The sequence below is a fragment of the Chiloscyllium plagiosum genome, unplaced genomic scaffold (genome assembly GCF_037043375.1).
Source record: "Chiloscyllium plagiosum isolate Xiang-an unplaced genomic scaffold, Cpla_swu_hap1 HiC_scaffold_33, whole genome shotgun sequence".
NCBI lineage: Eukaryota > Metazoa > Chordata > Chondrichthyes > Orectolobiformes > Hemiscylliidae > Chiloscyllium > Chiloscyllium plagiosum.
Window position 1 is genome coordinate 68,220,191 of NW_028270171.1, and position 144,179 is coordinate 68,364,369.

Sequence of the window (144,179 nt, forward strand, 5' to 3'; positions counted from 1 at the left end):
TGAGGTTAGGGATAGATGTTCGATTGCTCTCGGTCAAGTTGGCATAAGGAAGGAGGAGGTTTTGGGTATTTGAAAAGGCATTAAGGTGGAAAAGTCCTCAGGTCCAGGTGAGATCTATCTCAGGTTGTGAGAGAAGCAAGAAAGGAAATAGGTGGGGCCTAAACAGATAACTTTGCAGCATCATTAACATGAGTAAGGTCCCTGAGGATTAGAGAATTGCTAATGTTGTCCCCTTTCCTGATGAAGGGCTTTTGCCCAAAACGTCGATTTTACTGCTCCTCGGATGCTGCCTAAACTGCTGTGCTTTTCCAGCACCACTAATCCAGAATAAGAAGGGTCGCAGGGATAATCCAGGTAATTATAGACCAGTGAGCCTGATATCAGTGGTAGAGAAGCTGCTGGAGAAGATACTGAGGGTTGGATCTATTCCCATTTGGAAGAAAATGGGCTTATCAGTGATTGGCAACAAAGTTTGTGCAGGGAAGGTCAAGACTTACCAAATTAATAGCATTCTTTCAGGAATATGGATAAGTTGGACCAAAAGGTCTACTTCCATGCTGTATGTCTCTATGTCTGTAATGGCTATGACTGTAAGCAACAAAAATGATTGATATGGGCAGAGCTGTAGATGTCAAATGCATTGACTTTAGTAAGGCATTTGTTTATGTTTTCCATGGTAGGCTGAGGGAGAAAGTGAAGTCGCATGGGGTCCAGGGTGTACAAACTAAATGAATAGAGAATTGGCTGGGCAACAAGAGATAGAGCGTAGTAGTGGAAGGGAGTTTCTCAAAATGGAGAACTGTGACCAGTGGTATTCCACAGGGATCCGTGTTGGGACCACTGTTGTTTGTGATGTACATAAATGATCGAGACGAAGGTATAGGTGATCTGATTAGCAAGTCATCTGACACTAATATTGGTGGAGCAGCTGATCATGAAGGGAACTGTCAGAGAATGCAGCGGAATATAGATAGATTGGAGAGTTGGGCAAAAAAATAGCAGATGGAGTTCAATCTGGGCAAATGTGAGGTGATGCATTTTGGAAGATCTAATTCAATAGCGAAATGTATGGTAAATGGAGAGCCGTGGGGAAAATTGATGCACAGAGAGATCTGGGTGTTCAGGTCCATTGTACACTGAAGTTGGCAATGCAGGTCGATAGAGTGATAAAGAAGGCGTACGGCATGCTTTCCATCATCGGATGGGGTATTAAATACAAGAATTGCCAGGTCATGTTACAGTTGTATAGGACTTTGGTTTGGCCACATTTGAATATTGCACACTGTTCTGGTCGCCACATTACCAAAAGGACGTGGATGCTTTGGGGAGGGTGCAGAGGGTGTTGCCTGGTATGGAGGGTGCTAGCTATAAAGACAGGTTGATTAGATTAGGATTATTTTCATTAAAAAGACGGAGGTTGAGGGCATACCTGATTGAGGTCTACAAAATCATGAGGTATAGATAGGGTGGATAACAAGAAGCGTTTTACCAGAGTGGGGGATTCAATTATAGGGGTCATGAGTTCAACATGAGAGGGGAAATGTTTAAGGGAGATATGCGTGTAATGGTCTTTACGCAGAGGGTGGTGGATGCCTGGAATGCGTTACTATTGGAGATAGTGGAGGCGGGCATGAAAGCATCATCTAAGATGTATCTAGACAGACACATGATTGGACAGTGAGCAGAGGGATAGACACCCTTAGAATATACGTGACAGGTTTAGGTAGAGGATGGATCAGCGCAGGTTTGGAGAGCCAAATGTACTGTTCCATGCTGTTATTTTATTTGCTCTCTTTATTCTTTTGACTTTGCTGGCTATCAGTCTTACATTCCATTGGCAAATGATGGACAAAGTTGTTTTGAGGGAGAATGATGGATATTTTCTTTTTGCACATGCCCCCTCCACACAAAGAAAAGAACACAGTCATAAGATTGTTATTGTGTTTATTTTTCCTCCACTGGAACAACCACCAACCAAAAGAATGCCATTGGGCATATTTGCCCTGACCGTACAGAAGAAGTTTGGATATGTCTGGACATTCCTTTAACTGCTTTAGTAAGGCAACTTTGTAACTTCAAGGCACAATGTGCTTTAGTTACTTATTGTTTTAAAAATTGACAAACTTCTCTTTGCAATTTATTTTCTTTAAAGCAGTAATATTTGGACTTCAGTCCAAAGCCAAGCTTAACATGTACAATGAACATATTTGTGAAAACCTATGAATTAATGAGGCAGAGACAGAATGAATTTGACATTGATTGGGAAACAGAAAGAAATGGGGAGAGTGGCTGTGGAGATTGGAGGGGAGTACAATCATATTCCCCAGTCACCAGTATTTTAACATCACTGTTTCTGACAAACGGATTTAAATATAATGTATAGCAAGGAAACAAACTATATTTGGGAGATGGAATGCTGAACAACAATGTGAACAGAAAAGGATAACATTCAATAGAGGGATGAACATGTTATATGTCCACTATTTAATATTGGGTATGCAGATCGGTAAGATTGTTCGTATCTGCACTGGTCATTCAAAAAAGTAGGCGCAGATAACAAAATGTGTAGGGGAAAAGGGAGACTACAGGACAATAACAACAGATATGTAACTCATTCTAAGCTGGTGCAGAGATGATAGGCTGGGTGATCACCATCTTTTCTGCAATTATTCTGTGCTATCGATGAAAAGCTTTCAGAGCCTGGGGAGACAATCTTGTTGAGTGGAAGACACAGAGTGTGCAATCATCAATAATCTATTCCTTTTGTTTCATGAAGTGCAACTGCCTCTAAAATGTCTTTACTCGTGTCACTGGTACAACAACTGGGTGTTGGGAACAGGAACAAACAATATTCTCCAAATCTAACCAAGTTCAACATATAGACCGAGCAAGAAAAGCAAAATGTTCAGAGTAATGGAAATGTGAAACATAAACAGAAAATGGTGGAGAAATGCAGATGAGGCAGCATCTGAGCAGACAAACACAGCAAACAAATCGAGTCTGATGTGATCCTGACCTGAAAAAAATTATATTGGAGACAAAAAAATATTTCTGTCTCTCTCTGTTCAGATGCTGCCAGACTTGTTGGGTTTCTCTCCAACAATTTCAATTTTCTTTTCTTTCTGAACTGTGACACATTTTCTGACATGAACTGGAACAACAAAGCCTCATTTCAGTTGACTTGCACATAGTTGGTTATGGACATTCGGTGTGAAATTACAAACTTTCAGAATTAAGGTGCTAATTTAAACTGAGAGCCAACAGACATCAAGCAAGAGAAGAAATTGAGAAAGTGAATTCTTCATGGTAACCTCAAACCAGTGAGAAGAATTGAATCTACGCTGTTGGCATCACACTACTCTGTAAACCAACAATACCACCAACTGAGCTGAGCTGATTCCCTCATACACGCATTCTCTCTCTTTCACACGCACAGACACACACACACATCAGTGGGAGTTGAGAGAAGACAAGAGGCGATGATCAATGCAGTGAATTTTATTCGGAGCATTCGGGAAACAGTGGGTCAGAAGTGCAGGAACCGGGAATGTCAGCAAACGGACAGCGGGTGGGGACTGGGATACCACAGGGAAGGTGTAGCAGGATCAGGGTCATGTCCTGGAGAGGGACAGGTTATCTTTTGGGTAAGGATATTTGATGCAGTATTTCTCCAAATGGGGGCAGATTTCAGAGCTCACCGGTTCGGTGTTCAGGCAGGTGTACTATGTGCAGGCACCTCTAATATCCTTGCAAGTTTTACTTTCAGCTGGATAACGGAAAGAGAATGTGCTCATTATTGGCACTGTAAAGGACTTGTGACTTTCCAATTGTGTTCAAAACAGCTTGAGGCAAGGGTTATGGTAATGGTAACAATGCACAGTGCTGCCAGTCTGGGTTTAACTGAGGAATATGGAGTAGGGAACTGTGTACAGTGTGATGCTGGAAAAGCATAGCAGGCCAGGCAGCATCTGAGGAGCAGGAAAATTGATGTTTTAGGCAAAAGCCCTTCATCACAAATGAGTCTGGGAGCCTCAGGGATGGAGAGATAAATAGGAAGGGTGTGGGGCTGGGGGGAAGGTAGCTGAGAGTGCAATAGGTAAATGGAGGTGGGGGTAAAGGTGATAGATCTGAGAGGAGGGCGGAGCTAATAGGTGGGAAGGAAGGTGGACAGATGTGACAGGTCATGAAGATGGTGCTGAGCTGGAAGGTTGGAACTGGGGTAAGGTAGGGGGAGGGGAAATGAGGAAACTGGTGAAGTCCACATTGATGCCATGTGATTGAAGGGTCCCAAGGTGGAAGATGAGGCGTTTTTCCTCCAGGCGTTAGGTGGTATGGTAGTAGCAGAAGGCCCAGTATCTGCACGTCCTTGGTAAAATGGGAGGGGGAGTCGAAATGTTCGGCCACAGGGCAGTGGGGTTGATTGGTGCGGGTGTCCAAGAGATGTTCCCTGAAGTACTCTGTGAGAAAGCGTCCAGTCTCCCTAATGTAGAAGAGACCGCGTCAGGAGCAACGGATATAATAAAAGGCATGTGTAGAAGTGCTGGTGAAAGTTTGATGGATGTGGAAGGCTCCTTTGGGACCTTGGATGGAGGTGAGGAGGGAGGTGTGGGCGCAGGTTTTACAATTCCTGCAGTGGCAGGGGTAGGTGCACGGAGGGGAGGGTGGGTTGTTAGGGGCATGTTCTTGACCAGATAGTCATGGAGGGAATGGTCTTTGCAGAAAGCGGATAGGATGTACATGGATTTCAGCACTGTGCACAGTTCCCATCTCTATATCCCTCAGTTCGACCCACATTGGGAGCACTGTGCACACCTCTCATCTCCGTATCCCTCAGTTAGACAACACACTGTGCACAGTTCCCATCTCCATATCCCTCAGTTCGACCCACATTGGGAGCACTGTGCACACCTCTCATCTCCGTATCCCTCAGTTAGACAACACACTGTGCACAGTTCCCATCTCTATATCCCTCAGTTCGACCCACATTGGGAGCACTGTGCACACCTCTCATCTCCGTATCCCTCAGTTAGACAACACACTGTGCACAGTTCCCATCTCCATATCCCTCAGTTCGACCCACATTGGGAGCACTGTGCACACCTCTCATCTCCGTATCCCTCAGTTAGACAACACACTGTGCACAGTTCCCATCTCTATATCCCTCAGTTCGACCCACATTGGGAGCACTGTGCACACCTCTCATCTCCGTATCCCTCAGTTAGACAACACACTGTGCACATTTCCCATCTCTATATCCCTCAGTTCGACCCACACTGGGAGCACTGTGCACACCTCTCATCTCCGTATCCCTCAGTTAGACAACACACTGTGCACAGTTCCCATCTCTATATCCCTCAGTTCGACCCACATTGGGAGCACTGTGCACACCTCTCATCTCCGTATCCCTCAGTTAGACAACACACTGTGCACATTTCCCATCTCTATATCCCTCAGTTCGACCCACACTGGGAGCACTGTGCACACCTCTCATCTCCGTATCCCTCAGTTAGACAACACACTGTGCATAGTTCCCATCTTCATATCCCTCTGTTTGATCTACACTGCCCTCCCTCAGAGACAAATCCCCAATGGCAGTCTCAAAGGGTGGACTTGGCTGCTGCAACGGCCATTTGTCGACATTATATTCCATCTGCCAATTCCATGCCCACTCAGTGAAGCTGTCCATATCTGTTTACAGCCCTCTTTGATCATCCCCACAACTTTCTCTCCCACTCAGCATTGGACTTGTCAGTGAACCTGGAGACATTACATTTGTTCCCTTCGGCTAATCATTGATATTGATTATATTTGCAGGTGGTTTTAGCAGTGACCCTTCTGGCAGCTTCACTTGGTACTAGCTCACCAAGCTGGAAATGACACTGTTAACTGACCACTGGCCAGTCCTCTACCCTCCAGGGCACAGCAAACACCATTATCCACATGGCACAGTCTGACTTAACATTGTAATGGTGTCATGTACTCTCTGAAAACAACAAGAGAAAGTTCAGGGAGGGATGTAGAGAAGTGAGAGGAAAAGAGAATGGGAGAATTAAGGAGACACAAATGGAAGGATAGCGACAATATGTGTGTGTGTGTGTGTGTGTGTCTGGGCGTGTGCGTGTCGATGAGTGAGAGAGACAGAGAGAGAGAGAGGGGGGAGAGACCTCATGAAACTGACTAGCTCCCTAAATGATTAAACAAAATTCAGTGACTGACCTACTGTTATCGGATAGTGTGGAGATTGCATTTCAAACCCATGGCCAAGAAGTGTTTGATGGGAACAAGGTAGAGGTGGGATGTTATTCTCTACCTAACAGATGCTGTCCCTGTCTTGGGAGTGTTTGATGAGGATGGAGTGGAGATAGATTTATGCTGTATCAAACCCAGGAGTGTTCTGTGTACAGAAGGTATTACAGAAACAGTATTTCTCTTCGTATAGCCTCTAGTCACTGTCCTGTGAATTTTGATGGGAGACAGATGAAATGGCGATATTTGAGTCCTTGGAATGCAAAGCAAGCTCCACTAAACAATTCCTGGATGTCAGACTAACATAGGTTATTCACACACCTGGGTCAGGTTCCGATATTCTGTATGGAAACCACCCCAAAATCCTCGATTAGATTCCAGTCTGTAACTCAATCCCGGGTATCAGTTATTCTGTATGTAAACCACCTTGATTAGATTCCAGCCTGTAACCTGTTACTTTATATATAAATTACCCCAAGCCCCTCAATTCGCTTTCAAACTGAAAGTCACTCCCCATTGTATCGTGTAATAAATAAACTCACTGAGACCATTAATGTGATTCCGGTTTCTAACTCAGTATAAACTAACTGGTTGAATCTAAAATTGGGAGCAGGACCAGAGAAAGCTGCATTTTTGTTTAGCTGCCCCATTTTGTTTTGCAGCAGGAGGAGCGGGAGCAATGACCAGAGGGCTGGTGGGAAGGAACATCGCCTCCTTAAAAACTTGTGACGAGGCAGAGCACATGCTGAGCAGGAGCTGAGTAAGTGAAGTAATGTAGTTGTTCAGGTGCGTTACCCGAAACACTACTTAAGTAGTGTCTCCCACCCATCCTCATCCTCTAACCAAAAAAAAGAGCTCCATGCGTTGGATTGGTAAGGTAACTAGTATTATTTTTATTCCTTATTTTTCAATAGTCTCTTTGGGAATTCAGAATAGTGGGAATGGTGGTTAGGACAGTTGTATGGTCCCCCTGCGGAATGTGGGAGGTGAGGGTCACCATGAGTGTCCCCGTTGACTTTCTCTGTGGGAAGTGCACCCAACTCCAGCTCCACAAAAACCACATTAGGGAACTAGAGCTGAGGTGAATGAACTTCGGATCATTCAGGAGGTGGAGAGGAGTTACAGGGAGGTAGTTACACATCAGGTAAAAGAAATAGGCCGATGGGTTACAGTCAGCGGACGGAAAGGGAACTAGCAGGCAGTGCAGGCATTCCCTGTGGCCGTTCCCCTCAATAACAAGTATAGCATTTTGAATACTGTTGGGGGGGACAAATTACCAGGGGTAAGGCATGGGGTACAGGTCTGTAGCATGGAGTCTGTCCCTGTTACTCAGAAGGAAAAGGGGGAGAGGAGCAAAGCATTAGTCACTGGGGACTCCATAGTTAGAGGGACAGATAGGAGGTTCTGTGAGAACGATAGATACTCACGGTTGGTGTGGTGCCTCCCAGGGTTTTTGATGTCTCGGATCACGTTTTTGGGAATCCTGAGGGGTTGAGGGAGTAGCCCCAAGTCGTGGTCTACATAGGCACTAATGATATAGGTAGGAAAAGGGATGGGGATTTAAGGCAGAAATTCAGGGAGCTATGGTGGAAGCTTAGAGCTTGAACAAATAGAATTGATATCTCTGGTTTGTCTCCCATGCCACGTGCTAGCAAGGTGAAGAATAGGGAGAGAGAAGAGTTGAACACATGGCTACACAGATGGTGAAGGAGGGAGGGTTTCGGATACTTGGATAATTAGGACTCTTTCTGGTATAGGTGGGACCTCTACAAACAGGATGGTCTACACCTGGACCAGAGGGCTACCAATATCCTGGGGGGATACCTGCAAATGCCTTTCGGAAATGTTTAAACTAATTCAGCCTGGGGATGGGAACCTAAATTGTCATTCCAGTGTCCAGGAAGTCAAGAGCAGTGAGGTTAGGAATAAGGTTTCATTTCACAAGTGTGCACCGGCAATGTCAATAGAATGGTCAAGAGGCATATGGCATGCTTTCTTTCATCAGATGGGGTATTGAGTACAAGAGTTGGCAGGTCATGTTATAATTGTATAAGACTTTGGTTTGGCCACATTTGGAATACTGTGTACAGTTCTGGTCACCACGTTACCAAAACGATGTGGATGCTTTGGAGATGGTGCAAAGGTTGTTCACAAGGATGGTGCCTGGTATGGAGGACGCAAGCTATGAAAAGAGATTTAGTAGATTAGGATTATTTTCATTAGAAAGACAGAGATTGAGGGGGGATCTGACTGAGGTATACAAAATCATGAGAGACATAGACAGGGTGGCTAGCAAGAAGCTTTTTTTCCCAGAGTGGAGAACTTAATTACTAGGGGTAACGAATTCAAGGTGAGAGGGGAAATGTTTAAGGGAGATATGCATGGAAAGTTCTTTATGAAGAGGGTGGTGGATGCCTGGAATGTGTTGCCAGTGGAGGTGGTAGAGGCGGGCACGATAACACCATTTAAGATGTATCTGGACTGATACATGAATGGGAGGGAGCCGAGGGATACAGATCCTTAGAAAATAGGTGACAGATTTAGATGGAGGATCTGGATCAGCACAGGCTTGGAGGGCCGAAGGGCCTGTATCTATGCTGCAATTTTCTTTGTTCTTTGGTGTTGTGTGATTTTTAACTTTGTCCACCCCACAAATTGCCTCCCACAAATCGTAATCTATACCAAGGCAGCACTCACTCTGCTGAAACTGCTGGGATGGGGCTGTGTATTTCTCAGCTTAAAGTTACTGCTGATTGAAACTGGTATATGGCACTGTATTCACATGTTGAGAAGCTCATGGTAGCAGCTCCTTGCCTGATCTGATGCATGTTATTAAAATAATGTGGTTCCTGAGTTGTTGGCACCTTGAGCTCAGCCACAATTATCGCCCAGCCCTAATTGCTGTTGATCTGGGTCACTTTTCAGGATGTCTGAAGGAGCAGGAGAATCAACGGTTCAGGCAAAAGCCCTTCATCAGGAATGAGGTTGGGAGCCTAGTGGGTGGAGAGATAAATAGGAGAGGGGTGGAGCTGGGGGGAAGGTAACTGAGAGTGTGATAGGTAGACGAAGGTGGGGTAATGGTGATAGATCGGAGAGGAGGGTGGAGCAGATAGGTGGGAAGGAAGATGGACAGGTAGGACAGGTCATGAGGGCGGTGCTGAGTTGGAGTGTTGGAACTGGGTTAAGGTGGGGGGAGGGGAAATGAGGAAACTGGTGAAATCCACATTGGTGCCATGGGGTTGGAGGATTCTGAGGTAGAACATAAGGTGTTCTTCCTCCAGGCATCAGGTGGTTAGGGAGTGGCAATGGAGGAGGCCCAGGATCTGCATGTCCTTGGCAGAGTGGGCAGGGGAGTTGTAGTGGTGGTGGGGTTGGTTTATGGAGTATTCTGGAGCTGATCTCTGACGTGCTTTGTGAGTAGGCATCCTGTCTCCTCAATGAAGAGGAGACCACATCGAGAGCAACGCATACAGTAAATGAGGAGGAACGCCTCATCTTCCACCTCAGGACTCTCCAACCCCATGGCAGCAATGTGGATTTCACCAGTTTCCTCATTTCCCCTCCCCTCATCTTAACCCAGTTCCAACCCTCCAACTCAGCACCACCCTCTTCCCACCTATCTGCTCCACCCTCCCCTCTGACCGATCACCATTACCCCCACCTTTGTTTACCTATCACACTCTCAGCTAACTTCCCCCTAGCCCCACCCCTCTCCCACTTATCTCTTTAGCCCCTAGGCTCCCAGCCTCACTCTGGCTGAAGGGCTTTTGTGCAAAACATCGCTTCTCCTGCTCCTCGGATGCTGCCTGACCTGCTGTGCTTTTGCAGCACCATACTCTCGACTATGATCTCCAGCATCTGCAGTCCTCACTTTCGCCTAACTGCTCTCTGAACCTGGACTGAGTTGCTGTGTAAACAGTCGCTGGTGTCCCTCCACTCCCAGATGGTAACTTTCAAACTTCAAACTCTGCAGCAATACCTTTAGATTGAGCCTCCTCTTAGATGGTGAGCCCTAGTGACATATTTTTTCTGTCAGGTGCGTGACCTCAATTACAGCAGCTCCTGTTTATTGGCCCTGAGGGTTTCAGCTCTCCCTCAGCATGCTGCCTGTCTTTTACCAGGACTTGATCAATGTTTGGAACATATACGTCTCACTCCGGGTCTTCCTAAGTAGTGGTTATCATCAGAGATCCATTGCCCAAGAAGCAGCATCTTCACCATCAAGTGTCTGGTGGAGGGGAGGGCCATGGGCATGGGAGAGACTAGAGTTGGGGATGTGCTGGGTAGCAGAGACCTGGTCTGAATGTTGCTGCAGTAATTGGCACACAGGACTTCCAACTCATGGCCACTGCCATCTGACACTTAAAAATGGCAATGTTCGGAAAAGACATAGAGTCATAGAGATGTACAGCATGGAAGTAGACCCTTCGGTCCAACCCATCCATGCTGACCAGATATCCCAACCCAATCTTATCCCACCGGCCAGCACCCGGCCCATATCCCTCCAAACCCTTCCTATTCATACACCCATCCAAATGCCTTTCAAATGTTACAATTGTGCCAGCCTTCCCCACTTCCTCTGGCAGCTCATTCCATACACATATACTCTGTGTGAAAAAGTTGCCCGTTAGGTCTCTTTTATATCTTTCCCCTCTTCCCAGGGAAAAGACTTTGTCTATTTATCCTATCCATGCCCCTCATTGTTTTGTAAACCTCTATGAGGTCATCCCTCAGCCTCCGACACTCTAGGGAAAACAGCCCTGTTCAGCCTCTCCCTCTAGCTCAAATCCTCCAACCCTGGCAACATCCTTGTCAATCTTTTCTGATACCTTTCAAGTTTCACAACATCTTTCTGATAGGAAGAAGACCAGAATCACATGCAATATTCCAACAGTGGTCTAACCAACTTCCTGTACAGCTGCAACATGACCTCCCAACTCCTGTACTCAATACTCTGACCAAAAACAGAAAGTATACCAAACGCCTTCTTCACTATCCTATCTATCTGTGACTCCACTTTCAAGGAGCTATGAACCTGCACTCCAAGGACTCTTTGTTCAGCAACACTCGCTAGGACCTTACCATTAAGTATATAAGTCCTGCTAAGATTTGCTTTCCCAAAATGCAGCACCTCGCATTTATCTGAATTCAACTCCATCTGCCACTTCTCAGCCCATTAGCCCATCTGGTCAAGATCCCGTTATAATCTGAGGTAACCTTCTTCGCTGTCCACTACATCTCCAATTCTGATGTCATCTACAAACTTACTAACTATACCTCTTATGCTCGCATCCAAATCGTTTATATAAATGATAAAAAATAGAGGACCCAGCACCGATCCTGTGGCACTCCACTGGTCACAGGCCTCCAGTCTGAAACACAACCCTCCACCACCACCACCCTCTGTCTTCTAACTTTGAGCCAGTTCTGTATCCAAATGGCTAGTTCTCCCTGTATTCCGTGAGATCTAACCTTGCTCACCAGTCTCCCATGGGGAATCTTGTCAAACGCCTTAGTGAAGTCCATTTAGATCACATCACCCGCTCTGCCCTCATCAATCCTCTTTGTGACTTCTTCAAAAAACTCAATTAAGTTTGTGAGGCATGATTTCCCACGCACAAAGCCATGTTGGCTATCCCTAATCAGTCCTTGCCTTTCCAAATACATGTACATCCTGTCCCTCAGGATTCCCTCCAACAACTTGCCCACCACTGACATCAGGCTCACTGGTCTATAGTTCTCTGGCTTGTCCTTACTGCCCTTATTAAAGGGCAAATACAGGGAGAGGTTGAACAGGCTGGGTCTGTTTTCCCTGGAGCGTCGGAGGCTGAGGGGGTGACCTTATAGAGGTTTACAAAATTATGAGGGGCATGGATAGGATAAATAGGCAAAGTCTTTTCCCTGGGGTGAGGGAGTCCAGAACTACAGGGCATAGGTTTAGGGTGAGAGGGGAAAGATATAAAAGAGACCTAAGGGGCAACTTTTTCATGCAGAGGGTGGTACATGTATGGAATGAGCTGCCAGAGGAAGTGGTGGAGGCTGGTACAATTGCAACATTTAAGAGGCATTTGAATGGGTATATGAATAGGAAGGGTTTGGAGGAATATGGGCCGGGTGCTGGCAGGTGGGACTAGATTGGATTGGGATATCTGGTCGGCATGGATGGGTTGGACCGAAGGGTCTGTTTCCATGCTGTACACCTCTATGACTCTATGACTCTAAGAGACATATCTCAAAAAACATTATCAAGAACGAACCCGCTCTACTCACTACAGCAGACTTTCTGTGAGACACACTTAAAATGATTAACTTATCTGTTTCTATGCTGTGACTTCACCCAAACAGTTCCTCCAAGATCAGTTGTGAATTTTGCTGTTTATTTTCCCAGGCATACACCGATGTCCAGTGATACATGAATTCAAACAGCAAAGGCAGTAACTGTGCAGGTACACTGTGGTGTCAGTTTCTTTCTCCCTCTCTCTCCGGCACTGACCTCACCATGTGCTTCCTTTTGTCTGCTCTTCTCCCTTTTAAAAATGCTGTTGTTTTGACTTTTTTTTCAAAGTTCCAAAACAATGCAACAGCATATAAAACAGGAATTGCTGCTCCTGGAATTCGAGGAAATCACCTCCAACACATCATGCTCCAGTTGGAGGATGCTCATGTGTACAGTGGGATCCCCTCTATGTGTACCATTGTTTGGACAGAAATTCACATAGCTACCAGAATGCGGTAATCCTCTCGGGAGCCTGTGTCCTACAGCCTGAGCTGCCTCAGCCATATGTGTTGTATGTCTTTCAGGGAGGCAAAATGGCAAGCTCTGTAAAGACTGCTGCTGCACATCATTCAGCTCTACTCTTTCAACCACCACCTGGGTACACCTTGGTGTTCCTGTTTACCACTGGGCAGTGGGGATTCCCAGTCAGAGTCATCCCTCTTTCCCTGGGGGATCTGAGGTGGAGGGTGTTGCACACCGCAGTTCCTCATATGCACAGATTATGGTAGTTCACAGACTCCCAGCCCAACTGCTTATTTTGAGGCACTATGGAGTCCATGGACCAAGTGTATATTGGTTGTGGATGTTTGCATTCTGTTTCTAATTACTGGAAAATGCTTTTGTTATGTTTTTAGTTGCATTTCAGCCTCACAATCTGATCTTTGGGCATCCGATGAAGAGTGGTGTGGGCAGTTCAAAGGAGTTTCTTGTGGGCCTGCTCCTGGGACTGGTCAGGCTGGTTATTAACAGGTCCAGGCAGTAGGCCATAGAGGAGTCATCCCTGCGCACTGCCTGTCCCTGTTCTACAGTTACACTCAAGCCCTTGGAGAGGGAGGATGCGGTATCCACCAATGCTCGCAATGCCTTTAGGGATAAAGGGCTTCATTTTCCCATCAACTCCGTTTTGATTTAATCCCACCCTTCTCTCCCTACTCCTTCTCCTTCACTTGTTGACACAAGCAATTTATCAGGCTTGTTCAAGTTTAACTGACCACATGGATATTTCTCCTGTTGATAGAAAAGGCAGAATAAAGTCTTCAGACAGCGGTGTCTTTTTACTGTATCACTATATATGTACACACAGCCATGGACCTTTTGAGGAAAATATAGGCAACTACTGCTCAGTCCCATTTGGGGGCAGTGGGAGTGTGGGAAAGGAAAAGAAAACAAATAGGAGTGTCAGAGGTTCTGCTCCCTCTTGGAGCTGGCGCTGATGAAGCTGGATCAATGGCAATGATTTTCTATGGCTAAATAGAAGGTGACTTGGCGACAGGATACTGGCATTAGTGGAAGTATTTCGGTAGCGTTGAAAGAAAAATACACTCCTGAAGACATTCGCTCACAACAGTTGTCTTTGAGTTGAGGTAAGCATTTTTGGCATCATGCCACTATTTGGGAAGCTTGACTCATTCAATATTGCCATTAAAGCCTGGGCCCAGTATGTGGAAATGATTTTTTTTTCAAGCCAATGACATTGGAGCAGATAAAAAGCATTGGCTAATTCTCCTGACAGCTTGTGGATCCACAGCATTTTCATTTATTAGAAGCCTGACTTTCCACGAGGCACCACATACTAAAGCCTTTCAAGAGTTGATGGATTTAGTTAAGAAATATTATGATCCCAAACTCCTTTCATTTTGACATGCTGTCAGTTTTACTCGACAATTTGAAACCAGGGGAATACATATTGGGATTTTTGATGAGGTTAAAATGACTGGCAGTGGCATGTGAAAAATTGAGAGACTGTTTGGTTTCTGGAATTAATGATGTAATCATGCAAAAGCATCTACTAGCTGAAGCCCAAATGGACTTCAAACAGGTACTGCAAGTCACTGCCATTGACTGCCATTGTCGTGTATATATATATATATATATCTGGCTTTGTCATTGGAAAATGTGACAAGTTGAGCTTAGAGTTAGAGGCTATTCCGATGGAAGTGGACACCATCCCAGGCCAACTGAGCCTAGGGAAACATTACTTGAATGAAGAAGGTGAATGCAGATGCTGGAGATCAGAGTCAACAAGTGTGGTGTTGGAAAAGCACAGCAGGTCAGGCAGCATCCGGAGAGCAGGAGAATCAGGGATGAAGCCATTCCTGCTGAAGAACTTACACCCGCATTTCTCCTGCTCCTCGGATGTTGCCTGACCAGCTGTGCTTTTCCAGCACAACACTCTTCAACCACTTGAATGAAGACAATATCAGAGCATATCAGAGAGAACTCAGGACATATCCTGAATAGACAGACCCTGGATCAGCCTCTGCAAATCTCCAAAATAACACCAAACCAAATGATTGTAAACATTTCGAGGATATGGGTTGGCCGACCATTGTAGTTGCTGCCTGTATGCTGACTGGAGACAGCAAAAGAGTCCCATTCGGCCTGAATTGAATAAGACAACTCATAGGCTGGTATCCAGGGCAGTGCACACCCGGAAAGTCCACCTTCAATTGGGTTGGAACAATTCAATTGCTTACCAACATCCAAATCTGAACCAATCAAAATAAAAGTACAATTGAACGTCACCCATTCCCAGTGGAGTTCGATACCGGCTGTATTGGTGATTGACGAAACAATCTTTAACAAAATTTGCTCTGGATTCCAATCCTTAATTTTGCATAATACTTGCACTGGATACAGTTCAGAGAAGAATCACTAGGCTGATTCCTGTGTTGAAAAGATCCTTGTCTTAAACGTCCAGTTACACTGGACTAGAAATGTTAACTCTCTGATCCCTCTACAGATGCTGCCAGACTTGCAGAGTTTCTCCAAAGATTTCAGTTTTTTGTGTGTTCCAAGATGTCAGTGTTCCTCTAAATCCAGTTGTTTGCACAACCCCAATTCCTTGCTGTTTTTTGCATACATTAATGATTTCAATACAAATGTAGGTTTGAATAATAACTTTGTAGGTTATATGAAAATTAGTATAGTAAATATGGGAACAAAAGCCTTCGACTACAGAGCAGTTGCAATTGAATTTCATCCTGAAACATGCGGGGGCCCGCATTTTGTGAGGACAAACAAGGGAAGGGAGTGCACAATGAATGGTAAGACTTCAGGAAGTGCAGAAGTATGTTGGTGTGCATGTCTATAGATCCTTGAAGGCAGCAAAGTAGGTAAATAAGGTGATTAAGAAGCTATATGGGATATTTAGCTTTATCAGGCTAGGCTTATACAAGAGCAAGGAGATTAGGGAACTGCATAAGACAATGGTTAGTCCACAGCTGGAGTACTGTGTGCAGTACTGGTTGTGACACAATAGAAAGGATGTGATTGTATGAGAGACAGTACAAAGGGGCTTCACTAGGATGTTGTCTGAGCTGGAGTTGTTTCAGTTTTGAAGTTAAAAATCACACAACACCAGGTTATAGTCCAACAGGTTTATTTGGAAGCACTAGCTTTGGAGCCCTTCATTGGGTAGTTGTGGAGTATAAGATCACAGGACACAGAATTTATAGCGAAAGATTAGTGTCATGCAACTGAAATGATACATTGAACAAACCTGGTTTGTTAACTCTTTCATCTTTAGAGTGGGTTGCAGGTTTTGCTTCATTAATATGTAAATCCTAGAACTTTTTTTAACTTTGTCCATCCCAGAACCTCTTTTAACATTGTCCACACAAGTCCAACTCTGGCTCCTCCACATTCAGTTTTGAAGAGAGACTAAATAGGCTGGGATTGTTTTCCTCAGAGCAAAGAAGGCAGTGAGAGATCTGGATTGTGGCCAACAAATTCATGAGGGTTGATAGGAGGAAACCTTTTCCTTGGAGGTTGGAGGGGTTGGAGGAATGAGAAGAGACTTAAATTAAGGGCCAGGACATTTAAAAGAAAAGTTTTTCACCCAGACAGTGATGGGCATCCAGAAATCATTGCCTCAAAGGGTGGTAGAGGTGTGAACCATGACAACCATTTAAGAAACATTTGGAAGATAATGTAGCACCACAGCATAGAAAGCTAAAGGTCAAGTCCTGGAAAATGGAATTAAAAGTAGATGAATATTTGATGACTGGCAAAGATGGGATGAGTTGAAGGTAGCATTTGTGCTGTAATAAATATCAAAGAGGCCACCTCCCACATTCCAATTTCAAAACCAATCTCTGTCTCCTTCTCTCTTTCTCTACTTCGCTCCCTCATTCTCTGGTCTCCACTGAACCTCAACAAAAAGAACCAAAGAATGATGTGGCACGATGGCTCAGTGGTTAGCACTACTGAGTCACAGCACCAGGAACCCAGGTTCAATTCCAGTCTTAGGCAACTGTCTGTGTGGGTTTCCTCCAGGTGCTTCAGCTTCCTTCCACAGTCCGAAGATTAGATTACTTACAGTGTGGAAACAGGCCCTTCGGCCCCACAAGTCCACACTGACCCTCTGAAGAGCAACCCACCCAGACCCATTCCCTACATTTACCCCTTCACCTAACACTACGGGCAATTTAGCATGGCCAATTCACCGAACCTGCACATTTTTGGACTGTGGGAGGAAATCAGAGCACCCAGAGGAAATCCACGCAGACACGGGGCGAACGTGCAAACTCCACACAGACAGTTGCCTGAGGCGGGAACCCGGGTCTCTGGCGGTGTGAGGCAGCAGTGCTAACCACTGTGCCACCGTGTGAATTGGCCATTTCTAAATTACCCATAGCCTTTGGTGCATTAGTCAGAGGGAAATGGGTCTGGGTGGGTTACTCTTTGGAGGGCCAGTGTGGACTTGTTGGGCTGAAGGGCCTGTTTCCATGCTGTTGGGAATCTAATCTTCCAAAAAAAAACTGTAGATGCTGGAACATCAAAAGAAAAATCTGAAATTGCTGGAAAATGTCAGCAGATCTGGCAGCATCTGTGGGGGAAACTCAGACTAAACGTTGCAGATCAGTGACCCGGCTTCAGAATTTCCATTAACCTGCCCCACTCTCCCTCATTCCAATTTGATACCAATGCCCACCCCACTCCTTTCAGAGATCACCATTCAGAACTCCCGCGCAGTGACGACAAAGGGCCGCCTCGGCCTCCTATTGGCTACTGAAAGTGTAGAGTGGCAGCTTGGTGGGCGAATCGGAAAAGCGGGTGACTGAAGCCCCGCCCACGCCCACGCGGACCCGGAAGCTGGTGTTTGCTACAGTCAGCGGGAGATTTCCGGGTGTCTTGTGCAGACGGTGAGAAATGAGATGAATGTTGTTTCTGGGAAGGTTACCGTGAGGATATGTGGTCACGCTGTAATGTTATTATAAACACAGACTGGTCCGGGAATCTAATGGTTTGAAGGAAAAAGTACCAACTTTCACTTTTCAGGAGGATGGAGGTCCCAGTGAGGTCAGACAGTGTGTGACCCCGGGAGGATGGAGGTCCCAGAGAGGTCAGACAGTGTGTGACCCCGGGAGGATGGAGGTCCCAGTGAGGTCAGACAGTGTGTGACCCCGGGAGGATGGAGGTCCCAGAGAGGTCAGACAGTGTGTGACCCCGAGAGAATGGAGGTCCCAGAGAGGTCAGACAGTGTGTGACCCCGAGAGAATGGAGGTCCCAGAGAGGTCAGACAGTGTGTGACCCCGGGGAGGATGGAGGTCCCAGAGAGGTCAGACAGTGTGTGACCCCGGGAGGATGGAGGTCCCAGAGAGGTCAGACAGTGTGTGACCCCGGGAGGATGGAGGTCCCAGAGAGGTCAGACAGTGTGTGACCCCGGGGAGGATGGAGGTCCCAGAGAGGTCAGACAGTGTATGACCCCGGGGAGGATGGAGGTCCCAGAGAGGTCAGACAGTGTGTGACCCTGGGAGGATGGAGGTCCCAGTGAGGTCAGACAGTGTGTGACCCCGGGGAGGATGGAGGTCCCAGAGAGGTCAGACAGTGTGTGACCCCGGGAGGATGGAGGTCCCAGAGAGGTCAGACAGTGTATGACCCCGGGAGGATGGAGGTCCCAGAGAGGTCAGACAGTGTGTGACCCCGGGGAGGATGGAGGTCCCAGAGAGGTCAGACAGTGTGTGACCCCGGGAGGATGGAGGTCCCAGAGAGGTCAGACAGTGTATGACCCCGGGAGGATGGAGGTCCCAGAGAGGTCAGACAGTGTGTGACCCCGGGGAGGATGGAGGTCCCAGAGAGGTCAGACAGTGTGTGACCCCGGGAGGATGGAGGTCCCAGAGAGGTCAGACAGTGTGTGACCCCGGGGAGGATGGAGGTCCCAGAGAGGTCAGACAGTGTGTGACCCCGGGAGGATGGAGGTCCCAGAGAGGTCAGACAGTGTGTGACCCCGGGAGAATGGAGGTCCCAGAGAGGTCAGACAGTGTGTGACCCCGGGAGGATGGAGGTCCCAGAGAGGTCAGACAGTGTGTGACCCCGGGAGGATGGAGGTCCCAGAGAGGTCAGACAGTGTGTGACCCCGGGAGAATGGAGGTCCCAGTGAGGTCAGACAGTGTGTGACCCCGGGAGAATGGAGGTCCCAGTGAGGTCAGACAGTGTGTGACCCCGGGGAGGATGGAGGTCCCAGTGAGGTCAGACAGTGTGTGACCCCGGGAGGATGGAGGTCCCAGTGAGGTCAGACAGTGTGTGACCCCGGGAGGATGGAGGTCCCAGTGAGGTCAGACAGTGTGTGACCCCGGGAGGATGGAGGTCCCAGTGAGGTCAGACAGTGTGTGACCCCGGGAGGATGGAGGTCCCAGAGAGGTCAGACAGTGTGTGACCCCGGGAGAATGGAGGTCCCAGTGAGGTCAGACAGTGTGTGACCCCGGGAGGATGGAGGTCCCAGTGAGGTCAGACAGTGTGTGACCCCGGGAGGATGGAGGTCCCAGAGAGGTCAGACAGTGTGTGACCCCGGGAGAATGGAGGTCCCAGTGAGGTCAGACAGTGTGTGACCCCGGGAGGATGGAGGTCCCAGTGAGGTCAGACAGTGTGTGACCCCGGGAGGATGGAGGTCCCAGTGAGGTCAGACAGTGTGTGACCCCGGGAGGATGGAGGTCCCAGTGAGGTCAGACAGTGTGTGACCCCGAGAGGATGGAGGTCCCAGTGAGGTCAGACAGTGTGTGACCCCGGGAGGATGGAGGTCCCAGTGAGGTCAGACAGTGTGTGACCCCGGGAGGATGGAGGTCCCAGAGAGGTCAGACAGTGTGTGACCCCGGGAGGAGGAGGAGGTCCCAGAGAGGTCAGACAGTGTGTGACCCCGGGGAGGATGGAGGTCCCAGAGAGGTCAGACAGTGTGTGACCCCGAGAGGATGGAGATCCCAGTGAGGTCAGACAGTGTGTGACCCCGGGAGGATGGAGGTCCCAGAGAGGTCAGACAGTGTGTGACCCCGGGAGGAGGAGGTCCCAGAGAGGTCAGACAGTGTGTGACCCCGGGGAGGATGGAGGTCCCAGAGAGGTCAGACAGTGTGTGACCCCGGGAGGATGGAGGTCCCAGAGAGGTCAGACAGTGTGTGACCCCGGGAGGATGGAGGTCCCAGTGAGGTCAGACAGTGTGTGACCCCGGGAGGATGGAGGTCCCAGTGAGGTCAGACAGTGTGTGACCCCGGGAGGATGGAGGTCCCAGAGAGGTCAGACAGTGTGTGACCCCGGGAGGATGGAGGTCCCAGAGAGGTCAGACAGTGTGTGACCCCGGGAGGATGGAGGTCCCAGAGAGGTCAGACAGTGTGTGACCCCGGGGAAGATGGAGGTCCCAGAGAGGTCAGACAGTGTGTGACCCCGGGAGGATGGAGGTCCCAGAGAGGTCAGACAGTGTGTGACCCCGGGAGGATGGAGGTCCCAGAGAGGTCAGACAGTGTGTGACCCCGGGGAGGATGGAGGTCCCAGAGAGGTCAGACAGTGTGTGACCCCGGGAGGATGGAGGTCCCAGAGAGGTCAGACAGTGTGTGACCCCGTGGAGGATGGAGGTCCCAGTGAGGTCAGACAGTGTGTGACCCCGGGAGGATGGAGATCCCAGAGAGGTCAGACAGTGTGTGACCCCGGGAGGATGGAGGTCCCAGTGAGGTCAGACAGTGTGTCACCCCGGGAGGATGGAGGTCCCAGTGAGGTCAGACAGTGTGTGACCCCGGGAGGATGGAGGTCCCAGAGAGGTCAGACAGTGTGTGACCCCGGGAGGATGGAGGTCCCAGAGAGGTCAGACAGTGTGTGACCCCGGGAGGATGGAGGTCCCAGAGAGGTCAGACAGTGTGTGACCCCGGGGAGGATGGAGGTCCCAGAGAGGTCAGACAGTGTGTGACCCCGGAAGGATGGAGGTCCCAGAGAGGTCAGACAGTGTGTGACCCCGGGAGGATGGAGGTCCCAGAGAGGTCAGACAGTGTGTGACCCCGGGGAGGATGGAGGTCCCAGTGAGGTCAGACAGTGTGTGACCCCGGGAGGATGGAGGTCCCAGAGAGGTCAGACAGTGTGTGCCCCCGTGGAGGATGGAGGTCCCAGTGAGGTCAGACAGTGTGTGACCCCGGGAGGATGGAGATCCCAGAGAGGTCAGACAGTGTGTGACCCCGGGAGGATGGAGGTCCCAGTGAGGTCAGACAGTGTGTGACCCCGAGAGGATGGAGATCCCAGAGAGGTCAGACAGTGTGTGACCCCGGGGAGGATGGAGGTCCCAGTGAGGTCAGACAGTGTGTGACCCCGAGAGGATGGAGATCCCAGTGAGGTCAGACAGTGTGTGACCCCGGGAGGATGGAGATCCCAGAGAGGTCAGACAGTGTGTGACCCCGGGAGGATGGAGGTCCCAGAGAGGTCAGACAGTGTGTGACCCCGGGAGGATGGAGGTCCCAGTGAGGTCAGACAGTGTGTGACGCCCCTGGAGGATGGAGGTCCCAGAGAGGTCAGACAGTGTGTGACCCCGGGAGGATGGAGGTCCCAGAGAGGTCAGACAGTGTGTGACCCCGGGAGGATGGAGGTCCCAGAGAGGTCAGACAGTGTGTGACCCCGGGAGGATGGAGGTCCCAGAGAGGTCAGACAGTGTGTGACCCCAGGAGGATGGAGGTCCCAGTGAGGTCAGACAGTGTGTGACCCCGGGAGGATGGAGGTCCCAGTGAGGTCAGACAGTGTATGACCCCGGAGAGGATGGAGGTCCCAGAGAGGTCAGACAGTGTGTGACCCCCTGGGGAGGATGGAGGTCCCAGAGAGGTCAGACAGTGTGTGACCTCAGGAGGATGGAGCTCCCAGAGAGGTCAGACAGTGTATGACCCCGGGGAGGATGGAGGTTCCAGAGAGGTCAGACAGTGTATGACCCCGGGGAGGATGGAGGTCCCAGAGAGGTCAGACAGTGTATGACCCCGGGGAGGATGGAGGTCCCAGAGAGGTCAGACAGTGTGTGACCCCCTGAAAGAATGGAGGTCCCAGAGAGGTCAGGCAGTGTGTGTCTCCTGGGGAGGATGGAGGTCCCAATGAGGTCAGACAGTGTGTGACCCCAGGAGGATGGAGCTCCCAGAGAGGTCAGACAGTGTGTGTCCCACCGGGAGGATGGAGGTCCCAGTAAGGTCAGACAGTGTATGACCCCCCCGGGAGGATGGAGGTCCCAGAGAGGTCAGGCCGTGTGTGTCTCCTGGGGAGGATGGCGGTCCCAGTAAGGTCAGACAGTGTGTGACCCCCTGGGAGAATGGAGGTCCCAGAGAGGTCAGGCAGTGTGTGTCTCCTGGGGAGGATGGCGGTCCCAGTAAAGTCAGACAGTGTGTGACCCCGGGGAGGATGGAGGTCCCAGTAAGGTCAGACAGTGTGTGACCCTGAGGAGGATGGAGGTCGCAGTGAGGTCAGACAGTGTGTGTCCCACCGGGAGGATGGAGGTCCCAGAGAGGTCAGGCAGTGTGTGTCTCCTGGGGAGGACAGAGGTCCCAGTGAGGTCAGACAGTGTGTGACCTCCCAGGAGGATGGAAATCCCAGAGAGGTCAGAAAGTGTGTGACCCCCCGGGAGGGTGGAGGTCCCAGAGAGGTCAGACAGTGTGTGACTGCCCGGGAGGGTGGAGGTCCCAGAGAGGTCAGACAGTGTGTGACCCCCCCGGGAGGGTGGAGGTCCGAGAGCGGTCAGACAGTGTGTGACCCCGGGGAGGATGGAGGTCCCAGAGAGGTCAGACAGTGTATGACCCCGGGGAGGATGGAGGTCCCAGAGAGGTCAGACAGTGTGTGACCCCGGGGAGGATGGAGGTCCCAGAGAGGTCAGGCAGTGTGTGACCCCCTGGAAGAATGGAGGTCCCAGAGAGGTCAGACAGTGTGTGTCCCACTGGGAGGATGGAGGTCCCAGAGAGGTCAGACAGTGTGTGACCCCAGGAGGATGGAGCTCCCAGAGAGGTCAGACAGTGTATGACCCCAGGGAGGATGGAGGTTCCAGAGAGGTCAGACAGTGTATGACCCCGGGGAGGATGGAGGTCCCAGAGAGGTCAGACAGTGTATGACCCCGGGGAGGATGGAGGTCCCAGAGAGGTCAGACAGTGTGTGACCCCCTGGAAGAATGGAGGTCCCAGAGAGGTCAGGCAGTGTGTGTCTCCTGGGGAGGATGGAGGTCCCAGTGAGGTCAGACAGTGTGTGACCCCAGGAGGATGGAGCTCCCAGAGAGGTCAGACAGTGTATGACCCCGGGGAGGATGGAGGTCCCAGAGAGGTCAGACAGTGTGTGTCCCACCGGGAGGATGGAGGTCCCAGAGAGGTCAGACTGTGTGTGTCCCACCGGGAGGATGGAGGTCCCAGAGAGGTCAGACAGTGTGTGACCCCGGGGAGGATGGAGGTCCCAGAGAGGTCAGACAGTGTGAGACCCCGTGAGGATGGAGGTCCCAGAGAGGTCAGACAGTGTATGACCCCGGGGAGGATGGAGGTCCCAGAGAGGTCAGACAGTGTGTGACCCCGGGGAGGATGGAGGTCCCAGAGAGGTCAGACAGTGTATGACCCCGGGGAGGATGGAGGTCCCAGAGAGGTCAGACAGTGTGTGACCCCGGGAGGATGGAGGTCCCAGAGAGGTCAGACCGTGTGTGACCCCGGGAGGATGGAGGTCCCAGAGAGGTCAGTGTATGACCCCGGGGAGGATGGCGGTCCCAGAGAGGTCAGACAGTGTGTTTGTCCCCCAGGAGGTTGAAGGTCCTAGTGAGGTCAGACAGTGTGTACCCCTGAGAGGAGGTCCCAGTGAGGTCAGTCGGCGTGTGACTCCCCCCCCCCCCCCCCCCCCCGCCTCCGCCCCGCCCCGCCCCACCCCGCCCCGCCCCACCCCACCCCAGGAGGATGGAGGTCCCAGGGTATGATACAACAGCCAACGGCCACCAATATCCCGACTACTACTATCAGGGAAGTAAGGATGGAAACCACCACCCCCTTCCATTTTCCAAACCAGGGTTCAAGCCATCCCGTGAGAGATGTGTCTACTCCTGAATTCTCAGCCAGTTCCTCTGCTAAGGTAGTCAATCCCCTTAAGGCCTGAGTAATTGAACCATCAGGTGCAGTGTTATTAGGAATAAAGGTACAACAGCTTCCTCCTAACGTCACACACACACACTTTTTCTGCTAAAATCATATCAAGGGCCATTCTGTTCTCCCATGCCATCCTCCTTGTCGCATCAAGCTGGTCTGATATTCCTTTAACCGCATCTCTTGTATAATTTATAAATCGCTGTTGATTATAGAAAATGTAAGTTATCCAATCTACATTTTTATTAATTGTTACCCACCAAAAGAGAGCTGACTCAAAACCTGCTGCAATCTGGTTGCGAGCCTTGAATTCATCAGATACCCCCCCCCAGGAACTCCTACCGAATCAAGATAAATCCTGTCATCGAAAGAAGTATCTAACAGTGATCTCTTACCCCTTCCCTTTTTCCCTACTACCTTTTCCTTCTCAAATGCCAGGGTAAATGGAATTGCCAATTGTACAAATGCACATATCCCTCTCCAATCCGGAGGGAGGGAGGGTCTCAGTATTTTGCCTCCACAGTACCACCACAGATCCACTCGGGGAACCTTTAGTGCTGAGTAGTTCCCTCCTTTCTCCGTTTTGGTGACATTCTTAATCTCTGTCCATAATTTCAGCTCCCCCAAATCTCTCGACCGACTTGTATCTTGTCTACGCACACACAACGTGTGATGTCCAACTGCGGCAGAAAATGTGGGGGGGACTTTTGCATCTATCTTCTCCAAGGGAGGGAACATCAGAGATAGGGAGGTACAATTCCTATCATTCCATGCAGTCTCATCCTGATACAGGGCTATCATACATTTCATGCCCTTCCTGTCTCGCTTCCACCCGAGCGGAAAGGGAACCACCTGGGCCACTGGCCTACTGGAGGCACATCCATAGCAATTGCTTTTGTTCAGACTTTTTACAGTATACTTTACCCATTCAACCCAGGCATTTGCATCCCCGTACCCAGTTTCTATTTCGATAGTCTGTTTCAAGTCCTTTACCTCTATAATTTTTACTACTTTAGGATCAGTGGGACGGGTGAAAGGTTGTATCTCATTATCCAGTAGTTCTACCCATTTTCCCTGTCCTAAACTAATTCAAAAACAACAGCCCAAGAAATCCTTCCCATTTGCTTTCATTTCTATCCCAAATGTTTCATTTAATTGTATCTCATAGGTGCCCCCCTCCCAGAATTGCTTCGTGCCATGTGGTTTTCTTTATCGTTAGGTATATTGGGTTACACTTTTTATCGGGACAATCGCGAGCTGGTCGGAAGGGGGCCCGGTGTACTGTGACGAGACCATTATACCAAGTACCATTCCCAAGGCCATCCCCATAGGACTCAAGGTGTATCTCAGAGCGGCAGTACTGTCTCTGATTATCTACATCCCCACAATTTACTAAGCTGCATGCATCAGCGTCTATTACTTGTGGATTATTAACAGTTAATAATACATATGAAAATGATATTTGACAATATCCCAATACCAAGAGGGCTAGCATCATAACTCTAAACATTCCCAGTATTCTAATCATCATGCTGAAGCACAAAAAGACTTAATATACAATCTTACAGAAATAATCCCGTGCTCGCGTCGCTACTGTACAATCAGTTACTCAAAGTCTCTTTAGTCTGAGTTTCAGCGGGTCTTGCGTTGATTCAGCTGTCCAGACTTCTTCCTCAACTGGAGGGCCCACTGGCCCTTTGATCTAAGTGTAGTGAGTCCAGCCTTTTTCCGCCGTCCTTATTGCCGTTTCGGTAGTCAAAAGAGCCTGGTACGGCCCTTCCCAGTCCGGCTGCAATTTAGTCTCTCTCCATGATTTTACTAAGACCCAATCACCTGGCTGGATGGGATGAACGGTGAATTCAAGGGGTGGAGTCTGTGCCAATAAACCCTGTTTCCTGAGGAAAGACAAAGAGGAGAACAAGCCCAGTATATACTTCTTTAAGAACAAATCTTTAGTTTCGGGAATTGGCAATTCTCCATTCGTTCCCAGATAAGGTAATCCAAATAAGATTTCATAGGGGAATAGTTCAAAGTTTGTGCGAAGATTTGTAGCTCTGGTGCTCGTTGTTGTGGTTCTGTTCGCCGAGCTGGAAGTTTTTGTTGCAAACGTTTCGTCCCCTGGCTAGGCAACATCATCAGTGCTTGGGAGCCTCCTGCAAAAGCGCTTCTTTGATGTTTCCTCCGGTGTTTATAGTGGTCTGTCCCTGCCGCTTCCGGTTGTCAGTTTCAGCTGTCCGCTGTAGTGGTTGGTATATTGGGTCCAGGTCGATGTGTTTGTTGATGGAGTTTGAGGATGAATGCCATGCCTCTAGGAATTCCCTGGCTGTTCTCTGTCTGGCTTGCCCTATGATAGTAGTGTTGTCCCAGTCGAATTCCCCATAGGGGAATAGTCCTAAATCTTTCCTCCGCCAAGGGACAAGCCCAAAAGGTATCCTTTAAATCTATCACACTAAACCATCTGTGGTCATGAGGGACCTTACTTAATAACGTGTAGGGGTTTGGCACCACTGGGTGCCTGATCTGTACTATTCGATTTAATGTTCTCAAATCCTGCACCAATCGATAAGTTCCATCAGATTTCCATACTGGTAGAATTGGGGTATTATAAGGAAACATACATGGCTCCAACAGTCCATCTCTAATCAGTCCCTCAATTACTGGCTGCAGTCCTCGTTTACCTTCTATGGAAATGGGATATTGTCGCTCACTGACAATATCTCCTTTCCTTTTTAAATTTACTTCAACGGGAGGGATCTGTAGTCCTCCACGATTCCCTTCCCTAGCCCATACAATAGGGTCTATCTCTCTCTCTCTATCCTCTGTCAACATTGCCATTTGTACAACTAATTCTTTTTCCTGAATTCCAATCTCCAGTCCTAAGAGGATAATTAAGTCTCTCCCTAGTAAGTTACTTCCTATATCAGGGATATACAGCAGTTCCCCTGTGATCCTATCCTTAGGACCTTCTATCATCATAGGTTCAAATACTGGAACAGTAAATCCTTCCCCTTTTACCCCCGAAATAGTAATTGACGGTGTCGACATTTCTACTTTCTTTGGTTTAAAATTCAGCAATGACTGTGCTGCCCCCGTATCTACGAGGAAGACTACCTCTTCCCTACAGGGTCCCACCTTCAAGTTTATCAAGGGTTCCTGGTGGGCCCCCGAGGGCAGGAACCCCTGACACCCCTATTCTTCATCAAAATTCATAAGCGGAATTGCCCTTTCTTCCCTTTGTAGATCAGGACACTCCCGCTTAAATGCCCTATCTTTCCGCAATAATAACATCCTGCCTGTGGAGACCTCCATCTCTGCCCCTGTCGCTCGAACCCTCTATCAAATGCTCTCCCTCTCCCTCTCCCTCTCCCTCTCCCTCTCCCTCTCCCTCTCCCTCTCCCTCTCCCTCTCCCTCTCCCTCTCTGTCCTACATGCTGCCTCCCGCCGCTCCGGTTGCTCAATATTGGTTCCATTCTCCTCTTAACTACCTCATCAACTGTAGCTACCATCATTTTCGCCTTCTGTTTTTGTCTCTCATCCTCTCTCTTTACAAACACTTTCTGTGCCTCTCTTAACAATTCATCTAATGGTTTTTCGCCCCACCCTTCTATCTTCTGTATCTTTCTCTGTATGTCTGGCCATGCCTTTGTCACAAAATATACTTTCAAAAGACCCTGTGCCACTGGGTCCTCAGGGTTCATTCCAGAATATTTCCGCATTGAGTCTCTTAATCTTTGCAAGAAAGCTGAGGGAGTCTCATCTTTCTCCTGTCTAACTTCAAAGGCTTTAGTCAGATACTGCGACTTCGGAACTGCCTCTCTTATTCCTTTTAGAATCAGGTCTTTCAATTCCCTCATTTCTTCTCTATGCACCGGGTTTTGGTTTTCCCACTGGGGATCTCTGAGGGGAAACTTCGTCTCTCCCTTTCAGCATCCCCATCTCCAATCTGGTGTTCCCTGTCCCATATTTTAATGGCTGCTCCCCATATAAGTCCCCTTTCCTGCCCAGCAAATAGTATATTCAAAATAGACATTAACTCAGCCCATGTATACAGACTGGGCCCCAAAAATTGATCAATTTGTTCAGACAACCCTACCGGATCCTCAACCAGGACCTTCATTTCCTTTTTAAATGTTCTGATCTCCCCACTGGTGAGGGGGGCACTCACAAACCCAATCTCTTTGTCCCCTATTGGTACCTCCCGAAGGGGATAAGTCATTACGTTCTTCCCCTTTTTCTTTTTTAAAGAAATATTGCAATATTTCTAGCTCCCCATCAATTCATGCTTGACTAACTTTAAAGCCTGTTCCAAACTTGTAAATATATTTATATATTTATGTTCATTTATTCAGTTTTTAATATTTAAAATGTAAAATGCATACAGTTCCTAATTTTGAAATCCACTGTAATCACCCAGTTTTAGTCCCTTAATTTAAATCCAAAATTAGTTTTCTTAAGTAGTCCTGACCAATCATTGCTCAATTACAATACTATAGGTCGTGAAATAATCAGAGCTGCCTTAAAAGAATTTGTCTATTCAAGTTTAAAAAAAAAACTTCTAATGCATGAACAATGGCCGAATCCAAGGTCACAGATATTAACTATAGGAGTTTCGTTTTTACTACAATCTAATGTTGAACTGAAACTTCAACTGTCCTCCATAAATTGCTTTTATGTAAAGATAAAAGAGATTAGTTAGAAACTGATAGTAAGGCAGTCATGACCTGTAAAAAGAACAGGAGTTATCATTCTTTTTTTCATAATCTCTATAGAATCCTTAACCTTAAAAGAAATCATGTTAAGTTTCCATAATAAAAATCAGATTCAAAACAGTCCTGGAACTCAAGCTCCAGGGAATAAAACACAAACATTCAATCACCAACAAACAAATGTTCACTCAAACCAAATCACAAAGGGTTAAACTTTCTACCAGCTGTACAGCTTTTTTCATTCTCTTTCTCTCTCTCACTCATTGACATATAAATTCAGATATTTACAAACCCAGTCTTCGTCCGATCTGTACTTTGGCCAGAAGACGGCGGGACGAAGAATGGATTCCTTAGTCCATACAAAGCGACAATATTTAATCATCTTTTTCCCTTGTACAAGTATTATTTTGCCAATTCCACAACATCCTGCCCAACGGACTTTCTGGAGGTATGTTGTAAGGGACCCCGCCTCCATTTCCATTGCCTTGTCCGTCTTTTGTTCTCCCGGAGGCTTTTCCTTACCCACGGCACAATCCATATTGAGTTCCTTCGTTAGTCCCTTATTAACTACTAAAACTCAATCCCGGCCACCAAGGCAATACTTAAAAGTCAATTTTCTTACCTTGGTCGGTGCACAGAGTTGCCTGGCCCCTTTTCTATCGACTTCCTCTCACTGTCTGATTCAGATGTCTCTCTTGTGGGATCCGTACCAGTTGCCAAGGGAGCAGACCAAACCGGGACACGAGACCGCTCCTCAATGGGGAACGGGACGCGTCTTCCCAGAGTCCAGGGCCAACCACTCCCCCCGGCGATGGAAGAAAATCCCGGACAGCCCCCAATTGTGAGAAACAAAGCTCACTCACTTCAATAATTGCAGTCCGAGACAAAATCTGAATCAGCAGTGTCCTTTATTTTACACTTGCGAGAGGGTGTGATGTCCAGTGCCTATAAGGCAGAGGACATACACACCCCAAATTCAATTCATACACAATATTTATATAATTTGGTTTCTTTTGTTTTACATTGCTCCTCCCCTGTTTACATCCTCCACTTCCCTAAGACTGGCCCCCCTTACCCCTGTTTATCTCTTGCCTTATCCGGCCTTGTCTGTGACAAAATGCTTATTCTGGCCTCACAAGGCCGTTTGACCTCATCCCGCTGTAGGTCATTGTTAGGCATATTCTTTCTTCATCATTATCTCCCCCCTCCATCTGTGCCTTTCCCGAGGCCGTTCTGATCCCTATGACCCTTTTAATTGGGGTTTGTTCCTGTGTCTCTGTAAAGGTGGGAAACAGATGTTTATACCTACTGTTTGTACAGGCGTATCTAGCTTAACTTCACCCCCCACAACATCTTATCTATTCGCCCTTAATATCCACCATTGTTTTGCTGTCCCATTTCATTCTGGCATACAATTTTAGCTAATACAAAAACAATTATATATTTCCTCCACATCGTTTCCATTCTTGTTGACTCAGCTCTTGGCTAAAACAATTACACACTGGTGTGAGTTCATTTACTTTTATATAATCAATTATAATTGCAGAATTGCAGAAGTAACATTAATTTATCTATATCCCACAGTGACCCTGGGGAGGATGGAGGTCCCAGAGAGGTCAGACAGTGTGTGACCCTGGGGAGGATGGAGGTCCCAGAGAGGTCAGACAGTGTGTTCCCCCCTCAGGAGGCTGGAGGTCCCAGAGAGGTCAGGCAGTGTGTGACCCCCCCCGGGATGGTGGAGGTCCCAGTGAAGTCAGACAGCGTGTGACCCCGGAGAGGATGGAGGTCCCAGAGAGGTCAGACAGTGTGTGACCCCCCGGGAGGATGGATGTCCCAGTGAGGTCAGACAGTGTGTGACCCCGGAGAGGATGGAAGTCCCAGTGCGGTCAGTCAGTGAGGAGGTCCCAGTGAGGTCAGAAGGTGTGTGACCCTACCCCCCCCCCCCCTCCAGGAGGATAGAGGTCCCAGAGAGGTCAGACAGTGTGTGACCCCGGGAGTAAGGAGGTCCCAGAGAGGTCAGACGGTGTGTGACCCCGGGGAGGATGGAGGTCCCAGTGAGGTCAGACGGTGTGTGACCCCGGGGAGGATGGAGGTCCCAGTGAGGTCAGACAGTGTGTGACCCCGGGGAGGATGGAGGTCCCAGTGAGGTCAGACAGTGTGTGCCCCCGGGAGGATGGAGGTCCCAGTGAGGTCAGACAGTGTGTGACCCCGGGGAGGATGGAGGTCCCAGTGAGGTCAGACAGTGTGTGACCCCGGGGAGGATGGAGGTCCCAGTGAGGTCAGACAGTGTGTGACCCCGGGAGGATGGAGGTCCCAGTGAGGTCAGACAGTGTGAGACCCCGGGGAGAATGGAGGTCCCAGTGAGGTCAGACAGTGTGTGACCCCGGGAGGATGGAGGTCCCAGTGAGGTCAGACAGTGTGTGACCCCGGGGAGGATGGAGGTCCCAGAGAAGTCAGACAGTGTGTGACCCCCCAGGGAGGATGGAGGTCGCAGTGAGGTCAGACAGTGTGTGACCCCGGGAGGATGGAGGTCCCAGTGAGGTCAGACTGTGTGACCCCCCCGGGGAGGATGGAGGTCCCAGTGAGGTCAGACAGTGTGTGACCCCGGGAGGATGGAGGTCCCAGTGAGGTCAGATGGTGTGTGACCCCGATGAGGATGGAGGTCCCAGAGAAGTCAGACAGTGTGTGACCCCCCAGGGAGGATGGAGGTCGCAGTGAGGTCAGACAGTGTGTGACCCCGGGAGGATGGAGGTCCCAGTGAGGTCAGACGGTGTGTGACCCCAGGGAGGATGGAGGTCCCAGAGAAGTCAGGCAGTGTGTGACCCACCGGGGAGGATGGAGGTCCCAGTGAGGTCAGACAGTGTGTGACCCCGGGAGGATGGAGGTCCCAGTGATGTCAGACGGTGTGTGACCCCAGGGAGGATGGAGGTCCCAGAGAAGTCAGGCAGTGTGTGACCCACCGGGGAGGATGGAGGTCCCAGTGAGGTCAGACAGTGTGTGACCCCGGGAGGATGGAGGTCCCAGTGAGGTCAGACAGTGTGTGACCCCGGGGAGGATGGAGGTCCCAGAGAAGTCAGGCAGTGTGTGACCCCCCCGGGGAGGATGGAGGTCCCAGTGAGGTCAGACAGTGTGTGACCCTGGGAGGATGGAGATCCCAGTGAGGTCAGACAGTGTGTGACCCCGGGAGGATGGAGGTCCCAGTGAGGTCAGACAGTGTGTGACCCCGGGAGGATGGAGGTCCCAGTGAGGTCAGACAGTGTGTGACCCCGGGAGGATGGAGGTCCCAGTGAGGTCAGACAGTGTGTGACCCCGGGAGGATGGAGGTCCCAGTGAGGTCAGACAGTGTGTGACCCAGGGAGGATGGAGGTCCCAGTGAGGGCAGACAGTGTGTGACCCAACCCATGAGGATGGAGGTCCGAGAGCGGTCAGACAGTGTGTGACCCCGGGGTGGATGGAGGTCCCAGTGAGGTCAGTCTGTGACCCCCCAAAGAGGATGGAGGTCCCAGTGAGGTCAGACAGTGTGTGACCCCGGGAGTAAGGAGGTCCCAGTGAGGTCAGACAGTGTGTACCCCGGGAGGATGGAGGTCCCAGTGAGGTCAGTCTGTGACCCCCCAAAGAGGATGGAGGTCCCAGTGAGGTCAGACAGTGTGTGACCCTGGGAGTAAGGAGGTCCCAGAGAGGTCAGACAGTGTGTGACCCCGGGAGTAAGGAGGTCCCAGTGAGGTCAGACAGTGTGTGACCCCGGGGAGGATGGAGGTCCCAGTGAGGTCAGACAGTGTGTGACCCCGGGGAGGATGGAGGTCCCAGTGAGGTCAGACAGTGTGTGACCCCGGGGAGGATGGAGGTCCCAGTGAGGTCAGACGGTGTGTGACCCCGGGGAGGATGGAGGTCCCAGTGAGGTCAGACAGTGTGTACCCCGGGAGGATGGAGGCCCCAGAGAGGTCAGACAGTGTGTGACCCCGGGAGGATGGAGGTCCCAGTGAGGTCAGACAGTGTGTGACCCCGGGAGGATGGAGGTCCCAGTGAGGTCAGACAGTGTGTGACCCCGGGGAGGATGGAGGTCCCAGTGAGGTCAGACAGTGTGTGACCCTGGGGTGGATGGAGGTCCCAGTGAGGTCAGACGGTGTGTGACCCCGGTGAGGATGGAGGTCCCAGTGAGGTCAGACAGTGTGTGACCCCGGGGAGGATGGAGGTCCCAGTGAGGTCAGACAGTGTGTACCCCGGGAGGATGGAGGCCCCAGAGAGGTCAGACAGTGTGTGACCCCGGGAGTAAGGAGGTCCCAGTGAGGTCAGACAGTTTGTGACCCCGGGAGGATGGAGGTCCCAGTGAGGTCAGACAGTGTGTGACCCCGGGAGGATGGAGGTCCCAGTGAGGTCAGACAGTGTGTGACCCCGGGAGGATGGAGGTCCCAGTGAGGTCAGACAGTGTGTGACCCCGGGAGGATGGAGGTCCCAGTGAGGTCAGACAGTGTGTGACCCAGGGAGGATGGAGGTCCCAGTGAGGTCAGACGGTGTGTGACCCTGGGGAGGATGGAGGTCCCAGTGAGGTCAGACAGTGTGTGACCCCGGGGAGGATGGAGGTCCCAGTGAGGTCAGACAGTGTGTGACCCCGGGGAGGATGGAGGCATAAGCAAAAGAACGGCTATTCTCGTCTGGTCTACTCAAGATATCAAACCCACAGCAAGGTTGTTGACCCTTCTCTGCTATCTGGGTACTTGGGGATGGGCAATGAATACTGGTTTATTTAGTGATGTTTAGATTAGAATTCCCTACAGTGTGGAATCACGCCATTTGGCCCAACAAGTCTCCACTGACCCTCTGAAGAGTTACCCTCCCAGACCCATTCCCCTACCCTATTGTCTTGCATTTACCCCTGACTAATGGATTGAACACAATGGGAAATTTAGTCTGGCCAATTCACCTGATCTGCACGTGGACTGTGGGAGGAAATCCACGCAGACGTGAGCAGAACATGCAGATTATACACAGATGGTGGCCCAAGGCTGAATTGAACCCAGGTCCCTGGTGCTTTGGGCACCAGTGCTAATCACTATGCCCCCCCTCACCCTCACTCCCACCCCATGAACGAATAACAAAAAGAAATCTGATGTGGAGAGTTTATAAATTTCAATGATCGGTGAAAGGAGGGAAGGTTGATCTGTTTAGCAAGAACATGTTCTCCTCACTGCAGTATTCTTTATCTCAGCTATTGTTATGGATCTATTACAGAATCTGAGAATACTTGTCACTGCATTGCTGAAGGACTAAACAGGGAAGAACATCCCACATTTCTCAAAGTGTTAGCATGGATGCAGGTATGTTGGCAAGTTGTGACGCATTTTTTTTCTTGAACTGGGCACCTGAACCCGTGCAACAACCTGCAGTTCGGACTGGAAGAGGGTATAAGATGGGCTGTGTCGAAAGAGGGAAGTGAGTAATCACCTTTGTTCTTCACGTTGGAAAAGATATGGACTTCAGGAAAAGGGACTATGAGAAACTTGCACAGTTTGATATAAGAGCCAGGGAGTTAATGGAAACTCTAACTGGCTTAAAAATGGACAAATCCCCTGGCCTGGATGAATTGCAACTCAGTTAGCTCTGGAAGGTAAAGTAGGAAATTGCAGGAACTCTGTGTGTGGATGAAGAAAGTTCAGGTCATAGAATCAGAGCTGTACAGACCCTTCGGACCAACCCGTCCATGGCGATCAGATATCACAACCCAATCTTGTCCCACCTGCCAGCACCATATCCCTCTAAACCATTCCTATTCATATACCCATCCAGATGCCTTTTACGTGTTGCAATTGTACCAGCCTCCACCACTTCCTCTGGCAGCTCATTCCATACACGTACCACTCTCTGTGTAAAAAAGTTGCCCCTTAGGTCTCTCTCATATCTTTCCCCTCTCGCCCTAAACCTGTGCCCTCTAGTTCTGGACTCCCTGACCCCAGGGAAAAGACTTTGCCTATTTACCCTATCCATGCCCCTCATAATTTTGTAAATCTATTTAAGGTCACCCATCAGCCTCCAATGATCCAGGGAAAACAGCCCCAGCCTGTTCAGCCTTTCCCTATAGCTCAGATCCTCCATCTTTTCTGAACCCTTTCAAGTTTCACATCATCTTTCCAATAGGAAGGAGACCAGAATTGCACACAATATTCCAACCAATGTACTGTACAGCCGCAACGTGACCTCCCAACACCTGTACTCAATACTCTGACCAATAAAGTGATGTAGTTTATATAGATTTCAGCAAAGCATTTGGCTGGGTCCCATATGGGAAACTGAGAAGGTTAAAGGACATTGAATTGAGGGAAACTTGGTGAGATGGATCAAAAACTGGCTTTATAGTAGGACACAAAGGGTAGTAGGAGAAGGCTGTTGCGTGACTGGAGCCCAATGTCTGGCGGTGTACCTAATCAAGGATTAGTACTGGGACCCTTATTGTTTATTATATACATAAATGATTTAGATGAAAATGTGGGCAAGATGTTAAGCAAGTTTGCAGCCAACAAAGGTTGGTAGAGTGATTAATAGTAAAGGAGGAGAAAGTGAGGATGGCAGATGCTGGAGACCAGAGTTGAAAAATGTGGTGCTGGAAAAACACAGCAGGCCAGGCAGCATCCGAGGAGCAGGAGAATCGACGTTTCAGGCATAAGCCTTTCTTCAGGAATGATTAATAGTAAAGAAGATGGTTGCAAGAAGATATAGATGGGTTTGTCAGATGGGCAGTGGCAGTTGACATTTAACCTGATAAGTCTGAGGTGATGCACTTTCGAAGAAACAACAAGATTAGGGATTACTTAATGGCAGGTCACTGGGAGTCTAAGAGGATTATCTTGGGGTAATTATTCACAGATTCCTTCAGTCGACAGAGCATGTGAATAAGATATTTAAGAGGGCAGATGGGACACTTGCTTTCATCAGTTGTGGCTGAGAGTATAAAAGCAAGGAGGTAATGTTGGGGTCGTACAGGGTATCAGTTAGGCCACAGCTGGAACACTGTGTGCAGTTCCGGTCACCTCACTGCAAGAAGGATGTATTAGCACTAGAGGGAGTACAGAGGACGTTCACCAGGATATTGCCTGGACTGGAGCAATTGAGATATAAGGAGACACTCGATCGGTTTGGATTGTTTTCTTTCAAGCAGAGAAGACTGAGGCAGGGACGTGATTTGAGGGGGATAAGATTGAGGGGGTATAGACAGGGTGATTAGAGACCAGCTGTTTCCCTTGGTTGAGGGGTTAATCACAAGAGGGCATAAGAGGCAGAAGATTCAGAGGGAATTTGGGAAAAATCTTTTTCACTGAGAGTGTTATGAGCATCTGGAATGTAGTAGAAACCTTACAACCTTTAAAAATATTTGGATGAGCATTTGAAATATCATAACATTCAAAGATATGGGGGCAGTCCAAGAAATTAGAATTAATGCATTTTTAGTGGTAGTTATGTCAGTGTAGACTCAATGGACCCAAGTACCTTTTCTGCACTGTATGACTCTGACTCTATATTGAAAGCTGTTACAGTCATAGATGAAGGGAGCTCCTGAGTGCTGAAACTGTCCGGTTTGTAACTGGTATTGGGACTGGAAGGGAGATAAAGGTAGTGATTCAGAGCAGAGTCTTCCTGAACAACAGTGAGACACCAAGGTGGCCACCCTGAGTGTGCCATCAATGAGAGGCAAGTGGATTAAGGAATCGGAAAAAGGTAATAGTTGGAGATTCTATAGTCAGTAGATTAGAAGGACTCGTAGACCAGATCAGGAAGGGTAAGGCACCTTCCTAAAGAGAAAAAACATTGTGTTCATAGAAGGAATATTTAAGTAAAGCATAAGACTTAATAGACAAGGCTTTGGGGTTGATGATTTCGGGGTTATTTTGCAGTGTCTGCTTGAGGAGAGGAATGTGAGGCAGGTCAAAGTGTGGTTAAGGTCTTAAGTAGGTGGGAAGTGTTCATGTTCTTGGGTAATTGAAGTAAGTTCAGAGAGAAGGGAAAGAACGGCTGTGATTTTTAAAATTCTTTATTGGAGTGTTGGCATCATTGGCATTTATTGCCCATCTCGAATTTCCTTGAACTGAATGACTTGGCGAGTTCAGTCAGTATTTCCAATTTGACCACACCACTGTCTGTGGAGTCATATCCAGGCCAGATCAGTTAAGGAAGTTTTGGCTTTTTGTAAAGGACATTTGTGAATGAGATAAATTTTTTTAAAACAGTGTTTGTTTGTTTCTGGTCCAGGTTTCAATTCCAGCTCTGACTAATGAATTGAACTTAACTTCCAGCAGCTGCTGTGTCCCAGCATATTAGCTTCAGCCCAGTGACATTACCAATCACACCATTAACTGGACCATCCACTACCAACACTGACCTTGAATCAGTGGGCCGAGTGTTACCTGATGTGATGGAGCTTCTGAAGTATCCAGGTCTTAGGCAGTTCATAAAGCTATTGGAGATTACACTGTTTGGAAAGTCCCTGTCTCACAGGGACTTTGACCCTGTGAGACAGGAAGGACAATATATGTTTAAATCTGTCAGGGAAGCCTGGTGGCTCAATGGTTAACTCTGTTGCCTCACAGTGCTAGGGACCTGGGTTCAATTCCAACCTTGGGCGATTGTCTGTGTAGAGTTTGCATGTTCTCCCTGTCTGCACGGGTTTCCATCAGGTGCGTCAGTTCCCCGTCACAGTTCAAAAATGTGCAAGTTAGGTTGTACGTTTGCTCACTGAGCTGGTGGGCTTGTTTTCAGATGTTTCATCACCATGTTAGGCAACATCATCAGTGAGCCTCCAGTGAAGCACTGGTGTTCTGTCCTGCTTGCTATTTATCTGTGTTGGTCTGCTGTGGTGGGTAATAATCACTTCTGGTTCTTTTTCTGAGGGTGCGGTAAATGGGATCCAAATCAATATGTTTGTGAATGGAGTTCCGGTTTGAATGGCAGGCCTCTAGGAATCCCCATTTGTGTCTTTGTTTAACCTGTCCCAGGATTGTCCCAGTCGAACTGGTGTCCCTTTTCATCTGTGTGCATGGATATAGTGATAGTTGCTGATGTATCCTGGTATCTGGGTTTCTGCCCGTCTGTCTGATATAGTGTTTGTTGTAGTCCTTGCAGAGTATTTTGTTGATGATGTTTGTTCTGCTGGTTGTTGGTACAGCGTCCTTCAAATTTATCAGGAGCTGTTTGTGTGGTGGTAGGTTTGTGGGCTACCATGATGCTAATGGCCGGAATAGTCTGGTCGCCATCTCAGAGACGTCTTTAATGTATGGCCGGGTGGCTAGAGTTTCAGGGCGTGTTGTGTCTTCTTGTTTAGGCCTGTTGTGTAGGAATCGGCAGACTGCAGTTATTGGTACCAGTTGTTTGTGAATGCGTTGTACAGGGGTTTTTCCTCAACTTCTCTTAGTTCCTGGGTGCTGCAGTGTGTTGTGGCTCATTTAAATAATGTCATAGAACATAGAACATACAGCACAGAACAGGCCCTTCGGCCCACGATGTTGTGCCGAACATTTGTCCTAGCTTAAGCACCCATCCATGTACCTATCCAATTGCCACTTAAAGGTCGCCAATGATTCTGACTCTGCCGTTCCCACAGGCAGCGCATTCCATGCCCCCACCACTCTCTGGTTAAAGAACCTACCCCTGACATCCCTCCTATACCTTCCACTCTTCACCTTAAATTTATGTCCCCTGGTAACACTGTTGTACCCGGAAATGATGCAGCTCCTTTTTTTGGGTGTTGGGGTGATGCTCCTGTAGTTCAGTGTCTGATCAGTGTGTGTGGCTTTCCTGTAATCGCTGGTCTGTAGCTCTCCATTGGCTCTGCATTTTGTTGTAATGTCTAGGAAGGGGAGTCTGTTGTTGTTGTCTTACTCTTTGGTGAACATTATACCAGTAAGGATGTTGTTTATGTTTTTGTGGGTTTCTTCTAATTATTTCCGTTTCATGATGACAAAGGTGTCATCCACACAGCGGACCCAAAGCTTGGGCTGGATCGTGGGAAGGGCTGGTCGTTCTAATCTCTACATAACTGCTTCTGCTAAGAATCCTGACATTGGTGATCCCATAGGCGTCCCGTGGTTTGTTTGTAGGTCTTGTTGTTGAAGTGAAGTGGGTTGTGAGGCACAGGTGTGAGGATGCTGTCCTTGCTGATGGAGTTGGTGTTGTTGGGACTTGTGACCAAGTTGCAAATCTAGCGATCTGTGGCAGACATTTTAAAAGTAAAGTCAGAACTTCTGAATGAATGGAAAGTAGAGATTTAAAAAAAAAGATTTGTGTGGCCAAGACATAAGGATCAATACATTTCTTGATAGGTTGTGAAAGCTGTTCAAGAGTGACTAAGTTGGACAAGGATTATACTTTGTAAGGAACTCTGGATTTCATATTTCAAGGTCAAAGTAATGAAACTTAATGATGTACAGTGTGATCAGAGGAGGCTGTCACAGGTAGGATGTTTGACAGAGATGGTCAATTTTGAAGAACACCGGACAGGCAGATTGTACAGGTTTGAAGACTGTGCTTGATATTGTGGTTCATACATATATTTAATTACTCAGTATAAGAGGAATTATATCCAACTGATTTGAAAGGTAATAATTTGTTTTATTAATTTGTCCTCACAGATCCAGACTCCACAATCATTGAGTTCTTGACAGAATGTAAGACTTACCATTTATTCTGGTTGACAAAGTTTTACCAGGACAGACTTGAACAGGCGATTGAAGAAGGGGTAGATGGTGTCAGCTCATTGTTAACATATAAGAGGATTTTCAGTGGAAAGGAACATTCGGTAAGTGGGAGAAGCACAGAATGGGTTCCAAATATCTAAGTCATAACAGTTACAGAATAATAGAAAAGGAAATGCTCACAGCCTCATGCTGTATTAATATTGGAGTTTAATAACGGATCACCAGTCATCCGTTCATCTACAACAAACCCAGACATGAAATAAGAAAAACACCTGCAGTTCTGAGTTTCAGAACTACAGATAAGTCACTTGTGTCTCCTAAGCCTGTTATATGTGTCATCGGGAAAAGTTTAACTTTCAATTTTAACAAAATCTTCAACATTTTACAGCAAAAATCAGGACGGGTCTTCCCCCATTCTTTGCTTATATCTAATTTTTCTGCTTAAACCAACCTTTTTTTGTTTAATTTTTAAATGTTGACTCTTAGCTGCTCTCTGGGCAAAATAAAAATGGGCAATAACTGCTGGCGCAGCCTTTATCCTGTGAATGAATTTAAAGAAATATGATGTTCACATGTCGAGATGGGACCAGCAAAAAACCTGCACTTTCATCATGAGTCAGATAACATGGGAGAATGGCATTGAGCTCTACAGACCAGAGCACAAGCGTATCCAGATTCGGATAGACATTTTCGTAGCAATTTTAAAATCATATACCATGAGAAATCGGAGATGGTGATGCCATTGAATGAAAATGCTAACGTCGTAGGTAATTGCAGAAAGTGATCAGTTGACAATTCCCTGCCATGAGCATTACTTGCCACTTTAAAATCAATCCTGGCTGTCATTCAGGTCTTGCTGTACATAGTTGAAAGCAGTTGGTCCTAGGAGACAACGCAGAGAAACTTAGTGATGTCTGGAGCTGAACAATAATTGTGTGCCTTTGCACAAGATATGAGGCCAACAAGTGAAGTGTTTTCCAGAAAAAAGGTTATTGACCTGAACCATAATTTTGAATGATGAACAGGTTAGGCTCAAGGGGCTGAATGGCCCAGTTCAGTTCTTCACTGTTTCGCTTCTGATCAGAATAGATCTGTAAATCGCTCCTGACCAGTAACTACTTGCTGTCCTAAAAACTATTCTGAGGTAGTACTGTTGATGGACAGATCATGCTTGGTGGTGCAACAGCCTATTTCAGATTGCATCTTTCCAGAAGATGTTTACAATATACTCATCCATATTCATGGGGGATTGGGATATGATGCAGTGACTGCTTTCCAGGCTCAGAATAAGAGGGATCCCACTACTGAGGAGATCCTTTCCTTCTCATTCACAGTATCTGTCTTTCACTTTATTGCTCAATCTATTAATGATTATTCTTTACAGGAAATCACTGAGCTCGCGAAGAAGAGAAACCGAGCGGATAGTTCCAAACTTCTCCTAAACCTGGTGATGGAGAAAGGCTCTCAGGCCCAAAGGGTGATGTGGGAATCCTTTGTAAAAATGCGCCATGGTTTGCCAAAGTTGGATAAATTACTGAAAACGATAGAGGAACATGGTACAGTAAAGTCTCACATTATTTAATTTCGGATTGGAGCATTTCATATTTTGCTGAAGTATTACACTAATCTAAATTAATGAAATCTAAATCTGAACAGGTTCTGATCCAATTCGTTATATGGATAATGTCCGAAGTTTGTCTGAAATACCCAGTCACCTGAAAGGTAATTAACAACATGGAAATCTTAAACCGATTTATTTTCAATTCTGAAAAACAGATTGTCTGATCTTAGCCATTTATATGGAGTTTCATAGTCTAATAATCTAAAATTCAGAAGCTGGGAAACACAAATCTAAGTAATTGGAGCATCCTTCAAATATCAACTGTTTTACATAGATTCAACTTAGGATTGATCCCATTTCTCCTGTATGCTGTAGATGTGTGAGAATTGAATTATTTCATCAAATGAAACTGCTGGTAACTGTTGTGTACGACTTTTAGACAGAGAATCCCAATACCATGTGCAACCCTGTACACACCTGACAGGATCCCAATATACTTTAACGTCTATCCCTATGCACTTGGCATTTGAAAATAACAGCATTTTTAGTTTGACATATTTAGATATGCCTTTCCGATAGAGGGACAGAGAAGTGAAAATAAGTGAATTGAAACACTTTGTTTTTATTCCTTCATGCGATGTAGCTCTCTGTAGCCAGGCCATTTATTGCTCATCCCTGTTTGCCCAGAGGGTAGTTAAGAGTCAACCACATTGCTGTTGGTCTGCAGTCACATGCAGACCAGATAAGGTAAGGATGGCTGATTTCTTTCCCTTAAGGATATTAGTGACCCAAGTGAGGTTTTTTTTGCAATCAACAATGGATTCATGGTCGTCATTAGTCTCTTAATTTCAGGTTCTTTATTGAATTCAAATTCCACCATTTGCCATGGTGGGATTTGAACCCACCTCCTCAAAACATTAGCTGAGTTTTCCGTTTAATAGTCTAGCAATAATACCACTAGGTCATTGCCTCCCTGAATTGACATTATGTCTATACCATGCAAGTTGGCAGTTCAACTGAAGTGTTCGTAAATCTTCTGGTTGCTTATTCATCTGACTAGTTCCTTTTGTAGTGAGGTTCACATTCTAGATCTATCTGTGGTAATGCTGTTTTCACCTGTGTCACTTTCTGGGATGATTGGTGACCACCTTCATTTTCAAATGAATGTCTCCACTCCGTTCGGAGTGGCGAGGAGAGAGGGAGTGGTGAAGCAGGGGCTGCCAGGAAGGGTGAGTTTTCCCGCATTAAAAGGGACTTGACTCGGGAGTCGAGCCTCTATTTGCCGAGAGGTGCCAGGGAGGAGCGAAGGATTTCTGGGAAGTCATATATTTGTGTGGTTGCGTTACCCGAAACACCAATCGGGTAGTGTCTCCTACCCATCATCCTCTAACCAAAAACAAAGATTCTGTGCACCAGATTGGTAAGGTAACGAGTTTATTTTTTATTCCTTATTTTTCAACAGTCTCTTTGGGAATTTAGAATAGTGGAAATGGAGGTTAGGGCAGTTGAATGTTCCTCCTGCAGAATGTGGGAGGTAAGGGTCACCACTAGTGTCCCTACTGACTACATCTGTGGGAAGTGCACCCAACTCCAGCTCCTCAAACTGCGTTAGAGAACTGGAACTGGAGCTGGATGAACTTCGGATCATTCGGGAGGCAGAGGGGGTTATTGAGAGGAGTTACAGGGAGGTAGTCACTCCTCAGATACAAGAAAAAGGCAGAGGGGTAGAAAGGGAACCGGCAGGCAGTGCAGGGATCCCCTGTGGCCATCCACCTCAACAATAAGTATACTGTTTTGGATACTGTTGGGGGGGACGACTTACCAGGGGAAAGCAATGGGGCACAGGGCTCTGGCACAGAGTCTGTCCCTGCTGTTCAGAAGGAAGGGGGAAGAGGAGCAGAGCAGTAGTCATTGGGGACTCCATAGTTAGGGGGACAGATAGGAGGTTCTGTGGGGACAAGAGAGACTCATGGTTAGTCTGTTGCCTCCCAGGTGCCAGGGTTCGTGATGTCTCTGATCGTGTTTTTGGGATCCTCAAGGGGGAGGGGGAGCAGCCCCAGGTTGTGGTCCACATAGACACCAAAGGCATAGGTAGGAAGAGAGATGGGGATTTAAGTCAGAAATTCAGGGAGCTAGGATGGAAGCTTAGAGCTAGGACGAACAGAGTTGTCGTCTCTGGTTTGTTGCCCGTGCCACGTGCTAATGAGGCGAGGAATAGGGAGAGAGAGGAGTTGAACACGTGACTACAGGGATGGTGCAGGAGGGAGGGTTTTGGATTCTTGGATAATTGGGGCTCTTTCTGGGGTAGGTGGGACCTCTACAAGCAGGATTGGTATCCCTCTGGTTCATCTGAACCAGAGGGATACCAATATCCTGGGGTGGGGGGGTAATTCGCTAAGGCTGTTGGGATGGGTTTAAACTAATCCAGCAGGGGGATGGGAACCAAAATTGTAGTTCGGGTATCGAAAAGGTTGAGAGTAGGGAGGTCCGAAATCAAGTTTCAGGGACGCAAGATGGCACCGGCAAGCAAGACGTTGGTCTGAAGTGTGTCTACTTCAACGCCAGGAACATCCGGAATAAGATGGGTGAACTTGCAGCATGGGTTGGTACCTGGGACTTTCAGAGACATGGATAGAGCAGGGACAGGAATAGTTGTTGCAAGTTCCAGGATTTAGATGTTTCAGTAAAAACAGAGAAGTTGGCAAAAGAGGGGGAGGTGTGACATTGTTGGTCAAGGACAGTATTACAGTTGCATAAAGGATGTTTGGGGACCCGTCAACTAAGGTAGTATGGGCTGAGGTTAGAAACAGAAAAGGAGAGATCACCCTGTTGGGAGTTTTCTCTAGGCCTCCGAATGGTTCCAGAGATGTAGAGGAAAGGATAGCAAAGATGATTCTCGATAGGAGTGAGAGAGACAGGGTAGTTGTCATGGGGGACTTCACCTTTCCAAATATTGACTGGGAACACTATAGTACGAGTACTATAGATGGGTCAGTTTTTGTCCAATGTGTGTAGGAGGGCTTCCTGACACAGTATGTAGACAGGCCAACAAGGGGCGAAGCCACATTAGATTTGGTACTGGGTAATGAGCCTGGCCAGGTGTTAGACTTGGAAGTAGGTGAGCACTTTGGTGATAGGTGTATACCACTGGGCAAGAGTTACAGCTGGGGGAAAGGCAATTATGATGTGATTAGGCAAAAATTAGGAAGCATAGGATGGGGAAGGAAGCTGCAGGGGATGGGCACATTAGAAATGTGGAGCTTATTCAAGGAAAAGCTCCTGTGTGTCCTTGATAAGTATGTACCTGTCAGGCAGGGAGGAAGCTGTAGAGCGTGGGAGCCGTGGTTTACGAAGGAAGTGGTCAAGAGGAAGAAGAAGTTAGGATGAGATGTGAAGACTCAGGTAGGGTGCTTGAGGATTACAAGGTAGCCAGGCAAGACCTAAAGAGAGAGCTCAGAAGAGCCAGGAGATGACATGAGAAGTTGTTGCCGGTAGGATCAGGGTAAACCCTTAAGGCTTTCTATCGGTATTTATGGAATAAAAGAATGACGAGTAAGATTAGGGCCAATCAAGGATAGTAGTGGGAAGTTGTGTGTGGAGTCAGAGGAGGTAGGGGAAGCACTAAATGAACATTTTTCGACAGTATTCACCCTAGAAAATGACAATGTTGTCGAGGAGAATACTGAGATACAGGCTACTAGACTAGGGGTGGGATTGAGGCTCACAAGGAAGAGGTATTAGAAATCCTGCAGAGTGTGAAAATAGATAAGTCTCCTGGGCCGGATGGGATTTATCCTAGGATCCTCTGGGAAGCCAGGGAGGAGATTGCCGAGCCTTTCCCATTGATCTTTAAATCGTCATTGTCTACAGGAATAGTGCCAGAAGACTGGAGGATAGCAAATGTGGTTCCCCTGTTCAAGAAGGGGAGTAGAGACAACCCTGGGAATTATAGACCAGTGAGCCTTACTTAGTTGTTGGTAAAGTGTTGGAAAAGGTTATAAGAGACAGGATTTATAATCATCTAGAAAAGAATAATTTGATTAAGGATAGTCAGCAGGGTTTTGTGAAGGGTTGGTCATGCCTCACAAACCTTATTGAGTTCTTTGAGAAGGTGACCAAACAGGTAGATGAAAGTAAACCGGTTGATGTGGTCTATATGGATTTCAGCAAGGCGTTCGATAAGATTCCCCACAGTAGGTTATTGTACAAAATGCAGAGGAATGGGATTGTGAAAGCTATAGCAGTTTGGATCAGTAATTGGCTTGCTGAAAGAAGACAGAGGGTGGTGGTCGATGAGAAATGTTCATCCTGGAGGCCAGTTACTAGTGGTGTACCGCAAGGGTCGGTGTTGGGTCCACTGCTGTTCGTCATTTTTATAAACGACCTGGATAAGGGCGCAGAAGGGTGGGTTAGTAAATTTTCAGACGACACTAAGGTCGGTGGAGTTGTGGATAGTGAGGAAGGCTGTTGTAGGTTACAGAGAGGCATAGATAAGCTGCAGAGCTGGGCTGAGAGGTGGCAAATGGAGTTTAATGCTGACAACTGTGAGGTGATTCCCTTTGGTTGGAGTAACCGGAATGTAAAGTACTGCGCGAATGGTAAGATTCTTGGTAGTGTAGATGAGCAGAGAGATCTCGGTGTCCAGGTACACAGATCCTTGAAAGTTGCCACCCAGGTTGGCAGGGTTGTTAAGAAGGCACACGGTGTTTTAGCTTTTATTAATAGAGGGATCAAATTCCAGAACCATGAGGTTATGCTACAGCTGTACAAAACTCTGGTGCAGCCTCACTTGGAGTATTGTGTACAGTTCTGGTCACCGCACTATAAGAAGGATGTGGAAGCTTTGGAAAGGGTGCAGAGGAGATTTACTAGGATGTTGCCTGGTACGGAGGGAAGGTCTTACGAGGAAAGGCTGAGGGACTTAAGGCTGTTTTCGTTGGAGAGAAGAAGGTTGAGAGGTGACTTAATAGAGGCATATAAGATAATCAGAGGGTTAGATAGAGTAGACAGGGAGAGCCTTTTTACAAATATGATGACGGCGAGCACAAAGGGGCATAGCTTTAAATTGAGGGGTTATAGATATAGGACAGATGTCAGAGGTAGTTTCTTTACTCAGTAGTAAGGGTATGGAATGCTTTGCCTGCAACGGTAGTAGATTCGCCAACTTTAAGTACATTTAAGTCATCATTGGACAAGCATATGGACGTACGTGGAATAGTGTAGGTTAGCTGGGCTTCAGATTGGTATGACAGGTCGGCGCAACATCGAGGGCCCAAGGGCCTGTACTGCACTGTAATGTTCTAAAAATAATGTTCCACTATCCGTCTACTCTGTCAATCAGTCGTATTCATGATAAGAAATACCTTTAACATGTGAACCTTGCCCTTCACTCCCTTGGAGTGAGCAGATTCCTTATCTGTTCAGCCTTTCTTGATCAGGATAACCTTCCAGTCCTGTTTGATCAGGATAACCTTCCACTCCTGTTTGATCAGGATAACCTTCCACTCCTGTTTGATCAGGATAACCTTCCACTCCTGTTTGATCAGGATAATCTTCCACTCCTGTTTGATAAGGATAACCTTCCACTCCTGTTTGATCAGGATAACCTTCCACTCCTGTTTGATCGGGATAACCTTCCACTCCTGTTTGATCGGGATAACCTTCCACTCCTGTTTGATCGGGATAACCTTCCACTCCTGTTTGAATGTTTTGAACCATATTGCTTTCATATTTATTATATGGAAACGAGAACATTTCTGTGATGTGTAATTCTTATTCAGTCTAATATATTAACCATTAGAGGGAAATGATCACTTTTGTCGAAATCTTCACGTTCAGTTATTACCAAAACTAAAAGAATTTGAATTTTTTTCTCAACCATCCTTCACTTCCAAGTGACGTTTTCATGAACTGCAGTTTAATTTCTATACAATCCTAGACTGAATCTGTGCACTAAATGCAACATTTCACTGTCCAGTTAAAACAAATTGAGACTTTTTATTTTTCTTCGATGTTAATATAACTAACAGTGAGAACCACTTTCTGTCTATTTTAATTGAAGATGTTCAGCAGAAACACAAGGAAACTCTCCGGGTACAAACTGAAACATTGAGAGTGAACACTATCCTAATAAAGGAGAAGGTGAAGGTTTTCCAGCTGATTGATCGATATGCTGAGCTAACGGTCATTTCTACTGTTCGAGATCGGACACTTGTAGAACACGAGCTACTGGCAAGAGGCCGAGACCATGAAGAGTGGAGAGAAAAGCATCTCCGTCATGAACTGGAAAAAATCAGAGCTGATCAATTGTTCTATAGCAGCTTTTCTCAGAGAAAATTTAACTCTGGGGGTTCAGCAGCAGTGAGTGGAGTCCCGGGAATTGGAAAAACAACAATGGTACAAAAGATTGTTTATGATTGGGCCATTGGAAAAATATACCCAGAATTTCAATTTGTTTTCAGTTTTAAATTCCGGGATTTGAATGCTATCAACTGCAGAATAAACCTGAAGAGTCTGATACTAGATCTATATCCTTACTTTGGGAATGTTCTTGGAGAGCTCTGGAAGAACCCAGAGGGTTTGCTGTTTATATTTGATGGTTTGGATGAATTCAAGGACAGTATTGATTTTTCTGACAGTCGGAGAAATACAGAGCCTCCGCTGATGTGTATGGATCCTGATTGCTGGTGTGAAGTGTCTGATGTTGTGTATGGTTTAATCCAGCACAAGCTGCTCCCAGGATGTTCAGTGCTAGTGACCAGCCGTCCCATTGCATTGCATTTATTGGAAAAGGCTGAGATCAGTGTCTGGGCTGAAATCCTGGGATTTGTTGGTGATGACCGGAAGGAATATTTCAACAGGTTTTTTGAGGATCAGAAAGTGGCAGCAGCTGTTTTCAAATATGTGGAGGAGAATGAGATCCTTTACACCATGTGCTACAACCCTTCGTACTGCTGGATCCTCGGTCTGTCACTGGGTCCCTTTTTCACAGAAAAAGACATGAAACAGCAGCAGGTGCCCAAGACCATCACCCAACTCTATTCCTACTATATTTACAACATTCTGAAAAACCATAGCCGAGAGATTGAAGACCCCCATGATGTGTTGCTGAAGCTTGGTGAGATGGCCTTCACAGGAGTCTCTGAGAAGAAAATTGTGTTTCGGAATGGAGATTTGATCCAGTACAATCTGCAACCCTCCCAGTTCCTGTCTGGGTTCCTGATGGAACTTTTGGAGCGAGATGATTCTGTCCACAGTGTGTTTTACACGTTTCCACATCTCACCATCCAAGAGTTTGTAGCTGCACTCGCACAATTCCTGATCGCACATCCCAAAAACATCCAGAACCTCCTTCGTGAAGCCCATGGTAAGGAGGATGGGAGATTTGAAATATTTCTCCGTTTTGTAGCTGGTCTCTCTTCCCCACAGGCCGCACAGCCCCTGGTGAAGTTTCTCGGTCCATTTCTTCATCAAACAACCTGTCAAGTTATTGAATGGGTGAAGAAAACCGTTATCAACCTGGCTGGAAGTGTAATGGATCACAGTGGGAAAAGAAGCCTCCTGATGATGATGCACTGTCTGTTTGAATCTCAGAATACAGCACTGGCTCAGGCCACAGTGGGATCTGTGAAAATACTTAACTTTGATGGATTGCAACTGACCCCTATTGACTGTGTGGTCCTCTCTCATGTCATTGGGTTCTGTGATTCAATAAAAGAGCTCAGACTACGTGAATGCTATATTCATTGTGAAGGACTCCAGCGGCTGGCATCCGTTCTGCACAAATGCCACATCTTGAGGTACCGGCTTGTTCAATACTTTGATTGATGATAAACCACTTGCTATGTTGCCAAAAAAAGCACCTTTTTGAGCTCAAATGAAGGAGGCAGAGTCAGAAAAACTTTGGAAGATAAGACTAGTGTGAAATGCTGAGGTATAAAATAAGAATGATGCTTTTGCTGACCAGTTGTTGGTCTGCTTAGTGGATTCTTGTAGAACCTGACCATGGAAGTGAGATGAAAAGGAAAAATGTGGTATTTATTCACTAATCTAGAATATAGGTCCTCTCAGTATTTTAAACATCAATGGTGTGGAAAGTGTCATCGGAAATAATACTCTGGTTCCTTAAAAGAGATGGGACGTATTTGAAATTGAGATAATTACTTTAAATGACTTTTTTAAGTCTAATTATTTATGTGGATCACAGTTCAGTCAAAGAAGTAACCTGCTGTTTTAAAGACTCCAAATCACTAAATGTCCAACACATTGATAAGATCTTGCATGTAGGGTACAGTCTCTGAAAAAATTGCAATGATAAATAACAGAGGTTTTTAACGGTCCATTCCCACTGAGTTTATGCCTGGAGTAGACTCCGAGAAATTCCCTTGAAATATCAAGAACAGCTGCACCTGCTGTAAACATGCCTTGTATTGAATGACAAATGCAGTAAGAAACTCCCCTTCCCTATAAACCAAGACAATTGTGATATTTCAACAATATAATGACCGAGAATAAAATTTCTTCCTTACATAAAATTTCTTCCTTACATAAAATTCAGTGGACTGGATTTTATAGCAACAGCTAATGTAGTTTCATAGTGTTAGTCACCATGAAATAGTCGAATAGTATGGTGCTGGAAAAACACAGCCGGTCAGGCAGCATCCGAGGAGCAGGAGAGTCGATGTCTTGGGCATAAGCCCTTCTTCATCCACCCCAAAATAGTATAAAGATTAAAATGATGTGCAGTTATCAAGTAAAAGGAATTGCTGGTTTCTGATTTAATGTGTGGAAAATTGTGCCATTCCCTCAAATTCCCAGATTTCGAAAGATCCAAAATGAGAGAAATTTTTCAGAACTTGGCAGGGCCAGCCACTGAGCTTCTGGAGATTTAAATCTGATTATTGAGGAATGAGACCAATATGAAAGGAAAGAGTTGAATTATTGTTTACTGTTCTCTTCTGTCTGTAATAAGAGTGATTTTAGTTTATTTTCTTATCTCTTTTCCTTTTGGAATTAGGCCATGCTGTTTAATCTCAAAATCCATGTTTGTGAAGTTCAGTTTTTAAATGACTCTCAACATGGGCGACACGGTGGCACAGTGGTTAGCACTGCTGCCTCACAGCGCCAGAGACCCGGGTTCAATTCCCGACTCAGGCGACTGACTGTGTGGAGTTTGCACATTCTCCCCGTGTCTGCGTGGGTTTCCTCCGGGTGCTCCGGTTTCCTCCCACAATCCAAAAGATGTGCGGGTCAGGTGAATTGGCCATGCTAAATTGCCCGTAGTGTTAGGTTAAAGGGGTAAATGTAGGGGTATGGGTGGGTTGCGCTTCGGCGGGTCGGTGTGGACTTGTTGGACCGAAGGGTCTGTTTCCACACTGTAAGTAATCTAATCTAATCTAATCTAATCTAAACTCTTGAGGATTAAGACCAAGAAACTGGTTTAATCCACGCAGGCTAGTGGGGATTAAATTATAGATGGAAATGTGTTGCTGGAAAAGGGCAGCAGGTCAGGCAGCATCTAGGGAACAGGAGAATCGACGTTTCGGGCATTAGCCCTTCTTCAGGATTAAATTATAGCCAATGCATTGGCAAGTGGGCACACGTACAGACCCAAGGAAGCAGGAAGAGAAAAGCAGGAAAGAGAATTTAAAAATATGAATTACTCTTTTTTTTCCAGCAAAGGAAAGGTATTAGCTTAAGTAATGTGAATTTGACTCCAATAAAATGAATGTTTGTAGTTAGCTTGCAGCAGCTCTGCTGGTGGATTACAGTTGAAATTACAGCAATAATGTTATTTTATGTGGGGTATTGGTTTACTTTGCAGGATTCTCACCAGAAATAAAACCTGAATAACTTTTCTCAGTTTCTCATGTATAAGTTTATTAAGTAAAACTCTATTAAAGTAAATAAAAGACTTACTTCCAGGGACTCAATTAAAAAAAAACTGCTGTTGGATAAAGGGAGAAAACATTATTGATCGAATATAATAGCCCCTCTCCATTGAGGTCACTGAGATGTTTTTATTTGCCGGTACATGCTGATCTTCTCTAGGTTCGCTTCCTTGCAGGAAGCACTGAGTGACTAGAAATTATGAAGTTCTCTAACTTATTGGTTAAAAGCAACACCTTCCAGTAAATAGTGACGACGAATAAACTGACTTTCCTCAAGCTTCAAGTATTTCCTACTGCTATGAGACACACCACTTCATCTTCAATAGATCTGAAGACTTGTGGCAGTATTGTTCACATTTACGAGCTGTTCACTGCCCAAAACCCAATCACACATTTGTTGGCAGACAGCTGGCTTTTGTCATCCACAGCTGGTCACATCTCCACAAACCAATCAGCAATTTTTGCAGACTAAATCTGATTTTGTGTACACACAATGGTATCACCCTGTCTGCAGCCAGTCATGAGGTATGGTGGTTAAGTGGTTAAGATCTGTTGTCTCAGAGCAGCAATGACCCAGGTTCAATTCCAGCCTTGGACGACTGTCTGTGTGGAGTTAGCACATTCTCCCCGTGTCTGCGTGGGTTTCCTCTGGGTGCTCCGATTTCGTCCCGCATTCAAAAGATGTGCTGGTCAGGTGTGTTGGCCATTCCAAATTGCCATTCCTGAAGAAGGGCTTATGCCCGAACCGTCGATTCTCCTGTTCCCTGGATGCTGCCTGACCTGCTGTGCTTTTCCAGCAACACATTTCCATTCCAAATTGCCCATAGCGTTAGATGTATTAGTCAGAGGGAAATGGGACTGGGTGGGTTACTCCTCGGGGAGTCAGTGTGGACTTGTTGGACAGAAGGGCCTGTTTCCACACTGTAGGGAATCTAATCTAATCTAATCTAATCTAATCCTCACTGATTGAACAAGGCAACAGTGTAAATGCCACTTAAACTGAGTGTTGGCAACTTATTTTAGTGTGGTGCAATACGTTCCAAAATTTTCAATTTTAACATTGTTCTTTTCCTATTTCAGTCCACAATCAAAAACTACTTCCTATTTCTCAGCCTCCTGATAAAAACTCAATTCATATTAATGCACATTTCTCTCTGTTTAGACTGCGCGGTAATGATCTGGAAGATTCCAGAGTGAGAATCGTGTGTACAGCTCTGAAGAATCCAGACTGTGAAATAGAGAGACTGGAGTAAGTACCTGAGTGAGAGACTATTTACAAAAACTGGATGTCTGACATTGTGTATTATCGTCATCATCAGGAATACTGCTAGCTGTAATATACATTATGGGTAACTGTATTAGTAGAGACAGTGATATCAGGTAGAGAAAATGGACATGGGGAAGAATGTAAAAAAAGAGAACATTGCATTTGTTGGTGGTTATAGGAACACGTGATATTCCAGAATAGACCACACTGTTGTTATATCTGCATCAAAATACAGTTGCAGACGACTGTGAAGTGTTAACAAGGTGAATCTCTGGCTCACTGTCAATTTTATCATGTTTCAGTAATTGGTTTCTATCCCTGAGATCTTGTTTTCTTGTGCTATTATCTTCATCTTGCTTCATTAACGACCGAACCTGCTCCTCCAGTGCCCCTCTCATCTATTCCTCACCCACTCCTGCTCACATATCCTAGAGTAGTCCAGCATCCCTGGTGCATTTTTTAAAAAAAAGTTATTATGCATCCAGAAAAACAGTATCAGTCCAGAACTGCCCTTCATGGAGCCTGACATTTATCATAGACATAGCTGAAATGGGGAAATTCGGCATCCTGCTCTACAGTTAGGCGACTGGAGGTCCTACTGAATCATGTTATCCTGAAGGGGGCCCTTTTCTTCTGCCAGAACTGACAGAGTAGGCCACAACACCAGACCCTGTGAGCCTGGTCTGAGGATGCCACCTGGAACAGTATGGTCTCAGCCGCCTGGAAGAAAGCCCTGCACTGTAGGAGGAAGGAAAATGATTTTCTCTAAACCACCCACAGTAAATTACAGAATCTACTCTCTGCTACCTCATGCTCACTCTGTCTCTGCTGCTGCATGTACCTCACACCCGTCCTGGTACATACTGTTCCATCTTCCCTTACTCACCCAATTCTCCCCCTCCCCACATCCTTAACCCTGCATGGTCTCTGTGCTGACTACTCAGAAGGCCACACCACATTTTTCCCACCATCGCTAGCTGTAACAGCTGTATCACCCACTATCATTTCCCTTAATCTATCCCTTTTCCTATTTCAGCAGAAAATTGCCCACAATAAGGCAGAGAGAGTCAAGACAGATGGTGGGCTGCCCAATGTTCAGCTCCTTCTCCCTTATGAGGAGAGGATCCTGACTGACCACCCCAAGCGGCTGTCTGACAGTGTCCCAGCTCCTGGACTGGTATCAGAGGCTGCCCTTGATTCTCCTATGACTGTGTACAGTTGGCGCAAACATTTCCTTGCTTTACTTCTGCTCTAAACAACAGGGCAGTCAGTAGTATTGTAAGCTTGGTATCTTTGCTTAAAGGGGGAAAGTGCTTAAAGGCAAGGCAAAGCAAAGATGCTGTGAGCATCTGGACAGCACGCAGTCACTGAGCCCAAGAGGTAAGCTGGTCTGATCCATCAGCTTGGTCTGTGTCACTGAGCACAAAATGTCTTTACAGCAGCATTGTAATGCAGTGCTGACTTTGTCCATTTGAAGTGCACCCAGCTCCAGCTGCACAAAAACCACATTAGGGAACTGAAGCTGGATGAGTTTTGGATCATTCGGGAGATGGGGGGATTATTAAGAGAAGTTGGGAGGTAGTCACACCTCAGGTACAAGAAAAAGGCAGATGGGTTACTGTCAGAAGACAGAAAGGGACCTGGCAGACAGTGTAGGGAACCCCTGTAGCCATTCCCTTCAATAACAAGTCGGATATTGTTGGGGAGGATGACTTACCGGGGTAAACCATGGGATACAGGTCTCTGGCACGGTGTCTGTCCCTGTTGCTCAGACGGGAAGGTGGAAGAAGAGTAGAGCATTAGTCATTGGGGACTCCTAGTTAGGGGGACAGACAGGAGGTTCTGTAGGAATCAGAGAGACTCACAGTTGGTGGGCTGCCTCCCATGTGCTGGGGGAGGGGGAGCATCCCCAAGTCGTGGTCTACATAGAAAGGAAAAGGGATGGGCATTTAAGGCAGAAATTCATAGAGCGAGGGTGGAGGTTTAGAGCTAGAACAAAGAGTTGTTATCTCTGGTTTGTTGCCCTTGCCATGTGCCAGCAAGGCCAGGAATAGGGACAAAGAGGAGTTGAACACGGCCACAGGGATGGTGCAGGAGACTGTATTTTGGATACCTGGATAATTGGGGCTCATTCTGGGGCAGCTGGGACCTCTACAAACAGGATGGTCTACACCTGAACCGGAGGGATACCAATATCCTTTGTGGAAATTTGCTAATGCCCTTTGAGAGGGTTTAAGCTAATTCAGCCGTGGGATGGGAACCTAAATTGTAGCTCCAGTGTCCAGGAGATTGAGAGTAGTGTGGTCACAAAAATGGTTTCAAGGTCACAAGTTTGCACCGACGAGCAGGAAGGTGATTTGCAGTATATCTATTTCAACGCCAGGAGCATCCGGAATAAGGTGGGTGAACTTGCAGCATAGCTTGGTACCTGGGGCTTCGATGTTGTGCCATTTCAGAGACATGGATAGAACAGAGATTGGAATGGCTGTTGCAGGTTCTGGGGTTTAGATGTTTCAGTAAGAACAAAGAAGATGGGGAGGTGAGGCATGTTAGACAAGGACAGTATTATGGTTGCAGAAAGGATGTTTGAGGACTCATCTACTGAGGTGGTATGGGCTGAGGTTCGATACAGGAAAGGAGAGGTCACCTTGTTGGGAGTTTTCTATTGGCCTCCGAATAGTTCAAGATGTAGAGGAAAGGAAATCAAAGATGATTCTGGATAGGAGTGAGAGTAACAGGGTAGTCATTATGGCATATTTAGTTTTCCAAATATTGGCAAGAAATACTATACCTTGAGTAGTTCACATGAGTCAGTTTTTCTCCAATGTGTGAAGGAGGGTTCCCTGACTCAGTATGAAGATAGGCCAACAAAAGGTGAGGCTACATTGGATTTAGTACTGGGGAATGAACCTGGCCAGGTGTCAGACTTAGATGAACACTTTAGTGATAATGACCACAATTAAGTTATGTTTACTTTAGCGATGGAAAGGGATAGGTAATACCACAAGAGTTTTAACAGGGAGGGAAAGGCAATTATGATGCGATTAGGCAAGATTTAGGACACGTAGGATGGGGAAGGAAAGTGTGGGGAATGGGAGAGTTGAAATGTGGAGCTTATTCAAGGACCAGCTACTGCATGTCCTTGATAATTATGTACCTGTCAGACAGGGAGGAAGTGGTCGAGTGAAGGAGCCATGATTTACTAAATAACTTGAATCTGTTATCAAGAGGAGGAAGAAAGCTTATGTTAGGATGAGACGTGAAGGCTCAGTTAGGGCACTTGACAGTTACAAGCTTACCAGGAAAGACCTAAAGAGAGAACTAAGAAGAGCCAGGAGGAGACATGAGAAGTTGTTGGCAGATAGGATCAAGGAAACCTATAAAGCTTTCTCTAGGTATATTCGGAATAAAAGAATGACAAGAGTAAGATTAGGGCCAATCAAGGACAGTAGTGGGAAGTTGTACATGGAGTCCGAGGAGATAGGAGAACTAAATGAATATTTTTTTGTTGGTTTTCATACTGGAAAAAGACAATATTGTTGAGGAGAATACTGAGGTACAGGCTACTAGACTAGATGGGATTGAGGTTCACAAGGAGGTGTTAGCAATTCTGGAAAATATGAAAATAGATAAGTCCCCTGGGCCATACAGGATTTATCTTAGGATTCTCTGGGAAGCCAGGGAGGAGATTGCAGAGCCTTTGGCTTTGATCTTTGTCATCATTGTCTACAGTAATAGTGCCAGAAGACTGGAGGATAGCAAATGCTGTCCCCTTGTTCAAGAAGGGGAGTAGTGACACTCCTGGTAATTATAAACCAATGAGCCTTACTTCAGTTGTGGGTAAAGTGTTGGAAAATGCTATAAGAGGTAGAGTTTATAATCATCTAGAGAGGAATAAGTTGATTAGGGATAGTCAACACGATTTTGTGAAGGTTAGGTTGTGCCTTACGTACCTTATTGAGTTCGTTGAGATGGTGACTAACAAGGTGGATGAGGATAAAGTAGTTAGTGTGATGTGTATGGATTTCAGTAAGGCATTTGAAAAGGTTCACCATGGTAGGGTATTGCACAAAGTACAGAGGCATGGGATTGAGGGTGGTTTTGCGGTTTGGATCAGAAATTGGTGAGCTGAAAGAAGACAGAGGGTGATGGTTGATGGGAATGGGTTAGTGAATTTGTGGATGACACTGAGATCAGTGGAGTTGTGGACAGTGCGGAAGGATGTTGCAGGTTACAAGGAGACATAATGCTGGGTTGAGAGGTGGCAAATGAAGTTTAATGTGGAAAAGCGTCAGGTGATTCACTTTGGAAGGAGCAACAGGAATAAAGAGTACAGTGCTAATGGTAAGATTCTTGGTAGTGTAGATGAGCAGAGAGGTTTCTGTGTCCATGTGCATAGATCCCTGAAAGTTGCCACCCAGGTTGATAGGGTTGTTAAGAAGTCATACTTTTTGCTTTTATTGGGAGAGGGATTGAGTTTCGGAGCCATGAGGTCACATTGCAGCTGTACAAAACTTTGGTTCAGCAGCACTTGTAGTATTGCGTACAGTTCTGGTCACCATATTATGGAAGGATGTGGAAGCTTTGGAAAGGGTTCAGAGGCGATCTACTCGGATGTTGCCTGGTATGGAGGGAAGGTCTTGTGAGGAAAAGCTGAGGAACATGAGGCTGTTTTCATTAGAGAGAAGAAGGCTGAGAGGTGACTTAATTAAGACATATAAGATAATCAGAGGGTTAGATAAGGTGGACAGTGAGAGCCATTTTTCCTGGGATTGTGATGGCTAGCATGAGGGGAAGTAGCTTTAAATTGAGGGGTGATAGATATAGGAGAGATGTCAGAGGTAGTTCCTTTACTCAGAGAGTAGTAGAGGCGTGGTATGCTCTGCCTGCAACAGTAGTAGACTTGCCAACTTTACGGGCATTTAAATGATCATTGGATAAACATATGGATGAAAATGGAATAGTGTAGGATAGATAGGCTTCAGATTGGTTCCACAGTTTGGTGCAACATTGAGGGCCGAAGGGCCTACTGCCCTGCACTGTTCTATGATGGTCTCTGGTGCACCACATCCTTGTGCAGTCCAGGCCATTAGAAAAGCTTTTGTACCTTAGCCTGAGTCTTCCGTACACCGAGATGACCTGCTACAGGTAATTCATGTACGACCCAGAACACTTCCTGTCTTTATGCTACCGGCAAAACAATCTGGTGTACTTCTGCCCATTTCTCCTCTGCACTAACCTGCCGTGGTCTCCATTTTCATCTTTGGATTCTATCTTTAAGATAATGACCCTCAGGAGTATCCTCTGCCTCCTTTTCTGAGTATGCATCAACATGTTTCTCTTTTATTGTCTCGTCTTTCTGTTGCAAGTCCCTTAGCCTTTCAGGACTACACACTTCTGTCTGACCCTCTGACTGTACAGGTTCTTCCTGCACCATTACATTAAACAGGGGGTCCACTAACTGAACCTCAACTCCTTCATCTGTCTCTTTAGTTTTTGTCTTGTGCTGTGACTTTGACAGTGGGATCTGGTTACTAGCAGTCTGGGAAAATATCTGGGTTTTTTTAAACTCCTCAGTTCCCATGTCTTCTTTGGGCTTTTCTGCAACAAGGGGTGCTGCTCCTACCTTGGATGCTGCTAAATCATTCCCAAGAACTGAATTCCTGGAACTGACACTCTTGTCAATTACTCCTATGGATACTTCCCCAGTCTTGGGTTGGCACTGCAACCTGATCTTACATAGGGGAATGTTGTATTTCTGTCCATCTATCCCACAAATTACACTCTCTTGGCTAACACGGCAGACGGTGTGCAAATACGTTCATTGGGTTTTGAGAAGATTTGTAGCTCAGGTTGAGGTTCTGGATGTAGGTTTGCTCACTGAGCTGGAAAGTTTGTTTTCAGACGTTTCATCACCATACTAGGTAACATCATCAGTGAGCCTCCAGATGAAGCATAGGTGGTATGGCCTGCTTTCTATTTGTGTTTAGGTTTCCTTGGGTTGGTGACATCATTTCTTGTGGTAACATCATTCCATGTTCTTTTTCTCAGGAGGTGGTAAATGGGATCCAAGTCAATGTGTTTGTTGATAGCATTCTGGTTGGAATGCCATGCTCCTAGGAATTCTCGTGTGTGTCTCTCTGTTTGGCTTGTCCTCGGATGGATGTGTTGTCCCAGCCGAAGGGTGTCCTTCCTCATCCATGTGTAAGGATACTAGTGAGAGGTGGGGGTGGAGGGAGGGTGGGGGTTCATGTCTTTTTGTGGCCAGTTGATGTTCATGTATCCTGGTGGCTAGTTTTCTGCCTGTTTGTCCAATGTAGTGTTTGTTACAGTTCTTGCATGGTATTTTGTAAATGACATTAGTGTTAAGTGTCTGTATCTGGTCTCTCAAGTTCATTAGCTGTTGTTTTAGTGTGTTGATGAGTTTGTGGGCTACCATGATGCCAAGTGGCCTTTGATGTAGGGGAGGGTGGCAAGGGTTTCTGGATGTGTTTTGTCTGCTTGTTAGGGTTTGTTGCTGAGAAATCAGTGGACTGTGTTCATTGGTACCCGTTCTTTTTGAACACTGTATAGGTGATTTTCCTCTGCTTTGCATAGTTCCTCTGTGCTGCAGTGTGTTGTTGAAATAATGTTTTAATACAACTCCATTTGTGGGTGTTGGGATGATTGCTTCTGTAGTCCAGTATTTGGTCCATGTGTGTTGTTTTCCTGTAGATGCTGGTTTGAAGCTCCCCATTGGCTTTTTGCTCTACTGTGACATCTAGGAATGGCAGTTTGTAGTTTTTTTCCTCTTCTTTAGTGAATGTTATGCCAGTAAGGGTATAATTGATGTTCTTGAAGGTTTCCTCTAATTTGTTTTGTTTAATGATGACAAAGGATTCATCCACATAGCGAACCCAAAGTTGGGGTTGGATGGTTGGCAGATCTGTTTGTTTGAGTCTTTGCAATACTGTCTTTGCTAAGAACTCTGATATTGGAGATCCCATGGATGTTCTGTTGGTTTGTCTGTAGGTTTTAATGTTAAAGGTGAAGTGGGTGGTAAGGCATAGGTCTACTGTCCTTTCCACGATGAAGTTGGTGGTGTTTGGTGCATGTGTCTTTGGTACTTCCAATAGCATAGTCAGTGTTCCTTGGCCACGTTGATGTTGGTAGATGTGAACAGGGCTGTTACATCAAAGGAGACCATTGTTTCACCCTTTTCGATCTTGGTGCCTTTGGTCTTCAGGAATTCTTGGATGGAGTGGCGTGAGTCGTCTTCTCAGTGTTTAGTCTTTGGTGTAGCTCCTTGGCCAATGTGTGCAGGAGGGTTTCCTGACACAATATGTAGACAGGCCAACAAGAGGTGAGGCCATACTGGATTTGGTTCTGGGTAACGAACCAGGCCAGGTGTTAGAATTAGAGGTAGGTGAGCACTTTGGGGATAGTGACCACAATTCGGTGACTTTTACTCTAGTGATGGAGAGGGATAAGTGTGCACTGCAGGGCAAGAGTTATAGCTGGGGGCAGGGAAATTATGATGCGGTGAGGCATGACTTAGGATGCGTGGCTTGGAAAAGTAGGCTTCAAGGCAAGGGCGTAATTGATATGTGGAACTTGTTCAAGGAGCAACTATATAGTGTTCTTGATAAGTATGTGCCCATCAGGCAGGGAGGAAAGGGTCGTGTGAGGGAGCCATGGTTTAATAAGGAATTGGAATCCCTTGTTAAATGGAAGAGGGCGGCCTATGTAAAGATGAGGCGTGAAGGTTCAATTGGGGCTATTGAGAGTTATAAGGTAGCCAGGAAGGACCTGAAGAGAGAGCTAAGAGCAGCAAGGAGGGGACATGAAAGGTCCTTAGTTGGTAGGATTAGGGAAAACCCTAAGGCTTTCTATAGGTATGTCAGGAATAAAAGAATGACTAGGGTAGGAATAGGTCCAGTCAAGGATAGTAGTGGGAAGTTGCGTGTGGAGGCTGAAGAGATTGGGGAGACACTGAATGAATACTTTTCGTCAGTATTCACTCAGGAACAGGACATTGTTGCTGATGTGAATACTGAGTCACAATTAAGTAGAATGAATGGCTTTGAGGTATGTAGGGAAGAGGTGTTGGAAATTCTGGAAAGGGTGAAAATAGATACGTTCTCTGGGCCTGATGGCATTTATCCTAGGATTCTCTGGGAAGCAAGGGAGGAGATTGCAGAGCCATTGGCCTTGATTTTTATGTCCTCGTTGTCTACAGGAGTAGTGCCAGAAGACTGGAGGCGAGCAAATGTGGTTCCCTTGTTCAAGAAGGGGAGTAGGGATAACCCTAGTAACTATAGGCCGGTGAGTCTCACATCTGTTGTGGGCAAAGTCTTAGAGAGAATTGTAAGGGATAGGATTTATGAACATCTGGATAGGAATAATGTGATCAAGGATAGTCAGCATGGTTTTGTGAAGGGCAGGTCATGCCTCACAAACCTTATTGAATTCTTTGAGAAGGTGACTAAGGAGGTGGACGAGGGTAAAGCGGTAGATGTGGTGTATATGGATTTTAATAAGGCGTTTGATAAGGTTCCCCATGGTAGACTACTGCAAAAAATACGGAGGTATGGCATTGAGGGAGAGTTGGAGGTTTGGATTAGGAGTTGGCTGGCTGGAAGAAGACAGAGGGTAGTAGTTGATGGTAAAGGTTCATCTTGGAGTGCCGTTACTAGCGGTGTTCCGCAAGGATCTGTTTTGGGACCATTGCTGTTTGTCATTTTTATAAATGACCTGGAAGAGGGGTTAGAAGGTTGGGTGAGCAAGTTTGCGGATGATACGAAAGTCGGAGGAGTCGTTGACAGTGAGGAAGGATGTGGCAGGTTACAGCGGGATATAGACAAGCTGCAGAACTGGGCAGAAAGGTGGCAAATGGAGTTCAATGTCGCTAAGTGTGAGGTGATTCACTTTGGTAAGAGTAACAAAAAGATGGGGTACTGGGCTAATGGTCGGATACTTGGTAGTGTGGATGAGCAGAGGGATCTTGGTGTCCATGTACACAGATCTTTGAAAGTTGCCACCCAGGTAAATAGTGCGGTGAAGAAGGCATATGGCGTACTGGCTTTTATTGGTAGAGAAATTGAGTTCCGGAGTCCTGAGATATATACTATAGGAAGGATGTGGAGGCACTGGAACGGGTGCAGAGGAGGTTTACCAGGATGTTGCCTAGTATGGGAGGAAGATCGTATGAGGAAAGGCTGAGGCACTTGGGGTTGTTTTCATTGGAGAAAAGAAGGTTTAGGGGTGACTTGATAGAGGTGTACAAGATGATTAGGGGTTTAGATAGGGTTGACCGTGAGAACCTTTTTCCACGTATGGAGTCAGCTATTACAAGGGGGCATAGCTTTAAATTAAGGGGTGGTAGGTATAGGACAGATGTTAGGGGTAGGTTCTTTACCCAGCGAGTCGTGAGTTCATGGAATGCCCTGCCAGTAGCAGTGGTGGACTCTCCCTCTTTATGGGCATTTAAGCGGGCATTGGATAGGCATATGGAGGATAGTGGGCTAGTGTAGGTTAGGTGGGCTTGGATCGGCGCAACATCGAGGGCCAAAGGGCCTGTACTGCGCTGTATTCTTCTATGTTCTATGTTCATGTCTTGCTTTTGGAGATTGATTAGATTCTGTATCTCTCAAAATGATAACTGCTTTCCCTTGTCTTTACCCACAGAGGCGCATTCTTTATCGAGATCCGGCACTAACTCCATAGCCAGTCCCTGCCGAGGCTGTGCACTCTCCTGCAGCTCCTCGACTTTTCTTGGGTCTCCTTTACTACTTTCACTAATGCCACTGGCTTAGCTCCTTTTACCACGTCTTTTCCCACAGTGCCTTTCTTCAACAGCCAGCACTGTGTCTTTACATGTCCCACCTTTTGGCAGTGAAAACACCTTTTCCCATTACCCTCCTTAAACCACCAGCACTGAAATGTTTTGTGTCCCACTCCATTACAGTGAAAACACCCAAGTCTTTTAACTCCTGTCCACACTCTTGGGGTTCTTTTATCACCTGTGATAAACTGTTACCAGTGTACTCTACTCTACTCTATGTTTGGCATGTAGGATCTCCCCCTCTCCCAATATCTATCCCTCACAGGATGAAGTTCTTGCCGGAAGCTAAATTTTGCCGCATGTACCAATATTCATGTGCCACCTCTGCTGCTGTTCTCACTTCTTGAACTTTCTGTTCTTCCACATGAATTCTTATCATCCCTGGAAGTGAGTTTTTAAACTGCTTCAGCAGAAGAATCTCTTGTAGTGCCTCAGGTATCTTTAAGTCCCGCACCCATCTATCAAAATTACTATGTTTAAGTCTTTCAACTCAACTTGGTTCCTTCTTTATGTTTCTGAACCGCTGTCTATACGCTTCTGGTACCAATTCATAAGTACTCAAAATAGCCTGTTTGATATCTTCATAATTGGTTGACTCCTCAGATGACAGCGCTGCCAATACCTCACTAGTTCAGCTCACCGGCTTAGTCTGAACTAGCATTACTCACAAGTCCTCTGACCACTCCATCTGCCTAGCCAATTCTTCAAATGAAATAAAGAAGGTTTCTACATCTTTCTGATCAAATTGTGGCAGTGTTTTAACATTTTTGTATATATCACTATCTTCTGTCTTCATCTCCGTCCTGTTAACTTGACTTTCCTGACTAAGTCGTAAGTTCTGAGGTTCAAATTCTCTCTCCTATTCTCTTTCATTTCTCTCTATCTCTCTCTCTTTGCTCAGCTAAGAGCCTTCTATCTCTTTTTATTTTTCCTCTCTGTCTTTGTTTATCTTCTAACTCATGGTGGCTCAGTGGTTAACACTGATGCCTCACAGCACCAGGATCCCAGGTTCAATTCCAGCCTCAGGTCTGTGTGGAGTTTGCACATTCTCCCCTTGACGTGCGTGGTTTTCCTCCGGGTGCTCCGGTTTCCCCCCACAGTCCAAAGATGTGCAGGTTAGGGGAATTGGGAGTGGTAAATTGCCCATAGTGAGAGGTGCATAGTCAGAGGGAAGTGGGTCTGAGTGGGTTACTCTTCGGAGGGTCAGTGTGGACTTGTTGGGCCGAAGGGCCTGTTTCCACACTAGTAATTGTAATTTAGGTTTTTCTAACTCTACTGCATTTGTCTGTTTCTCTGACACACCTAAGTGCTTGACCAACTCCTTTACTATTTCAGCTTTACTTTTGTCTTGGTTAAACCCAATTCTAACCTCTTTGCTAATTCTAAAGCAATGATCTTTTTCTGTCCTTCTAAAGATTCTTGGCAAATTTGGGAATCTTCTTCAGACCCCAGAACCTCTTTAGCAATCTTAAGAGCCACTTTTAATTTAACCAACCACAAGTAACCAAAATTATATAAATTGTCTCACCTATGTTTTTTTTAAAAAGATCTAGGACACTAATCGGCAAGTGTTTAAATCTGCTGGGATCTTTCATACCCCAAATCTGTTTAAGTTTGTCCTAATCTCAGACTGGATCTGTCTAAACCTGTCAAAATCTCGGACCTGAGTTCCCAAACTGTTACATCACAGCGGTATGCTTCTGCTAATTAAAGTGAACACCCAGAAAAGCTCACCTTGCCTCCTAATCAGCTAAAATATGAGTGACAGAGAAGTCCCAAATTCTACTATTTTAAAAAAAAACAATTTATTCTTTAACTCCAAAAGTGAACTCTAAAAAACAACTGTCTACAACTCTAAGCCTCCTTTCCCTTAAATGTTTATCTGCTTCCCATTCTATAATATTATACTCTTCCCATAAAACCCTTATTAAAATTCACTGGGACTGCTAGTCAGTCACATGACAGGTACCTGGAAGCTCTGTGCAAACAGCTTTTACTCTCTCTTACTGCGCATGCCTTCAACTTCATAACAATACTGAGCACATACCACGCACTGACATAGCAAAGCAGTGTTTTCCCAGTCTTTGCCACCACAAGTATATGCCCTTCCTCCTCAATGTGCCTGTCCTCCATGACTTGTCAGTGCCTTCTTGCTATTCCTTGCTTTTCCCAATTTTTTCTTTCCTCCTCTTCCATATCCCTTTTTAAAATCGACTGTTTGCACTTGCTTAAATGTGATTCTGCTGCTGTCATTTGTTGCTTGGGGCCTTTTGAGTCTGCTTGCTTTGTGCCACATTTGCCCATCAGTTCCCTAACAGACAGAGTCTGTTCCCTTCTGATTGTGCTTTAATCATTATGGCTCCAGCCTCTTGTGGTCCTCTGGCAGATTCTTCTAACTCCTTAATTATAGTCTCACGTTCTAGATGTATCTACCCACCCTCCCCCCAACTCCATGTTACCTTACAATCATGTAACTACCCAAGAGCACACTGACTGTCTGTTAGTATCTGATGAGTGTTGTAGCATATTGAAAACAAAATCAAAATGTAGGGTAGAGGTCATTACACTCAGTGTCATTTCTTCTGTCCACCACACTTGAAGATGTGATGATTATTGTCTCTGTCTCTCTGGTAGCAGCAACACCAAATCACTCCACTCTCAAACAGAAACTATTTCTAATTCTTAATTCCTGGCATTAAGACTGCCAATCTGTCTTATTCATGAGTCCTAGAGAGCCTTCAAGAATATTGTAAGAATACTTCTTTGGATTGTAAAACACCAATCAAACATTTCTATTTGATTCCAGGCACAAACATTACTTGAATGTTCCTTCTTTACATTTGAGTACTTTGGTTTCCCAAAAGAAACTTATTAATTTCTGTAAGCATTTCATATTTCAAAATGTTTCTAATTTCAATTTCTTTTAAAATAAAATTGTTTTCAGGGATTCATCTGTTTTTCTTTCTATTCTCCATCCCAGGCTGCATTGTGGGAATGGAGAACAATGAGAAATGCCTTGCTTCAAACAGTAGCCAGTCCACCAATGAGGTCATAGCTTCCTTTTTAGCACCAACAAATCTTTTTCATGTTTTAAAATTCACCTTCCAATTTCTCTCCAGGCGGCAATTATTTCACCTGCCTGTGCGGTCTTAGTTTCCGAGGGAAAAACACTGACTGCAGATGCTGGAAACCAGAGTCTAGATTAGAATGATGCTGGAAAAGCACAGCGGTTCAGGCAGCATCCGCGGAGCAGGAAAATCTACCTTTCTGGCAAAAGCCCTTCATCAGGAATACAGGCAGAGAGCCTGAAGGGTGGAGAGATAAATGAGAGGAGGGTGGGGGTGGGGATGGGGAGAAAGTAGCATAGAGTACAGTGGGTGAGGAAATGACCTGGGAGTTGCAGTGGGAGAGGGACTCCCTGAGATTCTTGTAGAGAGAGGAGGAAAACTTCTTCAAGGCAGGCATCCTTGCAAGATTCCTAACCTATTTTGGCCTCACTCATCTGCTTGCAACTCCTGAAGGATCTGCCCTCTATCTTTGGATTTTTGTCTGTCCCACTCAGTTACTTACTTGGTTCCATCCTGACCTGGCCTATCCTGAATTTACATTATGTTCTTTGGGTCTCGTCCCTAACTCTTTGGTGCAGCTTTCTACCATGACCACTGGTGGTAAATGAAAACATACTTGTCTCAATGCAGTGATGGTTCTGGTGATGTGGCCTGAGATCCTCCTGACTCAGCAAATTGGTAGGAAACTCAGGTGACAGATATATGATCATTTTATTTTCATACATTCGCAAGGAGAGCTAGTCTTATTGCTGAGGTGTAAAACCAGCATTATAGACATCGACGAGCTTCATTCTAATATTGCAATCTTACTTATTGTAGTTCTCATTTTCATCATCCATGTGTATTATGTAATCTCCTGCCCCCATTTACACAGTCACTGTCTATATTTTGCCCAAGGCATATGCTATCCTGCTGACAGTGCAACGTCTGCACACCATGCTTGTCTTTTTACCTCTGTGGTTACCATTTGCTTTGACTATTACTGACAATATGATTGAAAAGTAGCCCTTAACTAGCTATAACTCCTTTGGATGAGAAAGGAGCACAGAAAAGGCGACACAGGAAAGCACCCTTTTGTGCATAGACTGCATTACTCATTAAATATGTTTACCATCAGGCTTCCTGCCTGTATTAGGGCAGCTTTGTTGCTGGAGGCAGTGCCTCTCCAGAAAAGCCATTATTGAACAGCGAGATATGATGGAGGATAATTGGAGCCTTCTGGGAAGTGGCGAATGCCTCATGCCAATTGATATTACCAGTCACTGTGGCACTGAATTTCCAGAGCTCAGTTTAATTCCAAAGATCTTGTGCAGATGTTTGTTGTAATTCTCAGTCTGTGGATCTTCGTGACATCAGTGTTTTCTTTAAGAACACCAGCCAATACAAGTGATTCAACACCAGTTCAGTCAGTTAGGCTGTAGGGCTCAGGGGCTTCATTAGATTACTACAGGTGCAGGGATGGAGGTGTTGCTGGCTGGACCAGCACTAGTTGCCCTTGAGAAGGGGGTGATGAGCTTCTGCCTTGACCTTCTACCATGCCCTATAGGTAGATCCACAATGCTATTACAGAGGGAATTCCAGGATTTTGACCCAGTGACCCTGTGAGAATGGCGATATATTTCCAAATCAGGATGGTAAATGTCTTGGAGGGGAACTTGCAGGTAATGGGGCGTTCCCAAGTATCTGCTGCCCTTGTCCTTCTAGATGGAAGTGGTCATAGATGTGGAAGGTGCTGTCCACGTATCTTTTGCAAATTTCTGCCGTGTATCTTATCAATAATATAAACTGACGCTATAAAGTGTTAGAGGTCACACGACATCAGGTTATAGTCCAGCAGGCTTATTTGAAATCACAAGCTTTCAAAGCGCTGCTTCTTCATTACTTCATCTGATGAAGGAGCAACATTCCAAAAGCTTGTGATTTCAAATAAGACACTTAGACTATAATCTTGTGTCGTGTGACTTCAGATCTTGTTGATAGGGGAGGGAGTACACATTTGTGCAGGTGGTGCTATATATAAAGAGTTGCAAATGGTGCTGAACATTGTGAAGTCATCGGCGAATGTCCCCATTTCTGACCTTGTGACGGAAGGGAGGTCATTGATGAAGCAGCTGAAGAGGGTTGGGCCAAGGGCACCTCTCTGAGGAACTCCTGCAGAGATAAGCTGGAGCTGAGATGACTGACCTTCAGTCATCTTCCATCTTCCTGTTCACCAGATAGTACTGCTACTAGCGGAGATCCCCAATCACTCTCGCTGTGTTCAGGCTCCATGGTGCTCCATTCAGTCAAATGCGATCTTAATGCTGAGGGCTGTCACTTTCACTTCACCTCTGGAATTGGGCTGTTTTGTCCATGTTTGAGCCAAGGCTGTAATGAGATCATGAGCTGAGTGGCCCTGGCAGAACCCAAACTGGGTGTCACTGAGCGGGTTATTGCTGATCAGGGCTCGTACTAGTGATGTCATCAATAGTGCTATCACTAGTAGATTGGAGTGTAGATTGAAGTGATGAGGGTTTTTTCTGCTTTATACATACAAGGTTATACTTGGGCAATTTTCCTTGAGCTGGGTTAGGTTCCAACATTGTAACTATATTGGAACAGATTGGTGAGGCATACAACAAGTTCTGGAGTATACCTCTTCAGAACTATTGTCGGCATACTGTAAGGGCCCATAGCTTTTGCTATTTACTATTGACTGCATGCATGTATCCATCTGACAGCTTTCACAGAGCATACAGCAGCCTTCTTCAGTAGGAATTATTTTCAGTCTCAAATGAGAACTCAACTGTGACCACCATCAACAAATCCTTCATGACTGTGCAAACCCCCACAATACCTACAAATTGTGGCAATTCTTGATGCTTGACTTTTTTCAGCATCTCTCTTTGCCATTAAGCCTTGGTACTGGATGACAGGAGTTGGTAGTTTAATAGAAATATCACTGAACTAGCCCAAAGCATGTCCATCATTTACGAGGCTCCAGACAGGAGGATGATGGATTGCTGCTCACGTGTCTGGATCAGTGTTGGTCCAACAACACTTACAGCTCAACCTCTTCCAGGGAACAAAGGAATCCACTCACTCCATCACCATAGCACTCTGCTAGCTTTGTGAACTGTATGGAAGATGCATGCTTAACTCATCAGCATTTCGTCCAGTCGGGACATTGATATCTCGCAAATCCTTTACACCCTGGAAGATTAAATGCAAACAGATGAAGGCAGCATGATCTGCAAGTTCCCTCCAAGCTACACACCATCCTGGCGTGGACCCATATCACTGCTCCCTTGCTGTCACTGGATCAAAATTCAAAGTTTGTGAGAAGATTTGTAGCTCGGGTGCTCGTTGCTGTGGTTCTGTTCGCCGAGCTGGAAGTTTTTGTTGCAAACGTTTTGTCCCCTGTCTAGGTGACATCCTCAGTGCTTGGGAGTCTTCTGTGAAGCGCTTCTGTGGTGTTTCCTCCGGCATTTATAGTGGCCTGTCCCTGCCGCTTCTGGTTGTCAGTTTCAGCTGTCCGCTGTAGTGGCCGGTATATTGGGTCCAGGTCGATGTGTTTGTTGATGGAGTTTGTGGATGAGTGCCATGCTTCTAGGAATTCCCTGGCTGTCATACTACCAGCAGACAAAGGCAGAATGACGGTCATCCTGGACAAAGCAGAGTACATCCAAAAAGCACAACAACTACTTGCAGATACCAACACCTACCAAAAGAGGGAGTTTGACCCCACCCCACTGCTCAGCAATAGGATAAACAACACACTGAGGAATCTACAGAAAAACGGACAGATAACCAGGTCTGACCAACAGAGAATGAAACCTGAAAGCAACAACACCCCCAGATTCTATGGACTACCTAAAGTGCACAAACCAGACATCCCACTCAGACCCATAGTATCACTACCAGGGACACCATCACACAAACTGGCTAAAGAACTACAGCAGAAACTGAAACACCTGACCAGCGGATCCAGACAATCGATACAATCAACACAGGAATTCTTGGACATCACCAGAAATACACACATAGAAAAGAACGAAACCATGATCTCATTCGACGTAACGGCACTGTTCACCTCTATTGACAAAGCCCTAGCCAGAGAAACAATAGCCAACCTGCTGAACAGACATAACAGACAACAGGATGTTGAACCCATCAACAAAGTCGGCATACTTAAACTACTGGACCTGTGCCTCACAACACACTTCACATTGAACACCAGATATACGAACAAATCAACGGAACACCCATGGGCTCACCGATCTCGGGACTCATAGCAGAAGCAGTAATGCAAAGGTTACAACAAACAGTCTTACCACAAATTCAACCCAAACTCTGGGTCAGATATGTGGATGACACCTTTGTAATCATTAAAAACACGGAAATAGAGAAAACACACCGGATCATCAACTCCACACTCACAGGAATCCGATTCACGAGAGAGGAAGAAAAGGACAACCAACTCCCATTCCTAGACATGATGGTACAAAGAACACCAAACGGAGAATTCACCACCAAGATATACAGGAAAGCCACACACAGAGACCTAGTCCTGAACTATGAAAGCAACCACCCCAATACACACAAACGAAGTTGCATTAAGACACTATTCAAAAGGGCCACAACACACTGCAGCACACCAGAACTACAAAAAGAGGAAGAGGAACACCTATACAAGATATTTGCCAAAAACGGATATCCTCGCAATTTCATCAACAGATGCCTAAGGGAAAGACAACGGAACGAGGACATGCCGCAACCCAAAGGACTAGCCACACTACCATACATCAAGAACATCTCTGAAATGACAGCCAGACTACTGCGACCACTAGGACTTATAACAGCACACAAACCAACAGCCACACTCAGACAACAACTCACCAGAATGAAGGACCCGATACCCAGCATGAGCAAAACTAATGTAGTGTACAAAATCCCATGCAAGGACTGCACAAAATACTATATAGGACAAACAGGAAGACAGCTAACGATCCGCATCCACGAACATCAATAGCCATGAAACGACACGACCAGCTATCCCCAGTAGCCACACACGCAGATGACAAGCAACATGAATTTGACTGGGACAACACTACCATTATAGGGCAAGCGAAACAAAGAACCGCCAGGGAATTCCTAGAAGCATGGCACTCATCCACAAACTCCATCAACAAACACATCGACCTGGACCCAATATACCGGCCACTACAGCGGACAGCTGAAACTGACAACCGGAAGCGGCAGGGACAGGCCACTATAAATGCCGGAGGAAACACCACAGAAGCGCTTCACAGGAGGCTCCCAAGCACTGAGGATGTCACCTAGACAGGGGACGAAACGTTTGCAACAAAAACTTCCAGCTCGGCGAACAGAACCACAGCACTGGATCAAAATTCTAGTACTTCCTTATGAACAGCATCGTGGATGTATATACACCAGATGGGCAGCAGCAAGTCAAGGTAGCTCACAAATACACACTCGAGGACAATTAGGATGGGCAACAAATGCCAGAGACGCATAAAAGAATAAGCAAAAGCAAGCTATACTCCTGCGAAGGGTACTTGAGCTACTTGTGGAACGCATGCAGAGGAGTGATACACCCAGCAAAAGTCCTGTGTGCTGTGGTATGTGTAACTTGGAACCACAGTGGGGAGAAGTTTTTTCAGTGAGGAAAACCCTGAGTTCTTTCCCTTCTGAACAATCAGGAGTGAGAGTCCATGTTAACTAGAGACAATATAATTAGGAGCCCCAGGGATCACAGACAAGGCAATGTCAGATGTGTGCAAGTGAGGCTCGAGATTCTGTCGTGCAGGTGGATTTCAACTGAGGCTGACCCTTTTATCCATTAGATGTAGAAAAAGATTTTCTCCCTTTGTTAGCCCTAGTGCTGTTATTTGAATGTCTTTGCTGTCTTGTGGACTCACGACAATATGAATTACAGTAACTAGAAACGTTTTGTCATTTGGCACTTTCTTTCTCATTCTCACTGTTTGCAGGAGCGAATGAACTCTTGAAGAAACAGTGGTGTGCAAAAGTGAAGGGAATTTTTGTCATATGTTCTCTCAGAATTAATTTTAAAAGGCCTATACAGCAAGGTGACATCTAATAAGAGTTTAATCATGTGAAATCTAAAGGCTTCAAGGTCATCAAGAGTGGATTTACCCTCAGTTCTCATTTTATTCTCTCTGATTCCTAGACTGGGTTATAATGGCCTCACAGATTCTTGTGCCGAGGATCTTGCCTCTGCTCTCAGCACAAAGCAGTCGTTGACACATTTGGATCTGATGTCAAACTCCTTCACAGATGAATCCGCCCCCTTTCTCTTCCACCTCATACAGACCTGCAACAGTCTCCAGGAGATTGTGTGAGTATTGATGTTAATTTTTAATATAATGAAGCCTGAGTAGGATTCATTAAATATTAGGCTTAAAACTTAGATCAGAATTATGAAAATATGAACTCCAGTGAAATGAAGTGAGAAAGCGTCATATTTATAACACTAAATATACGCAGTATTTTAAACACCAGTTCTGTGAATAACAAATTCTAAAAACAATGCAACTAATTTAGAAGATTGATCTGAAGCTGCATTGATCATAATGACAACTGATGTGTCATTAGAAATAATACACTGGTTCTTGACCAAAAATGGAAAGTGCTTTAGGTTGTGAAATTCGTAAGATGACTTTTTCAAGTCTAATTCTTCAAATGCATCTCGGTTCAGTAAAAAGAACCTGCTGTTTTAAAAGAAGCTCAAAATCATCCATTATCCACGACATAGGATCTTGCCCATGGGGGACAGTCTCTGATAAAATTCTCAGTGTTAAACAACAGGATTTTTTGACAGTCCCCTCCCATACATGAGCATCTGTGGAGTGTTGGGGTCTCCTAGAAAGATCACAAGAACTGCACCCACTGGCAATAAACATGCAGAGTGTTGAGTGCTGAACAAAGTGACAAACTCCCCTTCCCAACAAACCAAAAGAACTGATATTTCAACAATGTAATGACAGAATAAAATTTCTTCCTTGCATGAAATTTGCAGAATAGATTTTATAGCAGCAGTTAGTATAGTTTAATGATATTAAAATAGGATGAAGATTAAAATGATGTTGATTATAACTCACTACTTTGTCATTTACCAGTCTGGAAAATTGTGTCATTGTCATAAATTTCCAGACTTAGAAACACCCGAAATGAGAGAAGTTTTATTTAACTTGGCAGGACCGGTTACTGAGCTTCTGTAGATTAAATCTGATTATTATGATGTGAACAGAAAAAGTTGAATTATTTTTACCATTCCCTTCTGTTTGTAACAAAAACGGTTTCAGTTTATTTTCCTTTTGGAATTAGGCCATGCTATCTCCCCCAAAAACCCATGTTTGTGAAGTTCAATTTTTAAGTAACTGCCAAAATCACACTGATGAAAACAAAAAGCTTGATTTAGCAACAGATGATAGGAGCATAAATGAGAACAAATGCTTATGCAAGCACGTACACTTACAAACAGATACAAGAAAGCAGAAAGAGAAAAGGAGGAAACAAATTTAAAAATAGGTATTACTTTAATCAATGCTGACATCTTATTTCTTTTAATATGTATTTGAGTCCAGTAATTGGATGTCAAAGGAATGTTTGCATTTACCTAATGAATTACAGTTGAAGATGCAGCAATAAAATTATTTTGTGGGTTATTAGTTTACTTTGCAGATGATATGAGGGATATCAGAACTAAACCTTTTGAGAAATTGATGTTGCTGTATAATTTTGCTAATTACAACTCTAACACTGTTATTGAACTCCCCGTATACACAAACGTACAGACAAATACACATAGAATAAAAGAAATGGTGTTACGGATGGAGGGCAAAAAGAAACATGAAGATAAAGCAATAGCCACTCTCCATTGAGTTCACTGAGATGTATTTACTTGCCAGGACTTGCTGTTCTTCGGTCACCTTTCTCTCATTGAAGGAGACACAGAGTTTATGATTTGTGAAGCAGTCAGTTTCTGACTTATTAATTAAAAACAGCACCTTACAACAAATGGTGATGAGAAATAAACTGGCTTTCCTCAAGCTTCAAGCATTTCCTACTGCAGTGAGACACACCACCTCCTCTTCAAGAGATCTGAAGACTTCTGGCAGTGTCGTTCACATCCACAAGCTGTTCAGCTCCCCAGGAGCCAGTCATACATTTGTCATCCACAGCTGGTCATAATTGCACAAACCAATCAGCCACTTGCTGCAGGCTGAGTCTCATTGTGTACGCACTCTGTCTACCACAGTCAGTCATCCTCACTGACAAAACAGCAGTGTAAATGCAACTTACAATGTCACTGCTTTCTAGTGCTGCAATTGCTTCAAACTTTTCAGTTTTAACATCATCCTTTTTCTATTTCAATCTGTGATGATGCTGCTCCTTTAACAATGTTATGTTGTCCTTCTTTTTTCAAAAGGAGTTGTAAAATGCAGAGGTTCTGCTATGTTTTGGATTAAGCCACTTTGGTTTTGGCTAACAGATACTGCCTAAGGCAGCAGTCAGTAAAATGAGCTGTTAAAACACTTGTATGAATGAAAGGGGAGTGCCCAGTTCTGCCATTTCAGGGATTTTAACCCTGGTTTGGTTTGGTTTTAGCAAGCAGACTGTTTGGAGCTGCTAGGGTAAAAGGCTCCCTGGTTCAGCAGTTCCCGCGCTGATTCCCTCTCTCTAACATCTTTCCTAAAAGAACCTGGGTTTGAATTGACCTTTTTTGCGCAAGGGTGTTTTTATGAGGATGTTGTAGAAAACCAGGACAGCTCTTTGTTAAGTTGTGGGGAATATCGTGTGTCCGAGTTTTCAAATAGCTGTTATTCTAAATTCTGTTTTCTTTTGCTTGTTTTATTCAGTAGTCTGTAAATAAATTCTGTTTTGTTTAAAAGTGAGTAGTTGGGCCAGCTGCATCACTCTTGGAATATCCACTTTACATCGGCTTAAAACAACTAGCAAATTTATGGTCAGGCAACCTTCTTGAAATGTTTAAGGGGATCTAGTCTGGTCCATAAATCCACAATCAAAAATACAGCAAAATTGCTTTTATACTAATAATGCTTTTATACTAATACAAAGCCAAAACTAGCTTCTGTTTTTCAGCCTACCAGTGTAAATTTAATCCATATTAATACATTTTTCCTGCTGTTTAGACTGAGTGAAAATAAATTGGGAGATTCTGGAGTGAGATTACTGTGTGCAGCTCTGAAGAATCCAGAGTGTAAAATTGAGAGGCTGGGGTAAGTACCAGAGAGAGACTGTTTACAATCACCGGGCGTCTGACATTGTTCATTATCATCGTCATCAGGAATAGTGTTATCTGTCATGTTATATTATTGGTATCTATAATAACATTAATGTCAAATAACAGGAACTAAAATGGATGTGGTGGGGTAGAATGCAAAGAAAGACAAAATTGCATTTGTTTGTGGTTTTTGGGACTCCTGACATTGAGATTTAATCCTGTAATGTATTGCATCTGCATCAAATTATAGTTGTAGACAAGGGAAAGATGAATTGAATATGGCCTTTCTGTCTATAAGAGCAAAATCTTGAATTTTTGATTCATGACCAACTGTGAAGAGAGTTAACAGGCTGAATCTTACTTTCTTTTGGCTCTGTCAATTTTGTTATGTTTTGTCTAAGGTTTCTGTCTCTGAGACCATACGAATTTACTAGTGCTATCATCTCAATCTTGCCTCATTAACTACCATGTATATTTATATATAGGTTAATTTTGAAGACAGTTTTTTAAATCTGAAATTAGACTTATACATGAAGTATTGTTTTCGAGGGATGAATATTTATCTACAAAATAGATAAAATGGGAAATTTACCTTCCTGGTAGCCCCCGGTTCCTGGTTCTGGAACGTTCCCTGTAAACTGTATCTGACTTGTTGATCTTGCTTATAGTTCCCAAACAATTAATCATTCCAATCCGAATTTTATCCCTTCTATATTTCTTTCGCTCTTGCCTTCGCTCTAACTTGTTTAAATTTCCAAATCAATATCCTCAATTAAATTTCACTCTAATAAATTAATCCTTGTTCTCAAAGCATATTTGTTGCTTATGTCATGTCTTCTAATTGAGGCATTTCATGACTGCTATTCTGTCTTATTCATGAGCTTTCAGGGGCTTTCACAATTCAATAAAGTATTCTTAAAACAGAAATCAAACGTTTTGAATTGATTCCAGTTACTAATATCACTTCAATGTTCCTATTTGACACCTCACCATTTTGAGTTTTCAAAAGCAACTTATTAATTTCTGTAGGCATTTCACATTTCACAATCTATCCAAATTCAAATAAATAATGGATGCTCTTTAATTCATTCCTATTTTTAAAAATATTGTTTTCATGGGAAGCAATTTGTGTTCACTGTTGTGGTTCTGTTCGCCGAGCTGGAAGTTTTTGTTGCAAACGTTTCGTCCCCTGGCTAGGTGACATCATCAGTGCTTGGGAGCCTCCTGCGAAGCGCTTCTTTGATGTTTCCTCCGGTGTTTATAGTGGTCTGTCCCTGCCGCTTCCGGTTGTCAGTTTCAGTTGTCCGCTGTAGTGGCCGGTATATTGGGTCCAGGTCGATGTGTTTCTTGATGGAGTTTGTGGATGAATGCCATGCCTCTAGGAATTCCCTGGCTGTTCTCTGTCTGGCTTGCCCTATGATAGTAGTGTTGTCCCAGTCGAATTCATGTTGCTTGTTGTCTGCATGTGTGGCTACTAAGGATAGCTGGTCATGTCGTTTCGTGGCTAGTTGATGTTTATGTATGCGGATTGTTAGCTGTCTTCCTGTTTGTCCTATATAGTGTTTTGTGCAGTCCTTGCATGGTATTTTGTAGTCCCAAGCACTGATGATGTCGCCTAGCCAGGGGACGAAACGTTTGCAACAAAAACTTCCAGCTCGGCGAACAGAACCACAACAACGAGCACCCGAGCTACAAATCTTCGCACAAACTTTGAATTTGTGTTCACCTTTTGTTCTTTCTATTGTCTATCCCAATTTCATTCTGGGAATCCAGGCTGCATTCTGGGAATGGAGAACAAGGGGCAATGTCTTGCTTCAAACATTCGCCCGCCCACCAATGAGGGTTTAGTTTCCCTATCAGCATAAATTCACCTTTGGCTTTGTTGGAAAATACACTTTGCAATTTCTTTTTCAGGCAGCCATCATTTCACTTGCCTATGCAATCTTAGTTTCCTGACCTACCTTCTCCTTCTGACCTGAGCTCTCACACCCACCTGCATGGTTCCATCCTCACCAGTCCAGTCCCGACACCTCATTGAGATTTTTTCGATCCTGTTCATATCTGCCTGGTGCAGCTCTCTGCCCTAATCACTGATGGTAAATGAATACATACTTGCCTAAATACAGTGATAGTTCAGGAGATGTGGCATGAGAACCTGCTGACTGCATCAAAATCTTTTGTCTCAACTTGACCTTGTCTGTTTCCAGAGGTTCATATCAATCATTTATTTTCATGCATGCGCAAGAAGAGCTAATTTTATCACCTGAAAGATAAAACCAATTCCACAGGATTATAGGCATTTACAAGTCTCATACAAATATTAACAATATTACATATTGTAGTTCTCATGTTTCGTCATCCATGTGTTTTATGTGATCAAATGTTTTCCCTCTGTTCACACAGACATTGTTTATATTTTGCCAAGTCATGTGTTATCCTGTTTACAGTGCAGCTCCCAGACACCACACTTGACTTTGTACCTGTGTGGTTCCTATTTGCTTTGACGAGTGCTGACAATATGATTGACAATTTAACCATTAACTACTGCAAGCCCTTTAGGTGGGAAAGGAGCACAGAAAATTAGAGTAAGGAGCACTGTGACCCTTTTTGTGCATAGACTGCATTACCTGCTAAACAGTTTTACCATCAGAGGCTTCCTGCTTGTATTAGGGCAGCTTTGTTGCTGCAGTCAATGCCTCTCCAGAGAAACCATTATTGAACAACGTGATAAAATGGTGGATAAACAGAGCCCTATGGGAAGTGACGAATGCCTCATGACATCAGTCACTGTGGCACTGAATTTCTGTACCTCAGGTTAATTCTTCATAGCATTAGTGTTTTCTTTAAGAACACCAGCCAATCCAAGAGCTTTGGCACCAGTTCAGTCATAAAGTCATCATCATAGAGATTAGATTAGATTAGATTACTTACAGTGTGGAAACAGGCCCTTCGGCCCAACAAGTCCACACCGACCCGCCAGAGCGCACCCACCCAGACCCATTCCCCTACATTTACCCCTGCACCTAACACTACAGGCAATTTAGCATGGCCAATTCACCTAACCTGCACATTTTTGGAGTGTGGGAGGAAACCGGAGCACCCGGAGGAAACCCACGCAGACACGGGGAGAATGTGCAAACTCCACACAGTCGGTCGCCTGAGGCGGGAATTGAACCCGGGTCTCTGGTGCTGTGAGGCAGCAGTGCTAACCACTGTGCCACCGTGCCACCCACAAGATGTACAGAAGGGAAACAGATGCTTCGGTCCAACCCGTCCTTGCTGACCAGATATCCCAGCCCATATCCCTCCAAACCCTTCTTATTCATATTGCCATTCAGATGCCTTTTAAATGTTGCAATTGTACCAGACTCCACCACTTCCTCTGGCAGCTCATTCCATACACGCACCACTCACTGCATGAAAAAGCTGCCACTGCCCTCTAGGTCTGGACTTCCCCACCTCAGGGAAAAACCTTGTCTATTTATCCATGTCCTTCATGATTTTATAAACCTCTATAAGGTCACCCCTCAGTCAGTTAAGCTGTAGGGCTCAGGGGCTTCATTAGGTTACCACAGGTGCAGGGATGGAGGTGTTGCTAGCTGGACCAGTGCTAGTTGGCCTTGAGAGGGGGGTGATGAGCTTTTGCCTTGAAAAGCTGCAGTCCATATGCTATAGGTAGATCCACAATGCTGTTACGGAGAGAATTCCAGGATTTTGACCAGGTGACACTGTGAGAATGGTGATATATTTCCAAATCAGTGTGGTGCGTGGAGGGCACCTTGCAGGTGGTGCTGTTCTCAAGTATCCACTGCCCTTGTCCTTCTCTATGGAAGTGGCCATATACGTGCACAGCACCTTCCACATCTCTTTTGGAAATTTCTGCTGTGTATCTTGTCAGAAATATAAACTGCTGCTATAAGGTGTTAGAGGTCACACGACATCAGGTTATAGTCCAACAGGTTTATTTGAAATTACAAGCTTTCAAAGCGCTGCTCCTTCGTCACGTCACCTAATGAAGGAGCAGCATTCCAAAAGCTTGTGCTTTCAAATAAACCTGTAATGTTGACAATATTTTGTCATTTGACTTCTGATCTTGTCTATTCTGGTCCAACACTGGCATCGCCACACCATGGCTGTACTGGGTTGGTGGGGAAGGGAGTGTACATTTGTGCATGTGTTGCCATTCAAGTGGGTTACTTTTGTCCTGGTTGGTGTTGAGTTTCTTGTGTTGTTGGAGCTGCACCCATCCAGGCAAGTCGGGAGTATTCCATCACACTGTTGATTTGTGTAGATGGTGGAACGACTTTGTGAAGTCAGGCTTTGCGTGCAGTAGTATTCCTCGCGTGTGACCTGCTCTTGTAGCCTCTGTATTTACATGGTGAACCCTGTTGAAATTCTGGTCAATGGCAACCCTCCATAGTGTTGATAGAAGGTGACACAATTGAACATCCAGGGAAGTAGTTATTTAGTCTTTATTGAGGATGGACATTGCCTGGCATTTGTCTGGTGTGAATGTCACTTGCCACTTGTTATCCCAATCCTGGATATTGTCCAAGTCTTGCTGCACTTGGACATTGATTGCTTCAGTATATAAGGAGGTGTGAATGGTGCTGAACGCTGTGCAGTCATTGGTGACGGTCTTCACTTCTGATCCTATGACAGAAGAAAAGTCATTGACCCAACAATTCACAACTGCTTCACCAATGAGCATCCCGCTGAAGAATGCTTGCAGATATGTTCTAAAGCTGTGATGACTGTCCTTGAACAACCACAGCCATCTTCTTATGTGCCAGATATGACTTCAACCAGTGGAGACTCCAGTTTTGTTCAGGCTCCAGGATGCCACATTCACTCAAATGCAGCCTTGAGGGCTGTCACTCTCTCCTCACTTCAGGAATTCAGCTCTTCTGTCCATGTTTGAACCAAGCATTTGAGAGGTCAGGAGCTGAGTGGCCCTGATAGAACTGAAACTGGGTGAAAGGGGAACGATATAAAAGAGACCTAAGGGACAACTTTTTCATGCAGAGGGTGATAAGTATATGGAATGAGCTGCCAGAGGAAGTGGTGGAGGCTGGTACAATTGCAACATTTAAAAGGCATCTGGATGGATATATGAATAGGAAGGTTTTGAGGCGATACTGATACTGGCCAGGTACTGGCAGCTGGGATTAGATTGGCTTGGGATATCTGGTCGGCATGGACGAGTTGGACCAAAGGGTCTGTTTCCCTGCTGTATGTCTCTAGGACTCTCCTATAGACTTTTCTACCTTTGTTAGCCCTGGTGCTGTTCTTTGAATGTTCTTTACTATCTCTTGGACCCCTCACTATATGAAACATAGTAATTGGAAATGCTTTGAAATCATTTGGCACTTTCTTTCTCATCTCCGTGTTTGCAGGAGCCACTAAACTCTTGAAGACCCAGTGGTGTGCAAAATTGAAGGGTTTTTAATCCATACCTTGCCCACATCGCCACAACTCCTGCCTTCAATCCTGTTAACAGGATTTCATAGTTTCCAGTGATATCATGACCCTTATCTTCGACACCAGCGCCAACTCCTTTTCTGCTCCACTGACTTATCCCATTATCCTTCCGAGCATCTCTAGGCAAGAACGTAAGGATGCAGAGATTATTTTGCACTCTTATCCTCTTATCATTTAATCACTAGTGCACTTCTGTTATGTTCTTTTTTTCCCCTCTGTATACCCTCCTCTTTCTATGTCACTAAATCCTTTTCAATTGGTGCTTTTTCCCAGTTCTGATGAAAGCGGATGTGACTCTGATGTTAATTTTGCAGGATCAGTGCAAGTTCTAAATCAAATCTTGAGGACTTCACACTTCACATTATTATTGTCATTGGGAACACTAGATTTATCCTCGTTTCTCATTTTACTCTCTCTGATTCCCAGACTGGCTGATAATCATCTCTCAGATTCTTGTGCTGAGGATCTTGCCTCTGCTCTCAGTTCAAAGCAGTCATTGACACATTTGGATCTGGAGGCAAACTCCTTCACAGAACAATCCGCTCCCTTTCTCTGCCGCCTCATACAGACCTGCAAGAGTCTACAGGATATTCAGTGAGTAGTTACAATACTTCATTGACTATATAAAAAATTATGAATTGGATTCATTGAATTTAAGGCTTAATGCTTATTATTTGGTTGGAACTGAGAAATAAGAAAATGATGATCACCTTATTGGGATTGTACTTTAGACTCTCCATAGTCAGTGGGGCAATGAGAAACAAATTTGTAAGGAGATCTCAGTTATCAGCAAGAATTATAGGGTGTTGTGGTAGGGGATTTTAACTTTCCAAACATAGACTGGGACTGCCATAGTGTTAAGGGGAGAGGAATTTAAGTGTTACAAGAAAATTTTCTGATTCAATTTGGAGGCACTGCTGTTTGTCATTTTTATAAATGATCTGGATGTGGACATAGAAAGATGGGTTAGTAAATTTGCAGGTGACACGCAGGTAGGCACAGTTGTGGATAGTGCCCAAGGATGTTGTGGGTTACAGAGGGACGTAGACAAGATGTACAGCTGGGCTGAGAAGTGGCAAGTGGAGTTTAATGCGGAAAAGTGTGAGGTAGTTCACTTCGGAAGAAGTAACAGGAAAGCAGAGTACTAGGCTAATGGTAAAGTTCTTGGCAGTGTAGACAAACAGAGAGATCTGTGTCCAGGTGGATATATCCCTGAGAGCTGCAACCCAGGTTGGTATGATTGTGAAGAAGGCATATGGTGTGTTGGTGGACGGGGCGGGGGGGCGCTGAGTTTCAGAGCCATGAGGTCATGCTTCAGCTGTATAAGACTCTGATAAGGCCACACCTGGAGTATTGTGTACAGTTCTGGTCACCGCATTAGAGGAAGGATGTGGAAGCTTTGGAAAGGGTTCAAAGGAGATTGACTAGGATGTTGCCTGGTATGAAAGGAAGGTTTTATGAGGAAAGGCTGAGGAAACTGATGCTGTTTTCATTGGAGGGAAGAAGGTCAAGATGTGACTTAATCGAGGCATATAATCAGAGGGTTAGATCGGGTGGACAGTGAGAGCCTTTTTCCTCGGATAGTGAAGGCTAACATGAGGGGACATAGCTATAAATTGAGGGGTGACAGATTTAGGGCAGATATCAGGGGTAGTTTCTTTACTCAAAGTAGTAGGGGTGTTTAACTGCCTGCCTGCAGCAGTCGTAGACTTTAAATGGGCATTGGGCATACATATGATAATAATGGAACGATGTAGGTTAGATGGGCATCCGAGCTGAAAATGTGTTGCTGGAAAAGCGCAGCAGGTCAGGCAGCATCCAAGGAACAGGAGAATCGACGTTTCAGGCATAAGCCCTTCTTCAGGAACTTCTTCAGGGTTTATGCCCGAAATGTCGATTCTCCTGTTCCTTGGATGCTGCCTGACCTGCTGCGCTTTTCCAACAACACATTTTCAGCTCTGATCTCCAGCATCTGCAGACCTCACTTTCTCCTCCTAGATGGGCATCAGATTGATTCCATAGAATGGTGCAACATCGAGGGCCGAAGGGCTTGTACTGCACTGTAACATTCTATGTTCTAATATGTGGAACATGCAAACCTTAGCCACTGAACATGATTCTATTAGTTTTGCATTAGTGATGGAAAAGGATAGACCAGATCAAAAAGTTAATGTTCTAAATTGGAGAAAGGCCAGTTGAGGTGGTATTTGGCAAGAACTTCCAAAAGTTGATTGGGGCGGATGTATGCAGCTAAAGGACAGTCTTCAGAAATGAGAATGAGAAAATGAAGTCCAGAGACAGTATGTTCCTGTTGGGGTGAAGGGCAAGGCTGGTGGGTGTAGGGAATGCTGGATGACGAGAGAAGTGGATGTTTTGGTCAAGAGAAAGAAGGAAACATATGTCAGGTTGAGACTGCAGAGATTGAGTGAATCCTTAATGGATGACCGCAATAGGAGTATACTTAAGAGGGAAATCAGGAGGGCAAAAAGGGGCACATGAGATAGCTTTGGCAAATATCGTTAAGAAAATCCAAAGGGATTCTACGAATACAATAGAGATAAAAGGATAACTAGGGTGCGAATAGGGCTACTCAAAGGTCAGTGAGGCAGCCTATGTGTGGAACCACAGAAGATGGTGGAAGATGCTAAATGAGAATTCTGCATCAGTAGTTACTGTGGCAAAGGATATTGCAAGATATAGAAGTGGGGGATTAAATGATGATATCTTGAAAAATATCCATATTACAGAAGGGGGTGCTGGACAGCTTGAAACACATAAATGTGGATAAATCTCCAGGACCTGATCAGGTGTATCTGAGAACTCTGTGGGAGGCCGGGGAAGTGATTGCTAGGCCCCTTGCTGAGATATTTGTGTCATTGATAGCCACAGGTGAGGTACCAGAATTGGAGGTTGGCTATCATGATGCCACTATTTAGAAAGGTGGTAAGGAAGAGCCAGGGAACTTTAGACCGGTGAGCCTGATGTTGGGCGAGTTATTGGAGGGAATCCTGAGGGAGAGGGTTTGCATGTATTTGGAAAGGCAAAGACTGATTAGGGATAGTCAGCATGGCTTTGTGCATGGGAAATCATGTCTCACAAACTTGATTGAGTGTTTTAAAGAAGTAACAAAAGGGATTGATGAGGTTAGAGCGGTGGATGTGATCTATATGGACTTCAATAAAGTGTTTGACAATGTTCCTCATAGTAGCCTGGTTAATAAGATTAGATCACATGCAATTCAGGGAGAACTCGCCATTTGGATACAGAACTGGCTCAAAGATGGAAGATAGAGGTGGCGCAGGGTTGCTTTTCAGACTGGAGGCCTGTGACCAGTGGTGTGCCACAAGGATCAGTGCAGGGTCCATATTTTTTCATTGTTTTATATAAGCACTTTGGATGTGAACATACGAGGTATAGTTAGTGAGTTTCAAATCACATTGAAATTGGAGGTGTAGTGGACATCGAAGAGGTTTACCTCCAGGGTACAACGAGATCTTGATCAGATGGGCCAATGGGCTGAGGAGTGGCAAAAGACTTGAATTTAGATAAATATGAGGTGCTGCAATTTGGTAAGGCAAGTCAGGGCAGGACTTACACACTTAATGTTAAGGTTCTGGGGAGTGTTACTAAACAAAGAAACTTGGAGTGTAGGTTCATAGTTCCTTGACTGTAGAGTAGCAAGTAGATAGGATTGTGACAAAGGCATTTGATATGCTTGCCTTTATTGGTTATTGCACTGAGAATAGGAGTTGAGAGGCCATGTTGCAGCTGTACAGGGATTGGTTCGGCCACTTTTGGAGTACTGCATGCAGTTCTGGTCTCCCTGCTATCGGAAGAATGTTATGAAACTTGAAAGGTTTCAGAAAAGGTTTACAAGGATGTTCCCAGGGTAGGAGGGTTTGAGTTATGGGGGGCGGCTGAATAAGCTGGGGCTGTTTTCCCTGGCGGCTGAGGGGTGATCTTTATAGATCTTTATAAAATCATGAGCGGTATTGACAGGGTAAATAGACAAGATCTTTTCCCAGGGGTGGGGGAGTCCAAAACTAGAGGACAAAGGTTTACAGTGAGGGGGGCAAGATTTAAAGGGGGACTCGGTGGCTCAGAGGTTAGCACTGCCTCACAGCGCCAGGGACCTGTGTTCGATTCCAGCCTCGGGCGACTGTGTGGAGTTTGCACATTGTCTCCGTGTCTGCATGGGTTTCCTCCGGGTGCTCTAGTCTCCTCTCTCAGTCCAAAAATGTGCATGTAGGTTGAATTGGCCATGCTAAATTGCCCATTGTGTTCAGGGATGTGGCTTTTAGGCGCATTAGTCAGGGGAAAATGGAAAAGTAATAGGATGGGGGATGGGTCTGGTTGGGATTCTTCAGAGGGTTGGTGTGGACTTATTGGGCCAAATGGCCTGTTTACACACTGTAGGGATTCTATAGAACCTAAGGGCAACTTTTTCACGCAGAGTGTAGTACTTGTATGGAATGAACTGCCAGCGGATATGTGTTGGTTGGTACAATTACAGCATTTTAAAGACATCTGGATTCACAGCGCCAGAGATCCGGGTTCATTTCCCGCCTCAGGCGACTCTCTGTGTGGAGTTTGCACATTCTCCCCGTGTCTGCGTGGGTTTCCTCCGGGTGCTCCGGTTTCCTCCCACAATCCAAAAAAAATGTGCAGGGGTTAGGTGAATTGGCCATGCTAAATTGCCCGTAGTGTTAGGTGAAGGGGTAAATGTAGGAGAATGGGTCTGGGTGGGTTACGCTTCGGCGGGTCGGTGTGGACTTGTTGGGCCGAAGGGCCTGTTTCCACACTGTAAGTAATCTAATCTAATCTAATCTAATCTTATATGAATAGAAAAGGTTTAGAAGGATATTGGCTAATTGCTGGCAAATGGGACCAGATTAATTTCGAATATCTGGTTGGCATGGACAAGTAGGATTGAAGGGTTTGTTTCCATGCTGTACATGTGTATGACCCCAAATCATTCATTGTCCTCGATGTTAAACAACTGGATTTTCTAACAGACAATCCCATATGTGAGCATCTGCCAGGAGTTGGGGACTCCTGAAAATGCTCTTCAAATATAACAATAGCTCCACCCACCTCCAGTATATGTGCAGCCTGTTGACTGGTGAACTGCCTTCCTTCCAAACCAAGAGAACTGTGATACTTCAACAGTTTTAATGACAGAGAATTAGATCTCTTCTTTGCATAAAAGTCAGTTGAATTGATTTTATAGCAGCAGTTAATTTGGTTTCATATTACTCACTCTGAAATAGTATAAAGATTAAAATGTACAGTTATGAAATACAAGGAATGATATTTTTACTTGTCAAGACTTGCTGTTCTTCAATCGCTGTTCTGTAGGTTCACTGTCTTGCAGGAGGCACAGAGTTTATGATTTGTAAATCAGACTCTGACTTATTAACTAAAAGCAACACCTTTCAGCAAATGTAGACGATAAATAAGCTGTCTTTCCTCAAGCTTCAAATATTTCCTACTGCAGTGAAAAATACCACCTCCTCTTCAAGAGATCTGAAGCCTTCTGACAGTGTCGTTCAGCTCCCCAGGAGCCAATCTCACATTTGCTGGTCATCCACAGCTGGTCACAGCTCCACAAACCAATGAGCTACCTGTGGCAGGCTAAATGTCATTTTGTACACACCCTGTGGTACCAGCCTGTCTGCAGCCAGTCATTCTCACTCAGTGTAATTGTCACTTATGATGAGTGTTGGTAACTTACTTTAGAGTGGTGTGATACCTTCCATAATTCTTGTACTTCACACTGTTGTTTTCCTATTTCAGCTCACAGTGAAAAATAGAGCTTTTATACTAACACAAAACCAAAACTATCTCCTGTTTCTCAGCGTCTTGGTGAAAATTCAGTCCATATTAATGGGAGGGTTTAAACTTGGTGGGGGGAGGGGTGTGAACCAGAACTACATATCTGATAGAGGGGTACTTGTAGGTGGGGCAGTGACAGGATTTAGTGAATCTATCAGGGAGGTTTTTCACGTGATGAAACGAAGGGATTGATTAAAGTGTGTCTGCTTTAATGCAAGGAGTGTCAGAAATAAGTGTCACGAACTTAGAACATGGATCAGTACTTGGAACTATGATGTTGTACTCATAACGGAGATGTGGGTTTCACAGGGGCAGGAATGGTTGCTAGATTTCAGGGTTTAGAACATTCAAAAAGGGGGGGGGGGGGAAGAGGAGGGGGTGTAGCGTTGCTAATCACAGCCACAGAAATGAAGGTTGTTGAGGAAGGTTTGTTTACTGAGTCAGTATGGTGGAAGTTAGGGAGCAACCACGTCATTGGGAGTTTTCTGCAGACCCCCTAATGGCAGTAAGAAGATCGAAGAACTCAGGCTGGCAGGTTTTGGGAAAATGCAGATGTAGCAGAGTTGTTGTTATGGGTGACTCCAACTTTCCCAATATTGACTGGAACTTCTTTGGTGCAGATGGTTTGGATGGAGCCGTTTTTGTCAGGTGTGTTCAGGAGGGTTTCCTTACTCAGTGTGTAGACAGACCAACAAGGGGAGAGGCCATTTTGGATTTGGTGCTCGGCCATGAGCCAGGACAGGTGTCAGATCTCACGGTAGGAGAACACTTTGGTGAAAGTGGTCACAACTGCCTCACATTTAACATATCCTTACAGAGGGAAAGGAGCAGTTACCGAGGGAAGATATTTAAGTGGGGAAAAGGAAATTATGATGCTATCAGACATGAGTTGGGAAGTACAGACTGGGAGCAATTGTTCCACAGAAAGGGCACAACAGACATGTGGAAACTGGTTAAGGAGCAGTTATTATGAGTGATGCATAAAATTTGTTCCTCTGAGACAGGCAAGCAGGGGTAAGATTGAGGAGTCTTAGATAATGAGAACAGAGGAGCTTCTCCTCAAAAGGAAGAAGGCAGCTTACGTAAGGTGGAGGAAGCAAGGATCAAGCAAAGCTTTAGAGGATTACAGGCTTGCTAGAAAGGAGCTGAAAAATGGACTGAGGGTGAGCCAGGATGGAGCGCGAAAAAGGCTTGGCAAGAAGGATTAGGGAGAACCCAAAGGCATTTTACTCATACGTGAGGAATAAGAAAATGATCAGGGAGAGGGTAGGGCTGATCAGGGATAGCGTAGGGAACTTGTGTGTGGAGTCTGAGCAGATAGAGGATGCCCTAAATGAGTTTTTTGCTTCGGTTTTCACTAAGGAAAGGCACCTTGGCGTGAGTGAGAACTTTGAGGACCCGGGAAGCAGGCTTGAACAGATCAAGATTAAGGAAGTTGATGGGCTGGAAATTTTGGCAAACATTAAGATTAATAAGTCTCCTCAGCCACTCCAGATTTATCCTCAGTTGCTCCGGGAAGTGAGAAAGGAGGTTGCTAAGCTGCTGGCAACGATCTTTGCTTCTGCATTCTCCACAGGAGTTGTACCAGAGGATAGCGCCAGAGTTCCGGGTTCAATTCCCGCCTCAGGCGACTAACTGTGTGGAGTTTGCACGTTCTCCCCGTGTCTGCATGGGTTTCCTCCGGGTGCTCCGGTTTCCTCCCATAGTCCAAAGATGTGCAGGTCGGGTGAATTGGCCATGCTAGGTTACCCGTAGTGTTGGGTAGGGGGTAGGTGTAGGGGTATGGGTGGGTTGCGCTTCGGCGAGTCGGTGTGGACTTGTTGGGCCGAGGGGCCTGTTTCCACACTGTAATGTAATGTAAAAAAAAAAGGATTGGAGGGAGGCGAATATTGTTCCTCTTTTCTAGAAGGGTAATAGGGAAATCCCTGGCAATTACAGACCAGTTAGTCATACATCTGTGGTCAGCAAGGTTTTGGAAAGAATTCTGAAGAATGGATTTATGACTACTTGGAAAAGCATAGCCTGATTAAAAGCAGTCAGCATGGCTTTGTGAGGGGCAGGTCATGCCTCACAAATCTTACTGAGTTCTTTGAGAAGGTGATGAGAAGGGTCGACGAAGGTCGGGCAGTGGATGTGGTGTATATGGACTTCAAGTCATTTGATAAGGTTCCCCAAGATAGGCTCATTAATAAAGTCAGGACGTATGGGATATAGGGAGATTTGACTCTCTGGATTCAGAATTGGTTGGCTGACAGAAGGCAGAGAGTGGTTGTAAATGGAAAGTATTCTGCCTGGAGGTCAGTGGTGGGTGGTGTCCCATAGGGCTCTGTTCTCGGGCCTTTGCTCTTTGTAGTTTTTATAAATGACTTGGATGAGGAGGTTAAGGCGTGGGTTAGTAAATTTACAGATGACACAAAGGTTGGAGGTACTGTCAATAGTATATCGGGCTATTGCAGGCTGCAGCGTGACATAGACAGGATGCAGCACTGGGCTGAGAAATGGCAAATGGGGTTCAACCCGGATAAATGCAAAGTGATGCATTTTGAAACATAGAACTTGAATGCTGAATATAGGATTAAAGACAGGATTCTTGGCAGTGTGGAGGAACATGGGATCCTGGTGTTCAAATACATAGATCCCTCAAAGTTGCCAACTAAGTGGATAGGGTTGTTAAGAAAACATATGGTGTTTTGGCCTTCATTAACAGGGGGATCATGTTTAAGAGCCACAAAGTTTTCCTGCAGATTTACAAAACCCTGTGAGACCACATTTGGAATATTGTGTTCAGATCTGGTCACCCAACTATAGGAAAGATACAGAGGCTTTGGAGAGGGTGCAAAGAAGGCTTACCAGGATGCTGCCTGGACTGGAGGGCTTGCCTTATGAAGAAAGGTTGACTAAGCTTGGACTTTTCTCTCTGGAGAGAAGGAGGAAGAGAGGAGACCTGATCGAGGTGTACAAGGTAATGAGAAGCATGGATAGAGTCAATAGCCAGAGACCTTTCCCTCAGAGTTTGGTTCTTTACGCAGAGAGTTGTGAGCGCATGGAATGCATTGCCAGAGCGGTGATGGTGGAAACAGAGTCATTAGGGACATTCAAGTGACTGCTGGGCATGCACATGGACAGCAGTGAATTGAGGGATGTGCAGGTTAGGTTATTTTATGTTAGATTAGGGTTAATCATTGACATTACATTGTGGGCCGAAGGGCCTGTTCTGTGCTGTATTTTTCTACGGACGATGTTCTAATTAATGACATAGGTAGGGAAATGGAGGAGCACCTGAAAAGTGAATATTGGTAGTTCGGTTAGAAGCTAGAAGGCAGGAAGAGCAGAGTAGTAATCTCCGGATTGCTGCCCGTGTCACATGCGAGTGAGGTTAGGAACAGAGAGTGAGTGCAGTTGAGCACGTGGCTGCAGGGCTGGTGTAGGAGGGAGGGCTTCAGATGTGTAGATCATTGGGCTGTCTTCTAGGGGAGGTGGGACCTGTACAAGAAAGACTGGTTGCACCTGAACTGGAGGGCACCAATAGCCTTGGCGGGAGGTTGGGTAAAGATCTTCTGGAGAGTGTAAACTAGATTGCCAGGGTGGTGGGAACCGGAGCTATGAGTCAGATAATGGAGTAGGTAGTGAACAACCAGATATAACATGCAAAGAGTCTGTGAGGAGGGAGAGGCACTTGATAGGGTAAAGGTGCAGTCAGTGTGGTGGGTTGAAGTGTGTTTATTTTAATGCAAGAAGTACCAGGAATAAGGGTGATAAACTAAGAGCAAGAGTCAGTCCTTGGAACTATGACGTTGTGACCATTACAGAGACTTGGATATCTCAGGGGCAGGAATGGTTGTTGAATGTTCCAGGGTTTAGATGTTTCGAAAGGAATAGGAGGGAGAGGTAAAAGAGGTGCAGGAATGGCATTGCTAATCAGGGATAGTATCATAGCTACAGAAAGGGAGGTCATTGAAGAGCCTTTGTCTACAGAGTCATTATGGGTGGAAGTCAGAAACAGGAAAAGAGCAGTCACTTTATTAGCAGTTTTCTGCAGACCCCACCTCCAAATAGCAACAGAGACATTGAGGAGCAGATTGAGAGGCAGATTTTAGAAAGGTGCAGAAGTAACAGGGTTGTCGTCATGAGTGACTTTAACTGCCCAATATTGATTGGAAACTCCTTAGTTCAAATAGTTTGGATGGAGCAGTTTTTGTCAGGTGTGTTGCGAAGTGTTCCTGACTCAATACATAGGCCGAACTAGAGGGGAGGCCATCTTGCATTTGGTGCTTGGCAATGAGCCATGCCAGGTGTCAGATCTCAGTGGAAGAGCATTTTGGTGATAGTGATCACAACATCCTGACCTTTACTATACTCACAGAGAAGGATAGGAACAGATGGTGTGGAAAAATATTTAATTGGGGGGGAGGGGCATTATGATGATATTAGGCAGGAACTGGGGCCTAAATTGAGAATAGACCTTCCCAGGGAAATGCATGACAGAAATGTGGAGGTTGTTTAGGAAACACTTGCTGACAGTGCTGGACAGGTTTATCCCACTGAGGCAAAGAAGGAACGGTAGGTTGAAAGAACCTTGTGTTAAGAGATGTGGGATATCTTTTTTGTTAAGATTAGATTACTTAGTGTGGAAACAGGCCCTTCGGCCCAACAAGTCCACACCGACCCGCCGAAGTGGAACCCACCCAGACCCATTCCCCTACATTTACCCCTTCACCTAACACTACAGGCAATGTAGCATGGCCAATTCACCTAACCTGCACATTTTCGGACTGTGGGAGGAAACCGGAGCACCCGGAGGAAACCCACGCAGACACGGGGAGAATGTGTCAGCCGTCTGAGGTGGGAATTGAACCCGGGTGTCTGGCGCTGTGAGGCAGCAGCGCTAACCACTGTGCCACCGTGCTGCCCACTAATCAAGAGGACGAAGGAAGCTTATTTAAGGTTGAAGAGGCAAGGATCAGAAGGTTACTAGGTAGCCAGGAAGGAACTCAGAAAGTATGGTGCTGGAAAAGCACAGCTGGTCAGGCAATATCCAAGGTTTTGAGCTCTTCATCAGGAATGAGGGGGTGGCTCAAGGGGGCTGACAGATAAATGGGGATGAGGGGGTGTGAGTCTGGTGGCAAGGTAGCTGCGATTGTGACAGGTAGATGAAGGTGGGGGTAATGGTGATAGGTTGGCGAAGGGAGTGGAGCGGATAGGTGGGAAGGAAAATGAACAGGTAGGACAGTTCAAGAGGGCAATGCTGAGTTGGAATGTTGGATCTGGGATAAGGTGGGGGGAGGGCAAATGAGGAAACTGGTGAAATCGACAAGTTGGCATCCTGTCCCCCCGTGTAGAATGTCCCAGAGAATATTCTACTGGCCTCCACTGCCAAACTCTAGCCGCTTGATGCCTGGAGGAAAAATGCCTCATCTTCTGCCTTGGGGCTATCCAACCACACTCAATCAATGTGGACTTCACAGTTTCCTAATTTCCCCACCCCCCCAAATTATCCCAGCTCAAACCTTCCAACTCGGCACCGCGCTCTTGAAATGTACTCCCTGTCCATCTTCCTTCCCACCTATTCGCTTCACCTTCCTCTCTGACTGATTACCATCACCACCACCTTCATCTACCTATCATGTTCCCAACTACCATCCCCCTAATTCCTGATGAAGAGCTCATGCTCAAAGCGTCAATTTCCCTGCTCCTTGGATACTGCTTGATTGGCTGTGTTTTCCCAGCACCACATCTTTCGACTCTGATCTCCAGTGTCTGCCGTCCTCACTTTTTCCTAACCAGAAAGGAACTGAAGAATGGACTTAGGAGAGCGAGAAGGGGGCATGAAAAAGCTTTCGCAGACAGGATGAAGGAAAACCCTAAGGCATTCTACACTTATGTGAGGAACAGGAGGATTCCCGGAGTGAGCGTAGGGCTGATCAGGGATAGTGGAGGGTATTTGCACCTGGAATTGGAGGAGGTTCAGGAAGTCATGAATGAATACTTGGCGTCAGTATTCACTACTGAGAGGGACCTTGATGTTTCTGAGGACGGCGTGACACAGACTGATATGCTCGAACAGGTTGATGTTAAGAAGGAGGATGTGCTGAAAATTTTGAAAGCCATGATAGATAAATCCCCTGGGCCACATGGGATATACCCAAGGTTTCTACAGAAGTGAAGGAAGAGATTACTGTGCCTTTGGCAATGATCTTTGCATCCTCACTGTCCACTGGAGTAGTGCTAGATGATTTCAGGGTGGAAAATGTTATTTCCTTGTTCAAGAAAGGGAATAGGGCTGATCCTCAGAATTACAGACCAGTCAGTCTAATGTCTGTGGTGGGTGAAGTACTGGAGAGACAGGATTTATGATTTATTGGAAAGCATTAGCTTGAATAGAGATAGTCAGCATGGCTTTGTGAGGGCTTGGTCATGCCTCATAAATCTTATTGAACTCCTTGAGAATGTGACGAAACAATTGATGAATGTAGAGTAGTGGATGTGGTGGGCATGGATTTTAGCAAGGCGTTTGATAAGATTCTTCATGGTAGATTCATTCAGAAAGTCAGGAAGCATGGGATACAGAGAACTCAGCTGTCTGGGTACAGAATTGGCTGGCCCATAGAAAACAGAGGGTGGTGGTAGGTGGAAGGTATTCAGCCTGGAGCTTGATGACTGGCGGCGTTACGCAGGAATCGGTTCTGGGACCTCAGCTCTTTGTGATTTTTATAAGTGACCTGGGTGAGGAAGTGGATGGGTGGGTTAGTAAGTTTGCCGATGATGTGAGCATTGATGGAGTGGTAGATAGTGTGGAGGGCTGTTGTAGGTTGCAACGGGACATTGCCAGGATGCAGAACTGGGCTAATAAGTGTCAGATGGGGTTCAACCTGGAAAAGTGTGAAGTCATTCACCTTGGAAGGTCAAATTTGATTGCAGAATATAGGGTTAAAGGCAGGATTTTTAGCAGTGTGGAGGAACAGAGGGACCTTGGGGTCTGTGTCCATAGATCCCTTAAAGTTGCCACTCGAGTTGTTAGGGTTTTGAAGAAGGCATGTGGTATGTTTGCTTTCATTAGTAGAGGGATTGAGTTTAAGAGCTGCAAGGTTATGCTGCAACTCTATAGATTCCTGGTTAGACCACACTTGGAATATTGTGTTCAGTTCTGGTCACCTCATTATAGGAAGGACATTGAAACTTTAGAGAGGGTGCAGAGATTTACCAGGATGCTGTCTGGACTGGAGGGCATGTCTTATGAAGAAAGGCTGAGGGAGCTGAGGTGTTTCTCACTGGAGCGAAGAAGGATGAGAGGTAACTTGCTAGAGGTGTACAAGATGATGAGAGGCATAGATAGAGTAGATAGCCAGAGACTTTTTTCCCCAGGGCAGAAATGACTATCACGAGGAGGCATAATTTCAGGGTGAGTGGAGGAAGGTTTCGGGGAGATGTCAAGTAGTTTCTTTACACAGAGGTGGGTGTGTGGAATACACTGCCAGCAGTGGTAGTAGAATCAGATACTTTAGGGACATTTAAGCAACTCTTGCATGGATACATGGAAGATTGTACAATGAAGGATATGTAGGTTAGCCTGATCTTAGAGTAGAATAAAAGGTAGGCACAACATTGAAGGCTGAAGGGCCTGTCTTGTGCTGTACCATGCTATGTTCTATTAATGCATTTTTCACTCTCTCTCTATGTTCAGATTTTATGTTAATAAATTGGGAGATTCTGGAGTGAGATTACTGTGTGCAGCTCTGAAGAATCCAGAGTGTAAAATTGAGAGACTGGGGTAAGTACCAGAGAGAGACTGTTTACAATCACCGGGCGTCTGACATTGTTCATTATCATCGTCATCAGGAATAGTGTTATCTGTCATGTTTTGTAATATGGATATTTGTAATAGTATTAATATCAAGCATGAAAATGAACATGGAACAAAATGCAAAAAAGACACAATTACTGGTGGGTATAGGAACACCTAATATTGAAATCTGATGCTGTAATATTCTATTTGCATCAAATAATAGTTGTCGATAAGGGAAAGGTGAATTGAATTATTTTATGGCTTTTCTATCTGTAAGAGCTAATTTTTGAAAATTTTTGATTAATGATCAACTGAAGAAAGCTAACGGGCTGAATCTTACTTTGTTTTGGCTCAGTGTCAATGTTATCATGTATCATCGAGGGTTGCTGTCTCTGACACCTTGAGTCGTCTTCTGCTATCCTCCCAATCTTGCCTCATTAACTACCTAGCCTCCCCTACAATGCCCCTCTTGTCTGTTGCTAACCTGATTTCAACGTCATTGCCCGCATGTCATAGATTAGACTGACATCCCTGCTGTATCTTTGAAAGGTAATTGCGCACCCAGATAAGCAGTGCCAGTTCAAAACTGCCCTTTGTGGAGACTTACATTTTGCCCAAACTTGATAGATAAGAGGAATTTGGCACTCTGCCTTACAGATAGGTGACTGGAGGCCCTATTGAAAGGGGTTGTGCAGAACAGGGCCCTTTTCTTCTGCCAGAACTGACAGAGTAGGCCACAACACCAGACCCTGTGAGCCTGGTCTGAGGATGCCACCTGGAACAGTATGGTCTCAGCCGCCTGGAAGAAAGCCCTGAACTGTAGGAGGAAGGAAAATGATTTTCTCTAAACCACCCCACAGTAAATTATAGAATCTACTCTCTGCTACCTCATAGTCACTCTGTCTCTGCTGCTGCATGCACCTCACACCCATCCTGGTACATACTGTTCCATCTTCCATTACCCAATCCCCCCCCCCACATCCTTAACCCTGCATGGTCTCTGTGCTGCCTACTCAGAAGGCCACACCACATTTTTCCCACCATCGCTAGCTGTAACAGCTGTGTCACCCACTATCATTTCCCTTAATCTATCCCTTTTCCTCATTTCAGCAGAAAATTGCCCAGAATAAGGCAGAGAGAGTCAAGACAGATGGTGGGCTGCCCAATGTTCAGCTCCTTCTCCCTTATGAGGAGAGGATCCTGACTGACCACCCCAAGCGGCTGTCTGACAGTGTCCCAGCTCCTGGACTGGTATCAGAGGCTGCCCTTGATTCTCCTATGACTGTGTACAGTTGGCGCAAACATTTCCTTGCTTTACTTCTGCTCTAAACAACAGGGCAGTCAGTAGTATTGTAAGCTTGGTATCTTTGCTTAAAGGGGGAAAGTGCTTAAAGGCAATGCAAAGCAGAAGGTCCTCTCTAACAGTGTTATGGGTCAACCTACAGCATGGAGATTGCTGCATTTCAAGGATGCAGCTCTTCCCGCACCTTAAGGGCAACTAGGGACAGACGATACATGCTGGCCAGCCAGTGATGCCTAATCCCATGAATGAATAAAAAGAAAATGTAGTTAGGCAGAGAGTGTAAAGAGGAAGGATAATGAATAGGGGAATGTGAGTAACAGAAGGCAAGAAAGGCAAAATATCAAAATACAGATGGTGCAAAACAAAAAGGGGATAAAACATCCTGAAGACATGAGCCTTAAGTGTATCAGCAATGTAGAGATGGGCTGAGGGCTGGGATTTGTGTAAAAATGGCTGCAGCTGTGGTTCAGGGGAGAGCCCAATGCTTTCACATTGGAAGTGGATATTACTGGGGATGGCCTGGCTGACAGATCTTGCTTGAATCCAATGGGATGGTAATTAACCCTCATAAACAGGCAGTTAACTGATTTCACAAGCTTTTTAGATCCATTATAAGGAGGATGCATTTATTCAAATGAGCATCAATTCTAAGTGGGCAAAAGTGGGTACTGCAGATGCTGGAGATCAAAGTCTAGATTAGAGTGGAGCAGGCAAATCAACATTTCGGGCAAAAGCTCTTCGTCAGGAATGAAGCAATGCCATCAATTCTAGGTGGAAGGTCAATCTTGCAATTGGCATTCATTGTGACAGGTAATATGTCTTGGTGATGCTGGTTGCATACAGCAGTAACAGTTTGGTATAAAGACAATGTTTCCGTCATAGTGAAGCACTGAGTGTTCTTTCTGACTTGGAATTTATATTGACTGACCCCGAACTTCTTGCTTCAATTCATGCAACTACTTGCACAGCTTTCCCACTGATCGTCTAACTCTGTGTTCTGCCATAACATCAACAGTAATCACCCTGCTGTCATTAATCCATGTGGAGTTGATCTGTTTTGCTCTACTGAATGTTGTCCTAAGTTCTATTTAAGATATGTGGTAGCAGATCTGTCCATCTCTGTCCTGTGTTCTGTACAGCTTTAGCTAACACTCTCTTTAATATCCTGTTCATTCGCATGACCATTCCCAAGATCTGCAGATGATCGAGGCTGTGAAATCTTTATTTCATTCCCAGCAACTTACAAACTTCATGAGAACTTAGGACCAGAAGTAGGCCATTTGGCCCCTCAAGACTGACCCACCATTCATAAAATTGTGGCTGATCCCCAGGACTTGAGACATTTTTTGTGCTATCTCCTTAAAGCCCTTCACTCCCTGATATTTCAGAAATCTCTCTACTTCCTCTTTAGATAGTTTGTGATCCATGCTCCACAACTCTCTGAGCCAGAGAATTCCCAACATTCACTATTCTCTGGGAAAATAAGTTCTTTTGCATTTCAATTTGAAATCTGTTTTCTCTTTTTCTGTAACTCTGCCCCCTAGTTTGAGATTCACACACTAGTGGAAATATCTACTCAACATCTACTCTGTCAAGCTGCCAATCCCAAAATCTTGTATGTTTCAATAGATCTTCCCTCATTCTTAAGAATAAAAGCCTCATCCTTGAGTCAACATCTACATCCCACAAATTGGCCTAGTGGACCTATTTTGAACTGCCTCCAGTACTGACATCCCTTTTGTTAAATATAGTCTGGGTTCAACCTCATCAAAACCCTGTAGAGTTGTTGTAAGACTTTTCAAATTTAAACTCCATCCCCTGCAGCGATGAAGACTTTGCCTTCTGAATTGCTTGTTGCCTCTGAATCATTCCTTAATGCTTTAAAACTCATTGTGATCTGAATCCATCTGTAATGGTATTCCCCATCGAGGGGATTACCCCCTCTACCATTAGTTGAGTGAGAGGTGTGGGTGAACAGTCTCGTGTGAAAGAGATTTCATCCACATTGTAAATCGGCCAGTAACAATCAAACAATAAACCTTTCCCTTGCCTGGTGAGTGGTCTTGAGGAATATTTGGAACTGCTCCCATGGCTCCTTTGGTCAGGGCTGTAACAACACTGGGACCTTGTTTGGTGCTCCCAGGTTATGCTGAGCACATACCATACATCAACATAGTGCTTTACTGTGCCTCTTCCCATTCCGTGCCATCACAAGAATCTGCTCTTCCTCCTCAATGTGGCTTCCCTCCCATGCTGTGTATTTTTGTGAAAAGCTGGGGTTAAGGTGCTGCCATCTTTCCTCTCTTCATCAGACTCGTCGGTGCCTTTTTGCCATTCTTTGTTTTTCCTGTTGCTATTGTTCCCCCTCCTCCTCTTCTGTATCCCTGCTTACACTTCCTCATTCTCGATTGCTGTCATTTGTTGTTTGGGGTCTGTTGTGCTGCTTGCTTTGTTTCACATTTGCCAATTAGCTACCTGACTGGATAAGTCTGATCACACCTGATATGCTTTAATTGTAGTGTCTGTAGCCTCTTGTGGTCCTCCAGTAGCTTCTTCGAATTCCTTAATTATAGCCACATGTTGTAGGGGTGTCTCTCCCAGAGTGATATAGCTTCCATCCTGACCTCTGACGCCATGCTACCACACAATCATGTATCTACCCAAAGGCATACCTACTGGCCGTTAGCCTGTTAAGTGTGAGAGTATATTGAGTATAATAATCTGTACCAGACACTTCTGTTTGTTTTGAAGGTGTTAGTTCTTCTCCCCACCACAGCTGAAAATGTGATGGTCACTCTCTCTTGATGGTATTGGTTACCTCTAGATGACTTCACTCTCAAAGAGAAATTATTCCTAATTCTTAATTCCTGGCATTAAAGCATAAATATATACCAAATCGAAAGAACTTAAAAGATCCTACTGTTGTCTCCTTTAAACTGTATTTAACTTGTTAGTATTATTTGCTGTCCTTATTGTAGCTCCCAAACAATTAATTGTTCAGTCTAAACTTTATCTCTTATATACAAGTCTTATCTGCACTTTGTTTTAACATGAATAAATTCAAAATTAATATCCTCAATCAAATCAATAAAGTTCTCAATCTAATAAACTATTCCAAATGATTTGGAGATGCCGGTGTTGGACTGGGGTGTGCTAAGTTAAAAATCACGTAACACCAGGTTATAGTCCAGGTTATTTGGAAGCACTAGCTATTCGGAGTGCTGCTCCTTCATCAGGTGATTATGAAGAATAGGATTCTAAGACACAGAATTTATAGCAAAAGTTTGCAGTCTGGTGTAACAGAAATTACATATTGAAAAAGACCTGGATTGCTTGTTAAGTCTCTCATCTTTTAGAATGACCATGTTGGTTTCAGTTCGTTCATATGTAAATCACAACATTTTTAAAAACTTTTTGGTAACTTTTAAAAAATGTTTTGTGATTTACATATAAAAGAACTGAAACCAACATGGTCATACTAAAAGATGAGAGACTTATCAAACAATTTGGGTCTTTTTCAATATATGAACTTTTGCTATAAATTCTGTGACTTACAATCTTATTCTCCACAACCACCTGATGAAGGAGCAGTGCTCCAAAAGCTAGTGCTTCCAAATAAACCTGTTGGACTATAACCTGATGTTGCATGATTTTAAACAATTTCTAGTTCTCAAAACTTGGATTTGCTGTTTCTATCATTGTTTTAACTGAGGCATTCGTGGCAGCCATTCTGTCTTAATCATGAGTCTTAGGGAACCTTTACAATCTAATGAAGTATTTTTACAATATTCTTCAAACAGCAATCAAACATTTCTATTTGATTCCAAGCATTTGGGCATCTTAGATTTCTAAAAGATATTTAATTCCTGTAGGCATCTCACCATGTTTCCAAATTGAAATACTAGCCGATTCCCTTTAATTCAATCTCTTTTTAAAAGAATTGTTTCCAGAGAAACAATATGTATGTGTTTTCAACGTTTTGTTCTTTTCATTCATTGTCTGTCCCAGCTGTATTCTGGAAATGTAAAACACAGGAACTTGTCTTGTATCAAATATTAGCCAGCACACCAATGAGGTCTTAGTTTCCCTATCAGCATCCCGATCAGCACCTTTGTTGGAAAATTCACCTTCCAATTTCTCTCCAGACAGCCACAATTTCATCGCCTGTGAAGATTTTGTTTCCTGACCTGATGTGTCCTCTCTGTTTGGATTTTTGCCCCTCTCACCCCACCTGCTTGTTTCCATCCTCACCTGGCCTGTCCTGAATCTGCATTCACATTCTTTGGATATCGTTTATATCTGTCTGGTGCGGCTTTCCGCCCTAATCACTTGCAAGCTTTCCACAAAGTATTGCAATATTACATACTTCAGCTCTCATGTTTTCTTATCCATGTGTCTTATATAATCTACTCTTTCCCAAGTTTAAACATTGTCTATGTTTTGCCCAAGACATGTGCTGTCTTGTTCACAGTGGGGTACTGCAAGGATCTGTTTTGGGGCCACTGCTGTTTGTCATTTTTATAAACTACCTGGATGAGGGCGTAAAAGCTTGGGTTAGTAAATTTGTGGATGACACGAAGGTCGATACAGTTGTGGATAGTGCTGAAGGATGTTGTAGATTACAGAGGGACATAGATAAGCCACAGAGCTGGGCTGAGAGATCGTAAATGAAGTTTAATGTGGAAAAATGTGAGATGATTCACTTTGGGAGGAGCAACAGGAATGAAGAGTACTGGGCTACCGGTAAGATTCTTGATGGTGTAGATGAACAGAGAGATCTTGGTGTCCATAGATCCCAGTAAGTTGTCACCTAGGCTGATAGGGTTGTTAAGAAGGCAGATGGTGTGTTAGCTTTTATTGGTAGAGGGATTGTGTTTCAAAGCTATGAGGTCATGCTGCAGCTGTACAAAACTTTTGTGCGGTCACACTTGGAGTATTGCGTACAGTTCTGGTCACCGCATTACAGGAACAGGCCCTCCAAGCCTGTGCCGATCCAGATCCTCTATCTAAACCTGTTGCCTGTTTTCTTAGGGTCTGTATCCCTCTACACCCTGCTCCTTCATGTATCTGTCTAGATATATCTTAAATACCCATCTCTACCATCTCCGCTGATAACACGTTCCAGGCACCCACCACCTTCTTGCTATCCACCCTATGTATACCTCGCGTGATTTTGTAGACCTCAATCAGATCCCCCTCAGCCTCTCTGTCTAATGAAAATAATCCTAATCTACTTAACCGCTCTTCATACCTGGCGCTCTTCATACCAGGCAACATCCTGGTTAACTTCCTGTGCACCTTCTCCAAAGCAACCACATCCTTTTGGTAATATGGCGACCAGGACTGTATACAGTATTCCAAATGTGGCCGAACCAAAGACTTGTACAATTGTAACATGACATGCCAACTCTTATACTCAGTACCCTGTCCGATGAAGGAAAGCATGCTGTATGTCTTCTAGAACACTCTATCGACCTGCATTGCTACCTGAGCACCCAAATCTCTCTATACATCAGTTTCCCCCAGGACTCTTCCATTGACCATATAGTTCGCTGTTGAATTGGATCTTCCAAAATGCACCCCCTCATATTTGCCCAGATTGAATTCCATCTGCCACTTCTCTGCCCAACTCTCCAATCCATCCATATTCTGTTGTATTCTCTGACAGTCCTCTTCATTATCTGCTATTTCACCAAAATTAACAACATCTGCAAACTTGCTAATCAGACCACCAAAGCCTTCCTCTAGATCATTTATGTATATCACAAACAGCATTGATCCCAGCACGGATCCCTGTGGAACACCACTGCTCACAGTTCTCTATTTTGATAAATTCTCTTCCCCTACTACTCTCTGTCTCCTGCTGCCCAGCCAGATTTCTATCCATCTAACTAGTACACCCTGGGGCCCATGCAACTTCACCTCCTCTATCAGCCTACCATAGAGAACATTATCAAACTCCTTACTGAAGTCCATGTATAAAACATCTACAGCCCTTCCCGCATCAATCAACTTTGTCACTTCTTCAAAGAGTTCTATTAAGTTTGTAAGACATGACCTTCCCTGCACAAAACCAGGTTATTCTTTCACTGATAAATCCATTTTCTTCCAAATAGGAATAGATCCTATCCCTCAGTATCTTCTCCAAGAGCTTCCCTACCACTGATGTCAGGCTCATCGGTCTATAATTACCTGGATTACCCTGCTATCCTTCCTAAACAAGGGGATGACATTAGCAATTCTCCAGTCCACCAAGACCTCACCCATTTTTAAGGATGCTGCAAAAACCTCTGTTAAGGCTCCAGCTATTTCTCCTCTTGCTTCTTTCAGTAACCTGGGATAGATCCCATCTGGAATTGGACATTTGTCCACCTTAATTCATTTTAGAATACCCAACACTTGCTCCCTTATGACCTAGAGTAATCAAACACTTGACCTAGAGTAATCAAACACTTGACCTAGAGTAATCAAGCATCTATCCCGAACCTGTCATCTGTCATGTCCCTCTCCTTGCTGAATACTGAGGCAAAGTACTCATTAAGAATCTCACCCATTTTCATTGACTCATGCATAACTTTACTGCTTTGTCCTGGAGTGGGCCAAGCCTTTCTCTAGTTACCCTCTTACTCCTTATATATGATTAAAAGGCTTTGGGATTTTCCTTAACCTAGTTTGTTAAAGACATTTCATCACCCCTTTTAGCCCTCTTAATTCCTCTTTTCAGATTGGTTCGACTTTCTCGATATTCATCCAAAGCTTCATCTGTTTTCAGTTGCCTAGACCTTATAGAACATAGAACATTGCAGCACAGTCCAGGCCCTTCAGCCCTCAATGTTTTCACAGGTTGGTGCAACAATCTGAAGCCCATCCAACTTGAATTACTTTATTATCATCCATATGTTTATCCAATGACCATTTAAATGCCCTTAAAGTTGGCAAGACTACTGCTGTTTCAGGCAGGCCGTTCTACGCCCCTACTACTCTCTGAATAAAGAAACCATCTCTGGCATCTGATCTATATCTATCACCCCTCAATTTAAAGTCATATCCCCTCATGCTGGCCATCACCATCTGAAGAAAAAGGCTGTCACCATCCACCCTATCTAACCCTCTCTTAATCTTTTATGTCTCAATTAAGTCACCTTTAAACCTTCTCTCTAATGAAAACTGCCTCAAGTCCCTGAGCATCTCCTTATCTATTCCCTCCATACCAAGCAACAATTTCAGGGTTCCGAAACCCAATCCCTCTACCAATAAAAGCCAATACGCCATATGCCTTCTTAACAACCTTCTCAACCTGGGTGGCAACTTTTGGGGATTTATGCACATGGACACCAAGATCTCTCTGCTCATCTACACTACCAAGAATCTTAGCATTAACCTCGTACTCTCTATTCCTGTTGCTCCTTCCAAATTGAATCACCTCACACTTTTCCACATTAAACTCTATTTGCCACCTCTCATAAATCAAAACAAAATAAAAATTAGACACCTTACCAATCCAGCACATAGAACCTTTTTTATTAGATTAGAGAAGGAGAATGAATTGGAAACACTACTTTACTTTAATAGTGTTCCGGGTAAAGCAAACACCAAATATATTACTTTATTTACCCAGCAGCCCTCCAGTCGTCACTCCTGCTGTTAAAATGGAGGTCTGACTTATGTATGATTCCTTTTTCCTCTTAGGTCATCTCACAATTTCACCTGTCATCCATGATTCCCTAATCTTGCCATTTCTATCCCTCATTTTCACAGGGACATGTCTTCACTGCATTCTAGTCAAAATCTCTTTAAAAGCCTCCCACACTGTTTCTGAGTTCTGTGCATATTGCCTCACTGCCTGAATTGTCCATAATGCCACTCCTTGAACCCTTTTACCTCCGTCTCTGTCCTGCCTGAAACATCTATATTGTGGGATATTTAGTTGCCAATTATGCCATTCCCTCAACCAAGTCTCAGTAATAGCAATAACATCATACTCCCAGGTACTAATCCAAGTACATTCATGTGCCTTACCTACTACACTTCTCGCATTAAAACAAATGCATCTCAGACCAGTCTGACTCTGTTCTACAAAGCTTCCAACAACATACAGCAGCCATCATCAGTAGGAATGACTTTCACACTCAAAATGTAACTGATCTGTGACTGCTGCAAACAAATCCTTACTGACTGTGCAAGCTCCCTGATGCCTACACATTGCAGTAATCCTGGATGCTTGACTTTTTCAGCCTCTCTGTTTGCCATCAAGGTTTGGTACTAGTGCTGGAAAAGCACAGCCGATCAGGCAGCATCCAAGGAGCAGGAGAGTCGATGTTTCAAGCATAGGCTCTTCATCAGGAATGAGGGGGTGGCATAAGGGGGCTGAGAGATAAATGGGAGGGGGTGGGGCCAGAGGGAAGGTAGCTCGGAATGTCACAGGTCGATGGAGATGGGGGTGATAGTGACAGGTCAGAAAGGAGGGTGGAGCAGATAGATGGGAAGGAAGAACAGTTATTCTGTTCAAGAGAGCAATGCTGGGTTGTAGGGTTTGGTCGAGGATTGGGTGAGGGCAGGGCAGATGAGGAAACTGGTGAAATCAACATTAATTCCATATGATTGGAGGGGCCCAAGGTGGAAGATGAGGTGTTCTGCCTCCAGTCATCGGGTGGCTAGGATTTGGCAGTGGAGGAGACCCAGGACTTGCATGTCCTTGGCTGAGTGGGAGGGGGAGTTGAAGTGGTCACCCACAGGGCAGTGGGGTTGTTTAGTGTGTGTGTCCCAGAGATGTTCTCTGAAACATTCCACATGTTTGCGTCCTGTCTCCCCAGTGTAGAGACCACATTGAGAACAATAGATGCAGCAGATGAGGTGTTTGGATGTTCAGGAAATTCTCTACCAGATGTGGAAGGATCCTTTGGGGCCTTAGGTGGAGATGAGGGAGGAGGTGTGGCACAGGTTTTATAACTCTTGCGGTTGCAAGGGAAGATGCTGGGAGTGGAGAGTGGGTTGGTGGGATGTGGACCGAATGAGGGAGTTGCGGAGGGAATGGTCTCTGCGGAATGCAGGTAGGGATGGGGCGGGAAATATATCACTGGTGGTGAGGTCTGTTTAGAGGTGGCGGAAATGACGGAGTATGATGCAATGTATCCGGAGATTGGTAGGGTGGAAGGTGAGGACCGGGGAGGGGGGAGGGGAGGGAGAGGGTTCTATCATTATTGCGTTGGGAGAGGTGGGGTTCTAGGGCAAAGGTATGGGAAGTGGAGGAGATGCGCTGGAGGGCAATGTTAACCATGTGGGAGGGGAAATTTCGGTCCTTTAAGGAGGAGGCCATTGGGGATTTCCTGGAGTGGAATTGATCCTCCTGGGAGCAGATACAGGGGAGGTGGAGTAATTAGGTGTAAGGAATAGCGTTTTTACAGGAGTAAGGGTGGGAGGAGATGTAGCTGCGGGAGTCGATCGGTTTGTAGTAGATGTCCATATTGAGTTGGTTGCCAGATATGGAGATTCAGAGGTCCAGGAAGGGCAGGGAGGTGTCCGAGATGGTCCAGGTGAACTTGAGGTCAGCGTGGAAGGTGGTTGTGAAGTTGATGAACTGCTCAACGTCCTTGAGCGCATGTGGTGGTGCCGACACAATCATCGATGTAGCAGACGAAAACGTGGGGAGTGGTGCCGATGTAACTATGGAAGATGGGCTGTTCCACATACCCGGTGTAGAGCAGGCCCATGTGGGTGCCCATGACTACCCCTTTAGTTTGAAGGAAGTGGGGGAGGGCGGGGTGGGGTGGAATTGCTGCTGACTTGTCTGGATCAGTGATGCTCCAACAATATTTGCAGCTCAACATCGTTGTTACGACACGGAAATTAAACTCTCTGTTAATTAAGCCAAACACCCAGAAAAGCTCATCTCACCTCGCCTCATAATCTGTTAAAATACGAGTGACAGAGAACTCCCAAATTCCACTCTTTAAAGGAAATATCATCAATTTATTTTTTAATTCTGAGTGAACATTAAACAACAACTGTTCATAACTCTGAGTCAGCACTCACCCTCCCCCCCTCCCCCCCTTTCTCTTAACAGCTTATTATCTGCCTCTAACTCTATAACAATGCACTTTCAGTAAGGCACTTATTAAAATACATCAACTTCATTTCAAAGCCACACAGGCACTGTCTTCACTCTTCCAGCTGGAGATTTCCCTGGGTCATTGTCTTTCTTTATACTGCCATTATGTTTCACATGAAAAGGTACCTTTGATAGTGTTTTCTAAGTTCTTTGAGAGCAAGATATTAGCTGGGCAATTAGCTCTCCAGGGCTTTTTCTCTCTCTGCGGCAGTTGCTCTCTGACCAATTTTCAAAATGTCCACATTCTTTTACCCCCAGCTTTGGCTCATCTCATTGGTTCAATGTTGACAAAACAATAAATTCAAACTCGATTGGGTTTTAGTATCTTTGGGCATAATTTTAACAGGTTAAATTTGAATTGTCAAAACAGCCACCAAAACTCAGGTATCCATTTCTCAGCCAAATGTTACGCATTTATAATTTTCCAGTGCACTCTTGGACTGCCATTTAGTCATATACGCAGGTGCTTGTAATCTCTCAGTTCAGAACAACACTGTCTCTCTTAAAGGTACAGTACACGCCTTCAACTTCATACCATCATCTCAGGTTCAAAGGAATCCACTCACTCCATACCAATGGATTGTGCTAGCTGTGTGGAACTTTATGGACGATGCACTGTTGAGCACTACTTCCACTTACCATATGGATATCTCGGAAAAAGAGTTAAGGCATCACCATCTGCAAATTCCCTTCAAGCTGCACACCATCCTGACTTGGAACTATATCGCTGTTCCTTTGCTGTCACTGGGAAAAAAAATCTTAGCACTATGTTCTGAACAACATTGCAGGTGGACAGCAGCTTGCTGGCAATAAATGCTGGCTTTGCCACAGACACGTAAAAGAATAAACAAAAGCAAGCTGTATTCACTTGGGAACTCTGGCCATTGTGCACCTGGGTGGAAGCTGTGCTTAGGAAAGAGATCTGTGTTCTGGTGGTGGATGGCATTCTGTGTAACCTGGAGCTACAGTGGGCTGCACTGTAATTGTCTGGCTCTGACAATATTGCATTCATGACTCTCCATACCCTGCCCATGTGGCCAAGCCACCTGATTCCAATCCTGTTAACAGGATTTTCTAACATCATGTCCTTATCTTAAGTACTAGCACCAAATCTATTCCTACTCCACTGACTTATCCTATTATGCTTCCGAGCAACTCGGGACAAGAAAGTGAAGATGTAGAGGTTCTGTTTTGCAACCTTATCCTGATCACTCCTATGCTTCTATTTTCTTCTTTCTTTCTGTCCGTATCCCCTCCCCTTTCTTTGCCACTAAACCCTTTTCAATTGCTGCTTTTTCCATTTCTGATGAAAGCAGATGGCGCTCAGACATTAATTTTACAGGACTAATGTAACTTTTCTTCTAAATCAAATCTTGAGGACTTTACACGCTACATTATTGTCATCAAGGGTGGGTTTTACCCTCATTTCTCATTTTACTCTCTCTGATCCCCAGACTCGGTTATAACAGTCTCTCAGATTCTTGTGCCGAAGATCTTGCCTCTGCTCTCAGTACAAAGCAGTCGTTGACATACTTGGATCTGGGGGGGAACTCCTTCACAGACCAATCCATCCCCTCTCTGCTCCACCTGATACAGACCTGTAAGAGTCTACAGGAGATTCGGTGAGCATTTATGTTAATTTGAAGTTTGAATAGAATTATTTAAAGTTTAGAAACAAAATAGAAATTGCTGGAAAAGCTCAGCAGGTCTGGTAGCATCAGTGAAGAGAAATCAGAGTTAAGGTTTCGGGTCTAGTGACATTTTCTTCTAAGTCAAACAGACCTGAAACGTTAACTCTGATTTCTCTGCACAGATGCTACCTGCTGAGCTTTTCCAGCAGTTTCAGTTTCTGTTTTACACTATCCTCAGTTCTTTAAGTTTTCATTAAATTTTAGGTTTAATATTTATAGGTATCATTGAATTATGAACTCCAGTTCCCCCATTACTTATATTGTTAAACTTTTTCCTGATTTAATTTTCATATTTCAGATTTTGGAGCAATCAGTTCAGTTCAAGTGGGAGAACACAATTGGCATCGCTGCAGTCACTGAAACCCAACCTTCGTGTGCATATGTGAGCATTTCAATTTCTCTCACTGTATGAACAATTTGATCTAATTTCCGCCCCCCCACCCCCCCCCCCCCCTTTAAGTGGCCGTGCTCCAGGCTGAAATCCTATTGGCTGTTGCCAGGTCTCCAGCTCGAGCTGAGTGAGGGTCATCTCCCATTGTGAGGTCAGCGGCCCAGCCACAGGGTCAGGAGAGTCAAGACCTGGCCCCACAGCGCAACCTCTGTAGAATATCCAGGTCTCGATGTTTCCCCAATGGGAAATACACAACCAGGAAGGAGCCACTGTGGGGCTTACTCAGGACTGCGAAGGGGGTATGACATTTATACTTGGGGCTTGGAGGGGAAGTCCCGCTGGTTTCTATGTGGTATCTATGCCCAGGGACCCTGCTTGGGAAGTGAACCTACATATGTTTAGGATAGGATCGTTTCAGCTGGGATATATTCTATCATTCAGAAGGGTCAAATATCTACTGTATGGGGCACCTATTGCTGCAGATTATAGTGGATTGGCAACCAAGGAATTACACTGAAAATATAAATACTTTTCTGAGTTACCTCAGTAAGAAAGGAACAATTCCAGTGACCAGGAACTTGTAGGAGCAGCACAGATTGGAATTGCATGTCAGGAACCTGCAGAAACCTGGACATAGCAGACTCTGTGGAAATCCCCTGGGGAATTGAAGACTCTGATGTGAGACCATTATCTGGTACCCTTCTAAAGGATCCATTAAAATTGGAACAATTGAAGGTTCTAATTCTGTACAGTTAATAGTTGCCCAGGAAATGTTAGACAATGAGGACGCCAACCCAATACCATTTGCAGTCAGTTTGGCCATTGCCTGTTCTAACATATGCTGCCCATGATACGTGCCCATTATCCCTTTCCTCCAACCCCGATGTTTTCTGAAACCCTCCAATTAGCCCCAAAATCCCCAGCCACCAGCCCATAGCCCTAGCGTCACTCAACTCTAACACTTAACTTACATAATTAGCCTTTCACAGCAAATGTCAGGGTCTGGCTGTACTGTTGGGTGTTTAATTCATGTACTCAGTGCACTCTTGCAAAAAAGGATTGGCATGACTTCTCCAGTACCCCTGAACTAGGGAAAACTCTGTTCATTTCAGCTACACTGTGCATTTCTGATGAGGCTGGAATCTGAATGTCCAACTATAAATGTGAATCTCAAGTACTAACATTAAAAAAAAGTGGAATAACAATCACAGTCAGAATATCTGAGCCAGTGTATTTAATGCAGACTTGTCCAATTGTTATTGGTATGACTTTTAACTGAACAATAAGTTTTCATAACTGCTGAAATGGCACATGTCATCTGGAGAATATCAAATACAGAATTGACCAGATAAATTTTCCTGCATTCACCAAAAATAACAAATGTAGAACTGGCTGATTCAGTGTAAACTGCACTGCAGTAAATAGAACAGAGAACATAGAAGAATACAGCGCAGTACAGGCCCTTCGGCCCTCGATGTTGCGCCGATCCAAGCCCACCTAACCTACACTAGCCCACTATCCTCCATATGCCTATCCAATGCCCGCTGAAATGCCCATAAAGAGGGAGAGTCTACCACTGCTACTGGCAGGGCATTCCATGAACTCACGACTCACTGAGTAAAGAACCTACCCCTAACATCTGTCCTATACCTACCCCCCCTTAATTTAAAGCTATGCCCCCTCGTAATACCTGACTCCATACGTGGAAAAAGGTTCTCACTGTCAACCCTATCTAAACCCCTAATCATCTTGTACACCTCTATCAAGTCACCCCTAAACCTTCTTTTCTCCAATGAAAACAACCCCAAGTGCCTCAGCCTTTCCTCATACGATCTTCCTACCATACCAGGCAACATCCTGGTAAACCTCCTCTGCACCCGTTCCAGTGCCTCCACATCCTTCCTATAGTATGGCGTCCAAAACTGCACACAGTACTCCAGGTGCGGCCGCACCAGAGTCTTATACAACTGCAACATGATCTCAGGACTCCGGAACTCAATTCCTCTACCAATAAAAGCCAGTACGCCATATGCCTTCTTCACCGCACTATTTACCTGGGTGGCAACTTTCAAAGATCTGTGTACATGGACACCAAGATCCCTCTGCTCATCCACACTACCAAGTATCCGACCATTAGCCCAGTACCCCATCTTTATGTTACTCTTACCAAAGTGAATCACCTCACACTTAGCGACATTGAACTCCATTTGCCACCTTTCTGCCCAGTTCTGCAGCTTATCCATATCCCGCTGTAACCTGCCACATCCTTCCTCACTGTCAACGACTCCTCCGACTTTCGTATCATCCGCAAACTTGCTCACCCAACCTTCTAACCCCTCCTCCAGATCATTTATAAAAATGACAAACAGCAATGGTCCCAAAACGGATCCTTGCGGAACACCGCTCGTGACAGCACTCCAACATGAACCTTTGCCATCAACTACTACCCTCTGTCTTCTTCCAGCCAGCCAATTCCTAATCCAAACCTCCAACTCACCGTCAATGCCATACCTCCGTATTTTTTGCAGTAGTCTACCATGGGGAACCTAATCAAACGCCTTACTAAAATCCATATACACCACATCTACCGCTTTACCCTCGTCCACCTCCTTAGTCACCTTCTCAAAGAATTCAATAAGGTTTGTGAGGCATGACCTGCCCTTCACAAAACCATGCTGACTATCCTTGATCACATTATTCCTATCCAGATGTTCATAAATCCTATCCCTTACAATTCTCTCTAAGACTTTGCCCACAACAGAAGTGAGACTCACCGGCCTATAGTTACTATGGTTATCCCTACTCCCCTTCTTGAACAAGGGAACCACATTTGCTCGCCTCCAGTCTTCTGGCACTACTCCTGTAGACAACGAGGACATAAAAATCAAGGCCAATGGCTCTGCAATCTCCTCCCTTGCTTCCCAGAGAATCCTAGGATAAATGCCATCAGGCCCAGGGGACTTATCTATTTTCACCCTTTCCAGAATTTCCAAAACCTCTTCCCTACATACCTCAAAGCCATTCATTCTACTTAATTGTGACTCAGTATTCACATCGGCAACAATGTCCTGTTCCTGAAACATATATGATCCACATCTAAGCTACTGAGTATAATGCATGGCTTCTGGCCTTAACAGAGCAAGGGTATCAGCAGTTTATCAGAGGGACGGTAGTTTGATATTCTGGGTCAGTTCATTATGACATAACTCTATTCTTTTAATACTGTTTTTCAGAATCTGATGGATCTACAATACATTATGTTGTTTCCGGCTTTATTTTACATTCCGATCCTTTATGGTTTGACCATTCTCTCCTCCCTCTTGGATAATAAATGGTAAGGTTTCGCTGTATTTATCAGACTTCAAAAATCACAGACTGGGAAGAATCAAAGATTCAAGAAGGCAGCCCAACAGCAACATCTTGGGGCAATTGATGTCAGTGACTTTACCAGCGATTCCCACAGCTGCAAAATGAATGGAGAAGAAACATTGCTCAAACATAAAACTTGTTTCATAGAATAGAATCCCGGCAGTGCGGAAAGAGGCCCAACGTGTCTGCACCATTCCTCTGAACAGTATCCCAGCCTATCCCCAAAACCATGCGTTTAATGTGGTCAATCCACCAAACCTGCACCTCTTTGGACTGTGGGAGGAAGCCAGAGCACCCAGTGGAAACCCACACAGATACAAGGTAACGCTACACCTGAGAATCCAAGTCAGGTCCCTGGTCCTGTGAGGCAGCCAGGCTAACTGTTGAGCCACCATGCTGCTCTTTCAATCTTTGAAATGTATGGGTCAGTCAAAGAGACAGGATAGTTTCTGAGTATTCTCTCTCCGGTTCCAGCTCTGGTCTGACTATTCCTCACGGCGGAATGATTTGATTCTCTCTGTCTCTGCATCATTTGAGCTGCCGCTCCCAAATCAAACCAAATAAGTGTCTCTTGGGCTAACCGCGATTGTTATGTGCGTTTACTGGAAGGATTGAGCAGTGCAATTTCCCTCGAGGTCTGAATATTGCTCATGGTTTATATGGCAGATTATTGTAACAAGTGTATTTATCTGCATCAACGTCAATGGAAGCAGCGTTAAAAATCACACAACACCAGGTTATAGTCCAACAGGTTTAATTGGAAGCACTAGCTTTCGGAGTGACGCTCCTTCATCACGAGGATAATCACCTGATGAAGGAGCGTCACTCCGAAAGCTGGTGTGCTTCCAATTAAACCTGTTGGTCTATAACCTGGTGTTGGGTGATTTTTAACTTTGTACACCCCAGTCCAACACCGGCATCTCCGAATAATGGAAACAGCAATGACAGCATTGATGCCTCAGGACACCTTGGCTTTGCTGCAATTTGACACTGCCAAGGGTCCCCACTCTGGGCTCCCTGCTGCCAGTGGTCCCCACTCTGGGCTCCCTGCTGCCAGTGGTCCCCGCTCTGGGCTCCCTGCTGCCAGTGGTCCCCGCTCTGGGCTCCCTGCTGTTTATGTGCTGTTATATTGGTAAGTGGATATGATAGAATTAATAGGCATGTCTGACTGTATCTATGAGCGTGAGACTGCATTTACAATTGTGTGAGTGTATCGATGAGTGCGGATGAGTATTTATTTCAATATATCTCACCCCAGGCTGTCGGTATGCTTGGAATGTTTACACACAGTTAGGAGAGCTTTCTTCTATAGTGGGTTGAAGAACCTTCACCACTTCCACTGAGAGTGCAGATTGCAGGAGAATTTCAAAAGCATTGATTGATCAGGGGAGAGGGAATCCTGAATAGGGGTGGGTGACCAGAAACTGGGTTCACCGAACTGGATCAGGGGAACAAGTCCTGGAATAGGTATACTCCTCGTATTGGTATAGTCCCCGTCCCAAGCACCACCGCTGAGAGTCCCGGCTCTGGACAGTGCCATCACCAAGAGGCCAGGGTACGTGTCCTTATCACCCTTTCAGAAGACGGTAGGCTGCCGCCTTCATCTGCTGCAATCCGTCTGCTGTAGGTTGCCCCACAATGCCCTTAAGGAGGGATTTCCTCAATTTTGGTCCAGTGACACTGAAGGAGCAGTGATATATTCCCAAGCCAGGTCAGTGAGAGACTTGCAGGGGATGCTGAAGTTGATGGTGTTCCCATGTATTGCTGCCCTTGTGCTTCCAGATGGAAGTGGTCATGGGTCTGGAAGGTGCTGTCTGAGGATATTTGATCAATGTCTGCTGTGCATCTTGTAGATAGTATCACCAGCGTGTACTGTTAGTGGTGGAGGGAGTGGAAGGATGTGGTACTAATCAAGCTGACTGCTTAGTCCTGGATGGTTTCAAGCTTATTGAGGGTTGTTGGACCTGCACCCATCCAGGCAAGTGGGGTGTCTTGTAGATGGTGGACAGGCTTTGGGAGTCTGAAGGTGACTTCCTCACTGTAGTATTCTTAGCATCTTACCTGCTAAAAATCTGACCAGTCTGTTGACGGGGTGAGACCAGTTTTTAGGATCTGTTCAGTGGTAACCCCCAGAACCATTGAATATCAATGGGCAGAGTTTCGATTCTCTCTTGTTGGAAATGGTAAATACCAGCCAATAAGAGAGAATCTAATCACCTTCCCTTGCCAATAAAATATTATGATTTGCACTGCTCTCTCGCCTCTCTCTACCATACCTATTGGCCTCTCCTTGTCTCCATACCAATCAATCAGCACCCCTGTGTTTCACATTGTGCCCACACTGCCCAATACTCCATCTGTTCCTGACAGGCTTGTTTCACTCCAGACCTGATTGTTCTACTGGTCCCCAGGTATCACCCTGCATCTACCCAGCTCCAGCTCCTGGGTTTCCTCCACTGAGTATACCTATTCCAGGACTTGTTCCCCTGATCCAGTTCGGTGAACCCAGTTTTTGGTCACCCACCCCTATTCAGGATTCCCTCTCCCCTGATCAATCAATGCTTTTGAAATTCCTCCTGCAATCTGCATTCTCAGTGGAGGTGGTGAAGGTTCTTAAACCCACTACAGAAAAAAGCTCTTCTAACTGTGTGTAAATATTTCCAGCATATGGACAGCCTGGGGTGAGATATATTGAAATAAATACTCATCCGCACTAATTGATATACTCTCACAATTGTAAATGCAGTCTCACAGTCACACATGTCTGTTAATTCACTAATATCCACTTACCAATATGACAGCACATAACTAGTCTTGTGGGTTAAAACTGTGACAAACATCCATGAATACAGCCACAAATACTCGTAATACAAGTCACATTCATTAATGCAATCACAGATGCTCATTGAATCCAGTCACATGAGTACAATTGCCCATGCTCATTAATACATTCAAGCACACTCATCAGTAGTCACACGATATTAATGCAGTCACACATTTGTAAATAATCAAATTAGTCATTCTAAAACACTGTCACTCGTTAATTGTTGCACACCTTGGCTAATGCAGAACATATCATGTTAATACTGCAACACACTCAAATACAGTCACATAATTGCATCTTGTTGGTAAATGCATTCACACCGCCTCATAATTCGTCTCTCACTTATAATTACAATCTTTCATACTCCTTACAGCTCCACCTACGTACAAATACAGCAGTCACTCTCTGATAAACACCCACACACATACAAGTACAATCACAAACACAATGCATTTGCACACATTCATTCATACAGCCTCACATTCATATTGTCAAATGTCTTACTAAAATTCATGTAGACAAGGTGCTGTTTTAGTGTCCATGTACATTTTTAAAGATATTTTATGAATGAAGTATATTTTTAAAATTAAAAAGAATTGACATTGCTCAAAGCAGTGAAGTCCATAGGATTCAGGGTGATGTGTCAATTTGGATCCAAAGTTGCCTTAGTAACAGGAAACAAAGAGTTTGTGAATGGAATGCTATTTCAACTGTTTCAAGTGGTGTTCTGTCGAGCTCAGTGTTGAGACCCCTGTAGTTTGCTTCGTACATTAATGATTTGGTATTGAACATGGGAGTCTCAATCGGAAAATTTACAATTATGCCAAAACTGCCCATGCAGTGGATAGTGTTGAGGATAGTTGTAAGCCCCAAAATGATATAGGTGGATTGGTGGAACAGGCAGGAAAGTGGCAGATGGAGTTCAACTCTGATAAATGTGAGGTAATGTGGTGGGGTCAAACATTAACTGGGAATACACAGTAAACGGGAATATACTGAGGCGGGGTGGGGAGAGTCGATGAAGTGAGAGATCATGAAGTGCCAGTCCACAGATCCTGTACAGCTGTATAGGTAGATACGGTTGTGAAGAAGGTTAACGGAATGTTGTCCTTCATTGGCAGGGAAGTAGAACACAAAAATGATGGAAATGGTATAAGACATAATTGAGGCCATAATTGGAGTAATATGTGCATTCTAGTCACCACATTACAGAAAAGGTGAAAGCGCAGAGAAGATTTACCAGGGCTGGAGAATTGTAGCTACGAGGAGAGATTGGATAAATTGGGTTGTTTCCCTTGGAACAGCGAAGACAGACCTGATTGAGGTATACAACATTGTGAGGGGTAGAGATGGGGTAGAGGTAGAGTAGACAGGAGGAACTTGTTTCACTTGGCAGAGAGGTCAAATACCAGGGGTCACAGAGTCAAGCTGAGTGGCAGCAGGATTAGAAGAAAACCCTTTTTATGGTGGTGGATGCCTGGAGTTTGTTTCCTGACTTGGTGGTGAAGGCAGAGACCATAAACTCTTTGAAAAATTACCTGGGTCTGCTTCAGCTGTCAGCTGTGTGAGGGAAGTTAGGATTAGAAAGGGCATCTTGGTGTCTTGCATCAGCATGGGCAAGATGGCCCAAATAGCCTGTTTCTGTGCCATAACATTTTATCGTGTAGATGTGTTTCCAACCTTTCAGAACAGCAAGACAATTCAACACAACGCAGCACAACACAATCCTCCCTCCCCATCTTGACAAAAGCTGCAAGACCTGCTGTGCATGTGCAGCATCTTCTCTGATGATTGGAGATTCCCATTGGGATCAGGAAGTATTAAAAGAATCCCTGTACATGAATAGAGGTTGAAATACAGATTGGAAAGTAGCAAGGGGAATGTTTCAGGAATTCAGAGAATCTGAGGATCACTTTCCCATTCCACACTGGAATCCTCAGATAACTATCATTATGAAAAATAAGAAACCGTTTGAATGTTATGTTTTCATTGATAAAGCAGCTGAAAATGGTTGGATCAAGGACACTCCCTGAGGAGCCCTTGCAGGGATGTCCTGGAGCTGAGATTACAGATATAAATGATGACAACCATCTTCCTTATTGGTTATCACTGCACCCAGCAGAGAATTTTCTCTGGCCTCCCATTGACTTTGGTTTTGCTTGGGTTCCTAATGTCACACTCCACCATCTGGTGCCTTGATGTTAAGAGTAGTCACTCTCCCTTCTCTGGAGCTCAACTTCTTGGAAGCAAGGCTGTAATCAGCTGAGTGCCAGTGGCAGAACCCAAACTGGGTGGCAGTGAGCAGACTGTTGCTGACCAGATATTGATTTATAAGAGTCATAGTCATAGAGATGTACAGCAGGGAAACAGACCCTTTGGTCCAACCTGTCCATGCCAACCAGATATCCCAACCCAATCTAGTCTCACCTGCCAGTACCTGGCCCATAACTCTCCAAAGCCTTCCTATTCATATACCCATCCAGATGCCTTTTAAATGTTGCAATTGTGCTAGCCTCCACCACTTCCTCTGGCAGCTCATTCCATGCATGTACCACCCTCTGAGTGAAAGATTTGCCCCTTAGGTCTCTTTTATATCTTTCCCCTCTCACCCTAAACCTATGCCCTCTAGTTCTGGGGTCCCCCGACCCCAGAGAAAAGACATCGACTATTTATAGAACATAGAAGAATACAGCGCAGTACAGGCCCTTCGGCCCTCGATGTTGCGCCGATCCAAGCCCACCTAACCTACACTAGCCCACTATCCTCCATATGCCTATCCAATGCCCGCTTAAATGCCCATAATGAGGGAGAGTCCACCACTGCTACTGGCAGGGCATTCCATGAACTCACGACTCGCTGAGTAAAGAACCTACCCCTAACATCTGTCCTATACCTACCACCCCTTAATTTAAAGCTTTGCCCCCTTGTAATAGCTGACTCCATACGTGGAAAAAGATTCTCACTGTCAACCCTATCTAAACCCCTAATCATCTTATACACCTCTATCAAGTCACCCCTAAACCTTCTTTTCTCCAATGAAAACAACCCCAAGTGCCTCAGCCTTTCCTCATGCGATCTTTCTACCATACCAGGCAACATCCTGGTAAACCTCCTCTGCACCCGTTCCAGTGCCTCCACATCCTTCCTATAGTATGGCGACCAAAACTGCACACAATACTCCAGATGCGGCCGCACCAAAGTCTTATACAACTGCAACATGACCTCAGTACTCCGGAACTCAATTCCTCTACCAATAAAAGCCAGTACGCCATATGCCTTCTTCACCGCACTATTTACCTGGGTGGCAACTTTCAAAGATTTGTGTACATGGACACCAAGATCCCTCTGCTCATCCACACTACCAAGTATCCGACCGTTAGCCCAGTACCCCATCTTTTTATTACTCTTACCAAAGTGAATCACCTCACACTTAGCTACATTGAACTCCATTTACCACCTTTCTGCCCAGTTCTGCAGCTTATCTATATCCCGCTGTAACCTGCCACATCCTTCCTCACTGTCTACAACTCCTCCGACTTTCGTATCATCCGCAAACTTGCTCACCCAACCTTCTAACCCCTCCTCCAGGTCATTTATAAAAATGACAAACAGCAATGGTCCCAAAACAGATCCTTGCGGAACACCGCTAATGACGGCACTCCAAGATGAACCTTTGCCATCAACTACTACCCTCTGTCTTCTTCCAGCCAGCCAACTCCTAATCCAAACCTCCAACTCACCCTCAATGCCATACCTCCGTATTTTTTGCAGTAATCTACCATGGGGAACCTTATCAAACGCCTTACTAAAATCCATATACACCACATCTACTGCTTTCCCCTAGTCCACCTCCTTAGTCACCTTCTCAAAGAAATCAATAAGGTTTGTGAGGCACGACCTGCCCTTCACAAAACCATGCTGACTATCCTTGATCACATTATTCCTATCCAGATGTTCATAAATCCTATCCCTTATAATTCTCTCTAAGATTTTGCCCACAACAGAAGTGAGACTCACCGGCCTATAGTTACTAGGGTCATCCCTACTCCCCTTCTTGAACAAGGGAACCACATTTGCTAGCCTCCAATCTTCTGGCACTACTCCTGTAGACAAAGAGGACATAAAAATCAAGGCCAATGGCTCTGCAATCTCCTCCCTTGCTTCCCAGAGAATCCTAGAATAAATGCCATCAGGCCCAGGGGACTTATCTATTTTCACCCTTTCCAGAATTTCCAACACCTCTTCTCTACATACCTCAAAGCCATCCATTCTACTTAATTGTGACTCAGTACTCACATTGACAACAATGTCCTGTTCCTGATTGAATACTGACGAAAAGTATTCATTCAGTGTCTCCCCAATCTCTTCAGCCTCCACACGCAACTTCCCACTACTATCCTTGACTGGACCTATTCCTACCCTAGTCATTCTTTTATTCCTGACATACCTATAGAAAGCCTTAGGGTTTTCCCTAATCCTACCAACTAAGGACCTTTCATGTCCCCTCCTTGCTGCTCTTAGCTCTCTCTTCAGGTCCTTCCTGGCTACCTTATAACTCTCAATAGCCCCAATTGAACCTTCACGCCTCATCTTTACATAGGCCGCCCTCTTCCATTTAACAAGGGATTCCAATTCCTTATTAAACCACGGCTCCCTCACACAACCCTTTCCTTCCTGCCTGACGGGCACATACTTATCAAGGACACTCAATAGTTGCTCCTTGAACAAGCTCCACATATCAATTACACCCTTGCCTTGAAGCTTACTTTTCCAGGCCACACATCCTAAGTCATGCCTCACAGCATCATAATTTCCCTGCCCCCATCTATAACTCTTGCCCTGTAGTGCACACTTATCCCTCTCTATCACTAGAGTAAAAGTCAATTTAAAATTTAACCTATCCATGCCCCTCACGATTTTATAAACCTCTATAAGGTCACCCCTCAGACTCTGATGCGGCAAGGAAAATAGCCCCAGCCTGTTCAGCCTCTCCCTGTAGCTCAAATCCTCCAACCCTGGCAACATCCTTGTCAATATTTTCTGAACTGTTTCAAATTTCACAACATCTTTCCGATAGGAAGGAGACCAGAACTGCACGCAATATTCCAACAGTGGCCTAACCAATCTCCTGTACAGCCACAACATGACCTCCCAACTCCTGTACTCAGTACTCTGACCAGTAAAGGAAAGCATACCAAACGCCTTCTTCACTATCCTATCTACCTGCGACTCCACTTTCAAGGAGCTATGAACCTGCACTCCAAGGACTCTTTGTTCAGCAACACTCGCTAGGACCTTACCATTAAGATTTGCTTTCCCAAAATGCAGCACCTCGCATTTATCTGAATTAAACTGCATTTGCCACTTCTCAGCCCATTGGCCCATCTGATCAAGATCGCGTTGTAATCTGAGGTAACCTTCTTCACTGTCCACTACACCTCCAATTTTGGTATCATCTGCAAACTTACTAACTGTATCTCTTATGCTCACAATCAAATCATTTATATAAATGATGAAAAGTAGTGCACCCAGTACGGATCTTTGCAGCACTCCCATTGGTCACAGGCCTCCAGTCTGAAAAACAACCCTCCACCACCACCCTCTGTCATCTACCTTTGAGCCAGTTCTGTATTCAAATGGCTAGTTCTTCTGTATTCCATGAGATCTAACCTTGCTAACCAGTCTCCCACGGGGAATCTTGTTGAACGCCTTACTGAAGTCCATATAGATCACGTCTACTGCTCTGCCCTCATCAATCTTCTTTGTTACTTCTTCAGAAAACTCAATCAAGTTTGTGAGGCATGATTTCCCACGCACAAAGCCATGTTGACTATCCCTAATCAGTCCTTGCCTTTCCAAATAGGTGTACATCCTGTCCCTCAGGATTCCCTCCAACAACATGCCCACTACCAACGCCAGGCTTACTGATGTGTCGTTCCCTGGCTTGTCCTTACCACCCTTCTTAAACAGTGGCACCTCGTTAGCCAACCTCCAGTCTTCCGGCACCTCACCTGTGACTATCAATGAGACAAATACCTCAGCAAGGGGCCCAGCAATGAGACATTCCTTCACATTTTCACATTAGAGAATGGACAGACTAGTCATTAATTGGTTGCATTAGATTTGTCCTCATTTTTGTGCGCAGAACATACCTGAGTAGGTTTTCACACTTTGGGTACATGCCAGCACTGTAGCTGCACTGGATCACCTTAACTAGGCATGTGACCATTTTTAGAGACTAATGTCAGGACCCACAACCTTTGCAGTATCTGTGGGTCCAGTCTGGTGACGCTTTATGGAACAGGGAGGGTTAAAGCTGGACTAAGTGGGATTTCCAGCTGCAGGACCCAGCCTAGGAGCCCCCACCATCCCCACACCCACACACTAACCTTTGTCTCTGTCACGCTCGCCTGTTAGAAATATGTTACATGGTGGTCTTTCTCCACCGCACCTTAGCGGCAGCTCTCCCAAGCTTCAGCGTATCCCTCAACACGTAGTCCTTGACCTTGGAATGTGCCAGTCTGCAACACTCAGTCGGGGTCAACTCCTGCAGCTGGAAGATCAACAGGTTTCGGCCCGCCCAGAGAGCGTCCTTCACCGAGTTGATGATCCTCCAGGCACAGTTGATGTTCGTCTCGGTGTGCGTCCCGGGGAACAGGCCGTAGAGCATGGAGTCCCGCGTCACAGCGCTGCTCAGGACAAACCTCGACAAACACCACTGCATTCCTTTCCAGAATTATTCTGCATCGGCACATTCCAGAAGGAGGTCTGTGACAGTCTCGTCCCCCCCGCAGCCGCTTCGAGGGCAGCGTGCGGTGCAGCAGAGAATCCGGGCATGCATAAAGGATCTCACAGGCAGAGCCCTTCTCACCACCAGCCAAGCCATGTCTTGGTGCTTGTTGGAAAGTTCTGGCGATGAGGCATTCTGCCAAATGACAGTCTGCTCAGGGAACCACTCGACAGGATCCGCCCTCTCCTTTTCCCGAAGGGTCTCAAGGACACTACGTGCTGACCACTTCCTAATGGACTTGTGGTCAAAGGTGTTTTTCTTCATAAATTTCTCCACAAAGGACAGGTGATACGGAACGGTCCAACTACTGGGAACCTTCCGCAGCAGCGAGGCCAGGCCCATCCTTCACTATACCGGGGACAGGTAGAATCTCTATACGTAGTGACACTCTGTGTTTGCGTACCGGGTATTCATGCACAGCTTGATGCAGCCACACACAAAGGTGGCCATCAGGGTGAGGGTGGTATTGTGTGTGTTTTTTCCTTCGTTGCCCAGATCTTTATACATCGAGTCCCTTCGGACCTAATCCATCTTTGATCTCCAAATAAAATGGAATATGGCCTGGGTGACTGCAGCAGCACAGGTTCTGGGGATAGGCCAGACCTGTGCCACGTATAACAGCAGTGACAGTGCCTCACACCTGATGACCAGGTTTTTTCCCGCGATGGAGAGCGATCATAGCTTCCATCTGCCCAGTTTCTGCCTCACTTTGCTGATAAGCTCCTCCCAAGACTTAGCTCACACCCCAGCCCCCGCCCCCCAACCTAATACCCAGCACCTTCAGGTGGTCAGCCCTGACGGTGAAGGGGATCGAGGATTGGTCGGCCCAGTTCCCTGAAGAGCATGGCCTCGCTCTTGCCTCGGTTTACCTTGGCCCCCTAGGCCCATTGGAGCTTGTCACAGATGCACATGAGTCTGTGCACAGACAGCAGATCTGAGCAGACAACTGCCTTAACTTATAGGCCCCCACTGCCAGGAATAGTCACCCTCTCAGGCTCGCACCCTTCCTGATGGACTCGGCAATGGCTCTACACAGCACACAAACAAGGCACGAGAGAGAGGGCAGCCCTGCCTGACTCCAGATCTGACTGGGAAGCTATCTGATTCCCACCCATTGATTGAGACTGCACTGACAATGTTGGTGTAGAGTAGTCTGATCCAATTGCAGATTCCCTCCCCAAAGCCCATTTTGGAGAGAACATCTCGCATATATGTTTGTGATATCCTGTCAAAGGCTTTCTCCTGGTCCAGGCTGATGAGACAGGTGTCCAATCCTCTGTCCTGCACGTAGGCGATCGCATCCCTGAGGAGTGCGAGACCCTCAGAGATCATCCTGCCCGGCACAGCACAGGTTTGGTCAGGGTGGATCAGTCCCAAAGCAGACCTCACGCGGTTGGCAATGACCTTTCACAAGACTGTAATCCACATTTAATAGTGAGATTGGTCTCCAATTTTTGAGTTCCTCCCTCTCCCCCTTCCGCTTGTAGATGAGGGTGATGATGCTTTTCCTCATGGATTCACCCATGGTACCTGCCCGAAGCATACTGACATACACCTCCAGCAGGTCCCGACCAATCAAGTCCCACAGAGCGGAATAGAGCTCGACCGGTAAGCCGTCACTTCCGGGAGTTTTATTCTTTTCGAAGGACTTGAGGGCCTTGGTCAGCTCATCCAGAGATAGTGGCTGGTCCAGTCTCTCCCGTGTTCTGTCGTCTAAGACCTCCGTGATAGAGGTCAGGAACGACTGGGAGGCCGCGTTGTCGGTTGTCTTCACGTCATACAGACTGGCATAGAAAGATTTGGTGATCCTCATGACGTCAGCCTGAGATTACGTTATCGAGCCATCTTCTTCCTTCAGGCTGCTGAGCACAGACCTCTCTTTGTGCACCTTCTGGAAGAAGAAACGTGAGCACGTCTCGTCCTGCTCCACGGAGCGGACCCTGGACCGGAAGATTATCTTGGAGGCCTCCGAAGCAAAGAGCGAGGCTTGCTGGCCTTTCACCTCCTTGAGGTCCTCCGTGACGTCAACCCCCATTGTCTGCAGCAGGAGCAGGTTCTGCATACTTTCCTGGAGCTGGGACAGTTTTCCCAGCCCCTCTCAGGGGCCTCCTGAACACCTTTGAGGATGAAGAACCTCTTGATGTTCCCTTTTACTGTTTCCCACCAGTCTGCTGGGGACTCAAAGAGGAGCTTCACAGTTCTCCAACCTCCGTAATCCCTCTTGAGCTCCTCAATGTTTCCCAGGGTCAACAGCTTCCACATTCCCTTACCAGCCCGCTGCTCGTCCTGTAGGTGACAGACGGCCAGCAGGAGGCAGCGGTCAGAGAAGAACACCGGCTTGACGTCGGTGGATCTGACCGAGAGCGTTCGGGACACAAACAGGTGATCTATCCTTGAGTGGATAGACCCGTCTGCCCGTGACCAGGTGTATCTACGCTACACTCTGTCTGCCGTTTACTGTCCCCACCGCCCGGATCGTCCATCTGCATCAATGATACAGGTGAAGTCTCCGGACAGCAGTGTGAGGGAGCGGGCAGTGTGAGGGCGAGAGAGAGTGGGAGTGGGCAGTGTGAGGGAAAGGGAGAGAGTGGAAGCGGCCAGTGTGAGGGAGAGGGAGAGAGTGGGAGCGGGCAGTGTGAGGGAGAGGGAGAGAGTGGGAGCGGGCAGTGTGAGGGAGAGAGAGTGGGAGTGGGCAGTGTGAGGGAGAGGGAGAGAGTGGGAGCGGGCAGTGTGAGGGAGAGAGAGTGGAGCGGGCAGTGTGAGGGCGAGAGAGAGTGTGTGGCAGAGAGTGAGTGGGAGGGGGCAGTGTGAGGGAGCGGGCAGTGTGAGGGAGAGGGAGAGTGGGAGCAGGCAGTGTGAGGGAGCGAGAGAGAGTGGGAGCCGGCGGTGTGGTAGAGAGAGCGTGGGAGAGGGCAGTGTGAGGGAGACTGAACGCGACCACTCTCTCTCTCCCTCACACTGCCCGCTCCCACTCTCTCTCTCCCTCACACTGCCCGCTCCGACTCTCTCTCTCACTCACACTGCCCGCTCCCACTCTCTCTCTCTCCCTCACCCTGCCCGCTCCCACTCTCTCTCTCCCTCACACTGCCCACTGCACTCTCTCTCTCCCTCACACTGCGCGCTCCCATTCTCTCTCTCTCCCTCACACTGCCCGCTCCCACTCTCTCTCTCTCCCTTACACTGCCCGCTCCCACTCTCTCTCTCTCCCTCACACTGCCCGCTCCCACTCTCTCTCTCTCCCTCACCCTGCCCGCTCCCACTCTCTCGCTCCATCACACTGCCCGCTCCCACTCTCTCTCTCCCCCACCCTGCCCGCTCCCACTCTCTCACACTGCCCGCTCACTCTCTCTCTCTCGCTCACACTGCCCGCTCCCACTCTCTCGCTCCCTCACACTGCCCGCTCCCACTCTCTCTCTCCCTCACACTGCCCGCTCCCACTCTCTCGCTCCCTCACACTGCCCACTGCCACTCTCTCGCTCCCTCACCCTGCCCGCTCCCACTCTCTCGCTCCCTCACACTGCCCACTGCCACTCTCTCGCTCCCTCACCCTGCCCGCTCCCACTCTCTCGCTCCCTCACCCTGCCCGCTCCCACTCTCTCTCTCCCTCACACTGCCTGCTCCCACTCTCTCTCTCCCTCACCCTGCCCGCTCCCACTCTCTCACACTGCCCGCTCACTCTCTCTCTCTCGCTCACACTGCCCGCTCCCACTCTCTCTCTCTCTCTCACACAGCCGGCTCCCACTCTTTCTCACCCTCACTCTGCCCGCTCCACTCTCTCTCTCCCTCACACTGCCCGCTCCCACTCTCTCTCTCCCTCACACTGCCCGCTCCCACTCGCTCGCTCCCTCACACTGCCCGCTCCCACTCTCTCTCTCTCCCTCACACTGCCCGCTCCCACTCTCTCTCTCCCTCACACTGCCCGCTCCCACTCTCTCTCTCTCCCTCACACTGCCCACTCCCACTCTCTCTCTCTCTCCCTCACACTGCCGGCTCCCACTCTCTCTCGCTCCCTCACACTGCCCGCTCCCACTCTCTCTCTCTTCCTCACGACGCCGGCTCCCACTCTCTCTCTCTTCCTCACACTGCCCGCTCCCACTCTCTCTCTCTCTCACACTGCCCGCTCCCACTCTCTCTCTCCCTCATACTGCCCGCTCCCAATCTCTCTCTGCCTCACGCTGCCCGCCCCCACTCTCTCTCTCTCTCCCTCACACTGCCGGCTCCCACTCTCTCTCTCCCTCACACTGCCCGCTCCCACTCTCTCTCTCTTCCTCACACTGCCCGCTCCCACTCTCTCTCTCTCTCACACTGCCCGCTCCCACTCCCTCTCTCCCTCACACTGCCCTCTCCCACTCTCTCTCTCCCTCTCACTGCCCGCTCCCACTCTCTCTCTCCCTCTCACTGCCCGCTCCCAATCTCTCTCTCCCTCACGCTGCCCGCCCCCACACTCTCTCTCCCTCACTCTGCCCGCCCCCACTCTCTCTCTCCCTCACTCTGCCCGCTCCCACCCTCTCTCTCTCTCCCTCTCACTGCCCACTCCCACTCTCTCGCTCCCTCACACTGCCCGCTCCCACTCTCTCGCTCCCTCACACTGCCCACTCCCACTCTCTCGCTCCCTCACACTGCCCGCTCCCACTCTCTCTCTCCCTCACACTGCCCGCTCCCACTCTCTCGCTCCCTCACACTGCCCGCTCCCACTCTCTCGCTCCCTCACACTGCCCGCTCCCACGCTCTCTCTCTCTCCCTCACACTGCTCGCTCCCACGCTCTCTCTCTCTCCCTCACACTGCCGGCTCCCACTCTCTCTCGCTCCCTCACACTGCCCGCTCCCACTCCCTCTCTCCCTCACACTGCCCTCTCCCCCTCTCTCTCCCTCACACTGCCCGCTCCCACTCTCTCTCTTCCTCACTCTGCCCGCCCCCACTCTCTCTCTCTCTCCCTCACACTGCCCACTCCCACTCTCTCGCTCCCTCACACTGCCCGCTCCCACTCTCTCGCTCCCTCACACTGCCCGCTCCCACTCTCTCTCCCTCACACTGCCCGCTCCCACTCTCTCTCTCCCTCACACTGCCCGCTCCCACTCTCTCTCCCTCACACTGCCCGCTCCCACTCTCTCTCTCCCTCACACTGCCCGCTCTCACTCTCTCTCTCTCCCTCACACTGCCCGCTCCCACTCTCTCTCTCCCTCACACTGCCCGCTCTCACTCTGTCTCTCTCCCACACACTGCCCGCTCCCACTCTCTCTCTCCCTCACACTGCCCGCTCCCACTCTCTCTCTCTCTCCCTCACACTGCCCGCTCTCACTCTCTCTCTCTCCCTCACACTGCCCGCTCCCACTCTCTCTCTCCCTCACACTGCCCGCTCCCACTCTCTCTCTCTCCCTCACACTGCCCGCTCCCAATCTCTCTCTCTCTCACTGCCCGCTCCCACTCTCTCTCTCCCTCACTCTGCCCGCCCCCACTCCCTCTCTCCCTCACACTGCCCTCTCCCACTCTCTCTCTCTCCCTCACACTGCCCGCTCCCACTCTCTCGCTCCCTCACACTGCCCGCTACCACTCTCTCTCTCTCCCTCACACTGCCCACTGCCACTCCCTCGCTCCCTCACACTGCCCTCTCCCACTCGCTCTCTCCCTCACACTGCCCGCTCCCACTCTCTCTCTTCCTCACACTGCCCACTCCCACTCTCTCATTCTCCCTCACAATGCCCGCTCCCACTCTCTCTCTCCCTCTCACTGCCGGCTCCCTCTCTCTCCCTCACACTGCCCGCTCACACTCTCACTCCCTCACACTGCCCTCTCCCACTCTCTCTCTCTCTCCCTCAGACTGCCCGCTCCCACTCTCTCTCTCTCCCTCACACTGCCCACTCCCACTCTCTCTCTCCCTCACACTGCCCGCTCCCACTCTCTCTCTCCCTCACACTGCCCGCTCCCACTCTCTCTCTCTCTCCCTCACACTGCCCGCTCTCACTCTCTCTCTCTCTCCCTCACACTGCCCGCTCCCACTCTCTCTCTCCCTCACACTGCCCGCTCCCACTCTCTCTCGCTCCCTCACACTGCCCGCTCCCACTCTCTCTCTCCCTCACACTGCACTCTCCCACTCTCTCTCTCTCCCTCACACTGCCCGCTCCCACTCTCTCTCTCTCTCACTGCCCGCTCCCACTCTGTCTCTCCCTCACTCTGCCCGCCCCCACTCCCTCTCTCCCTCACACTGCCCTCTCCCACTCTCTCTCTCTCCCTCACACTGCCCGCTCCCACTCTCTCGCTCCCTCACACTGCCCGCTACCACTCTCTCTCTCTCCCTCACACTGCCCACTCCCACTCCCTCGCTCCCTCACACTGCCCTCTCCCACTCGCTCTCTCCCTCACACTGCCCGCTCCCACTCTCTCTCTTCCTCACACTGCCCACTCCCACTCTCTCATTCTCGCTCACAATGCCCGCTCCCACTCTCTCTCTCCCTCTCACTGCCGGCTCCCTCTCTCTCCCTCACACTGCCCGCTCACACTCTCACTCCCTCACTCTGCCCACTCCCACTCTCTCTCTCCCTCACACTGCCCACTCCCACTCTCTCTCTCTCCCTCACACTGCCCGCTCCCACTCTCTCTCTCTCCCTCACACTGCCCACTCCCACTCTCTCTGTCCCTCACACTGCCCGCTCCCACTCTCTCTCTCCCTCACACTGCCCGCTCCCACTCGCTCTCTCCCTCACACTGCCCGCTCCCACTCTCTCTCCCTCACACTGCCCACTCCCACTCTCTCTGTCCCTCACACTGCCCGCTCCCACTCTCTCTCTCCCTCACACTGCCCGCTCCCACTCGCTCTCTCTCCCTCACCCTGCCCGCTCCCACTCTCTCACACTGCCCGCTCACTCACTCTCTCTCGCTCACACTGCCCGCTCCCACTCTCTCTCTCACACAGCCGGCTCCCACTCTCTCTCGCCCTCACTCTGCCCGCTCCACTCTCTCTCTCCCTCACACTGCCCGCTCCCACTCTCTCTCTCCCTCACACTGCCCGCTCCCACTCGCTCGCTCCCTCACACTCTCCCTCACACTGCCCGCTCCCACTCTCTCTCTCTCCCTCACACTGCCCGCTCCCACTCTCTCTCTCCCTCACACTGCCCGCTCCCACTCTCTCTCTCTCCCTCACACTGCCCGCTCCCACTCTCTCTCTCTTCCTCACACTGCCCACTCCCACTCTCTCTCTCCCTCACACTGCTCGCTCCCACTCTCTCTCTCTCTCCCTCACACTGCCCGCTCCCACTCTCTCTCTCCCTCACACTGCCCGCTCCCACTCTCTCTCTCTCTCCCTCACACTGCCCGCTCTCACTCTCTCTCTCTCCCTCACACTGCCCGCTCCCACTCTCTCTCTCCCTCACACTGCCCGCTCCCACTCTCTCTCGCTCCCTCACACTGCCCGCTCCCACTCTCTCTCTCCCTCACACTGCACTCTCCCACTCTCTCTCTCTCTCACTGCCCGCTCCCACTCTCTCTCGCTCCCTCACACTGCCCGCTCCCACTCTCTCACTCCCTCACACTGCCCGCTCTCACTCTCTCTCTCCCTCAAACTGCCCGCTCCCACTCTCTCGCTCCCTCACACTGCCCGCTCCCACTCTCTCGCTCCCTCACACTGCCCGCTCCCACTCTCTCTCTCCCTCACACTGCCCGCTCCCACTCTCTCTCTCTCTCCCTCATACTGCCCGCTCCCACTCTCTCGCTCCCTCACACTGCCCGCTCCCACTCTCTCTCTCTCCGTCACACTGCCTGCTCCCACTCTTTCTCTCTCTCACACTGCCCGCTCCCACTCTCTCTCTCCCTCTCACTGCCCGCTCCCAATCTCTTTCTCCCTCACGCTGCCCGCCCCCACACTCTCTCTCCCTCACTCTGCCCGCCCCCACTCTCTCTCTCCCTCACTCTGCCCGCTCCCACTCTCTCTCCCTCTCCCTCACACTGCCCGCTCCCACTCTCTCGCTCCCTCACACTGCCCGCTCTCACTCTCTCTCTCCCTCACACTGCCCGCTCTCACTCTCTCTCTCCCTCACACTGCCCGCTCCCACTCTCTCGCTCCCTCACACTGCCCGCTCCCACACTCTCTCTCCCTCACTCTGCCCGCCCCCACTCTCTCTCTCCCTCACTCTGCCCGCTCCCACTCTCTCTCTCTCTCCCTCACACTGCCTGCTCCCACTCTCTCGCTCCCTCACACTGCCCGCTCTCACTCTCTCTCTCCCTCACACTGCCCGCTCCCACTCTCTCTCTCCCTCACACTGCCCGCTCCCACTCCCTCTCTCCCTCACACTGCCCGCTCCCACTCCCTCTCTCCCTCACACTGCCCGCTCCCACTCTCTCTCTCCCTCACACTGCCCGCTCCCACTCTCTCTCTCCCTCACACTGCCCGCTCTCACGCTCTCTCTCTCCCTCACACTGCCCGCTCCCACTCTCTCGCTCCCTCACACTGCCCGCTCCCACTCTCTCTCTCCCCCTCACACTGCCCGCTCCCACTCTCTCTCTCTCTCACACTGCCCGCTCCCACTCCCTCTCTCCCTCTCACTGCCCGCTCCCACTCTCTCTCTCCCTCTCACTGCCCGCTCCCAATCTCTCTCTCCCTCACGCTGCCCGCCCCCACACTCTCTCTCCCTCACTCTGCCCGCCCCCACTCTCTCTCTCCCTCACTCTACCCGCTCCCACTCTCTCGCTCCCTCACACTGCCCGCTCCCACTCTCTCGCTCCCTCACACTGCCCGCTCCCACTCTCTCGCTCCCTCACACTGCCCGCTCCCACGCTCTCTCTCTCTCCCTCACACTGCTCGCTCCCACGCTCTCTCTCTCTCCCTCACACTGCCGGCTCCCACTCTCTCTCGCTCCCTCACACTGCCCGCTCCCACTCCCTCTCTCCCTCACACTGCCCTCTCCCCCTCTCTCTCCCTCACACTGCCCGCTCCCACTCTCTCTCTTCCTCACTCTGCCCGCCCCCACTCTCTCTCTCTCTCCCTCACACTGCCCACTCCCACTCTCTCGCTCCCTCACACTGCCCGCTCCCACTCTCTCGCTCCCTCACACTGCCCGCTCCCACTCTCTCTCCCTCACACTGCCCGCTCCCACTCTCTCTCTCCCTCACACTGCCCGCTCCCACTCTCTCTCCCTCACACTGCCCGCTCCCACTCTCTCTCTCCCTCACACTGCCCGCTCCCACTCTCTCTCCCTCACACTGCCCGCTCCCACTCTCTCTCTCCCTCACACTGCCCGCTCTCACTCTCTCTCTCTCCCTCACACTGCCCGCTCCCACTCTCTCTCTCCCTCACACTGCCCGCTCTCACTCTGTCTCTCTCCCACACACTGCCCGCTCCCACTCTCTCTCTCCCTCACACTGCCCGCTCCCACTCTCTCTCTCTCTCCCTCACACTGCCCGCTCTCACTCTCTCTCTCTCCCTCACACTGCCCGCTCCCACTCTCTCTCTCCCTCACACTGCCCGCTCCCACTCTCTCTCTCTCCCTCACACTGCCCGCTCCCAATCTCTCTCTCTCTCACTGCCCGCTCCCACTCTCTCTCTCCCTCACTCTGCCCGCCCCCACTCCCTCTCTCCCTCACACTGCCCTCTCCCACTCTCTCTCTCTCCCTCACACTGCCCGCTCCCACTCTCTCGCTCCCTCACACTGCCCGCTACCACTCTCTCTCTCTCCCTCACACTGCCCACTGCCACTCCCTCGCTCCCTCACACTGCCCTCTCCCACTCGCTCTCTCCCTCACACTGCCCGCTCCCACTCTCTCTCTTCCTCACACTGCCCACTCCCACTCTCTCATTCTCCCTCACAATGCCCGCTCCCACTCTCTCTCTCCCTCTCACTGCCGGCTCCCTCTCTCTCCCTCACACTGCCCGCTCACACTCTCACTCCCTCACACTGCCCTCTCCCACTCTCTCTCTCTCTCCCTCAGACTGCCCGCTCCCACTCTCTCTCTCTCCCTCACACTGCCCACTCCCACTCTCTCTCTCCCTCACACTGCCCGCTCCCACTCTCTCTCTCCCTCACACTGCCCGCTCCCACTCTCTCTCTCTCTCCCTCACACTGCCCGCTCTCACTCTCTCTCTCTCCCTCACACTGCCCGCTCCCACTCTCTCTCTCCCTCACACTGCCCGCTCCCACTCTCTCTCGCTCCCTCACACTGCCCGCTCCCACTCTCTCTCTCCCTCACACTGCACTCTCCCACTCTCTCTCTCTCCCTCACACTGCCCGCTCCCACTCTCTCTCTCTCTCACTGCCCGCTCCCACTCTGTCTCTCCCTCACTCTGCCCGCCCCCACTCCCTCTCTCCCTCACACTGCCCTCTCCCACTCTCTCTCTCTCCCTCACACTGCCCGCTCCCACTCTCTCGCTCCCTCACACTGCCCGCTACCACTCTCTCTCTCTCCCTCACACTGCCCACTCCCACTCCCTCGCTCCCTCACACTGCCCTCTCCCACTCGCTCTCTCCCTCACACTGCCCGCTCCCACTCTCTCTCTTCCTCACACTGCCCACTCCCACTCTCTCATTCTCGCTCACAATGCCCGCTCCCACTCTCTCTCTCCCTCTCACTGCCGGCTCCCTCTCTCTCCCTCACACTGCCCGCTCACACTCTCACTCCCTCACTCTGCCCACTCCCACTCTCTCTCTCCCTCACACTGCCCACTCCCACTCTCTCTCTCTCCCTCACACTGCCCGCTCCCACTCTCTCTCTCTCCCTCACACTGCCCACTCCCACTCTCTCTGTCCCTCACACTGCCCGCTCCCACTCTCTCTCTCCCTCACACTGCCCGCTCCCACTCGCTCTCTCCCTCACACTGCCCGCTCCCACTCTCTCTCCCTCACACTGCCCACTCCCACTCTCTCTGTCCCTCACACTGCCCGCTCCCACTCTCTCTCTCCCTCACACTGCCCGCTCCCACTCGCTCTCTCTCCCTCACCCTGCCCGCTCCCACTCTCTCACACTGCCCGCTCACTCACTCTCTCTCGCTCACACTGCCCGCTCCCACTCTCTCTCTCACACAGCCGGCTCCCACTCTCTCTCGCCCTCACTCTGCCCGCTCCACTCTCTCTCTCCCTCACACTGCCCGCTCCCACTCTCTCTCTCCCTCACACTGCCCGCTCCCACTCGCTCGCTCCCTCACACTCTCCCTCACACTGCCCGCTCCCACTCTCTCTCTCTCCCTCACACTGCCCGCTCCCACTCTCTCTCTCCCTCACACTGCCCGCTCCCACTCTCTCTCTCTCCCTCACACTGCCCGCTCCCACTCTCTCTCTCTTCCTCACACTGCCCACTCCCACTCTCTCTCTCCCTCACACTGCTCGCTCCCACTCTCTCTCTCTCTCCCTCACACTGCCCGCTCCCACTCTCTCTCTCCCTCACACTGCCCGCTCCCACTCTCTCTCTCTCTCCCTCACACTGCCCGCTCTCACTCTCTCTCTCTCCCTCACACTGCCCGCTCCCACTCTCTCTCTCCCTCACACTGCCCGCTCCCACTCTCTCTCGCTCCCTCACACTGCCCGCTCCCACTCTCTCTCTCCCTCACACTGCACTCTCCCACTCTCTCTCTCTCCCTCACACTGCCCGCTCCCACTCTCTCTCTCTCTCACTGCCCGCTCCCACTCTCTCTCGCTCCCTCACACTGCCCGCTCCCACTCTCTCACTCCCTCACACTGCCCGCTCTCACTCTCTCTCTCCCTCAAACTGCCCGCTCCCACTCTCTCGCTCCCTCACACTGCCCGCTCCCACTCTCTCGCTCCCTCACACTGCCCGCTCCCACTCTCTCTCTCCCTCACACTGCCCGCTCCCACTCTCTCTCTCTCTCCCTCACACTGCCCGCTCCCACTCTCTCGCTCCCTCACACTGCCCGCTCCCACTCTCTCTCTCTCCGTCACACTGCCTGCTCCCACTCTTTCTCTCTCTCACACTGCCCGCTCCCACTCTCTCTCTCCCTCTCACTGCCCGCTCCCAATCTCTTTCTCCCTCACGCTGCCCGCCCCCACACTCTCTCTCCCTCACTCTGCCCGCCCCCACTCTCTCTCTCCCTCACTCTGCCCGCTCCCACTCTCTCTCCCTCTCCCTCACACTGCCCGCTCCCACTCTCTCGCTCCCTCACACTGCCCGCTCTCACTCTCTCTCTCCCTCACACTGCCCGCTCCCACTCTCTCGCTCCCTCACACTGCCCGCTCCCACTCTCTCTCTCCCTCACACTGCCCGCTCTCACTCTCTCTCTCCCTCACACTGCCCGCTCCCACTCTCTCGCTCCCTCACACTGCCCGCTCCCACACTCTCTCTCCCTCACTCTGCCCGCCCCCACTCTCTCTCTCCCTCACTCTGCCCGCTCCCACTCTCTCTCTCTCTCCCTCACACTGCCTGCTCCCACTCTCTCGCTCCCTCACACTGCCCGCTCTCACTCTCTCTCTCCCTCACACTGCCCGCTCCCACTCTCTCTCTCCCTCACACTGCCCGCTCCCACTCCCTCTCTCCCTCACACTGCCCGCTCCCACTCCCTCTCTCCCTCACACTGCCCGCTCCCACTCTCTCTCTCCCTCACACTGCCCGCTCCCACTCTCTCTCTCCCTCACACTGCCCGCTCTCACGCTCTCTCTCTCCCTCACACTGCCCGCTCCCACTCTCTCGCTCCCTCACACTGCCCGCTCCCACTCTCTCTCTCCCCCTCACACTGCCCGCTCCCACTCTCTCTCTCTCTCACACTGCCCGCTCCCACTCCCTCTCTCCCTCTCACTGCCCGCTCCCACTCTCTCTCTCCCTCTCACTGCCCGCTCCCAATCTCTCTCTCCCTCACGCTGCCCGCCCCCACACTCTCTCTCCCTCACTCTGCCCGCCCCCACTCTCTCTCTCCCTCACTCTACCCGCTCCCACTCTCTCTCTCTCTCCCTCACACTGCCCGCTCCCACTCTCTCTCTCCCTCACACTGCCCGCTCCCACTCTGTCGCTCCCTCACTCTGCCCGCTCCCACTCTCTCGCTCCCTCACACTGCCCGCTCCCACTCTCTCTCTCCCTCACACTGCCCGCTCCCACTCTGTCGCTCCCTCACTCTGCCCGCTCCCACTCTCTCGCTCCCTCACAATGCCCGCTCCCACTCTCTCGCTCCCTCACACTGCCCGCTCCCACTCTCTCTCTCCCTCACACTGCCCGCTCCCACTCTCTCGCTCCCTCACACTGCCCGCTCCCACTCTCTCTCTCCCTCACACTGCCCGCTCCCACTCTCTCTCTCCCTCACACTGCCCGCTCCCACTCTCTCTCTCTCTCCCTCACACTGCCCGCTCCCACTCTCTCGCTCCCTCACACTGCCCGCTCTCACTCTCTCTCTCTCCCTCACACTGCCCGCTCCCACTCCCTCTCTCCCTCACACTGCCCTCTCCCACTCTCTCTCTCTCCCTCACACTGCCCGCTCCCACTCTCTCTCTCCCTCTCACTGCCCGCTCCCACTCTCTCTCTCACTCACTCTGCCCGCTCCCACTCTCTCTCTCTCCCTCACACTGCCCGCTCCCACTCTCTCGCTCCCTCACACTGCCCGCTCTCACTCTCTCTCTCCCTCACACTGCCCGCTCCCACTCTCTCGCTCCCTCACACTGCCCGCTCCCACTCTCTCGCTCCCTCACACTGCCCGCTCCCACTCTCTCTCTCCCTCACACTGCCCACTCCCACTCTCTCTCTCTCTCCCTCACACTGCCCGCTCCCACTCTCTCTCTCCCTCACTCTGCCCGCCCCCACTCTCTCTCTCACTCACTCTGCCCGCTCCCACTCTCTCTCTCTCTCCCTCACACTGCCCGCTCCCACTCTCTCACTCCCTCACACTGCCCGCTCTCACTCTCTCTCTCCCTCACACTGCCCGCTCCCACTCTCTCTCTCCCTCACACTGCTCGCTCCCACTCTCTCTCTCTCCCTCACACTGCCCGCTCCCACTCTCTCTCGCTCCCTCACACTGCCCGCTCCCACTCCCTCTCTCCCTCACACTGCCCTCTCCCACTCTCTCTCTCTCCCTCACACTGCCCGCTCCCACTCTCTCTCGCTCCCTCACACTGCCCGCACCCACTCTCTCTCTCCCTCACTCTGCCCGCTCCCACTCTCTCTCTCCCTCACTCTGCCCGCTCCCACTCTCTCTCTCTCTCCCTCACACTGCCCACTCCCACTCTCTCGCTCCCTCACACTGCCCGCTCCCACTCTCTCGCTCCCTCACACTGCCCACTCCCACTCTCTCGCTCCCTCACACTGACCGCTCCCACTCTCTCTCTCTCCCTCACACTGCCCGCTCCCACTCTCTCTCTCCCTCACACTGCCCGCTCTCACGCTCTCTCTCTCCCTCACACTGCCCGCTCCCACTCTCTCGCTCCCTCACACTGCCCGCTCCCACTCTCTCTCTCCCCCTCACACTGCCCGCTCCCACTCTCTCTCTCTCTCACACTGCCCGCTCCCACTCCCTCTCTCCCTCACACTGCCCGCTCCCACTCTCTCTCTCCCTCTCACTGCCCGCTCCCAATCTCTCTCTCCCTCACGCTGCCCGCCCCCACACTCTCTCTCCCTCACTCTGCCCGCTCCCACTCTCTCTCTCTCCCTCACACTGCCCACTCCCACTGTCTCGCTCCCTCACACTGCCCGCTCCCACTCTCTCTCTCCCTCACACTGCCCGCTCCCACTCTCTCGCTCCCTCACTCTGCCCGCTCCCACTCTCTCGCTCCCTCACACTGCCCACTCCCACTCTCTCGCTCCCTCACACTGCCCGCTCCCACTCTCTCTCTCCCTCACACTGCCCGCTCCCACTCTCTCGCTCCCTCACACTGCCCGCTCCCACTCTCTCTCTCCCTCACACTGCCCGCTCCCACTCTCTCTCTCCCTCACACTGCCCGCTCCCACTCTCTCTCTCTCTCCCTCACACTGCCCGCTCCCACTCTCTCGCTCCCTCACACTGCCCGCTCTCACTCTCTCTCTCTCCCTCACACTGCCCGCTCCCACTCCCTCTCTCCCTCACACTGCCCGCTCCCACTCTCTCTCTCCCTCTCACTGCCCGCTCCCACTCTCTCTCTCCCTCACTCTGCCCACTCCCACTCTCTCTCTCACTCACTCTGCCCGCTCCCACTCTCTCTCTCACTCACTCTGCCCGCTCCCACTCTCTCTCTCCCTCACACTGCCCACTCCCACTCTCTCTCTCCCTCACACTGCCCGCTCCCACTCTCTCTCTCCCTCACACTGCCCGCTACCACTCTCTCTCTCCCCCTCACACTGCCGGCTCCCACTCTCTCTCTCTCACACAGCCGGCTCCCACTCTCTCTCGCCCTCACTCTGCCCGCTCCACTCTCTCTCTCCCTCACACTGCCCGCTCCCACTCTCTCTCTCCCTCACACTGCCCGCTTCCATTCTCTCTCTCTCCCTCACACTGCCCGCTCCCATTCTCGCTCGCTCCCTCACACTGCCCGCTCCCACTCTCTCTCTCTCCCTCACACTGCCCGCACCCACTCTCTCTCTCCCTCACACTGCCCGCTCCCACTCTCTCTCTCCCTCACACTGCCCGCTCCCACTCTCTCTCTCTCCCTCACACTGCCCGCTCCCACTCTCTCGCTCCCTCACACTGCCCGCTCCCACTCTCTCTCTCTCCGTCACACTGCCTGCTCCCACTCTCTCTCTCTCTCACACTGCCCGCTCCCACTCTCTCTCTCCCTCTCACTGCCCGCTCCCAATCTCTTTCTCCCTCACGCTGCCCGCCCCCACACTCTCTCTCCCTCACTCTGCCCACCCCCACTCTCTCTCTCCCTCACTCTGCCCGCTCCCACTCTCTCTCCCTCTCCCTCACACTGCCCGCTCCCACTCTCTCGCTCCCTCACACTGCCCGCTCTCACTCTCTCTCTCCCTCACACTGCCCGCTCCCACTCTCTCGCTCCCTCACAGTGCCCGCTCCCACTCTCTCGCTCCCTCACACTGCCCGCTCCCACTCTCTCTCTCCCTCACACTGCCCGCTCTCACTCTCTCTCTCCCTCACACTGCCCGCTCCCACTCTCTCGCTCCCTCACACTGCCCGTTCCCACACTCTCTCTCCCTCACTCTGCCCGCCCCCACTCTCTCTGTCCCTCACTCTGCCCGCTCCCACTCTCTCTCTCTCTCCCTCACACTGCCCGCTCCCACTCTCTCGCTCCCTCACACTGCCCGCTCTCACTCTCTCTCTCCCTCACACTGCCCGCTCCCACTCTCTCTCTCCCTCACACTGCCCGCTCCCACTCCCTCTCTCCCTCACACTGCCCGCTCCCACTCCCTCTCTCCCTCACACTGCCCGCTCCCACTCTCTCTCTCCCTCACACTGCCCGCTCCCACTCTCTCTCTCCCTCACACTGCCCGCTCTCACGCTCTCTCTCTCCCTCACACTGCCCGCTCCCACTCTCTCTCTCCCTCACACTGCCCGCTCTCACGCTCTCTCTCCCTCACACTGCCCGCTCCCACTCTCTCGCTCCCTCACACTGCCCGCTCCCACTCTCTCTCTCCCCCTCACACTGCCCGCTCCCACTCTCTCTCTCTCTCACACTGCCCGCTCCCACTCTCTCTCCCCCTCACACTGCCCGCTCCCACTCTCTCTCTCTCTCACACTGCCCGCTCCCACTCCCTCTCTCCCTCTCACTGCCCGCTCCCACTCTCTCTCTCCCTCTCACTGCCCGCTCCCAATCTCTCTCTCCCTCACGCTGCCCGCCCCCACACTCTCTCTCCCTCACTCTGCCCGCCCCCACTCTCTCTCTCCCTCACTCTACCCGCTCCCACTCTCTCTCTCTCTCCCTCACACTGCCCACTCCCACTGTCTCGCTCCCTCACACTGCCCGCTCCCACTCTCTCTCTCCCTCACACTGCCCGCTCCCACTCTCTCGCTCCCTCACTCTGCCCGCTCCCACTCTCTCGCTCCCTCACACTGCCCACTCCCACTCTCTCGCTCCCTCACACTGCCCGCTCCCACTCTCTCTCTCCCTCACACTGCCCGCTCCCACTCTCTCGCTCCCTCACACTGCCCGCTCCCACTCTCTCTCTCCCTCACACTGCCCGCTCCCACTCTCTCTCTCCCTCACACTGCCCTCTCCCACTCTCTCTCTCTCTCCCTCACACTGCCCGCTCCCACTCTCTCGCTCCCTCACACTGCCCGCTCTCACTCTCTCTCTCTCCCTCACACTGCCCGCTCCCACTCCCTCTCTCCCTCACACTGCCCTCTCCCACTCTCTCTCTCTCCCTCACACTGCCCGCTCCCACTCTCTCTCTCCCTCTCACTGCCCGCTCCCACTCTCTCTCTCCCTCACTCTGCCCGCCCCCACTCTCTCTCTCACTCACTCTGCCCGCTCCCACTCTCTCTCTCTCTCCCTCACACTGCCCACTCCCACTCTCTCGCTCCCTCACGCTGCCCACTCCCACTCTCTCGCTCCCTCACACTGACAGCTCCCACTCTCTCTCTCTCCCTCACACTGCCCGCTCCCACTCTCTCTCTCCCTCACACTGCCCGCTCTCACGCTCTCTCTCTCCCTCACACTGCCCGCTCCCACTCTCTCGCTCCCTCACACTGCCCGCTCCCACTCTCTCGCTCCCTCACACTGCCCGCTCCCACTCTCTCTCCCTCTCACTGCCCGCTCCCAATCTCTCTCTCCCTCACTCTGCCCGCTCCCACTCTCTCTCTCCCCCTCACACTGCCCGCTCCCACTCTCTCTCTCTCTCACACTGCCCGCTCCCACTCCCTCTCTCCCTCACACTGCCCGCTCCCACTCTCTCTCCCTCTCACTGCCCGCTCCCAATCTCTCTCTCCCTCACTCTGCCCGCTCCCACTCTCTCTCTCTCTCCCTCACGCTGCCCGCCCCCACACTCTCTCTCCCTCACTCTGCCCGCCCCCACTCTCTCTCTCCCTCACTCTGCCCGCTCCCACTCTCTCTCTCTCTCCCTCACACTGCCCACTCCCACTGTCTCGCTCCCTCACACTGCCCGCTCCCACTCTCTCGCTCCCTCACACTGCCCACTCCCACTCTCTCTCTCCCTCACACTGCCCGCTCCCACTCTCTCGCTCCCTCACACTGCCCGCTCCCACTCTCTCTCTCCCTCACACTGCCCGCTCCCACTCTCTCTCTCCCTCACACTGCCCGCTCCCACTCTCTCTCTCCCTCACACTGCCCGCTCCCACTCTCTCTCTCCCTCACACTGCCCGCTCCCACTCTCTCTCTCGCTCCCTCACACTGCCCGCTCTCACTCTCTCTCTCTCCCTCACACTGCCCGCTCCCACTCCCTCTCTCCCTCACACTGCCCTCTCCCACTCTCTCTCTCTCCCTCACACTGCCCGCTCCCACTCTCTCTCTCCCTCTCACTGCCCGCTCCCACTCTCTCTCTCTCCCTCACACTGCCCACTCCCACTCTCTCTCCCTCACACTGCCCACTCCCACTCTCTCGCTCCCTCACGCTGCCCGCTCCCACTCTCTCTCTCTCCCTCACACTGCCCACTCCCACTCTCTCGCTCCCTCACACTGCCCGCTCCCACTCTCTCTCTCCCTCACACTGCCCGCTCCCACTCTCTCGCTCCCACACACTGCCCGCTCCCACTCTCTCGCTCCCTCACACTGCCCGCTCCCACTCTCTCTCTTCCTCACTCTGCCCGCCCCCACTCTCTCTCTCCCTCACTCTGCACGCTCCCACTCTCTCTCTCCCTCACACTGCTCGCTCCCACTCTCTCTCTCCCTCACACTGCCCGCTCCCACTCTCTCTCGCTCGCTCACACTGCCCGCTCCCACTCCCTCTCTCCCTCACACTGCCCTCTCCCACTCTCTCACTCCGTCACACTGCTCGCTCCCACTCTCTCTCTCTCTCCCTCACACTGCCCGCTCCCACTCTCTCGCTCCCTCACACTGCCCACTCCCACTCTCTCTCGCTCCCTCACACTGCCCGCTCCCACTCTCTCTCTCTTCCTCACACTGCCCTCTCCCACTCTCTCTCTCTCCCTCACACTGCCCGCTCCCACTCTCTCTCTCCCTCTCACTGCCCGCTCCCGCTCTCTCTCTCCCTCACTCTGCCCGCCCCCACTCTCTCTCTCCCTCACACTGCCCGCTCCCACTCTCTCTCTCTCTCCCTCACACTGCCCACTCCCACTCTCTCGCTCCCTCACACTGCCCGCTCTCACTCTCTCTCTCTCCCTCACACTGCCCGCTCCCACTCCCTCTCTCCCTCACACTGCCCGCTCCCACTCTCTCTCTCCCTCTCACTGCCCGCTCCCACTCTCTCTCTCCCTCACTCTGCCCACTCCCACTCTCTCTCTCCCTCTCACTGCCCGCTCCCACTCTCTCTCTCCCTCACTCTGCCCACTCCCACTCTCTCTCTCCCTCACACTGCCCGCTCCCACTCTCTCTCTCACTCACTCTGCCCGCTCCCACTCTCTCTCTCCCTCACACTGCCCACTCCCACTCTCTCTCTCCCTCACACAGCCGGCTCCCACTCTCTCTCGCCCTCACTCTGCCCGCTCCACTCTCTGTCTCCCTCACACTGCCCGCTCCCACTCTCTCTCTCCCTCACACTGCCCGCTCCCATTCTCTCTCTCTCCCTCACACTGCCCGCTCCCATTCTCGCTCGCTCCCTCACACTGCCCGCTCCCACTCTCTCTCTCTCCCTCACACTGCCCGCACCCACTCTCTCTCTCCCTCACACTGCCCGCTCCCACTCTCTCTCTCCCTCACACTGCCCGCTCCCACTCTCTCTCTCTCCCTCACACTGCCCGCTCCCACTCTCTCGCTCCCTCACACTGCCCGCTCCCACACTCTCTCTCTCCGTCACACTGCCTGCTCCCACTCTCTCTCTCTCTCACACTGCCCGCTCCCACTCTCTCTCTCCCTCTCACTGCCCGCTCCCAATCTCTTTCTCCCTCACGCTGCCCGCCCCCACACTCTCTCTCCCTCACTCTGCCCGCCCCCACTCTCTCTCTCCCTCACTCTGCCCGCTCCCACTCTCTCTCCCTCTCCCTCACACTGCCCGCTCCCACTCTCTCGCTCCCTCACACTGCCCGCTCTCACTCTCTCTCTCCCTCACACTGCCCGCTCCCACTCTCTCGCTCCCTCACACTGCCCGCTCCCACTCTCTCGCTCCCTCACACTGCCCGCTCCCACTCTCTCTCTCCCTCACACTGCCCGCTCTCACTCTCTCTCTCCCTCACACTGCCCGCTCCCACTCTCTCGCTCCCTCACACTGCCCGCTCCCACACTCTCTCTCCCTCACTCTGCCCGCCCCCACTCTCTCTCTCCCTCACTCTGCCCGCTCCCACTCTCTCTCTCTCTCCCTCACACTGCCCGCTCCCACTCTCTCGCTCCCTCACACTGCTCGCTCTCACTCTCTCTCTCCCTCACACTGCCCGCTCCCACTCTCTCTCTCCCTCACACTGCCCGCTCCCACTCCCTCTCTCCCTCACACTGCCCGCTCCCACTCCCTCTCTCCCTCACACTGCCCGCTCCCACTCTCTCTCTCCCTCACACTGCCCGCTCCCACTCTCTCTCTCCCTCACACTGCCCGCTCTCACGCTCTCTCTCTCCCTCACACTGCCCGCTCCCACTCTCTCGCTCCCTCACACTGCCCGCTCCCACTCTCTCTCTCCCCCTCACACTGCCCGCTCCCACTCTCTCGCTCCCTCACACTGCCCGCTCCCACTCTCTCTCTCCCTCACACTGCCCGCTCCCACTCTCTCTCTCCCTCACACTGCCCGCTCCCACTCTCTCTCTCCCTCACACTGCCCGCTCCCACTCTCTCTCCCTCACACTGCCCGCTCCCACTCTCTCTCTCGCTCCCTCACACTGCCCGCTCTCACTCTCTCTCTCTCCCTCACACTGCCCGCTCCCACTCCCTCTCTCCCTCACACTGCCCTCTCCCACTCTCTCTCTCTCCCTCAAACTGCCCGCTCCCACTCTCTCTCTCCCTCTCACTGCCCGCTCCCACTCTCTCTCTCTCCCTCACACTGCCCACTCCCACTCTCTCTCCCTCACACTGCCCACTCCCACTCTCTCGCTCCCTCACACTGCCCGCTCCCACTTTCTCTCTCTCCCTCACACTGCCCACTCCCACTCTCTCGCTCCCTCACACTGCCCGCTCCCACTCTCTCTCTCCCTCACACTGCCCGCTCCCACTCTCTCGCTCCCTCACTCTGCACGCTCCCACTCTCTCTCTCCCTCACACTGCTCGCTCCCACTCTCTCTCTCCCTCACACTGCCCGCTCCCACTCGCTCTCGCTCGCTCACACTGCCCGCTCCCACTCCCTCTCTCCCTCACACTGCCCTCTCCCACTCTCTCTCTCCCTCACACTGCTCGCTCCCACTCTCTCTCTCTCTCCCTCACACTGCCCGCTCCCACTCCCTCTCTCCCTCACACTGCCCACTCCCACTCTCTCTCGCTCCCTCACACTGCCCGCTCCCACTCTCTCTCTCTTCCTCACACTGCCCGCTCCCACTCTCTCTCTCTTCCTCACACTGCCCGCTCCCACTCTCTCTCTCTCTCACACTGCCCGCTCCCACTCCCTCTCTCCCTCACACTGCCCTCTCCCACTCTCTCTCTCCCTCACACTGCCCGCTCCCACTCTCTCTCTCTTCCTCTCACTGCCCGCTCCCAATATCTCTCTCCCTCACGCTGCCCGCCCCCACTCTCTCTCTCTCTCCCTCACACTGCCCGCTCACACTCTCTCTCTCTTCCTCACACTGCCCGCTCCCACTCTCTCTCTCTCTCACACTGCCCGCTCCCACTCCCTCTCTCCCTCACGCTGCCCGCTCCCACTCTCTCGCTCCCTCACACTGCCCGCTCCCACTCTCTCGCTCCCTCACACTGCCCGCTCCCACTCTCTCTCTCCCCCTCACACTGCCGGCTCCCACTCTCTCTCTCTCTCACACTGCCCGCTCCCACTCCCTCTCTGCCTCACACTGCCCGCTCCCACTCTCTCTCCCTCTCACTGCCCGCTCCCACTCTCTCTCTCTCTCCCTCACGCTGCCCGCCCCCACACTCTCTCTCCCTCACTCTGCCCGCCCCCACTCTCTCTCTCCCTCACTCTGCCCGCTCCCACTCTCTCTCTCTCTCCCTCACACTGCCCACTCCCACTGTCTCGCTCCCTCACACTGCCCGCTCCCACTCTCTCGCTCCCTCACACTGCCCACTCCCACTCTCTCGCTCCCTCACACTGCCCGCTCCCACTCTCTCTCTCCCTCACACTGCCCGCTCCCACTCTCTCGCTCCCTCACACTGCCCGCTCCCACTCTCTCGCTCCCTCACACTGCCCGCTCCCACTCTCTCTCTCCCTCACACTGCCCGCTCCCACTCTCTCTCTCCCTCACACTGCCCGCTCCCACTCTCTCTCTCCTTCACACTGCCCGCTCCCACTCTCTCGCTCCCTCACTCTGCCCGATCCCACTCTCTCGCTCCCTCACACTGCCCACTCCCACTCTCTCGCTCCCTCACACTGCCCGCTCCCACTCTCTCTCTCCCTCACACTGCCCGCTCCCACTCTCTCGCTCCCTCACACTGCCCGCTCCCACTCTCTCTCTCCCTCTCACTGCCCGCTCCCACTCTCTCTCTCCCTCACACTGCCCGCTCCCACTCTCTCTCTCTCTCTCCCTCACACTGCCCGCTCCCACTCTCTCGCTCCCTCACACTGCCCGCTCCCACTCTCTCTCTCCCTCTCACTGCCCGCTCCCACTCTCTCTCTCCCTCACTCTGCCCACTCCCACTCTCTCTCTCACTCACTCTGCCCGCTCCCACTCTCTCTCTCACTCACTCTGCCCGCTCCCACTCTCTCTCTCCCTCACACTGCCCACTCCCACTCTCTCTCTCCCTCACACTGCCCGCTCCCACTCTCTCTCTCCCCCTCACACTGCCGGCTCCCACTCTCTCTCTCTCACACAGCCGGCTCCCACTCTCTCTCGCCCTCACTCTGCCCCCTCCACTCTCTCTCTCCCTCACACTGCCCGCTCCCACTCTCTCTCTCCCTCACACTGCCCGCTCCCATTCTCTCTCTCTCCCTCACACTGCCCGCTCCCATTCTCGCTCGCTCCCTCACACTGCCCGCTCCCACTCTCTCTCTCTCCCTCACACTGCCCGCACCCACTCTCTCTCTCCCTCACACTGCCCGCTCCCACTCTCTCTCTCCCTCACACTGCCCGCTCCCACTCTCTCTCTCCCCCTCACACTGCCGGCTCCCACTCTCTCTCTCTCACACAGCCGGCTCCCACTCTCTCTCGCCCTCACTCTGCCCGCTCCACTCTCTCTCTCCCTCACACTGCCCGCTCCCACTCTCTCTCTCCCTCACACTGCCCGCTCCCATTCTCTCTCTCTCCCTCACACTGCCCGCTCCCATTCTCGCTCGCTCCCTCACACTGCCCGCTCCCACTCTCTCTCTCTCCCTCACACTGCCCGCACCCACTCTCTCTCTCCCTCACACTGCCCGCTCCCACTCTCTCTCCCTCACACTGCCCGCTCCCACTCTCTCTCTCTCCCTCACACTGCCCGCTCCCACTCTCTCGCTCCCTCACACTGCCCGCTCCCACTCTCTCTCTCTCCGTCACACTGCCTGCTCCCACTCTCTCTCTCTCTCACACTGCCCGCTCCCACTCTCTCTCTCCCTCTCACTGCCCGCTCCCAATCTCTTTCTCCCTCACGCTGCCCGCCCCCACACACTCTCTCCCTCACTCTGCCCGCCCCCACTCTCTCTCTCCCTCACTCTGCCCGCTCCCACTCTCTCTCCCTCTCCCTCACACTGCCCGCTCCCACTCGCTCCCTCACACTGCCCGCTCTCACTCTCTCTCTCCCTCACACTGCCCGCTCCCACTCTCTCGCTCCCTCACACTGCCCGCTCCCACTCTCTCGCTCCCTCACACTGCCCGCTCCCACTCTCTCTCTCCCTCACACTGCCCGCTCTCACTCTCTCTCTCCCTCACACTGCCCGCTCCCACTCTCTCGCTCCCTCACACTGCCCGCTCCCACACTCTCTCTCCCTCACTCTGCCCGCCCCCACTCTCTCTCTCCCTCACTCTGCCCGCTCCCACTCTCTCTCTCTCTCCCTCACACTGCCCGCTCCCACTCTCTCGCTCCCTCACACTGCCCGCTCCCACTCTCTCTCTCCCCCTCACACTGCCGGCTCCCACTCTCTCTCTCTCTCACACTGCCCGCTCCCACTCCCTCTCTGCCTCACTCTGCCCGCTCCCACTCTCTCTCCCTCTCACTGCCCGCTCCCACTCTCTCTCTCTCTCTCCCTCACGCTGCCCGCCCCCACACTCTCTCTCCCTCACTCTGCCCGCCCCCAC

The 144,179-nt window shown here is 48.4% G+C and overlaps 1 protein-coding gene across 1 annotated transcript; it reads left to right on the top strand.

The window, feature by feature from the left end:
• Positions 1 to 17,870: 17,870 nt before the first annotated feature.
• On the top strand, positions 17,871 to 111,038 carry LOC122542350 (NACHT, LRR and PYD domains-containing protein 3-like). The gene is made up of 14 exons (XM_043680040.2): positions 17,871 to 17,889; positions 34,008 to 34,093; positions 39,392 to 39,558; positions 40,842 to 41,013; positions 41,114 to 41,179; positions 47,080 to 48,817; positions 52,071 to 52,157; positions 71,260 to 71,427; positions 74,246 to 74,332; positions 80,245 to 80,412; positions 93,335 to 93,421; positions 106,302 to 106,469; positions 106,837 to 106,920; positions 110,163 to 111,038. Exons 2-14 carry the CDS (start codon positions 34,084 to 34,086, stop codon positions 110,167 to 110,169), a joined length of 3,009 nt encoding a protein of 1,002 aa, XP_043535975.1. The 5' UTR covers positions 17,871 to 17,889; positions 34,008 to 34,083; the 3' UTR covers positions 110,170 to 111,038.
• The last annotated feature ends 33,141 nt before the right edge of the window (positions 111,039 to 144,179 follow it).

Coding starts and splice junctions, on each gene's coding strand:
- LOC122542350 (XM_043680040.2), top strand. Junction 74,333..80,244: donor TGTAAAATTGAGAGGCTGGG/GTAAGTACCAGA, acceptor TCTGATTCCCAG/ACTGGCTGATAATCATCTCT. Junction 93,422..106,301: donor TGTAAAATTGAGAGACTGGG/GTAAGTACCAGA, acceptor TCTGATCCCCAG/ACTCGGTTATAACAGTCTCT.